The following is a 144,179-nucleotide window of genomic DNA, read 5'->3' on the forward strand; positions in this document are numbered from 1 at the left end:
TTGTAGAGAGACAGAAACTTTATTGAAACACTGCAAACAAACATTTGTTTCTTTTTCAAAAGTTTAAACGTGCTCCATGACAAGACAGAGATGACAGTTCCGTTTCACAATTAAAAGAATGCAAACATATCTTCCTCTTCAAAGGACTGCGCGTCAGGAGCAGAGAATGTCAGACAGAGAGAGAGAAAAGCAAACAATCAGAAATCAATAGGTGCTTTTTGGGCTTTTAAGTATGCGAAGCACTGTGCGGGAAGCATGTCGCCTGACAAAGCAGCTGCAAGGAAGGGAGCAACGTGAAGGTAATCTTTCAGCATTTTTTAGACGAGCGCCCATATCCTCTAGGGGTGCGAACAGACCCCCTGCTCACACCCCCTCCGTCAGGAGCAGAGAATGTCAGAGCGAGAGAGAGAGAGAGAGAGAGAGAGAGAGAGAAAGAGAGAGAGAGAGAGAGAGAGAGAAAAGCAAACAATCAAAAATCAATACGTGCTGTTTGAGCTTTTAAGTATGCGAAGCACTGTGTGGAAAGCATATCGTGCAACAAAGTAACCACAAGTAAGTCCAGCAAAGAAGGGAGCAATGTGAAGGTAGTCTTTCAGCATTTTTTAGACGAGCGGCCGTATCCTCTAGGAGTGCGAACAGCCCCCGTGCTCACAATATATTTGAGGAGTTTTATTTAATACGTAATACGTGCTCTGATTGGGTAGCTTCTCAGCCATCTGCTAATAGTATCCATTGTATGAAATCAGCTGGGCAAACCAACTGAGGAAGCATGTATCAGAAATTAAAAGACCCTTGTCCACTGAAACTCACGAACCAGCAAAAAATCCGCGATATATATTTAAATATGCTTACATATAAAATCCGCGATAGACTGAAGCTGCGAAAGTCGAAGCGCGATACAGCGAGGGATTACTGTATCTAGTGTCTACATTTCTAAAGCAGAATCCTCATTATAAATAATACACTGTGTCCCAACTTATACCGCATATTCACCTTGGAGTTCTCTAAGCAGGCACTTCAAAACTGAGTTTAATGTACATACAGCAATGCAGATGCATGATGGTCAACAAGGTGTTCAAAATGGAAGTTCAGGAGGTGAATACATTTACACTTTTTTTGTGATGTCGACTTAATTGACAATGGATGTTAATTAAAATATTTTAGTTGTAAATCAGTCATACATACCTTGGGGCTACACAAAAGCACGGAGTGCCTTGAGGGGAGGTACTGAGGCATGTCCCACTGAATGCTTCACTGTTCATCTTCCCACAAATGATGCTTTGCTGTATAAGGTGCAACAGCTCTGAGCTACAGAAATTAATGACAAAATAGCTACTGCATAGCCAAGCTTATCTGTTTTGCAGGGTGGTCAGGAATAGCACTTTGGCAGTTGGGAGAGTATGTTGTATATAGTAAATGTAGGCAGGGTCAGTGAAGTATGGCTCCTGCCCAGCAGAGGCACACAAAGGCCTACTACTTAATGCACCTTTATCAACTATGGGACCAACTATTGTAACCATCTGGTCGGCTACACAACTTGGCATATTACAGGCAATTTAATTTTCCAGCTCTATATACAGTACCTGTGCATGGGGCAGTGAAATGCTTAAAGCACAGGGTGTGTGCTGACAAAATTAAAGTGGACAAAGTGGCCTGAAGATGAATAAGGACCATCTGCCCTAGGGGTGTCAAACTCACTTCCTACTGGGCAGTGGGTTTTCATTCCAGGCAATTTTCTTTACTAAAGATCAGTTTTTGCTGCTAACTGAACTTACTATTTTGGGCTGAATTTTAGTTCATTTACTTTGCTAAATTCAGAACCCTGAAATGCTTCTTTTCCTCTTAACCGGATGGATTCAGACTCTTTCACTGCTTCTTTTCTTATGCAGCTTCCTGTTAACAGCAAGATGAAAATAACAAAGCAGACAACGGGTAACCACCTAACTTGGTATTGAGTATTTTCATCATAAAGCACGTGTTTCAATAAAACATTTGGAAAGTAGAGAAAAAAGGCACACTTCTATAGTCCATGAATAAACGTTTTGATGATGCTCTCAGAAGAAAAGAAAAAGTACAATATATAAAAACATGACATTGGAGAACAACAGCACTAACATGGCAAAGGAATAATATAACATGTTTAATGAACAGCAAGAATGGATTTTAATTAAGAAACTGGTTGGAGCAAAAAAAAAAAAGCAGTCACTGGGGCACTCCAGAAAAGAAAGATGACACCCCTAAAGAACAATATGTGGAGGGTAGAGGGATGAAGATTACTGCACAATGGGGTCCCACGGTAATTTAGTATGATTTAATAATAATGAAAGATAAGCTATGACAAAAGAAATCAGTTAGTTGTTTCCATGTAAATCAAAGTCATAGATAATAAAATAAACAGACCAGTATCAAAACTACCTTGTAAGCCAACGCAAGCAAATGACCTTCAAGCAATCAACCTCAGATTATGCTACAATGTTCAAATACCATTGGAGGACCAGGCACAAGCGTACAATTGTTGATGCGAGTAAAATCCAGAACTACTATGGAATCAGATGTTTTATTTTATGAGAAACAAAAGCAGTCATGATGACACGCAGTGGATTGTAATGACAACAGTTCTACAGTAAACAGATCATCGGAATTAATCAAAAACAATGAATTTACGGCAACAGACAACAAAAGATAATCAATCAATACACAGTGACTTGCACTTTTCTGTGCTTTTACCTTTTTAATGGGGACTGATGGATATAAGTGAGTAAAAATATGGTTAAAAAGACCTAACAAGTAGGTAAAATAGCCTAATCACAGAAACAAAAATACCCCATACTCCTCTGTTAATGAAGCATTAAGCATTTTTATGCTACACTGTTATATGAAAACAAAGTGAGTTGGTTTGTTTGCCTTCTATTTAACACAATAAACATTAACAGAAAAACATAACACTTCTGCAAGCATTATCTATTTGAAACATTCAAAAACAAGTTTTGTCACTATAGTAAACTTCTTCCCAGACAGTGTATGCGGCCTAATTTCCAAAAACAATGAAATGCCACTTCGGTCAACACAGATGACTACTAGCCTGATGGTAGATATGGCATGATATCAACTAACTAACAAGGAAACATCTTTTTCGTCACCACAGTGGACTTCTAGCATGACAGTGGACACCAGCAGCCAGACCCTTCTCATATATATGGACAACATCCAAATACAGTGAACCAATATAATGAACACCTTTCTTTTTAAAGATAAGTATCTCTTACTCTACTCATATAATCCGATTTGCGCCCATGTATGATGTGGAGCCTAACAGGCAGGTTTTTACAAAGAATATTCACACTGAAAATGCAATGTACCCTCAACAGAAAGGTTAAAGAAACAAACAAACAAAAACATTAAGGATTATTTTTTGTTGCAAGAAGAAGGCAAAGTGTAGAATCTATGACCTAGCCACTTTTAACTCTATTGTAATAAATATGGATTACTATAATTGGCAATTACCTTATAGCAAATGGGTGACATCGTTGTCATGCGCTATATAAATGTAATGCATTATTATTATTATTATTATCTTTTTATACAATACTAAAATAAAAATGAACAACAAGCAGACAAAACAAGCTACCCAGATGTCAAATGTGCACCAAACACACAAAACCGCAGATGAAGGTTGGTTATGGGTAAATTTCACACCTACAGTATGTCGGGATGTTCTTCACATTGAGAGTCGTAAATATATGGAATAAATTATCAAGCAGTGCATAAGGACCTTCAAAGTGTGACTGGATGATAATTTAGGAAAGTTAGGTCAATAGCAATTGATGAACTGTGCTAAAGTTGTTACTAAAGAAGCAAACAAAGAAGAATACTGAGGCATGAGCTCTCAAACCAACTAACTTTCCAACACAGAACGTAATGCGAAGCTTCACGGAAGGCACACAGAAAGCACAGACCTATGAAAAACACCCCTCAGTATGGGCAGATATCAAAAGACATATGAGACAGATAATTCACCCTTCTGTCAGTATGCAGAGTTAAATAATGAAGAGGCAAGAGATCCTGGTGCTGAAAAAGAACATCCATTTTCAGTTACCCATGGGCTACAGAAACAGATTCATGTCAGGTTGTGTCACAAGTGAGGTTAAAAAAAATTTAAGTGCATAAATATGTGGAAGTGTGTTAAAAATGAAACACAAGAAAAAACAGCTTCATATTCCAGAAATTATGGTAAATATGATTTAATTTATACTCTACAACATCAAACAGTATTAAGAAACATTAGAAACTTCCAAAGTCAACTCTCTGGGCTACTCGCACACTACAGACCAAAATAGTAGTCAAGAAGATGGCAGAAACAAAAAGGAATGCTATTTTGTAGTTTTATCAACCAAGACAAAAGACTTAAAAAATTATTTCAAAAAATGAAAAAACACCCAGCAGTCAATCAAAAAGAAAATGCTTCACCTCTTTGAAAAAAATCTTTAAAGTATGGCATAGCCTTTGAACTGGGAATTGAAGATAACAGTTTATGAAATCCTTAATACTGCTTAAATTAATGCCTTAACTCAGGAGATGGTGTATAATAATTTGGAAAAAAGTTCACTTTTAATTAATTTCAAATATGATTTTTTTTAACTTGCAGTTATTTCACAGTTATTAAGAAAACATGAATCCAATCTGACATAAGGTTACACTGTCCTGCACATTATGCTTGCATAAAATAGAATTTAACAGCCGGTACTGGATATTCGTTTTTAATGCAGACATTTTGAAGATACTGCATTTTATGCTGAGATTGGGATGTTTTCACAAATCTAGTAAATATTCTCTTTAATATATAAATGACATTAAACCAGCTATAAAACCACACTAATAAAGCTGAACATTTTAAACAAGTCATAAAGGAGTATTTATTTCCACTTTTTGGTAAATCTTGGCTGTGGAAACAAAGAATTTACAGTCTTTATGACCTTTTTCTGCCCTAGCCAGCTATCAATGGCTGGTACAGATGATTTTAATCATGTGTTTGGCAATTTCAGTTCATTGGGAAAAGTGGTTTTTGTTACATGCTTTTGCCACAGTGTCAATTTAGCCTCATAACTGTTATCTACACTACATGCCAGAAATGCACTCATTAATGATACGTGCCAAGTTTCCTAATGTTTTTTTTTCCTTTGTTATGAGCACATACAAATATCATAGGTCACGCATAGTCTCATTGCTTTCTCCAAATGAACTGTAAAATAAAATCAGTTTCTATCTCCTCCAGAGACTGGGTTTATTGTATTGGTGTGAAGATTCAAAAACATTTATTTTGTAGTTAAACATGTGAAAAAACACTCTGCATAAAATTTTCAGTTTTCCAAATTGATCTAAGATCAAACACGAGTATGTATGAAGACAGGTCATCCAGAAAGAACTCTGGATTCAAAATGTGAGCTGTTATGCAGGTCTTGGTCAACTACATAAACATGTCGTCAAATCCTGGTGGTGGCATGTGATCAGGATCTGGGCTGTTAAAAAAAAAAAAAAAAAAAAAAAACGTTAAAAAAAAAAATAAAGTAAGGAAGGAAAAAGACACAATTAAATCATGTTAGAATATAACAGATGCCAGCTGTTTTGGCATAACCCTGGGCTAATGCTGACTGCTGTACACTCAAATACTGAAAATTTTAATTGAATAGAGACACCACTGACCAAAGCATTCAGAGGAAGGGACAACATTCTTGATGTCACAAAAGGAATTAGGGAAGAGTTTCAGGTTAGGACACCTGATTAGAAACACAAGGGAGTTCACAGAAGGGAAGATAAACAATCAAGAAACTGTACACAACCTCCAGTGAGATCACTTGAAATTAGGAAGACCTTGAAAACATGCAGTCCAATTTTAGGATCAAAGGAAATCAGGGACTGCTACTGTAGTGTCAGCCACAAGTTAACTGCCAATTCTGGCTCCTTTCTCAAAGTGTTGTGCAGGTCTGTATTTTTTTTTATAGAATTCATTTAACAGGTAGATGTCTAATCCTACTTAGACATACAGAATAATCAATAGGTTCAAATGAACAGGTTTTCTTTCTTGAGTGTCATGTTGGATCACAAAATTGGAAAAAGTAATTAATTGTTCAGCAGACTACAACCTCCCACAGCAAGTTGAATTTAAATATGCTGTCACCATACCCTGGTGGATTTCTTCCAACTGGTCCAAATGGATCAAACCGAGCCCCTGGTGGGACTGCGCCTGGGGGAAGACGACCAGGAATTCCAGAAGTGGGATTAAAGCCAGGCCTTGGCAGACCAGATCGTAGTGGGTCAAATATCATTCCTCCTTGGCGGCCCCTGCAAAAAAAAAAACCCATTAGCACAACACAATTTTTTCACTTCAGTAACAGGCTTTTTGTGGAATTTATTTGTAAAAGCAATCATTTTAAGCTGTCATATGTATCTTAATAACCTTATTATCCACATGTAGTATTTCATATAGTGTGATATGCAAGTGTGTAATGCCAAATATCTCAATCTTTATATACTTACTAGGGGGCTCCACTCCCTGCTCGCTTCACTCACCCACCCCTGGGTTTGGTTTACCGGACATACAATTTAAAGAGATTGGGAATTGTTACATATGCATTATTTTCACTTTTACTTTAAAACTTTAGTAAAAACAATATTTGGAATTAACTTTTCTTCAAGATCGCATTGAATTTTGATTCTGTGTTTGGACTTGCATCGTGACAACGCAACTTGTAACTGCCTGTGAGTAAATATCATTTCTTTCTTTCTAATAAATAAATCGACTTTTTCGAATGTTTGTCCATGCTCTTTCTTCTTCGCTTTGCTGTTGACGTGTCATCTACAATGTATAAAATTATTGTCCTGATAAAATTTATAAGAGCCGAGAGCGCCAGAAGTGTGTCTGCCAAAAGCATTCACACGACTAAGAGCTGAGAGCACAGGAACTGTGTCTGACGAAAGCATTCCTACGACTGAGGTTAGATGACTGTGGTCTTGTTTGAAAATAGTTGAAAGTACGGCGTGACTTGAAAGGCTCTCATGTTAAAAGTCTCCGTCTCATGGGACTTCATACCGCACCAACGTTTTTGGAAACTTTTAATTTTCGCTGGCAACACGAATTAGACGATCTACAAGTCTCCGTCTTAAAATTTAAATCCGAACAATATATTCGATCTCTTTTCGCTTTTCTGTTACTTCACTGAGTAATAATTTCCATTTCTTTGCGCAAATCGATCTTTCCTATCCTTTTTTTTTTTTAGACTTTCGAATTTTCATACTTCCATTATCTCTAACCTGCTGTGCAAGTGTACCATGCCAACATTTTTTAATTCCTTACGACGTTCTACTTTTTCATCTACTCTTTGTCCTTTATTTTGTCCTTTATTTCCGTCCTCAGGCATGGTTAAATCTCTTTCTCACGGGATGTCTAAGTGTCTCTCCGAGAAAATCATGTCTCGTCTCCTTCCAAGATTTTTTTTTTTTTTATTATAATAGAGAGATCTCTTCCTGTATTAGGCAGTATTTGCCATTATGAAGATAGAAGTTCACGTGGCATGCTCACTCAGATCCATCGAATACAACGGATTTACTTTGAACAATTACAGGGTGATCTTATTTAAAAAGAAAATCCACAAAAACACTGACTTAGGAAATTCAAATATTTTCTTGTAAATTTCAAGCAGCAACTTTCACCATAGGGTCTGCAGCAGGGTCCAATCATGGTTTGCATTTATTACATACTATTACTAAGACAATAATCTATACAGATATAGCAAATTAGGAATTTCAGGTGCTACCGCTAAGGTGAGAGAAAGCAAAAGAAATGTTACTTTAATTCAGTTGTATGAGTATGCATTTTCTCTCACCAAGCAACATTCCATAATCCGGAACAACGGGACAAAAACAGGATTTCCGGCTTCAGTCTGGTGACTCTGCCATAAAGCCCAGATCGCTGAAGTGTTGCAGTAATGGCTGTCCTTTTAAATGCCTTTTCCCTGGAGATCAAGCAGAGTGACCATCAAGTTCTTGGTCGCCTCTCTTACTAAGTCCTTTCTCTCATGATTGCTCAGTTTGGTCAGACAGTCAGCTCTAAGAAGAGTCACGGTTGTTCCAAACTTGTTCCATTTAAGAATTATGAAGGCCACTGTGTCTTTGGGAACATTAAATGTTGCAGAAATATTTCTGTAGCCTTCTCCACCTCCACCTGTACCTCAACATCATTATGTCTTAAAGCTTATAAGGAAATTACTTCAACCTCATGGCTTGGTTTTTACTCTGATACACACTGTAATAGTGGAGTACTGTACAGACTGGTGTGTGTCTTTCCAGATGCTATTTAGTCAATTGAAATGACAACAGGTGTATTCCAAACAAGGTGCAGAAACACCTAAATGATAATCAACAGAATGGGATGCACCGGAGACAACTTTCAAGTGTAATAGAAAACAGACTGAATACTTGTGTCAATGTGATATATATTTTATTTTTAATAATTTTCAGAAATTTCTAAAATCTTGTTTTTGCTTCATAATTTTGATATATTGAATGTTGTTTAATAAGGGAAAAAATTAACTTACAATGGCTTTAGGACAAGACTGCAAAATAAAAAATGTAAAAACGTGAAGGGATCTAAATGCATTCAGAATGCCCTGTATAGATTGTCACACAGCTGCACCTGGGCGTCATAGTTCTGGATCTGGCAAATTAAGCAGTAGCACTGCACGACAAGAGGGGGCACTGTTGGTAACATGGTGTAATTTCCCTCCCGCAGTTCAGACAGGCGAGTCCAGGAGGACCCCTACCGCCAACCTTCACCTTCTGAGATGGCCCCATTCCTTCCTATAGAGGCACAATAAAAACAAGCCACTACCGAAGATGGTGGCTCATTCTGTGACCAAATGGAGAAGGAGACCAAGCTCCCTATAACGTCTCTTAAATGTATGCAAGATTGAATCAGCCATTCTGGCCACTGTTGTTAACACTTGCAAGCACTGGAACATGTTTTGTTTCACTTTTTGCTTTGGCAACACCATTAAATAAATGAGTTAGCCTTGCAGGTGTCCAAATTATTCCTTCTAGTTCTTTCTCACAGTCTGTCTATCAGTCACAATATATATACAGTATATGCACACAGACACACAAACAATAAAAATGGAATTAAAAACAAACTTATATGTAAAAGGTAAATGCAATATATCACAAAATATTGCAGAAAACTATTGTCAGCGGCTGGGTGAGCTAATAAAGGACTTTGATCAGTAACAATAAAGCAGTATCAATTACACACTTTCACATATGACGAGCATGCAGACCAAGACCCTTATTGTTTAGGGTAGAGTGCAAAGTGATTTGGCTGTCTGTTTTATAGGCCGACATATAAATGTTTAAATCAAGATATTTCCCATTCATTAGAAGGAAAAACAAGGACACCAAACTGTGCAGTTAAATCACAAACATACACATACATGTACATTTGGTGGTCTGTTTATCTGGTCCACTGGGCTTATTAAACCAAATGCCCTTCTTCCTAAACAGCCAGTCACTTGGCTGCACTCAATTGATACAGTACAGCATGGTGTACAGGTTTTGTTTTTGTTGGACTAAACATTGCAAATAACAATATTCACCAGACACTGTGGTTCCAGCAGCTCAGATTCTAATGCCATTCTGGGTTTTTCATGCACAATGGTCTCTAGAGTTTACTGAGAAGGATGCAATAGATTTAAAAAACAAACACACACACACACACAAAAAAAAAAAAAAACATCTAGCGAGTGGAAGTTTTGTGGCTTAAAACACCTTTTACAGACAGAGGTCAGATTAAAATGGATTACTGAAATGAGTCCTTTATACTAGTGCTGTGCATTAGGGCATCTCTGCATGAACACTGCATCAAACCTTTTACTGAACTGAATACTGCAACAGAAGACCACCTTGGGTGGTACTCTGTTCTGACTATAAATAGGAACTAGGGGGCTTTGCTCGCCAACCCCTGATGTTGGGTAACCCGAAATACATTGATGTATGTATGAGATATATTGGAGTATAAAGGTGTAGATGACGAACAAAGGAAGTAAAGAACCCATAGCATGGCACATTAGAAAGATAAATTGGAATATTTCTTTAAACACAACATTTGTAGTAAAGATGGTGTGTTGTCCTTGAATGAGTTTTCCTTGGTATGGAGTATCTACAACTTTAACTTTAATGTCAGATGAATGCCGAACTCTTGAGAAGGCTACATAAAGTTGTCCATGTCCAAGTACAGGATCAGAGAGGTATATGCCAACTCTGTCCATGGTTTGTCCTTGGGATTTGTTGATCGTCATGGCAAATGCAGGTTTAATGGGAAATTGGCGTCGTTTAAGTGTAAAAGGTAATTCCAGTTAAGAACTTGGAACGTCAACTGTAGGAATCAAAACAGTATTGTTAGAATGCGATCCTGTATGTACTTTTGTAGACTTAGCTAATGGGTGACCGTTTATGACTTGCTTGTTTATGTATTGCTTGTTTTCAGGTAGGGTCTGCCATTGCCAGCTGGTGGCCTGATATTTACCCCGGTAGATGCAAAAGGAAATGAACTATTGTAGGATCCAATGCAGTCCATAAAGTTTTTACTTTCGGGTACATTGTTAGTTAGAAGCTTCCGTAGATATTCAGGAAAGTCATCTAAAGGAGGCAGTCTAACCTGACCCTTTTGACAACAACGTGTAAACTCATTAGTTGTAGTGCCAGTTGTTTCTTCAGGGAAGTTAAGTGAATGACAATGACAGCAAATGATATTCATTAATCCTAATGAATGTTCATTAATAGTGGACTCATTGCAGAATGCGTTGTCAGCTAATTGGCGGAATTGTTTAGCGGCTGTTTGTCGTTCCTTTCTTTGCCGTTTATGTATTGCCTCTGCTGTTTGAGAGTCGCGTTGTAGGCACCTGCATTCATTAATTGTATTTATGCGGGCTCGTTTCTGTATGTCTGTCAGTTGAGATGTTTCGTTTTGGAGCCGTGACTTCTTTGGTTGCGTTGTTTGAGAAGCACGTTGTAGGCGCCTGCGTTCATTGTTTTTATACAGGCGGGCTCGTGTTTGTAGCCCCGTTAGTCGAGCTCTTTCGTTTTGGAGCCGTGCCTGCTTTGCTTGCGGCATTTCAGACGTGCGTTGTAGGCGCCTGCGTTCATTGATTTTATCCAGGCAGGCTCGTGTGTGTATCTTCGTCAGTTGTGGTGTTTCGTTTTGAACCCGTGCCTGCTTTGCTTCCGCAGTTTCAGATGCACGTTGTAGGCATCTATGTTCATTGTATTTGTCCATGCGGGCTTGTGTTTGTAGCTCCGTTAGTCGAGCTGTTTGGTTTTGGAGCCGAGACAGTTTTGCCTCAAAGATTTCAGACGCGCGTTGTAGGCGCCAACGTTTAATGATTTTATCTATGCGGGCTCGTTTTTGTAGCTTCGTTAGTTGAGCTGGATCGTTTTGGAGCTGTGACCGTGACTCCATTAGTTATCCGTTGTCTACCGTTAGTAATATGGATAATTGCACTTACAGTTAATATGGAGCGTTTTCTGTGGTTGTACTGTTAATAATGCATCACTGTAATGGGATTCACATATGCTATACGGTTTGGACGTGTGAGGATGCCAAACGTTTAATACGGAGTTTGTTTATTCTTATTACCCGGACCATGCTGTGTAGTGTGGACGTTTAGTTCAGAAGTGCGTTGTAGGCGCATGTGCCTTTCGTACTTTCTCGCGCCTTCCGTACTATCTTTGTGGACCTTTGCGGACACCATAGTGTCTTCCGTTTGACTCTGGGGTGCAGTGCAGAATCCTCTTTTCTGTGTGCTGTAGGCGCCTGCGCACTATGTCTCCTGCGTCCATCGCCGTGTACCTGGGTCTGTGCCTTCTGGTTTACCATTCTCGGTTAGTAATATGGATGAGACACTAAAGTGGGCAACTGTTTCCCCAAGAGTGAATAACTAAGGTTTGGAATGTCACCTGGGATACTGAATCTTGATTTCAGCTATCAAAATTTGATGAGAACAACATGAATCCATGGATCTATCCTGCCTTGTGTATCAATGGAACAGGCTGATAGCGTCACTGAGAATGTCGAATGGTTTCTGGGCACACATTAGGCCTTTTAATACCAACTCTATGCCATACCATTCTTAAACACTGCTACTTTCTGTATGTATCCTTTTATAGCCCTCATTTTAAATGGATATCTCCAGCAAGATAAAATTCCATGTCAAGAAACACATATTTTCTCCAGCTTGTTCCACAAACCTGCCAATGACCTGCACAATCCCCAGAGATGAGGTGGAAGGGGAGGGTCACAGTATGAATGTGTGGATGAATAATTTGCAGGAACCATATTATAGTGTTATATGAGTATTCTTTAGTGAACGTTTTCAGCATGTTGCTATATTCATGCCTCCAAGAATTCAACCTGAATTGGAAGAAAACGTACGTCCTTCTGTGATCAAGATATCCAGAAAATTTCTACTTGGCATGTAAACAAATGCAAGACACAACCATACATAAAGTCTGCAAATAAAAATTTACAGAAGATAATGTTTAAATGAAAACCATGCCATGCCCCTCAAACCCAGTCACACATCCACAATGTATGTACTCTTTATGTACTCTTAACTTGTGGCTCTCCTCCACTGCACTACACTGCAAAGTAAACAAGACGACAAATGACAGAAAAATCCAAGGTGACCAATGAATTAGAGTTAACAAACACAAACAGTATAATGGAAGGCAGATGCTTCCACAAAAAAGACATGCAGCACAGTTTTGGAGCAGAAAATCTTCATGCAATAAAAGCCAATAAAGAACAAGGAATCAGAATGAAAAAAAAGGATACTATCATTTATTAATAAAATATTTGAAATAAGGGCGGCCTGGTGGCTCAGTGGTAGCGCTGCTGCCTCGCAGTAAGGAGACCCGGGTTCGCATCCCAGATCCTCCCTGTGTGGAGTTTGCATGTTCTCCTTGTGTCTGTGTAGGTTTCCTCTGGGTACTCCGGTTTCCTCCCACAGTCCAAAGATATGCAGGTTAGGTGCATTGGCGATCCTAAATTGTCCCTAGTGTGTTCTTGGTATGTGGGTGTGTGTACTGGCTGGGATTGGCTCTAGCAGACCCCTGTGACCCTGTGTTAGGCTATAGCGGGTTGGAAAATGACTTATTTAAAATAAAGTCAATTGAGATGCCAATGGAGAAACTACTTTACGCTTCTAGGAATGAAAGAAAGTAAAAAATACAGACTGAGTTAAGAAAATAAATCACTAATACAATAGACAGGTGATGAATGTTTAATTGATCTGCCAAACTTCAAACTTTTTCCATTATGATATAGTGACATTGTAAAGTTGGTGAAAGAAAAAAAAAACAAACAAAACACTACAAATGAAAAAAGGGGGCATCATCTTTTGTGTGTAGCCCTATTCATACTTTCTCTGTCCACATGTCCCACCTTACAAAAAAAGGTTGTTCTCCTCCTGCTACATAAAAAGAACTCAATGTACACTGGAGAGGACGGTCATTTATATTCTATTCCTGGGTTAACTCTCAAGGCATTCCAGCTACCAAGTTTTTATTCCACCAGACTCCAGTGTCCTCTAGCAGTTCCCTTACATAGCTCACTCCTACTGCCTTTGTTTAGTTTAAGGTCTAGGCGCTACAAATACACTTACTGCTACTACTGGACTGTCTGACATCCTCTAAATAAAGATGAACCATACTGCTTCCCTCCTGGGTACTTCTGCTGTTGTCCACAGGCTAACTGCTATGACTTTGGCAAAGTTCCCAACATCTTCTTCATTGTGAAAAATGTACTGAAGTAAACCTTAGATATGCTGGATATACAGATTGGAGTGTCCCCACAGCAGAATTATCAAAATCCTATGTTTACCGGGCCCATTTCATCTATGCTTTCTTCCTGATTTTGACTGGAATGTATACAGGCATACATTATCATGTTATTTCAGAGTTAAGCAGATCATCACAGCCTTAACTTATAATTGGAACTCAACATTTTATTTAAATAACTATTTGCACATAGACAATTGAAAGCAGTGAAACTGTTGAACAACACACATCATGCATTTCTATCCCTGTAAAAAACAAGACTTCCCCATCTGGAACATACTGTACATTGACACTGGATGTATTTCCTTGCATAAAGCTGCTTTGTTTTGATTTGCCCATTAAAAAAAAAACACAATTTCTCAAATTTTGACATTTAAAGCCATAAACCAAAACATATATTTTGACTGCAGTGGTGTGCTGGGGAGGCAGCATAAAGAAGAAGGACGCCTCACGCCTGGACAAACTGGTAAGGAAGGCAGGCTCTATTGTAGGCATGGAGCTGGACAGTTTGACATCCGTGGCAGAGCGACTGGCGCTGAGCAGGCTCCTGTCAATCATGGAGAATACACTGCATCCACTAAACAGTATCATCTCCAGACAAAGGAGCAGCTTCAGAGACAGACTGCTGTCAATGTCCTGCTCCAGTAACAGACTGAGGAGATTGTTCCTCCCTCACACTATGCGACTCTTCAATTCCACCCGGGGGGGTAAATGTTAACATTATTCAAAGTTATTGTCTGTTTTTACCTACATTTTAATTACTCTTTAATTTAAGATTTTTTTTTATTGTATCAGTATGCTGCTGCTGGAGTATGTGAATTTCCCCTTGGGATTAATACAGTATGTATGTATGTATGTATGTTTGTATGTATGTATGTATGTATGTATGCATCTATCTATCTATCTATCTATCTATCTATCTATCTATCTATCTATCTATCTATCTATCTATCTATCTATCTATCTATCTATCTATCTATCTATCTATCTATCTATCTATCTATCTATCTATCAACACCTTTCAGAAAAAGCTTAAAACTGTGGTGGCATTTTTGCTGCAAATAAAGTTTTGAATTTTGTAGTCCACTTGGAATAGCATAAAGAAAAGAAAAAAAAACACATTGTTACTCTTGATTGCAGTGTTACACAACAATCCTGTACAGTATTATACTTTGCTGAAAAATTAAATTAAAGTGAGAATGGTATCAGTAAATTTGCCAAGAAAAAAACTCCAGTGTGTAAACTTTTTTGGGCTTAAATAAAGTGAGATAAAATATACAAGACGTGCATTCAAACATGGAAACATGGAAAAGCATTTCAGTAATAAAGCGTTGAGCTTAGTGCTGGGCGGTATACCGGTTCATACCGAAAACCGTTTTTTATTTTTTTTATGATATGGATTTTTCTTATACCGCAACACCGGTTTAAATTGCCTAAACGACGTTCGGAACGTGGCGCAGCGGGAAACTTTTCAAGTCGGGACATTTTTCACTGCTACACTGCTAAAAACAGATTTGTTGCACTAGGGCTCTTTTTCACTGCTACACCACCAAATAGTGGGCGGTAGCATAGGTTTCCCACGGTGAAAATGGACAGAGAGCTGAAAAAAATGAGTCACGTCTGTCGCCTGGAGATGCTTTAGTTTTAAAAGGTCCGATGTGTAAATACTGTTTCTATACTACTGGATAATACTGCAAGCCAAGTTGTACTTTTATTTGTTTTTAATACAGTGTAATGTACCTGGGTACTGTGTAATATTGTGACAACATGTTGACTTTATTCTCGTACTTTGTCATTAAAGTAGAACATCGTAAACTAAACTTCATCGTAAAATGAATATTTAATTTACTAGATTTTCTCAAACCCCGTCATAAGTTATATAGCACATTAAATGCTTTGTGTTAAGTGTTCCCCGAGCTTCTTAAACTGACTTCCTCTGCACTAAGAGGAGGCACCGGCACCGGCAGCAATCGCCGCACAGAATCCATTCACATGATATTCATGCTCTCTGAACATTTAGAATGCCAAGATAAATACTTGACATAAATAAATACTTGATATAAATTCTAAATTTTCAGAGAGCAGGAATATCTGGGACAACTGGGTTGGGGAACACAACACAAAGCATTTAATGTGCTACATTAACTTATGACGGGGTTTGAGAAAATCTAGTAAATTAAACAATGATTTTAGGATGAAGTTTAGTTTACGACATTCTACTTTAATTATAAAGTAAACTATGAGACTAGAGTGGAAATGTCGACTTTATTCTCGACGTATAGTTTTTTTTTTTTCTTCCCTGTGTCCCTAATACGATTCCGTAGGGCTATACCACAAATACAATTAAAAATGCAAGTTGCAGTTGTGTTATTTATGTATATAGCTTAGCTTGAAGCAAGGTCCATATTAATGCAGTTTGCCTAAATGATAGTTCAGTTGGTAAAGATGTCATAATAATAATAATAATAATAATAATACATTTTATTTATATAGCGCCTTTCCCATGCCCAAGGCACTTACAGAATATAATAAAGAACTGCAGCGTATACAGTATATAGCATTGTACAAACCAGATAAATAAATAAAGAAGATTAAGACAGTGAATTCTGTCATCACCAAGATTGCACTTGTTTTATTTTATTTTAATTTGGTGAATACTGTGTAATGCCCTGGGCTTTTGAAGCCTTGAAGTAATAGTGCAACTATCAGTAATAATACAGTTATTTATTTTATTGTTATTATTTATTAGTTTAAATATTATGCAGTTTAATGATGGTAAAGTTGTTTAAAAAGTCACTTTAACGTGTCAGTGGACAGAGATTGTTAACATTAACAGAAAGTGTAGTTGTTTTACAAAAAATATTTATTTATTCCTTTTCTAAGACATGTTCAGTGCAATACAACTTTTGACAAGCACTTCTGGATATTTTCCTAAGTCTAAATACCTCTTTGGATGGTTGAAAAAATGTTGTCAAAATTATAATTTAAGTTTTTGCAAAGTTTGTTAAATAAAAAGGTTCTATATTTTGACTGCATCTGTCATGCAATGTGATTTCCTTGTCTTCATTAGTGCCACCCCCTTGAAAACTATCACTTTATGGGGCAATGCAAACCTGTATTAATACTTGTGTGCACATTAAAATGTTTTTTTTTGTACAATGTACAATACTCTTGACAGTGGAATAGGTTATTCTTAGCCAGTAATTGCAGTGGAAAATGTGTTTAACATCCACTCATGCATGGGAAAAAAATACCGTCAAATACCGTGAAACCGGGATAATTTAGAAAAATACCGTGATATAGAATTTTGGTCATACCGCCCACCCCTAGTTGAGCTCATGGAAAATTAAATGTTATGTGCTACAGGGACTCAAGTCGGAGTCCTACATTCACTGATGCTTAAGTGTACATATAAACTTCAAAATCTAAAATGCCAAAAAATTAGGAAGCCATAAATAAGCCAAAAGAGATTTTCAATAAATGAAACAATTTTCAATACATGCTTAGTAGGTATTAGTTACATTTAGGCAACATGACAGTGCAGTGGTTGGTTCTGCTGCCACATGCATTCAGCTTCCTGGATTTGAATCCTGCATCTGTTTGTTTGAAGACTACATGTACTTTGTATCTGTATGGATTTTTTTTTTTTTGCAAGTTCTCTTATTTTCTTGCTGATTAGGTTAATCGCCAGTTCTACATTAAACCTGTATTAGTGTGGATCTGTGTGTGGACTGGCAACTTGTCCAGAGTTTTGTCTGTTCATCCATTACTGCTTAAATGAGCACTAGCCTTCATTACCCAGAACTGGATAACCAAGACAGAAATGGGTGGATAGATGCACCGAGTCAGCTCGAAATGAACACATAAATGACAAAATGGTGCTGCATTTTTCTAAAAAAAGGTTTTGCTCAAAAAATGTAGCACCTTCATAGTTATAACTGCTATATAGAAGACCATACTTTAAGTGAGATAACAGCTCATGCATGTTTAAGTAGTTGTTTTACAAGCTAATTTTAAACCAAGTACCATACATGATTCTCTTTCAGAACCGTGCAATTGTCACACATGATGGGCGAGGTGTGTGAGAGAGAGAGAGAGAGAGAACAAAATGATGCAAATTGCAACATGCTAAAGAGGCAAACTAGTACTCATGGGGGATGAGTTTGTTTGAGGTTTGCTGTGCCCCTTTTGCTCAGAGGCCTCAACAATAAGTTTATGTAAAGTTACTTTTTTCAGGTTGGGAGAGATTCTGTTTTCACCATTTTATACCTTATAAGTGTTTAATCTAGCACTGTAAAGAAATAAGGCTTATTTAGCTAAATTATCTGCATGATATGCTTGGATTCATTTTTTGTTGTTGTGATACATCAAAATCAGAATTCTCTTGATTTGCAAGCTACATTAATGTGTACTAGGAATTTGTATTGATAGTACTGATGCAACATACAAGGATAACATAAAATACAAAAACATAAAAATATAATTTGATACAGCTTATAAGCGCAACACAAAATAGCTCTCTATTATAAAAAAAAAATCTTGGGAGGGAGACTGGGGAGACGAGACGTGATCTTCTCGGAAGACAATTTGACATCCCGTGAGAGACACTTTAACGTCACGTGAGACAAGACAGTGAGACAACATTTAAAACAAGTTTGAGACAAGATTGTTCATGGACATCTAACCTAGCAGCTGTTGGAATTCTTTTGGCAGACAAGCAGACACACTTCATGTGCTCCCAGCTCTTAAAACAACGACAAGCAACAAGCAGAACATGCAGCTCGCCAGCACCAGCAGCAAGCCAGCAGATGATCCGACCACTTCTCCTTAGCGTGCGTTCAGCCAACCCCAACTTCACAACGTGAGTGGCAGAGACGCGAAGTGGCAAAAGGACAGCTGCTGTACAGACTTTTAAATGATCGACAAAGCACAATGCGGCAAATAGAACAGGCAGCTCGCCATCAACAGTAGCAGCAGCTGATCCGGCGGCATCTCCTTAGCATGCATTCAGCCGCCCCCCTCCCCCCCTTCAAAACATGAGCAGCGTTATATGTCCTGCGAGAAAGAGATTTAACCACGCCCAGGACCAGAAATAAAGGACAAGTATTGTTTTTACAAAAGTTTTAAAGTAAAAGTAAAAATAATGCATATGTAACAATTCCCATGAAAATAACAATCTCTTTAAATTGTAAATCCGGTAAACCAAACCCAGGGGTGGGCGAGCAAAGTGAGCAGGGGGCAGAGCCCCCTAGTAAAGAGAAAATGTGAAAGAAAAAAAAAGTCCAGTTAGTTCAGTGTGCAAGTATACATAGATACTACAAAGAAACTCCATCCTGGTTAGTCAGAATAACTGCTTTGGTAAAGTTTATGTGACATGTCTTAATCACTAAGCCCTTGACTAAAAAATAAATAGAAATGATTAGCTGTTTACAGTCTTGTACTGAAACGTAGCTATTACTAAGCAAACTACGCTTGGTCTTAAACATCTTAAGTTTTTTTTTATTTGGGCAGAGATGCAAACGATACCACAACATTATATCTCTGCATTTGCATCTGTGTATTTCTGAGCTATTTTCTTATTGAACCACTGGATGATGTTGCAGTATTCTTCAGCAGCATGATGATAAAAACAAATATCCAATACCAGTGAAGCAGTCTATGAAATACTGAGGCCTACTACAGTAAAGGCATGAGGTACAAAACAAGTGTCAGTGGATCTGTGAGTAGCTGGACAAAAACCAGGGCCCTACTTTAGAAGAATACATTATCAGCAAATAGTGTGCTTGCTGAAGTAAATTATTATATCAAATAATATAAATCAGGTGAGAAAGAGATAAAAACAATTTGGAACAACACACATAACATAGCATTGTGCTAATACTTTCAAAAATGAAATATTTACAACAAGGTAATATGAAACAAGATCTACTTGTACACATTTACCTTTAACGATTGGAAATGCAACATTAAAACCATTTAATTCTCTACTTCTCAATTTCAAAGCTCTCTTGTGCTATTTTGCATTTGGTCTTGATCTGCCTAATGTTCTCTATAACAGGGGCTTGTTAGTCCAAGTCTAGGCCTAGTCCTTTTGTTCCTGGCTCTTTAATAAAGGGATTTCTGTTCTCAATTGCTTTTTGTTGAGCGAAGGCAGCTCTGCTGTATCTCTGCTCCAAACTTCTCAAAGACTTAGCAATGGGTACCTCTTTTGTTAATATACTGTATATATTTTGATATTTATCTCTACATCAGTACGGATCTCACTAGATTCTAGTGAGTTTTTAGATATGCTAACGACTGATCAAACAATCGCCTTAGTCCTACTTCCTCTTATGTCACAATCAGTCTGTACTGATTAAGTCTTTGCAGCATATCATCCTCCTGTATTAATCTCTTTAAATCCTCTAGTAAATATTACGTCAACAGCAGCTTAGCAGATAAGTCCCTGAACATCCATTTAATTTCTCCCTAAACAGATAAACAAATAGAAACTACTGGCGTCTATGGCAGGAATGTTGAGTTAAAAACAGGGGAAGGTGGCAAGATGGTCCAGAAAATCTACAGGATATACTATGGGACGGCAGACATAGCGTAGTGATTAGCAGACCTGTACAACAGAAATAAGGTGAGTCAGGAAAGTCTGTGTCCATAATCAGTTATAAAGCCTTTATACATTTTATTCTGTAACATCAGCAAAATCTACTAAAGGAGGGCACTAATATGAAACCAGATAAGGTCTACCTACCTGCCCTTTTACACTGCTACATACCCAGTTTGAGGTAGAACTTGCAAGCAACATTATGAACTTTGAAGACAGTCAAACAGATGAAGTGTTGAAATATAAATGATATGAAACTTCCTCCATTTTCACCTTTTCTTACAACGAGAAATTATGCGAAGGGACTAAATAGTTGAAAGTCATTATCCCCAAAGAGTTCAAGCAAAAATGTTAAAATATGGATTTTTATGCCATGTGAATATTTTCTAGTTTGTCTGCTCTCTACACCCCATAAATAGTGGGACAATTGCCTGCCAAGTGGTCATATTAGTAACGTGTTTGCTGTTGCAAAGAGCTCTGAATTGTAATGTTTGATTTTAGTAGGCCAAAATTAATAAAAGCAAAAGAACTTTTCATAACAGAAAGGAAAAAAAAATGACACTGAACAAATAATTTTATCAGAATCATAATCAACACATAATAGGAACATTAACAATTTGGAAAATGCAAAAAAAAGTCACTTTTCTTCTTAGTAATTAGCAACAGAACAGGTTAGTACAGGAAAACAATTATACTGGAGATAAAAATTATCACTGGTGTAAAGAAAGGATTCTGAAATACAGTAACTGAGATCACTGGAATTTCCAAAGGGAGGTATGGAAACCATTACTGTGCTGTTTGCTGAGAATTTTGACAACAAAATGATAAAGGTTACAAGACAAGATGCAAAATAACCAGTGGAAATATGAATGCTGGATTAAAATTTCCTAAATTTTTAGTTTTAATGACAAAGAATAAATCTTTGCCTGAACTATGCAAATTTAAAGTGTGGTGAAATTAACAAACTACATATAAATCTTTGGTTTACAACTTCATTTGAAAAGAATGATGGAGGTGGTGTCACTCTTGACTTGGCTAACTATATTGGTGCAAGTGATTGCAGCAGCTAAATGATTTTAGAAGTGAACAGCACTTCTGTCCCGTCTGTCTTTGTAGACTACCTCCAAACTCAGTGCACAGCCCTTCTGATGTACTAAAAGAATCGTCCAAAAAGGCATTTAGTCTTAAATTGACAGATCAAACATACATTTCACCTGCATGAAAGAAACACCAAAAATTCAGCATCTAAAAATGGCTAAGATGGCTTACACAAATAAATCAAGATTTAGAGGCCAGTTGTACACAGGTATGAAGCTGTGAAAACATTAAAAAATGTCAGTGACCAGATATTAAACTTTAAGGTCATTTGTCCAAGTATGAAATAGCAATAGAACACAAGGGATATTACTCTAGATCAGTGGTTCTGAAATTCAGTCTTGGAGACCCTATGTAGATGCAGGAATTGTTCCAAAGTGTTTCACTTTACTGTTAAGTCTAACTGATCTCATTTAATTACCTGGTCTTTCTCATCTTCTCTTACTCTGCATTCAGAAAAGCACAGAAGTGTGATTTGTACATTTAGATGACATACAGAAATATTTGTATTTTGCATAGACTTTAAATCCTTAACTCTGTTTTTTTTTGTTTTCCTATTAATGTGCCCTTTTTCTGTAGTTTTCTCCCTTAATTGTGTCTTCATAATGACAACAAACAAGAAGCAGAGCAGACACCTGGGCAAATGACACTGAATGTTTAAAGGTGGCAGCTAATTCAGCGCCATAATCCATGTCCTCAGTAGTAAATAATAGATTAACTAACCAGAACACCCAGAAAAGCAAAATGAAAATAATCACAAAAATTTTGAAAGCCCAATTAAAAAATACAAAATTATTCCCATGTGCCATACATAAATACTTGGTTAATTCTAATAAAAATTCATCAAACTTAACCTTGCTTAATTACTTGACTTTGAGACCCTCTGTTCTTGATCAATTACTATATAAATTTAACATTAAAGGTGACATTCTGTACTTTTGTTTCCTATGCACCTTTAATCTCAAATCCATATATCAAATTAGTGTCCTTATATGCCTGGCATAGTGTAAATGTACATAACAATCAGTGACTCAGCCAACATCTTGAACCCATTTTCAGTCTTTTAACTTACAAAAAAGAATACAAAATAGTCTAAAGATGAAGTCAATATGATCACACAAATACAATCCTAAAAGCATGGGTTACCACTTAATTGAATAAATAACACAAATAAACCGATAACCATACACAAAAATGAATGAATTACAAAATCCACCTGCAAATATACAGCTCCTGAAAACATTTGCAAAACTCTCTCATATTAAATCCTTCTTCCTTACCCAAAAGGGTCCAGATCAGATCCACCAACTGCAAATGGTCCCATGGGATCAGGCCTGAAAAACAAAACAATGGTCTGATAAGAGAGAACGTCTTTTAATTTTATCAATTTTAACATTTGTATTTAATTTTATGAATTGCTGAAAGTGAGATTTTTCAAGACATTATTTGCCCAACAAAATGATAAAATGCAACTGACACAAGGTGTATAATTATTCACATACCAAACTCTAGGATTTGAAAAGACGGATGTATTGAGAATGGACCAGTTCCCTCATGATTTTGGAGTTGAACCAAACTGAATTGAATTTTATGATAAGTGGTTCCGTTTGATCCCCTGATATTTCCCATTGGGATTAATAAAGTATCTATCTATCTATCTATCTATCTATCTATCTATCTATCTATCTATCTATCTATCTATCTATCTACCTATCTATCATTTCACAGAAGCTGCACAAGAAAGCTAACGTATACAAAAGAGACTCAATTATTCTAAAATATATGACTTCTTTCCTAAAGTCTGTAAATAACACACTTGGGAAGCATGGATAACATTTGCTATTTAATTAAGCCCTCTGCAGATTAGTGAGGCATAATAAACCATATTCTTTCCAATTGCATACCTGTTATAAATAAAGTGATCAATGATTTTAGCGGTCATATTACCTCCAGGACTTTACTAGGAGTTAGAGATATCAGCTCCTTTTTTATCAAACTCCTTTATAGTTTTATAACACCCTTCCATAAACCGGCCAAACAAGCTGGAAACGTTCTTTTTTTATTGTTTCAGCCAGGTCCCCCCCCCCCCCCCCCCCCCCATGGCTTGGGTTCAAATGTCTCTTATGTCTGTTTTGATCATATTATATATTAACACATATTGTTCATTTAATTTCTTTATTTCAAAGTATTTTTTGCTATATTCCATGTGTTTTGTGGGTGGTCCGCCAAGAGGCCAACCACTTGCCCATCACCATCAATGGATTGCCTTCAGCACTACAAAGCCTGAGGAAAACCCACAGGCCCTTGCGGTTCAATGAATGTACTGGTATTTTTGTTTTGTTTCTCTTTTTATTATTGCTGTTTTGGATTTTGACCACTTTTTGTATTATACACTGGGACATTGCTTGCTACGGGACTGCCTACGTTAGGCAACTCCTTTTGCCTTTTGTGCTCTTTGGAGCTCCACTGTTTTTCAGAGCTTTCCTGAAAATAAATCTTTTTTATTTCTAAAGATTCAACGTTTAGCAACTCATTACTAGCCAGGATTTGATGGTGTCCTAACCAACCCCCCATCTCTAGTGGACATTTCTGAGTCTTTTTGGGACTTTGTGTTTAGGAACTCTCTAATACGCAACATATTGTAATGGCTGGACCCTTTTGATCCCCAAAACAAAGATCTACTTAAAATAAACATGGTATTAAATTACAACTGCTAAATTTTCACACAGTTTTACAAATTGAATTATAACATACTAATGTGTCACTTTCTTTAGGGGAATGCGAAGATAATGGAGATTATATTGGCCAGCTAATTAAAAAAAAAAAAAAAGAGTTCTGTTATAATCTTGGCACACATTACATGATTATGATCTTAATTCAAACAATTTGATGAACAAAGGAGACAAGTATGGAACAGAAAAATGAGGAGTACCTTTATCTGAAAACTTTTGTTCCCTGGCGAAAATCTTAGTTCACCAATGTTGTGTATTACAAAGTTAAGCAAGATGACAATTGAAAGATTCTAGGAAGGAATGATTTAAACAGCAGACTGACCCTGTTAACATTTATCAGAGCAGGATAACAGAATTTGACAATGGATAGTGTATCCCATACAGTACATCCTCCTCAGTCCATTATCATAAATCATCAGCACATTCCCATTAAACTGCAAATTAAGGTCTGATTATTCCATGTTGCAAATGGTGACCCCATCTAATTAAATCCATAAAATAATGCTCAATTAAATATGTGACTGATGTGAACATCATGTAAAAATGAAATATAAAAGTAAACATGAATACAGGAATTAAAGCTGCAACTCTTTGCATTTTGCTGACAAGGCAACAGATTGACTACAGAATTCCATATAAATGGTCATGATTGCATTCTATAGCTTCAGAGGGCTGTTAGAAATGTATTTAAAAAACAGTCAATCTTAATTTTGTACAGCTCTTTTATAGTGAAGCCACTTAAAAAGAATAATGTGATACATAAAAATTGAAAGAAAAAAATGCAGTCTTTATAGAGTAGTCTTCATAATGGACACACTCATAAAGCACTTTATGTTTGAATGATGAAGAATACCTCATTACAAAGCCAGCTAATAAAGTGGAAGAAAGTAATTCACACGGCTGGAACTCTATTACATGGGCTTATTTGTGTTTAAATATGCTTATTAAAAATTCTAAAGGATTCAACAAATAAATCTAAGATAGAACACTCACTTTAGCTGAGAAAAAAAAAATCACTAGGGAAGACGTGCACAGTAAATATTCTTATGGTTGTGTTGATTGTGGGAGGAAGGCAGCAGTACTGCTCACAATCTCCTTCCTAATACAGCAGACCGCAGTCACAGATAGGACAACAAAGAAACTTTTTAATGATCCTCTGGACGAGCATATTCTACAAGTCAATACTCAAGGAATACAAGCAACAAACAGATTTTTTTTCCAGACACTAGCCAGGTTTCCATCCAAGGAGTTTTTGTGAAAAAATATTTAGCGCTTCAAATTTTTTTACCGATATAATATTTTTCCATTTAACTTTAGCGCATAAATTCCATATCGATACTTCAGATGTCGCAAAAACTACATTGGAAACACTTTTTGTCGGAAAAAAGGGCTTTAACGCAAATGTGTCACATTTTCATCACGTGCAATCAAAACGAGAATGGCGGAGCGGTTCGCATGGTTTAATGAAGAATTTTTTTTTTGATTAAACGTCGTTATTTTGTATTAATTCAAATTTCAGTTTTAATTAAAAACCTTAAGGGAAGCAGGTTACAGTACTAATTCAGTTGTTATCGCACTGAGAAGGGATGTTGAAAGGTAGGCTCACCTGTACAGATCCGATGCTGCAAACACAGCTGCATCATGGGCACTTCCAGGAGTGACAACGCAAATGTCTCGTATCATGCACCTGTCATCAACAAGGGCCTGGAGAACAATAGATGGCCACCCTTTGCGATTAATGTAATTGCGGTAGCCTTCCGTCGGGGGAAGAACAGGCACATGCGTGCCATCCAGCGTACCGTAAATCTGTGGCACAAGATGCACCAAGGAATTGCGGTATGCAATTTCATTGGCCTCCGCTACAGTCGGAAGTCTGATATGACGCCGCATTAATTTTTCTTTAATAGCGGTGCACACACCATATACACATCGATGGACGGTAGTTTTACTAACCCCGAAAGTTTCTCCAACTACTCTATACTCGGCGCAGGTTGCCAGCTTGTAAAGGGCGATGGCAATCCGCTTTTGGGTTGGAACCGGTGGTCGGTGGCAACCTGTGATGGGTGCAACATCAGGACTGATGAATCCACACAACATCTCAAATGTCGGCCGTGTCATTATAAAATGTTGCAGCCAGAGATTTTCTGTGAAGTGTCTCTCCACCACCTCCTCCCAGAAGGTCTTATTCTATCGTCTCTCCCATACCCGTGGGTTTCGTCGCACTGGGGTACTTTCTTCGAGCTCTAGGGCTATCAGACAAGCAACTGCTTCATTCTGCTGTCGTCTTCGGATATTATGTACAATTCCAATTATTTGTGAAACTGAAATAACAGTAAGCTGGCAAATCTCAAAAAACTGTCTGAATAATCTCTCCATTTCTTTCTTTCTTTGTTTAGTGGAGGGGGTGTAACGTGGAAAACAAAAGGTAGATAATTTGCGACATACACAAAATTATGTATGGAAACGGCTCAAGGGCAGATTTTTTTCGCGATACAACAAAACTTATGCGATAGTTTGTTTTTTTGGGGGTCTGGGGGGGGGTTGACATCATCACGCACACCATTTTATCGATAAAAAGCCAGTTTGATGGAAATAGGCTGGAGACAGCAAATTTCGCACATTTTTTTTTACGTATATTCTGTTTGTCGATAACAAAACGTCGCAAAAAACTGGATGGAAACTTAGCTACTGTTGGATGTGACCTTATCAGTAACATTTTTCATAACAGGTGAGACTATTATATGTACAAAGCTGTGTAGCCAAAGCAACCTTCAAAGTGTGACACAGACCAAGTGGGTCAATACAACATTTTCAATGTACACAAACCTTGGGCTCAACAATGAATATTTGGAATAGGGATAAATACTGACTGGAAGAATGATAGCAATGCATTGGTGAGCTGGCATCTTGCAACAACATTACATCTGTTGGTGATACCAAAGAGCATGGCACACTCAAGTCAGCAAAGGTAGCAAAAGGAAGATTCACCAGGCTTGGCTTTTATAAGCAATGGTTATTCATAGCCAGACATTTCTACTGCTCTTTGTGATTTGCCATGCAAGGACTACTAGATATCTTTAACCTATGCCAGCCTTCAGCTTCCAATTTGGATATGATCATGAAGCCATGTTGAAACTTTAGGAAAGAAAATTAGGACAACTACATTACAAAACAGAATTAAGCATTCCATTGATCCTATATTGAGAACACACCACATCAGTAGGGGATTTGTCATTTAATTAAGTCAGCAAGGCATGCCACAAAGGAAATTGCTCAATTCATACCCTTACCCAGACTACTCATACATATCATACCTGAAAGCATTTCAGAGGAGTGGTGACCAAGATGGCACAGAATAACTGAGACAACTTGAATAAATCTGATTTCTTTGGTGCAGTGCAATCCACCAACAGCTTGCTAAATGAGGCGTAATTTAGTAAATAAATAAATGCTTATGCAGTGAACCACAAGGCCCAGCTAAGCTATCGATATGTGTATTTGTTCAGTGCTACTGGGAGGCCAAGTACTGAACAGCAAGACAATCATAATGCACCCATATGAAACTGTTTACTCGTGTCTACAGTAACTGATCCCCTAAGTTTAATGTGGCTTCTCTGGCTGGAAGGTGTATGCACTATTATATATGCAATGCAAAACACCCAAGGAAAGCATTTATCCAGGACAAAAGATCATAAAGACTTGAGCCTACCTAATGACACATATCCCCAATGGCCCAAGAGGTACATCAAGGTAGCAAAAGACTGGCATAAATTAGGCTGACAGAGAAGCCCGATGTTTCGGCCATTTCATCCATCCAAAGACCACAATGGATTAGAGACCAGTCAGCTTACTAAGACAAAGATTCACCTGGTTATCCAGGCATATTAGATGCCTGGACTTCAAACAAGATTAACTACTACTCATACGTATTATTTTGTCACATTCATTTAGCTTTGCTTCTGTTTTGGACACATTTAGAAACTTTGAGTTAACATATAATGCATGAATAAAAGAGTAAACCTTCTCGACTGCATGTTTTGGTTCTCTATCTTGTCACCTACGGTTACAGATATGTGTAAATGAAAGGGGACAAGTGGAGCTACAGATTGCAGGTGCAGCTTTGTGATAGGCTGGTGAGTATAAAATGACAATGAGTATAATGGGGATTTGGGACACTCTGTTTGGGTCTCTCTAATGAAGAGTCTGAAAGTGAGAACAGGGTCACCCTGAGGCGTCCACGACAAAACAAATGGAATGGTCATGGAGTGGTCATTTTCACTTTGAAGAGGCAGAATGTCTGGAGCTACTATGTAGAAAACTTGTGTGCTTCGTAGACATCTAAGCAGATGTCAACAGGAATCACTCTGTTTATGGCACTTAGAAGCATTCTCCATGTGTTTTGTCTTGGTAGAGTAATATATAGCTCTACTTTCCCCTATTGTATTATTAATATGTAGCCTTTGTCAGAATGCCTAATCTCACAGACTTACCACTGTTTATAGGGTATTATTGTATATAACTTATCCCCACCTTCCCTTCTATATCTATAACCTCAGGCAATTAGATGTAGTAAAAAGACAAGCAGAAGTTAAGTTACAGTTTAAACAATGTATTATTGATAATATACATAAATAATAACAAAATGCAAAGTATATTTGAATATTGGCAACCATACAACCTGATTAAATGATGATATGTAGTTCAGGTGGAACACAGACTTCTAGTTACTTAAATGTCTCTAGTTAAGGCATCATTGGTGCTCAGCTTTCACACACGTCTGTTCAAAATGGCTGCTGAGCTGTGCTCTTCATTGTGTTGTCTTCATCACAGATTAACAAGAGATGCTTCATTCAGATGTTGGTTAGTACGAGAGAGATACTTCTCCATCATCACAGGTTAGCAGGAGAGAGATTGTGAGGTTAAACATTTATAGATGTTCTGTCCAACCCCTACAGCCAATAGGACATCATGATACTTAAAAGCGTCTGACACAAGCCAATTCCAAACAGCCATACCTCAGACCAATGAGGGAATAGAACATCTTAACACCTGCCCCCCAAACCATATGTTAAAGTACACCTTACCCTACTTGCGGGGGTTAGAAATGACTTAGCAAAGAAACACTGCCAAACTGGTTTAAGACACATTCCCCAAATCCTGTCGTGAAATTCAAACTGACCCATTCCTAAGGGGGAGGGGAGGGGGAGTAAACACTAAATTACATTGCCTTGCCTAAATTAGAAATAAAGACATACAAAACATTTATTAAGTTATATGTAAAATCTCACATCACAACACCATGTGTCTGAGACTAGGAGATCTCCTTTAGTTCATGCTGTAATGAGCTGCTCCTGAGGCCAAGACATCGCAGGTCTGCAGTGGACCACAGTGCAAATGTGTCCACTGAGATAGCTTGGGGTGTGAATCCAAAGCAAAAAACAAGCATAGATGTACTTCTCAGTTCTCACAAAGACATTCTGCCAAAGGTTATCTCTCTATACTTTATGATCTTCCATGTACTACAATCTCTTCTGCATCTTATTTATCCACATGAAAGGTTTCTAATCTACAGGTCACTTCACTAGAATGATTTAAAATCTGCTAGACATCCGCAATCTGCATCCTTCAAGACAATTTCTTTTAAAACTGCTTTGTAAACTTGAAGTGTGTACCTTTGGGCCAGATGACTCTGCCAGAAGCTAAGTAAACACTTCAGTTAATTTCCTTCTGCTGTTTAAGATAGTGACCTTTACATACAGTTCACCAAATGGAGACAGCTTTTTGTGTTATCCATGTGTTTTATGTCTTCACTCTGCCCAGTTTCTTCAAATTTCTTTATGATCACCTGTACACACCTTGAAAACCTGGTTTGGCAAGCTATTGCTCACTGACTATAACCTTGTTAATACGTAACTATGACTTTATACATATCAATGTACTAACTTAATTGTTTATAAAACTTTCCCTCATGGCAGCTTAGTATTTGTAGTTAACGTCTCAGGCACCCAGTTATTTGTTAAACTGCAATAACAGTGCATCTGGTTTGGCTAATCTCTTCATCATTACTTGAATCAGGCGTGCTGGTAGTGGACATACGAAAAAAAAAAATCATTGAACGGCTGGGGTGCCATATTTTTAGAAATCTTGCTACTTTTTGTTGAATAAATGTTTATTTATATTAATTCTAGGGCGGCACGGTGGCGCAGTGGGTAGCACTGCTGCCTCGCAGTTGGGAGACCTGGGTTCGCTTCCCGGGTCCTCCCTGCGTGGAGTGTGCATGTTCTCCCCGTGTCTGCGTGGGTTTCCTCCCACAGTCCAAAGACATGCTGGTTAGGTGGATTGGCGATTCTAAATTGGCCCTAGTGTGTGCTTGGTGTGTTTGTGTGTGTCCTGCGGTGGGTTGGCACCCTGCCCGGGATTGGTTCCTGCCTTGTGCCCTGTGTTGGCTGGGATTGGCTCCAGCAAACCCCCGTGACCCTGTGTTCGGATTCAGCGGGTTGGAAATGGATGGATATTAATTCTAATGTTACATAGAATTTTGATATGCAAATAAATATCAACTATCTTTAAAAATAATTTCCATTATCGTTTAACACATTTGCACCACAACTATAAGCAATTTAGAATGTGTAACAAAAACTGTTGCAGTGAAGGTTTAGGAACTAATAAGTACTGTTCATAACCCCACTTTGTCTAAAGGATTTATAAAAAAAAAAAACATGCCAATGCCAATTTTGCATATAAAAGGTCCAGAAATGTGTAGCATTAGCTTCTTGAGGATGCAAATTCGTACAAAGTGCTTTAATTATCTGCTGTATGTACACTGACTAACAAGTAGACCACATGTCTGTCACTAAAAACATCTTTCCACTAAATAATGACACAATTTGTAAGAAAGCCTGCGTTTGGGTGTAAAAGGTTAATATTAAATTTGCTAGAAGGCAAGTGAGGCAGAAGAATAATTACTTGTGGAAAAGTTGGCAGTGTTATAAAATCGGATGAACTGTATTTTGTTCTGTAACAAAAGAACTGATGAACAGACGAGCCAATATATACTAATGACAATGCTTTACCTTTACTAAAAAAATTAAAAAGCTAGTTAAAAAAAGAAACTTCCAAATGAAATTTAGAATCAAAATCCTCGCCCAGTTGCTGTCACATCTTGGCTATCGTTAAGACGGATCATTAGCACTTTTACTTGCTCAGGTGTCTGTGGAAAGCCCATATACAGTAATCCCTCCTCCATCGCGGGGGTTGCGTTCCAGACCCCCCCGCGAAAGGTGAATATCCGCGAAGTAGAAAACATATGTTTATATGGTTATTTTTATATTGTCATGCTTGGGTCACAGATTTGCACAGAAACACAGGAAGTTGTAGAGAGACAGGAACTTTATTCAAACACTGCAAACAAACATTTGTCTCTTTTTCAAAAGTTTAAACTGTGCTCCATGACAAGACAGAGATGACAGTTCCGTCTCACAATTAAAAGAATGCAAACATATCTTCCTCTTCAAAGGAGTGCACGTCAGGAGCAGATAATGTCAGAGAGAGAGAGATAAAAAAGCAAACAAATCAATAGGGCTGTTTGGCTTTTAAGTATGCGAAGCACCGCCGCACAAAGCAGTTACAAGAAAGGCAGCAGCTCACACCCCCTCCGTCAAGAGCAGAGAAAGAGAGAGAAAGACAGATAAAAACAATCAAAAATCAATACGTACCCTTCGTGCTTTTAAGTATACGAAGCACCGTGCAGCATGTCGCTTCACGAAGCAGCTGCACAGAAGGGAGCAAAGTGAAGATAATCTTTCAGCATTTTTAGACGAGCGTCCGTATCGTCTAGGTGTGCGAACAGCCCCCCCTGCTCAATCCCCCTACGTCAGGATCAGAGAATGTCAGCGCGAGAGAGAGAGAGAGAAAAGTAAGTTGGGTAGCTTCTCAGCATCTGCCAATAGCGTCCCTTGTATGAAATCAACTGGGCAAACCAACTGAGGAAGCATGTACCAGAAATTAAAAGACCCATTGTCCGCAGAAATCCACGAACCAGCAAAAAATCCGCGATATATATTTAAATATGCTTACATATAAAATCCGTGATAGAGTGAAGCTGCGAAAGGTGAAGCGCGATATAGCGACGGATTACTGAATCTCCATCTGTGCTCATCAGTTGCTACTGGTACACAGTGGAGTCTATCCTCAATGGCTGCATTACAACTTGGTACGAGACCAGCTCAGCTCAGGACTGACAAGCACTACAGTATGGAGATTCCTGTTATACAGTTAGATTCTGTTCAGAACATATATAATACACACTGCCTCAGCAGCATTACTAAAGACATAAGCTTTCTTCTAAATGAACCTTACTCCCGCTTCCATTCCAGCATGTGGTACAGAAGCATTAGTTTACACAACTAGATTTATATATAGCTTAAAATGTTACTCATTGGCCACTTGTACAAAAAAATGTATGGGTGTATTTTACACATAACGTTTGATAATCAAAATTAATATTGTGTTTTATTTGACTGTTGTTGATATTATACTCTTGTCACAAGCCTATAGGAATATTACAAGTAACAATCTTAATGAATTTTCAGTAAAAAGATTGTGTGCTGTTTGAATGTTGTTCCTGTGCCTGTGTGGGTTTCCACCAGCATCCCAAACAGTGTTTCAGATAAACTGAAGATTCTAAATTGACTTTATTAGAGTGTGTGTGGGCGCATAAGTGATGCCAGAATAGAACCCAATCCCTCCGCAACCCTGAATTGGATTAAGCAGGTTTGAGAGTGGCTTGTCAGAAACTGGAATGAAGGCATCAGGAACTATATTTTCACTTTGCACTGTTCTGTGTTTGTAAATATTGAATTCATCACAATTCATCGTTTTATTTTTTAGATATACATGTGGATTTGAGTTAGTCTACTATAATAGGTGGGTAGCATGGTTGTGCACTAGTTATCACTCTGCCTCATAGCTCCTGACTCTAGGGGTCAAATCACCCAGCTTGGATGAGGTTTGCAAGTTTCTCCTGCATCCCAAAAATATGTACATTAATTTAAATGACATTTCAAAACTAGTCTGGAGGCAGTGGGGGTGCTCTTGCATTGGGCCAGTGTCCTGTCCAGGTTGCCAAGATAAGCTAAGATATCCACCTTTCCCAAAGGCAGATTTGTTAAAAAAAAAAAAAAAAGAATCTCCCTCAAATTTCTGATCAATTTTATCCCTCATCAACTTCTTACACCCATCCCATCTTGTATTTTCATTGCACTTCTATCATGTGCTATCACACCAATTAAATCCTAGCACTGTGAAATTACATCGTATGTAAAACTGAAACAATGACTGCAGTGAACATCAAGTCTAATTACATCCATTCCCTTTGCATATCTGTAATATCAATTAGCCATTCCTTTTTACGAAAACTGGTGTATGAAGATCTCTTTTCTCCTATTTGCTATAGTTTCCATGTGATTTTTTAGGTATACAGTATAAAGTGGCACAATAAACAGAAAGTGTCATCCATCCATTTGTAATTATTAAACTGGCTCAATCCACCGTAAAGGTTGTGGGGTCAGAATCCTACATGTGCAGCACTGGGCACATGGCAGGAGCCAACCATGGATGAGGTATTAGTCTATCACAATGCACACTCTTACAAAAACACAAACATTCACATGGACCTACTGAGATCATCAATCACTCGAGCATGCTCGTTTATTTTGGGATGTGGGAGTGAAATCAAAGTACCTGAAGAAAACACAGAACATGCACAGAACAAACATTCAAATTTCACAAAAGCTTTTCCCAGGGGATTTGAACCCAAGATTCAAGAGGCAGCAGTACACTGCACTTCTGTGATACATTCTCCAAATAGAGTCAGTGAGCAAAAGTAGGTGTGCAGAAGACTGTAAACATTGTGCACGGTGTTAAAATAAAACTGGGTTAGATGGTCCTGTAAAGAAGCCTAGAAGATGTATGCTCTACGCAGGAAAAGAAATGAAAAGATTCAAGAACACTTAGTAGGCAGAGTGAAGGATATAAGACTTTCTTCTTGGGACCAGTGTTGACAATAGCTGCTTTCCCACCACAGAAATTTTTTTTTCAGGAACCAATGAGTTTCTATACGATGTATGCCTTGAGCCACTTTTGTGTGTTGTTTAACCACTGCACAACAGGAACGTTATACTTTATGCAAAATATATGATGTGCAAAGAGGAGAGATGTGGTGCAAAGATCAAGGGGGCTACCCCCAATCCACATGAGGTAGCTATGAAGATTAATACGGTATGAAGTGTAGCATGATCAAGAGTTCACTGAGGGACCAGAGTATGCTGGTCTGTGACCAAGAAAATCATCCAGACATACAAAAAAACATTTATTGATTTTTTCTGTCAGAACCAGGTTTACTACCACGGTCTTTCATTTTTTTGTAGTCTTCCTTTAGATTTTCAATTTTTCATGATACTGCTTTGTGTTGTGGTTAATTAATTAGTGGTGGTGTCTGTGATACAAGTGTCCTTGGAGGAAACCTTGGAGTCGACACACAAAATGAAAAAGACAACTTATGAAGGTTGCCTATTCAAGCAAGGCATAACGAAAAGGATAACCAACAAAAACCTTCTTTCATGCAGTTCACATGAACAAAGATATTTTAAAAGTTCCATTATTCCCTTAGTTACTAGGATTCAGATGGTTGACAGATATCAGGTAACCACTAGGTTGTATGTCCTCTTGTTCTAAGAGAAGCACTCTACCTGGTAAGACAAAGGGAAAACAGCTTTGACTTCTAGACAAAATTTGGCTGAAAGCATTTGTTATCTGGTGTAAAACTTGAGCTCACTCAGAACAGACTGTATGGTGGGATGTATGTGTGTTCCTGTTTCAAAATTTCAATACCATCAGCTATGCGAGAAAAGCAACACCTCCTTTCACTGACCAGGTACTCTGTCTCTCCATAACTGACGGGAAGAGGACTCTATCCAGAGTCAATCCACGCAAGGCTGCAGGACCTGACAACATACCTGGTCGTGTGCTCAAAGAATGTGCCAGTCAACTGGCTGGTATCCTCACAGACATCTTCAACACATCTCTGAGCCAGTCGTCAGTCCCAGCATGCTTCAAGTCGACCACCATCATATCAGTGCCGAAGAAGTCATCAGTGAAATGCCTGAATGCCTACCGACCAGTTGCACTCACGCCAATCATAATGAAGTTCTTCGAAAGGTTAGTCATGTCACACATAAAGACTAATCTCCCTACCTCCCTTGACCCTCTACAGTTTGCATACCACTTAAACAGGTTAACTGAGGATGCCATATGCTCTGCCCTTCACCTCTCCCCGACACATCTGGATAAAAAAGACACATATGTCAGGATGCTATTCATAGACTTTAGCTCTGCCTTCAACACAATCATTCCTACGAAGCTGGTTGTAAAACTGAGCAGGTTGGGCCCGAACACCAACCTCTGCAATTGGATCCTGGACTTCTTGACAGAGAGACCCCCGTCATTTCGGATGGGCTGCAACACTTCCAGCATCATCACACTGAGCACTGGAGCACCGCAGGGCTGCGTGCTTAGTCCACTGCTGTTCACCCTGCTGACTCACAACTGCACAGCCACGCACAACACCAATCACATCATTAAGTTTGTGGATGATACGACGGTGCTGGGACTGATAAGCAAGGATGATGAAACAGCATACAGAGATGAGGTGGAATGGCTGTCTGCATGGTGTGAAGACAACAATCTATCTCTCAATGTCGACAAGAGAAAAGAGATAATCGTGGACTTCAGAAAATCACATCCTGCCCACATCCCACTCAGTATCAATGGTTTAGATGTGAAGACTGTTAGGAGTACCAAGTTCCTCGGTGTGCACATAACTGAGGAACTTACGTGGACACATAACACCTCATCACTAATCAAGAAAGCTCAGCAGAGACTACACTTCCTGAGTCGGCTGAAGCGAGGAAGTCTTCCCCCCTTCCACCCTCACCAGGTTCTACAGAGGCACCATTGAGAGTGTTCTGACCAGCTGCATCACTGTCTGGTATGGCAACTGCAACATATCCGGCCGCAAGCGCCTGCAAAGGATAGTGAAGACAGCAGAGAACATTATTGGGGTGCCTCTCCCTTCACTACAGGACATATTTTACAAACGCAGTGTCTGCAAGGCATGCAGCATTGTGCAGGACCCCTTACACCCCTCACATGGATTTTTCACACTTCTGCCATCCAAGAGAAGATACTGCAGCATCAAAGCCATATCTGCCAGGCTGCAGGAGAGTTTTTACCCCAAAGCTGTTAGACTCCTTAACACCAGGCTGCCCCCTGGGACCTTCCACACGGCCTCAACCACCTCTAAAAACAGTACTTTTATACATGCAAGCCACTTTCCTGCAAAGACTAGCGTGCATATAGAGAAGAACTGAAAATCTCATACTGACCTTTAAGTATTTTGACACTCTTGATATCCTTCTGCTGTGAAACATTCTGACCTGTCATTGTTTACACGTCTTAAACAACTATTATCATACACTGATAAATAATAGATATAGATAATACAGAAATTATTTATTATATTACATATCTTACACATCAATATTGCTGCTACTTCTTTGTCTTGTCTTTGTACAATGTCTTGTCTTGTTTGTGTTTTAATTTTAAATTTAAATTTTAATTCTATTTTTAATTTATTATTTGCACGTCATGTTGTTACACTGTGGACCCTGAGCTTCGCAATTTTGTCTATCTGTATACTTGTATATGGTTGAGATGACAATAAAGTTCACTTTGACTTTGATCTGTTTTATGGAAGCTTTACCCATTTACACCTTTTTAATTCAGCATCCCAGATCTGCCTCACCCAGTTTACATGTTCCACATTCCCACCTCCACCTACACACCTCACCCAGTCCACCACGATTGAAATTTTGCTGTATTTCTTGTATAGTGCCACTGCTTATATGTAAGTGATCCTCTTAACATACTGTATGTGTGTGCAGATGAGACACTGCTGAGCATCGAAAAACAACTAAGTAACAAAAAATACCTGTCTGAGAGCATGACTTACAATATGTAGACTTGCAAATTTCCAAGACTGGAGGCATCAGGAACTGCAGTTAAAACTAAATTGTCCATTTTATTAAAAGAAGTATACATAAAAAATATAAATGTGGCAACATTTTGAAGGGAACTCCTAATAACTATAGTAGGTGGAGGAACAAATGAAAAAGCTAAAAAATTGGGTTCAGAATTGTTACATGATCCAATGATTTATTACATTAATCAAGTAAATTTTTAAATTTGGGGAGTACCTGTGATTATTTGATATGGCAAACACAATAGCCAGTGGCATTTGTCAGAACTGCAGATGTGATAATGGAAGATTCTTTGTAGGAGGTGCTGCTGAACTGACTTGTGTGACTTTTAGTAGGTCATATAGCTAATCAGAACACAGTTCATTATAGAATATATTAAATGACATTGCCCATCACAGATAAATGTGTCTCAGTCTCAGTTTCTTTCTCATGATTATTTGACACCAATCCAGTGCAAAGATAAAAGTGTTCATTTTCTGAAATAACCCTGCCTTTGAGTAGCTTTGATGTCTCTTCACCAATCCGCCCTCCTTTTCTTGAAAACCCATAAATAAGGCCAGTGTAAGCTTTCAGTCCTGTCTTATTAAAACTTGTTACTAAGCATCATGGGAAATCATTTGCTAATTTACATAAGGAGGCTGCTGTTGCTGAGGTAGTGTTGTTAAACAGTCCAATAACTTATTAAAATAATTAATACAGTAAAACTCAATTGTTAAGCCAATATAATGGGAAGAAATCAAACTTTATCAAGCACCAAACTATAATAGTTACAATAAATAATCACTCTGCATGCCAAACAAAATATAGAAAGCTTAAGCAATGACTGACCACACTATAATTATGGGAAACATTTAAACAATTATATATTCTGATTTGCCTGGCCAAAAGAGGTTCACATACCCACAAACAGCTGGAGTCACTGTTATATTCCAATCCTAGACATAAAATTGTATTACTGATCATATTACCAATCAACACTGGCAAAAGAATGGAAAGAAAACCTGGGAAAAACATTTTAGTATTTTTTTCTTACCTCAGTGACTTAACATAGCACTGTCTTTTCATGTTGCTTCACAAAGAGATATCGGGACCTGTCTAACTAGGAAACTGTGCTGACATCAAAACATTTGTCAGCTGATTACCAAGACACACTAGCCATTTGAGACCAAGAATTGACTTGTTAGTAAAAAGGCTCCAACAAAAAGATCATCCTACACAAATAGAATAGATAATTATGAGTCATTGATAACTCCTATCGGTCTGACAATATGGCATTCCATATTTTTTTTTTTTTGCATTGCATCATTTCCCATGTGTGTATTAACTGGTCATCAGCCCCTAAAGAGAAGGATGGATTAATGAAAGATGACCCATTATTAGACCACTCTAGTATAAAAAAAAACAATTGGAGTTGGTGATTGTTTGTGGTCAGTGCCACATTGTATTTGCTGTGGTGGCCTGTAGCACAATAAACCAATCCTCTTGTATTGTTATTCCTCCATGCATTTCATATACTTCTGTGCAAGTGCGATAGATAGATAGACAGACAGACAGACAGACACTTTATTAATCCCATGGGGAAATTCACATACTCCAGCAGCAGCATATTGATAAAAAACAATATTAAATTAAACAGTGATAAAAATTCAGGTATAACCTGGAGATGATACTGTTTAGTGGATGCAGTGGATTCTCCATGATTGACAGGAGCCTGCTCAGCGCCCGTCGCTCTGCCACGGATGTCAAACTGTCCAGCTCGTGCCTACAATACAGCCTGCCTTCCTCACCAGTTTGTATTGGGGCACTGAATGCCATCTAATCACCTCCAATGCAGCAGTGTAATAGATGACATTTTGTGCAATAGTGTTCATGTGCAACTAAGGTCTTATGTTGAATGTTTGTGTTCTACCTTATTTCTTCTTATCCTTTTGTTATTATATTTAACTAGCAAAATACCCGCGCTTCGCAGCGGAGAAGTAGTGTGTTAAAGAGGTTATGAAAAAAAAAGGAAACATTTTAAAAATAACGTAACATGATTGTCAATGTAATTGTGTTGTCATTGTTATGAGTGTTGCTGTGTTTTATATATATAAAATACACACACACACATATAAACATATATATACATATACATATACACATATATATACATATCTACATATATATATATATATATATATATATATATATATATATATATATATATATATATATATATACATATACACATCCACATATCAACATATATATATACACATATATACACACACACACGGTTTATGGGTGATGATTGTTTTACTCTTTTTATGTTTATTTTATTTTATTGTAGAATCAACTCCTATCTGCGCACAGCAGGGCAGCCGTGGGCGGATGCGTATGGTGTATTCACTCCATGTTATCGTGCATTGCGCTGTCAGTGGTATTTTGATAAAAGAATTTGAACAACATATAAGAAGCGTATAAATTATTAAACAGTAAAACATTAACATTTAAGAAGTAAAGTTACATTAAGTACTACTGCAGTGCCTTCGGGTATACCTCATTTTTTGTTTGCCCATTACATGCTTAAATGTATACATTTTTTGGTGCACCTACCTGAGAACACGCGACATATAACCGAGCGTGGGAGAAGCATGGATTTTAAACACGCGTTGAGTTCATCTGCTGGTCTCCCTCGTGGAATAACTGGTAATGTTTGACTAAAATCTACAGCGAGTAAAACGACATTACCTCCTATTTTTTTTTTTTTACGATCTCTGAGATGTTGCTTTTTTCGGTTCAAGGCTTCATAAGCTCTTTTATGTTGTATGGTGTACTTATCCCAAACCATCATCTTTGAATGTTGCAAGACTTTCGCCTTGTATGTAGATCGGGGTAATTACATTCATTGCATTCCTAGTCTGAATCACAATCTGATTGTATGGGTGGTTACCTGGCACTGTAGGGTTGCCACCCGTCCTTTAAAATACGGAATCGTGCCGCGTTTGAGAATGAAATTGCGCGTCCCGTTTTGAATCAATACTGGACGGGATTTATCCCGTATTTTTTTTATCTTTTTTTTTAAAGCAGCGTCTCATGCAAATCATCCCACACGCATTTTATGAAGATGCCTCCTTTCCTACTTTTGATTGGGTAATACTTGATGTCATCGTTAGTTTGATTGGTGTTTTTAACTGTCCACTGAGGAGGGCGTGTCTTTTAAGTAGAGTCTGCAAAGTGTTGGCACTGAGATGTGGCGTCAGCGCCATAGTTGAAGCCCCTAACGTTGCGGTCAGCAAGTCGGCTAACATCCGCCATGTGCCGTCTTTCAGTTGCGAGAAGCAGATCATAGAATGGTTGAAACTGTTGCCCCTAACGTTGCGCCACGGCGTGTGGTTCGTTTATACCTCGTGTCTTCTCATTAAACTTTTATCTCGCGAATATGTTATTGCAATCCGCAGCGGGAGCGTTTCTATAAACTTAATTTAAACTTACGTTTTACACCGTGCTTTGTTTCCCTTATGAACATGCTTGTATGCTTAACTCGCTCCGTTCTCAATTGTTTAATTAATTTTTTGCTCTTCGCTGTTTGCGGCTCTTCCGTCATTTCCCCCTACTTCGTTCTTTTATCTCGCGAATATGTTATTGCAATCCTTAACGGGAGCGTTTCAATAAACTGATTGAAAATAGTTTTGCATTTACCTTTTTAGTAAAAGGCGAGCTTTTAAGCCTGAGAAATCACCCCGTAAATGCACACGTTTAATTGGACATGTGTTAATATGTATGCTTACACAGTATTAAAAGACAGTGAACAACGTCAGTTACCTTTGTTCCCGCGTTTGATAAAAGGTGAGCTTTTAAGCCTGAGAAATCACCCCGTAAATGCACACGTTTAATTGCACATGTGTTAATATGTATGCTTACACAGTATTAAAAGACAGTCAAAAATTAACGTCATTTACCTTCGTTCCCGCGTGTGACTCGTGCTGTAAATGTCTTCCTTGTTTTTAGTTCACGTGATTACGTAGGAGGCGTGATGACGCGATACGTGACTCCGCCTCCTCCATTACAGTGTATGGACAAAAAATATGTTCCAGTTATGACCATTACGCTTTGAATTTCGAAATGAAACCTGCCTAACTTTTGTAAGTAAGCTGTAAGGAATGAGCCTGCCAAATTTCAGCCTTCCACCTACACGGGAAGTTGGAGAATTAGTGATGAGTCAGTCAGTGAGTGAGTGAGTGAGTGAGTGAGTGAGTGAGTGAGTGAGTGAGTGAGTGAGTGAGTCAGTCAGTCAGTCAGTCAGTCAGTGAGGGCTTTGCCTTTTATTATTATAGATTATATTTTGACACCGCAGGGACTGCACATAATTTTGTTGTATTTGTTACAATGACAATAAAGATATTTTGATTCTGATTCTGGAGGAACAAATAAAGAATCTTTAAAGAAAACTGAGATGCACTGGCTTTGAACCAAGCACAGAAAAACAAAATATTAAGCAGTAATGTTAATGTGTAACCCATAACCAAAACAAAAGAAAACACTGTGAATCAGTCTTTTCACTTTCAGAGTCATTGCTGTAAAATAATTGCAGCCTACATTTTACAATTCTTTACATGTAATGAGGTGTGGAGGGTATGGGAAGAAAGAAAATAAATACAACTTGGTATAGCACTTTGCTTTATTGACAGTCCCAGATATTTATTAACTGAAACTAAATTACCCATTTATTTTCTCTGTTGTAGCAATTTTTCATCAGCATGATTTTCACATAGGCTCATTTAATCGCCTGACGGGCCTGACAAAAAGAAGACGTACACATCACTACAGAGGAGGCACAACTGAAAATAATAACTCATCTGCGTTCATATTAGAATCCTCAGATGGCCAAAAAACAATCCAGTCAGGAAACACAATATGACCTCAAGCATTTCAAACAGAGCTGATGCATAAGGCTTCAACCTTTATTGTTTGAGCTCCTTTGAGCTTTGGGGTATGGGAGGTTCAGATTTTTGTTTCTCTGAATGCATCTTGCGTTATTAGGAAAATTGAATCAAAATTTTTTGCATTAATCACAGGGTTAATATTCAAACTGATTTATATCCATATTACTAACCGAGAATGGTAAACCGGATGGACGCAGGGACAATGGACGCAGGGACATCCGGCCATGGGCCGTAGCCGCAAAAGACGTACTGCGCAAGCGCCCCCACAAAACCCCCCCTTCCAAGCAACGGAAACCGGATGCAAAGCAACGTAAAATAAGAAATGAGGCGCCCATAGCACACAGAAAAAAGGAGTCAGACGCGAAACGGAACACACACAAAGAAGAGAATTGCGACCCACGACACACAAATGAGGCAACGCCCCCTAGCACAAAAAAAAAAAAAAAGAAGTCAGACGCAAGCGCCACACAAACCCATTGAGATAGATAGATAGATAGATAGATAGATAGATAGATAGATAGATAGATAGATAGATAGATAGATAGATAGATACTTTATTAATCCCAATGGGAAATTCACATTGGATTACATTCACATTCATTGGACACAAAACGGGACAGACTACAGACATAGCACACGAAACACACAAAAAGCAGGATTCGGACCCACAACCACACTAACATAAATAACTAATGAGACACAAAGCACCATTACTAAACGAACCGTTCGTATTAAATATACGTCATCTGAACACATTCAAATTATGCAGCATAGGTCGATCTCATTACACTGATGCACTATTAACCGAACAGTGAGTGCGATCCTCCTTATTATTTATCCATATTTATAACGCTGAAGAACAAACAAGTCATGAATTCACGCTCACGGGTACAAAACGATACGGCTCGAGTGACGGGACCAAACACACGAATCCGCATGAAAAAAAACAATACATGTCGGTCGACTAACCGACATACAAAAACGGGCAAGGCTCAATACAAACAATGACCGCCGTAAACTGCAACGGGCTTCTCACACAGCACAGGCAAATCGATTACGGCTCCAGAATAGCACGTCCCAATTCCTGCACATACAACGACGCGCCTCTCAAACGGCACAGACAAAACATTCACGTGAAGGACATCAACGACAGACACCTGCTAAACGCTTGCGCCAGTTAGCTGACAACGCGTTCAATAATGAGTCCACTATTCATGAAAATTCATTGGGATTAATGAATGTCATTTGCAATCATTGTCATTCACTTAACTTCCCTGAAGAAACAACTGGCAATACAAGTAATGAATTTACACGTTATTGTCAAAAGGGTCACATTTGACTGCCTCCTTTACATTCATATCCTGCATATCTACAGAAGCTTCTAACTGACGAAGTACCTGAAAGTAAAAACTTTATGAACTGCATTTCATCCTACAATAGTTCATTTGCTTTTGCATCTAATGGCATCCACTCACTTACTCAACACCATTGATAAACTTCTACAAACGTTGATGATTAATAATATTCCCTTTGGAGGAAAGGTAGTTTTATTAGGAGGAGATTTTACACAGTGCTTAGCTATTGTTTCACATGTCATGCGCTCGGCTATTCTTCAGTCCACCTTAAAATACGCAGACAATTGGCATTGCTTTCAAAAGAGTTACGGAGATATTTCGAACAACAATCTCATTACACCAAATACCCCTTTTAACACAACGAACTATATTCTGTCTAAAAAATATCAATGTTGATCACATTAATAACCAGGTCATTTCATTACTTCCTGGAGTGGCACAGCTCGGACCCACGACCACACTAACATAAATAAGAAATGAGACACAAAGCCCCATTACTGAACGAACCGTCCGTATTAAATATACATCATCTGAACACATTCAAATTATGCAGCATAGGTCGATCTCATTACACTGATGCACTATTAACCGTTCAACCACAGAAAAGGCTCCATATTAACAGAGAGTACGATCCTCCTTATTACTTATCCATATTTCTAACGCTGAAGAACAAACAAGTCATGAATTCACGCTCACGGGTACAAAACGATACGGCTCGAGTGACGGGACCAAACACACGAACCCGCATGAAAAAAAAACAATACATGTCGGTCGACTAACCGACATACAAAAACGGGCAAGGCTCAATACAAACAATTAACGCCGTAAACTGCAACGGGCTTCTCACACAGCACAGGCAAATCGATTACGGCTCCAGAATAGCATGTCCCAATTCCTGCACATACAACGACGCGCCTCTCAAACGGCACAGACAAAACATTCACGTGAAAAACATCAACTACAGACACCTGCTAAACGCTTGCGCCAGTTAGCTGACAACGCGTTCAATAATGAGTCCACTATTCATGAAAATTCATTGGGATTAATGAATGTCATTTGCAATCATTGTCATTCACTTAACTTCCCTGAAGAAACAACTGGCAATACAAGTAATGAATTTACACGTTGTTATCAAAAGGGTCACATTTGACTGCCTCCTTTACATTCATATCCTGCATATCTACAGAAGCTTCTAACTGACGAAGTACCTGAAAGTAAAAACTTTATGAACTGCATTACATCCTACAATAGTTCATTTGCTTTTGCATCTAATGGCATCCAGTCACTTACTCAACACCATTCATAAACTTCTACAAACGTTGATGAATAATAATATTCCCTTTGGAAAAAAGGTACTTTTATTAGGAGGAAATTTTACACAGTACTTAGCTATTGTTCCACATGCCATGCGCTCGACTATTCTTCAATCCACCTTAAAATATGCAGGCAATTGGCATTGCTTTCAAAACAGTTACAGAGATATTTGGAACAACAAATCTCATTACACCAAATACCCCTTTTAACACAACGAACTATATTATGTCCAAAAAATATTAATGTTGATCACATTAATAACCAGGTCATTTCATTACTTCCTGGAGTGGCACAGCTCTTTCTAAGCTCTGACAAAGTTGACTCTGATGACGACAATGACCATCTTAATTTCCCCTTAGAATATTTGAACACTATTAACCCAGCCGGATTACCACAACACAATCTTAGCCTTAAAAATGGAACAATACTCATGCTATTAAGAAACCTTAACACTAAACAGGGTTTATGCAATGGTACACGTTTAGTCGTCAACACCATGCCACACAATGTTATTAAAGCAAAACTTCTTACAGAATCACATGCTAACAATACTGTTCTAATTCATACAATTAATTACCTTACAACTTCTGACCTGGAATTACCTTTTACACTTAAACGGCGACAGTTCCCCATTAGACCTGCCTTGACCATGAACATCAACAAATCACAAGGACAAACCATAGACAAAGTTAGCATCTACCTCTCTGAGCCCGTTTTTGGACATGGACAACTTTATTTGCTTCCTATATGCGTCATCTACACCTTCACACTATGCTATATCTCATTCATACATCACGCTCTTTGTAAATTCACAACACCAGGGGTTGGCGAGCGAAGCGAGCAGGGGGCGGAGCCCCCTAGTTGATAGGAATAACTGCTGCTTAATGCAAAGTTTTAAACAAGATTTAAATTCAGCTGCTAATCTAACTAAATTGAGTTTATAATCATGTAATTCAATTTCATATCAGAGGGCGGGAATAAGCACCAGAGAAATAAATCAATTCGAAGAGCTATATCATGATGGAGATTACTGAGGGAGGAAAATGATCAACACATAAGGAGTGCTAAGAACAATAGTAAGAAATAAGGCAGGCTCTATTGTAGGCACGGAGCTGGACAGTTTGACATCTGTGGCAGAGCAACAGGCGCTGAGCAGGATCCTGTCAATCATGGAGAATCCACTGTATCCACTAAACAGTATCATCTCCAGACAGAGGAGCAGCATCAGCGACAGACTGCTGTCACTGTCCTGCTCCACTGACAGACTGAGGAGATCGTTCTTTCCCCACACTATGCGACTCTTCAATTCCACTGGGGGGGGGGGGTTGTGGTAAACGGTAACATTATACAATGTTATTGACTGTTATACCTGCCTCACACTCTCCACCTTGCGCTGTGTTTTTATCACTCTTTAATTTAATATTGTTTTCATCAGTATGCTGCTGCTGGAGTATGTGAATTTCCCCTTGGGGATGAATAAAGTATCTATCTATCTGAGAACATGAGAGTCACACACATATTGCTCCTTTATAAAATAAAGTCCTCTTCCTGTGCTTTAAAGCAGCTAAACTCCTAAATGCCACTAGATGTAGCTCCCCAACCATCTATTATTTCAGCATTGGTGTTTCTTTTCTAAATATAACACTGCTGGAGGCATCAGCTGCAAGAATCAATAACTACTCTACTTCTTCTAGTGTCCATTTGTAGAAAAAATCAACTTTGATTTAAGAATAAGATTCTGCTTTAATTTTCACTTGTACCCAAAAAATCTTCTCCCTTCTTATTATTGGAGACATTTACCTTGTTCTGCTCCAGCACAGGGACTTATCATAGACTTATTCTGACATGACATTATTGTTATATTTTCACTGTTAAAATTGCTTACTTAAAAAAAAAAAAAAAATTATCACATAAAAAAGAGATGTATAAATTTATGACTATAGGATGAAACCATTCAATTATTAAACTACACCCACCCACACCAATCCGATTATCAGTTAGTGAAATGTAACCAAAGCTATTGCAATGGTGGAATCTCAGTTCAGTTTTCCTTAACCAGGGAAAACTAAAACATAGCAATTGCTTCAGAGACAAAATAAAAAGCAAACTAGGATGCAATGTAAAGTTAGATGTACACCTCTGAGATGGCATTTGCTTTAGTTGGAATGTCTAATTATAGAAAGTGAAAGCAAATATTGCTGTGAGCTTTCTAAAAGCAATGAATTACACTGCATTTAAAATCAGGTAAGACGCATCTTCCAGGCAGCTTTCCACTGTACATGTGATAAGGGCCCTCCTGTGGCAGTTTAGGTGTACTGCAGAGTTCAGAATTATTTGGGCCACACTTTTTTGTTAGCTCATTATTATTTGAAATGCTGCCTCATAGCCCCAGGAAAATGGATGAAACCCTTGTGCAGTCTTTGGCGGTGTCAAGTTTGCACATTATGTCTATGGTCATGTGGGCTTTATAACCTACACCCGTTTTTTTTCCCCCACATTCCAAAGAATTGAATGTTACATTAATCAGTCTAAAATGACCCCTCTATGAATGAGAGTGCTCTGCAAAGTGTACTGGAATCCCATCCAGGGATGTTTTCTGCCTTGTGTTTGATGCAATTGTGAAAGGCTATAAAATCAACTGAGAAAACTGATGTTCATAAATGATAAAACAAAGAGTGGCTCATGAGGCTCAAGTAATGAAGAAAGCAAATAATCTGTGAAAAAATCTTTCCATTCATATGAATACAGCACTGATTTTTTAAAAGACTGGTACAATTTTACTGATCAGTAAAAAAAAAAAAAAAAAGAATGGTTTAATATTAAAATATAAAAAAGTACCAGTTACTGTGTGCATTAAATAATTTTAATGTCCTGATGATTTGACATACTATGTGCCACTACTGGGCTATGTGGTAGTGGCTGAAAAAAAAAAAAAATAATTTTCAGATATTTTGAAAACCATCTGTATGAAATGTCCTATAGAATGTTCTGCAGTAGGTCGTCCATATTTAATGTTTCCCATTTGCGTTTGACTATCCACTGTGAATAAGGAAAAATGCAACTGAACCAAAAATTTACTCTAAATAAACCACTTATTTACCATGAAAATAAGGGTATGCAAACAGTTCCAGAAAACAAATGGATGGCAAGACACAATCACATTTTTTAAACCACCCTATAATGATAATAAATAAGAGAAATCCAAAACCAGTAAAACAGTGATGATAGATCATAAATGTGGCACTAGATCTTCAAGATGACAATGATCTTTAAAATTAAAATAATGTTCATATGTAAATAATTTTGCAATAATTTTTAGTTAGGGCATTACAAAGAAAAATTGGAGTGTTAAAATTCAGTTTTTGGTAGGTAGGGTAAGATTTATGATAGAAAGGATCAAGAATCATGCTTTAATAATACTATACCTAATCTGTAAAACAAATACCTAGTGGAGAAAAATAATGAAGCTATGTCCTGTCTAAAGCAAATGTTCAATTACAAAAGCACTCGCACAAGCAGGACAAATGTTTGTGGTCTCAATAATGCAAAAAAAAATAAAATAAACGAGAAGTAACTGAAGAAACACAGATGGCATTGTCTAAGAATAAAAGCTGCAGCAGCAATTCACTAGGGTCTGAAGAGATTTTTCTAGTGTTCCTGAAAGGAGAGTACTATTTAAAAATCGTTAGTAAAAATATCCTACAAATAATTTCATACATAACACAAACCTGATAATTACTAATGTGAGGCCAGACCCCATGGGTGATAAAACAGGTCAAGAAATTATACACCAATAAGATTTGCCTATACAGTTATAAAGAGACCATTTGCATGAAAACAATATTCTTAATGACAGCCATCAAGGGATTAGACCAGGACATCATAGTTTACATGGACCTTAAAAAAGCCTTTAATACTGCCGATTAGTCCAGAATCTAAAAGCTACTGGCATTGAGGGTACTTAGGAAAATTGGATTGTCTGCTCATTAATTGGAAAGTAACAAAGACTACCCGATAAACAGAGAATGGTCCATATGGGGTGAGGTCATCAGTGTAGTTCCTGAGGGATCTGTTGTAGCCTGCAAGTATAGTAAATTTATATTAAAGGCTTGGATATTAGGAGGAGCGGTGGCACAGCTGTCTTAAGTTTAAATCTTAGCCTAAGCACTGTCTTTGTGGAAATGACATGTTATCCCCATGTCTGTTGGGGTTTTCCTCTGAAATTGTAAGACAGGAATGTTACTAACTGTTCCCGTACAAACTGCTGTGAACATATGAGATATTGTGCCTTGTAATTGAATAAAGCCTCATCCAGGTAGGCCAAATGCAGTGAAACATGCTCTCCTTTAATTCTAAAATAAAAACTGAGTGTGTGACTATGTGTGGATTTATTCAGGTAATGTGAAGAAATTTGTTAAATTTACAAATTACACCAAATATCATGGCACTGCTAACACTAGAAAGGTAGAAATAAGTCAGAAAGATATATACGATATCTGGGAATTGGAAAAAAAATAAAAACATAATCTACAGTTGGTAAATACAAAATACTCAATGAAGGAAGTAAAACAGCAGCTTTTTTACAGGAACTCTGTATTTCTCACTGGTTTTCTTTTTTTTCTTTTGAACTTATTTACTAGTTACCATTTATTTATTTATATATTTGTTTTTCTTTTAATTCTGAACTTATTTACAAGCAACTATTTATTTATTCATTTATTGAGCTTCTGTAAAAAAAGGCAAAACTACCCCTGGGTACAAATAAAGTTGTATGTATCTAAAGTTAAAAAGTTAATTATGGATACATGAAGGATGATATTGATCTACAATAAGCAAATTTTGAAAAGAATTTAGACATTTACAATAGAGCAGCATTCTCTTCCTCCAGGCAGTGCACAATTAAAGATACAATTAAGAAGGCCAATGAAACGTTATTGTTACATATTAATAGCTACTACATAAAATCCAAGGCTGTTATACTCAAAATACATAATAGCTACTGTGTATCTTGAATACTGTGTGCAATTCAGGTTATCAGGATACAAAAAAAGCACAAAAATGCATCCCAGGGTTAAACAGCATATTTGCTCTGTTAATCTAAGGAAAATTAAACTCTTCAGCTTTGAACAGAAAAACATACATGGGTATGTAACTCAGGTCTTCACAATTCTCAAACGTAATAAATACATGTAATAAAATGCATTAACCAGAATAGTAGGGGACGCCAGTGGGAATTTAGGGAAAGTGAATTCATGACAGAAAGCTGAAAGCATTTCTTCTTACAGAGGGTCCTGTGAATCTGGAAGAATAGACTTACAGTATGTAGTTGAACTGTGGATCTGGACAACTTAAAAAAAACATGTGGATGAGATATTAAGACAGTGTATGAAAATATCTACAGGCTGATAGGTTGCAAGAAGTCAAACAGCGCCATGGTGTGTTTGAGCTGTAGCTAAAGTTCTTTGCAATTAGCAACCTAAAAATATTATCCAGTTTTTGCATGTGAATGCTTCCAAAGAAATATACAGTCATGGCCGAAATTATCGGCACCCCTGGAATTTTCCCAGAAAATGCACCATTTCTCCCAGAAAATTATTGCAATTACAAATGTTTTTTGTATATACATGTTTATTTCCTTTATGTGCATTGGAACAACACAAAAAAAAAACAGAAAAAAAGCCAAATCTGACATCATGTCACACAGAACTCTAAAAATGGACTGGACAAAATTATTGGCACCCTTTCAAAATTGTGGGTAAATTGTTTCATTTCAAGTATATGATGCTCGTTTGAACTCACCTGTGGCAAGAAACAGGTGTAGGCAATATAGCAATCACACCTGAAGCCAGTTAAAATGGAGAAAAGTTGACTGAACCTTGTGTGTCTGAGTGTGCCATACTAAGCATGGAGAACAGAAAGAAGATCAGAGAATTGTCTGAGGACTTGAGAACAAAAATTGTGGAAAAATATCAACAATCTCAAGGCTACAAGTTCATCTCCAGAGATCTTCATGTTCCTTTGTCCACTGTACGCAACATAATCAAGAAGTTCACAACACATGGCACTGTACCTGGACGTGGATGGAAGAAGGACAGTCAGAATGGTGGATAAACAGCCCCAATGAACTTCAAAACATATTCAAGCTGTTCTGCAGACTCAGGGTGCAACAGTGTCAGCTCGAACTATCCGTCGACATCTGAACGAAATGAAACGCTATGGCAGGAGAGGCAGGAGGACCCCACTGCTGACACAGAAACATTAAAAAGCCAGACTGGAGTTTGCCAAAATGTACTTGAGGAAGCCAAAATCCTTCTGGGCGAATGTCTTGTGGACAGATGAGACCAAGGTTGAGCTTTTTGGTAAAGCTCATCATTCTACTGTTTACAGAAAACGGAATGAGGCCTACAAAGAAAAGAACACAGTACCTACAGTCAAACATGGTGGAGGTTCTAAGATGTTTTGGCAAGGCATCATGAAATCTGAAGACTACCAAAAGATATTGGGGCGCAATGTAGGGCCCAGTGTCAGAAAGCTAGGTCTGCGTCAGAGGTCATGGGTGTTCCAGCAGGACAATGACCCCAAACATACCTCTAAAAGCACCCAGAAATGGTTGAAGACAAAGAGCTGGAGAATTCTGAAGTGGCCAGCAATGAGTCCGGATCTAAATCCGATTGAACACTTATGGAGAGATCTCAAAATTGCTGTTGGGAGAAAGTGCCCTTCAAATCTGAGAAACCTTGAGCAGTTTGCAAAAGAAGAGTGGTCGTAAATTCCGGCTGAGAGGTATAACAAGCTTGTTGATGGTTATAGGAAGTGCTTGATTTCAGTTATTTTTTCCAAAGGGCGTGCAACCAAATATTAAGTAGAGGGTGCCAAAAATTTTGTCCAGCCCGGTTTTTGAGTTTTGTGTGAAATGATGTCAGATTTGGCTTTTTTTCTCTGTTTTTTTGTGTTGTTCCAATGCACATAAAGGAAATAAACATGTGTATACCAAAACATTTGTACATGTTAATTGCAACAATTTTCTGGGAGAAATGGTGCATTTTCAAGGAAAATTCCAGGGGTGCTGATAATTTTGGCCATGACTGTATTTTAACTCTGGAATCTCCAAATTCTGTTATCATGGCTATGACTCTAAAGCTGCTCTGTTGGTATTACCAATTTGGTCGACAATCTAGCCCAAGTACACACGGAGGTACATGTACTATATATTTATTTACCCACAAGCACCAGTTTCCACTGTAAATGGTAGCATCAAAACATTAAATTTCTTGGTCTCCCAGCCATTTTGGAGGGTTTAGCATAGATCAGCTATGTTTCCATTTACAATCCATATATGCAGTATTTCAAGCGAGCTTACTATCCATTAAATATTTCTTTGAGGGTGTGTTCTGCAGTTTGCATAAAGCTTAAAACTAACATTTGTAACTTAACTTACAAACATACTGTACACTTTAAAAGTTTAATTGTTTGTGTTAATGTCAACATGTTCATATGGACTCAGGTGGAAGTACCCTTTTATTGAATGTATACTAATTTGGCTTTTTGGTATCATTCTGGAAACATATCAAAACGCTGTGGTTACTGAGTCCAAACAACATAATGGATGACAAAACAAATCTCTCTATTATAATAAAAAAAATCTTGGGAAGAGAGACAAAATGTGATTTTCTCAAAGAGACACTTTCACATCCCCAAGATGACACTTTGGGCTAAGAGATTTAACCACGCGTGGGGCCGGAAATAAAAGACAAAGAGTAGATGACAAAGTAGAACATCGTAAATAATTCAAAAACGTTGGTGCAATACACATGTAGAGCAGGTTAGAGATAATGGAAGTACGAAAATTCGAAAGTCTCAAAAATATGATAGTAAAGATTGCATTAGCGAAAACAAACAAAAATTATTACTCGGTGAAATAACAGAACAGCAAAAAGAGATTGAATATATTGTTCAGATTTAAACTTTATGTCAGAGACTTGTAGATTATTTAATTCATGTTCCCATCAGGGAAAAGCAGTGTTTCTTCCCAATGAAGTGGCGTATCCACGAGAATTAAAACATTTGTTGTTTGGTGAAAGTGAAATCCTGTGAGGGAAAATTTCAAGCCCCGCAAGACAAGAGACAAGACTTTATGCAAAGAGATTTGGAAATGCACTGCCCACATCTAAAACATTTACAACCACGCACACGGTTCAATCATTTCTCATTTGTATGAATGCTATTGTCAGACACAGTTCGTGTAGAAAGAAAGAAACGATATTCACTCATGGGCAGTTATACGTTGCTATGTCACAATGTAATTCCAAACACTGAATCAAAATTCAATTGCAATATTGACGAAAAGGTAAAAGCGAAAAGAGATCGAATATATGGACATGGGTCATATGACAGAAGTATGTAGATATTGTTTGCCGTTAAACTTTAAGTCGGAGATTTGTAGATCGTCTAATTCGTGTTGCCATCAGGAAAAAGTAGCATTTCTTCTCAATAAAGAGGCCTATCAGCGAGAATTAAAAGTTTTGTTGTTTGGTGAAAGTGAATCCACATACGCGAGTGGCAGAGATGTGAAGTGGCTGGCGTGTAGCGCAGACCAGGGGGTTGGAAGCGAGCAGGGGGCGAGGCCCCCTTGTAAGACATAATAAAAATAAACTTGTGAAAATATTGCTACCATTCTGGGAGTGCCTACACTTGCCTTGAACCCCTGTCAACCAATGGTGATACTCACCAACTTGTGACATTCAAACTAACATTAAGTATTTCCTTTTGCAGCTCTCAGTGACAGCGATGGCCTCTTCCTTGCAATAATGAGCTTTTATCCCTACACTCCTCCTGAATCTAGAGACCCTGAATTAGTTCTTATACCCTCTCTTGAAGTAATTATGGCCAAGTCCTGTAATCAGTTCCGACGCTGGGATGCTTTTACATTTACAAGTGCAACAAAGGTTTCTGGTAACTGTTTCCGACCTGTACCAATTCCTGACCTGCATTCTGGGAGGACACCTCATGTTTTCTTCCAGGTCTAACTCTCCTCTCTCTTACAGCGGTGGTCCTGCATGCAGTATATGTGTAGGGTATACATAAGAGTGGTCCACTTTGTTCTGTAGAATCTTTAAAAAAGACTCTAACCAATAGTTATTTTTTATTTTCAGATTTCACTCTGAATTACAAAAAAAATAAAGTTTGCAAAAGTGAATATATGTGATATCAAAAACCATGTTCACCTATTATCTATTTTAAATATATTAAAAAAAGACACAAATAAAGAGTCCACACACTTACCACGCTGGGTGACGATCAGAGCGAGGATTTCGGTCAGGAATACGAAGTGGGTCTGCCTCATAGGGCACATTTGCAGATTTCTCTGGCTTGTTTTTTTTAGAGTTCCCTGTATGTACTGGAGGTGACACGAATGATGATTTTATCATTTGCCTTAGGTTATCTGGATCTTTGAAAACCCTGAAAAACAAAACTTGCATTAAGAGCACAGCAATCTGTGGAAGAATGCACTTACTGTATATAAGTCAGTTTCATTAGGTTTTCAAAAAACTAAAAATGGTGAAACTGGCATCATGTTTTGTGCACAAATAAGGCTGCATCACACATACATGTATATAGTAAACAGAAAAATTAATGATTACAAATCTTCATTTCAAAAACTACGTATTATTTATTTATTTTACTTCAGCTAATAATCATACAGGGCTAATGGCATTGCAATCACTGATACCCCTGCAACCTGACCATGAAATGGACTTTATTTCAACTGATACTTTAATAATCCAGGTTGGCTTTTTACTTGTGCCTGATGCTGTCAGGCTGAATTCCAGCTTCCTGAGAACTAAACTGGATTGCATATCTAGATAGACATTCGCTGCTGTATTGCTGAATGTTTTTGCGTAAGAAGTGAGCAACGATTCAAATAAATAAATACATAATTAATAAATAAATATGTATCCTAGTATCAACAAAACAAAAAGGAATTTGGTCCTGCCAAACCTGCCAAAATCCTGAAGGTGGTCATCATCCACATGCTCAGTCAGATTAACAATCAGATCAGACACTTGGTTTGTTTTGAAATTCTGAAAAACAAAAAGACATCATCAGTCTACAAAAATACGAAGTAAGCCGAGGAAGTCTACAACTCCACAATAGTTCATCATAACTGATATTTCCACTTGAACTGTTTTGAATATCATTCTGCTATCCTCTACAGAATGTTAACAAATCTGAATGCGTCATTGCAAAGAGAAGGTTAGGTAAATGCAAACATGAAAGCATTTCAGTTAGCATCAGCTATACTTATTAGTTATTTGTGAGGAGAATACTGACAAGCAGAAACTGGCATACAGGCATAAAGCACATCTCACTGCAATGGCTCACCATCATGTTGAAAATTACAGTTGAGTCCACTAGAATTGCTTTCAGGAGTACATTGGTCTCATCATTTGATTGATAGCGCAAAGTGTACAGCTCTCTGCTTTTATTCCAATCAGCTGGAAGCATTTCAGATTTTTTCTCATTGGTGCCTGGCTGAAGAAAAAAAGAATAAAAAAAGAATACTAAAAATGCCAGAAACAGTAAATAAAACCACTTGTTTACAAGCTCATCATTCAGGAAACAATTATGGTAAACTCAGCACTAAAATATACCATCCTCACACAGTTGCCTTGCCACTGACTTGATATGGGAATCAAACTGTTTAAGTGCCTGGGATAGGCCTGTGGGTGGTAGGCATACCATCCAAAGTGTTTCACAAAAGAGTGCCAATGAATGTGGGCCATTCAGGATTTGTGATTTCCTTAAAAGTATGCAGGTTCCACGGACATGAACAGTAACAAATTAAACGTGTCTGTGAATAACAGAGAGAGCTAACTTGTACTTTGCAAGGAGATGACAGAAGCACCATCTAAACCTATCGTTTTAGCAGGTTTTTTGTTTTACTTCCTAAACAGTACTGCACACATGATGTTTACACAATTTAAGCATAATGGCATTTGGATCAATATAAGCTCTTATAGAAACATCTGTGCTGCACACTTTAAAGCAGCTACAATATGTATTCGGCTCCCTTGAATGTGAACTGTCGGCATTGGTAATTTACCAGGCACTCCCTTTACAGCTGTCAGGGCTTGCTGCAAACTCTGCCATATGTGCCAAATGTCCTTCGGCTGCCTCCTTGATAATCTTCTAAGATATTTCTCTTTTTTTCTGCATTTTCACTATCACCAGAATAAAATTCAGGCAGCTTTTAATATTAAGTTTGATAAAAATTTCACCACTGTAATCATTATTAATTCCGTGTCTATATACCAAGGGGAATGTGGGTTTAATTGACAAATTCACAATTTGATATGTTTATAAAGACTTGGCAGTAGTTTTAAAATGCATTAATCTTTAGATCATGTTCTGTATCTATAACAGAATTAATGAAATAAAAAACAAAATTACACCAAGAAATATCACAAGAATGGAACTAGGACTAAGAAATTTCATGTGTATCTTGTTATTAAGGCTGTGCATCTCTAGTGTGGATACTTTACTGGTTCCAAGCTTGTATTATTTAATTTTCTTTTTTTTTTTTACCTACTCTTATTTCAACTTAACATCTTCAATGTGTTTAGAACTATCCCATTCAAAGTCTCCCGTTGGATACCTTGGTACACTATTAAATTAACAAAACAAAGCAAAACAAAAAAAATCTGCCTTCCATTCCACGCTAGATTAATTAAGGACTAAACATTGGGTATGTTTCTTTAAACCTTTTAAATAACTCAGTGTGTACTTTTGCATATGTTTTCTGGCAAGTTTTGTTTTTTTTGGGAACATACAGTGCATGAGTAGCCTAATGAACAGCAGGCAGAGACACCACATCTAGACTGAAGCAGGAAGAAGTAAGCAGTGCACAGTGGGCATGCGTGTGCCAGTGACAATCACAGATTGTAAGCTGTCAAAAGTACTGGAGGTAGGGGAGGGGGCAAGATGATGTTAAGACTGCAGATATATTTTCCCCTAAAATATTCTGGCAGAAATTAATTGTACAGAAGAATGTTTTGCCGTCCTTGTGAGTGAGTCATGCTCAATCGGCATGAATGGAAACACACAATGTGTTGCTAGGGGTTACAGATCTCTCGCGTTTCTAACATTCACCTTCACACCATGACCACTGGATTAGTACTGGGAGCTGACAATGCTGTCTAAGTATACAATTATCTTTTGCATGTTAATTTTCACATTGAACATAATAGTTCACATTAGACAAACAGCAATGGCTATCTCAACAAAACAATAATTTAAATAATTGTCTACTACTGTGTAATTTATTTCTTAGGAAAACACAGAAAGAACAAAACAATAGATCTATCCCAAAGTTACCTCTAATCATTTTTAGAAAGCTGCATTTTATTTTAACTAATGCAGTAGATACCACTGCTGTCTAATAATTTCAATGTCGCAGTTAGGAGACCCGGGTTCTCTTCCCGGGTCCTCCCTGCGTGAAGTTTGCATGTTCTCCCTGTGGGTGCTGGGTTCCCTCTGGGTACTCCGGTTTCCTCCCACAGACATGCGGGTTAGGTGCACTGGCGATTCTAAATTGTCCCTAGTGTGTGCTTGTGTGCTTGATGTGTGGGTGTATGTGCGTGCCCTGCGGTGGGCTGGCGCCCTGCCTGGGGTTTGTTTCCTGCCTTACGCCCTGTGCTGGCTGGGAGTAGTTAGGATATAGCAGGTTGGATGATGGATGGATGGATGGATGTTCGTCCTGTGTTGTCGTGGATATCATCAGAAATCCTCAGGATGAGTTGTTAGGTTAACTGGTAACTAGGGAATTCAATTTTAATCACCTTTCAAAATTAAAATCAACAATCAAACCCTATTCCTGCAGCACTCATCACAAGGCAGGAGACAGCCCTGGATGGGATGCTATTCCTCTGCAAGCCCACTCTCACACACATTCATACCACTTCCTAGAGAGTTAGTTTACAGTAACCTAATGCTTGTGTCTTTGGAAATTTGGGAGGAAAACTGGAGTGCCTGGAGAAAAATCTATACAGAGAGAGGGAGACATGTAAACTGCACAAGGACAACAACCAGGAGTGGTATTTGAACTCAAGACCCTGGATGCCTTAGGCAGAAGTGCTAATCACCATGCTATCAGACACAATGCACAGATACATTTCCAAGAAAATATTTTACTTATCCATCATTTGTGTGTAAAACGATTTTGTTTTAACATTAAGTGAAAATGTACCAATGTCTCTTTTCATTACTAAAAAATTTGGACGTCCGCGTCAGTAGGTTTTGTGCCCTAGGAGCCAAGTTACCCAAACTATTCTATAACATTTCAGAAATTATTTACCGCTCTTACGCTTATCTTTCTGATCATAAAATAGATCATTACAATAGCAATTGATGAGAAGAATTCATAATTAATTGCAGAATAATGGTATTTTAGGGTTCCTCTACAGTGCTGCTTTCTCTTGCACGATTTGGCTCAATACAGTGTCATCTCATAACAGACTTAAGTTTCCAGTTTGGTATTTTTTCTGTCCAGGTATTTTAACTCTAGTCCGCCCTCAGGAAACTGTGACACACAGACAGACACACACACACCCATCATCAAGATATCGATATTTTTGTTATCAGGAGACCTTAAAACGTCAAGCTCTATCAAAAACTGGAGACTGAAATTTTTGACGTTTCTAAAGCTTTCATTCCTTCCCCATACATGACAGGTTATGTTGGGGGAGGACGCAAAGCAAAAAGCATTCTGGATTAGGCATAGGAGCATAGTGATATGCTCCGAAGACAGTTAAATGAGAGGCCTGTCAATTGTCAGACCAGTAACCCAAGAAAGGTATGGTCAGGTAGCTTTTCACCACAGGTAAAATATATGTTCCAACAACCATTGATTGTTTTTGCAGTGTATGAGCAAAACATCCTACGGAAACACGATTCATGGGTGTGGGTGAATTAGCATCCATAACATTCTGAGTGTTATCACGAATATTGCAAACATTTTATCTGCCCATCTCCATGTCTACATGGTAGCTGTTAGCTTCTTGGCAAAGCTGTCAAGTGCATGTATGGCTTGAGAATCTTGTGTCTGTGTCACACCAAGGGTTTTATCTTTAAGTTTTCATCTATGTAGAGGCACAATGTGACACAACTCTCAGTTGTCATTTGTGAGTTTGAGCATATTGTCAAGATTAGATGGCTTTTCAGTTCTTGCATCTTCATGATAACATGTTTTTTTAATACAACTTTTAACAATAACTGTGGTACTCTGCCTCAGGGTAAATGATTGGCTGCCATAAGTCTGAGCCATCTTCTACACTGATTGTTGACAGTCAGTCATTACAGGTAATCTTTGCTAGTTCTTCCAATATAGAAGGTTGCTTCAGCCTGACCTCACAGATGGCATCCTTGTAAAGTATGTGATAATGAATTGTGAAATGTGCTGCTTTGGTGATTTAGCAAAGCATTATACATTTTGCACATTGTCTCCAAAAAGATCCAAAATAAGCTATGTTTTCACTTACAGAATCTATTATGCATCTTATTGCAAAACAATTGACAGGTAGCTTATTGCAGTTGTGTACATTTACTCAAGAGCAGTGGCAAGTGAAGCAGTGACATTATCTCCAGAGTAATACCAAAACTTAAATCACTGTATCCTGACTCACTAACATTTATTTTTGGATTTTAACCAGTATTCGCTGAAGAAATGTCTATCAAATATTTCTCAGTATGTCACTTGTCCTATTCATCACAACTGAGAAGTCAACCATTGCTATGAATGTGAGTCTAGGTTCACCTGATCATAAGTATGTCCATGTTGTTCTCATATATTAAAGTCTTTAAGAGAGAAAAATTGGTAATTAAATAAATCAAAATGTGGAATGAGGCATAAGTTGAGTGCCTGCAAGGCTCTTTTAATTGCACTGTGCAGAAATTAATAAACTGAGGGTCATCATAAACAGAGATATCTCATTCTGCAAAGTCATTATAATATTCTCAAAACCAAATGAACCAATTAAGGGTTGGAGGTGCTGGATGCAAAGCAGGAAACAGCACTGAGCAGTGTGACAGTCCATCACACAGCTACAGTTGCACTCATTCTGGGACTAACTGAGAGTCACCCAATATGCCTGTTTCCATCTGGGGCTGAAAAACTCTTCCTAGTATTCAATTACATAGTTCAGTTGTCTCTGGATTTACAAGGGCCTGACAACAGACCAATGTGGCACCAACTGGCTAAACCGCAAATCTAAATGCCTTTAGTGACTTCAGACTGCTTTCCTTTGTGCCTTCCATCATAATTTTCTTTGCAAAGGTCATAAAGAGAGAGCTGGTAAACAAAAATCAAGCCTATCTGGACCTTTACCAATTAGCAAACAAAACAAATAGATGGGTGGAGGACGCCACAGCTGTACTTCAGCATCAGCTGTATGAGCACTTGGAAAGTTCCTAAACCCATGCCAGACTGCTATTTATTGATTTTCATCTGCTTTTAATACTACCCAGCTTCAAATTTACTTGCAAAGTTAATTGATAATTTCTATTTGGATTCTAATTTGGTTGGCTCAATACTGGATTTTTTTAACTGACTGAACACAAAGATTGCATGTGGATGGCTTCTTTTCTGAGCTCCCATCATTCAGTGTGTTGCATTCCTTTAGGTCTACTCTTTGCCTAATCTTCTGTTTATGTTGGATATACTGTAAATGACCGCCACAGTGTTCAAACTGTTTTTTATTTTAATAACTGCTGCCATGTTACTTTTTTAAATAATAAAGTGGACAATCAAGGACCTATTGGTAATATATTTTAAATATATTAATAAAAAAGTAAAATATGTCTAAAACCAGAGAAATCCCCGTTGATTTTCAATGTCCCCTACAGTGATGGTAGAGCACTACAGATATTATGGACAATCTATTATAGTAGGCTGACCATTGATCTAAATGTTGAACCTCCTTTGTGTGACAGCCAATAACATGCTGCCTGATGGAGCGGTTGTTATACCAACGTTTAACAACTATGGCAAGTTCAGCAGCAATCTTTTTTCCATTTTGTTGTGGTACATAAAATTAGCAACATCAGACAAGATTCTCTTTTGTTTGTGTGGACCAAAACACCCACATTCCACGTCAATGCAATATATGAATTGTACTACCAGATTACAATTCAATGTTTGTCAGCTCAAAATCACTCAGAGACTGCACCTATTACTATAGACCAATGAAACCTGTTTGATTAAGAATTTAGTATTCTTACATGTAGGACGTTTGATGTGCTTATGGTATTGTGAATCTGTGGCTCAGAAAAACATGGCTGATTTTTAATAAATAAACAATTGAATGACCAGCTCAATCTCCATGGGTGTAAATGCTCACGCAGCTGCAGGGGGTTAGTGGAGGAGTTGTGGCGAGACTCACCTGTACATGAGGGTGCTATCTGTCTCAATTCTTTCAGTGGCTTTCCACAGTTTGCAAATAAGGCACTGAGCCCATGGAGGCAGATAAAAAGGGAGCCAGCACAGTAAGGAGGGTTCAGAAAAGAATCAGAAAGAGAAGGCAAAAGAAGTTCAGAAAAGAATCAGAAAGAGAAGGCAAAAGAAGGAAAAATAGACAGGCCAGGGAGAGAGAAAGACGAGGGAGAGACAGTGGTTAAATGGAGAGAAGACAGACGCAGAGAGAGAGAGAGTAAGAGCGTGAGCGGTAGTGCTGCAGGGAGCGAGAGGCAGGTGGTCAGTCGTGAGCTTCATGGCTGCAGGAGTCTGAAGCTGAAGAAAGGGTGCTCCTGCTGAGGAATCGCCAGGGAGAAGGAGCAGCCCAAATGAAGGCATCTCCCTAAAGGGGAGAGTGTGAGTGGCGGAAGAGGTGCATGTGGCTTGACAGGTTGCCCTGCAGACGCTGATGGAAGGGCGGCAGCGAACAGAGCCAGGGTATGAAGGTTGACTGCCCCTGTCGGTCGATGTCTCACTCTCCTGTGAGTTCAGAAAGCAATAAGGGGAGGAGCAGCCAGGTTTAAAATAGTAGTATTCGGGGCTCAAAAGTTCTGTGGATCATCTCTGGTTTTTACTTCTGATTTTAATGGATTATTTATTTGTTTTAAACACATTGCTTTTATGGATTATTTATTTATTGAACATTTTGAACACTGCACTTATTGAACATTGTTTTGTTGTTTGGTTTTAATAAAAGCACTGGAGCACTTTCCCTTGCTTTGTGTGTTGTGTCCCAATCTGCTGGCTCATCCTCGGGTACTTTATCGACGGTAGCGAGTACAAGAGGCTCCCGCAAAGTAACCGGTAGCGTGCGGCTGACCTGTACCATCTCACTGCTATGAAGCAGCAATGCAATTACATTTTCCAATGCAAATTTAAAATAAATCCTACAGTTGACAAACTTATTCTGTTTAAAATTTTAACAAAGTTAATGGAAGAATACGTAGCCATTTATAGTAGGTTGAGTTTGACATTAGTGTGTGCGTGTACTGGGATTGGCTGGCCTCACTTACAGGTTATCCCTTATTTGAGTCTGATGCTGCAAAAACAGGCTTTGGCTAAATGTAACCATTCAAACCTAAATAATTTTTTTTATAAAATAACTAAAATAATCTATTTTTCCAGTGCACTGTTCTGTGCTAATGGTCTGGTAAGTAAAACCAGCTTAGGGAATATCAAGACACCTCAATAAACTTACCGGAAGGCTGAATTACAGGACTGATTCTGGACTCACTAGAATCCATGGCAGAAAACAGGAGTAGAAGGACGATAAAATTTGAGGCTCACGTGAGAGACGCTGCACATCTTTTCTATAGTGTGTGGTCCTGAAGCACCTTAGCCACAAGTTCATTCCACTGCAGCATGCTAAGAGACACTACTGGGATTCTTTTTTGTGTACCCTTTTCCCATTATACCTTTCCTCATTCTAGAAAGTTAAAACAGACACTTTAGCAAAGAGACAATATTTTCTGGAGCATTGTAAATTAGACTGACACTGGATATACTACATGTATAGTTCTGGATTTATCACTTTTGTTTAATTGTTTCACATTTTCCTGTGGGCACTTTATGTTCAATGGTGCTGCTAGTGCAAGTGACTTTCTCTTCAAGGATTAATAAAGGACATCCACAGTGACTTCAGAATATATTCACACTCTTTCACTCTTTTCACATTTCGTTATGTTGGAACCTTGCACTAATATAATTTAAATGATTTTTCCCCTCATCAAGCAACATTCAGGACCTCAGAATGACAAAGTGAAAACAGGATTGTAGGGTTTTTGCAAATGTATTAAGAATAAAAAACCTCAAATATCACACAGAAGTATTCACACTCTTTGCTATGAAATTGAAATTTGATTCATGTGCATCCTATTCTACTGATCATCACAGAGATGTTTGTACACCTTGTTTGGAATCCACCTGTGGTCAGATAAACTGACTGGGCATGATGAGGAAAAGCAGCACAAGTGTCTGTAGAAGGTCCAACAAGTTACTATGTGTATCAGAGCAAAAACCAAGCCACGAGGTGGAAGGAACCGACTGAAGATCTTGAAGACAAGACTGTGTTAAGCCACTGATCTGGGGAAAGCTACAAAAAAACAATTTCTGCAGTGAAGGCTCCCAACAGTACAGTGACCTCCATAATTCTTAAATGGCATAGGTTTGGAACAGACACAACTTTGAGTTGACCATCTGGCGAAATTGAGCAATCTGGGGAGCAGTGCCTCAGTATGAGAGGTGATCAACCTCTGGATGGTCACTCTGGACAGTTCCCCAGAGAATCTATGTGGAAATTAGAGAAATTTCCAGAAGGTCAACCACAACTACAAAGCTCCAATAATCTGGGTTTTATGACAAATTAGCCAGATGATACTTGAAATCCAGTTTTCAAAAAGGCACCCAAGGGACTCTCAAGACTATGAAAAACAAAATCCTCTGGTCTGATATAACCAAGATTGAACTGTTTGGCCTCAATTCTAGCATCATGTCTGAAGAAAACTAGGCATTGCTCACCTCCATAATACCATTCCAAAGGTGAAACATGGTGCTGGCAGCATTATCCTGTAGGGTTGTTTTTCAGAGACAGGGACTGGGTGACTAGACAGGGTTGAGAGGTAGCTAAACAGAGCAAAGTACAGAAATTTCATTAATGAAAACCTGCCCCAGAGTGCTCTGGACCTCAACTAGGCCGAATGTTTACCTTACAGCAGGAAAGTGACACTAAGCACAAAGAACTGCCTTAGGCGGTCAACTCTGTGAATGTTTTTCAGTGCCCCTGCCAAAGCCCAGACTTGATCCCAATCAAATATCTCTAGAGAGCCCTGTAAATAGCTAACAACTAACTGTCTCCATCGAGCCTGGCAGAGCTTCAAAGGATCTGCAGAGAAGAACTGCAGAAAATCCTCAAAACCCTCCATGAGTGCAAAGCTTGTCAAGTCAGACCCAAGAAGACTCCAGGCTATAATCGCTGCCAAAGGGGTTTCAACTAAGTACTGAGAACTGGGTGTGAATACCTGGGTCAAAGGTATATTTCAATTTGCTGCTTTTTTTTTTTAAAATAAATTTCTAAAGAAGTCTAAAATGCAGTATTCACTTTGTCATTCTAGGCCAGGGATATCAAGCTCAAGGCTGAAGGCAGCTTGCGTCATCATCTGTCTTCAGAAAATGCTACATAGGGCCCTTGGCAACAGGTTTATTTTTATTTTTTTTTAAACAAAAAACCTTCTTTTACTATTTGTTTTATATATTGATCATATCCATATAATTTAGGCCAGTCATTAAAATCATCTTTAATGTCCAATCATGTTTATTTGTGCAGCACTACATATCGCAGCTAGTGAATTGTTAAAACAGAATCTGCTGATGACCTAAAAGAAAAAATGTGAAAATAATGTGACATGTCACACTGCCATAAACAAAAGTAGTGTTTTAACACAATAATAAAGATGAATGGATGGATGATTGGATCGATACATAGATAAAGTTATTTCTGATTATGAAAATCTTTATCAGCCAGTGCAGATTCAGGAATACAAAGTTCTTGTTCTGGCAGTGGACTTGGTTATTTGCTCTATTGTATACCGTTTAGATAATGTCTTAATTCATTTTAAAGAAAGTGTAACATGAAACGTCAGTATGCATTTGAAAATGAAAAACAAAACAAAAGAGAGAAAGACAACAGCGCATAGAGAAAACAGGTGGTTTTTTTTTCTGTTTTTCAACCGTGAGCATCTGATGAGAGATGTGACAAAAACATACACAGAAACAAAATCTGCATCTGCAACTTGCAGTAGTGAAGACCTAAAAACACACAGGACAGCCTACTACTATTTTAAAATGTCTCTTGTGAATAGTTGTGGAGCGCAGTTACAGTAAAGAGTCAAAAGCTACTTACCTTTCACTATAACTCAAAAATATTTATTAAGTTCAACAGTTCTAGTGATTGAATGCTCTGCTCTGCAAAAGACATGTTTTAATAAAATAGTCGACAGATTGTTTCAAAAGAAACAAAAGGGTATGTACTGTGTTTATTATTTTTGTGTATCAAAGTAAAAGATTGGTAAGAAACAAGTACTGCATAATGCATATTTATAATTACACCTCAAAATTAGGAATGACTAATTAGTACAAATAAATGCATGTATATACAGTATTTCAGCTGCCAATATCAATTAATAGTGTCAATGTGTAATAATATTTCATGAATAACTGATGTGTTTCCATAGACTTTCAATGATAATGGCTTAAAACACTGAAATTCAGTAAAAATGTATAGAATTCAAAAAAATGTACAGTCCATGTAAAGTTCTTATCAACATCATTTAGTTTTTTTTTCATATTCACAAAGTAAAAAAATAACAAAGCTAAACACTTTGCAATATTTTAATAAATAGATCTATAAATAAAAGAACACTTTTTAAAATTGTTTTATATTTTATTAAAAGTAATGCCTGTCAATCCTGTGTAAGTAGACCAGTCAAATACTATGCTTTAATTGATAGAATTTAATCAAATGGTAATACTTTAATCTTGGTAGAATTTTAGGTTTAACTGTATTTATTTTACATACTTAGCCTGCACAGTGGTCTAACCATTTTTGATGGTTGCATGACTGGAATTCCAGTCACTTTAACTTCTAAAATAGGGTACATTTCTTTACTATAGCAGTGGTTCTCAAACTCAGTCCCGTCACCTTTATGTGGCAGTAAGTTTTTTTTTTTTTCTTTCTACTGGTTTCACAACACTGAATGTTGAAAGTAAAAAAAAAAAAAAAAAAAGATTCCTGTGTAGTATACACAAATGCTTGGCACATTCTAATACAAAAAAAAAAAAAAACCTAACTTAGTTTAATTATTTCTACATTGACCCCAAAACATAAATACTGGAAAACTGGTTCATTAGGCAGGGAATCCACGCAATTGTGGAAACTGTGCTTACTGCTGTTAAAAAAAATAAATAAATAAAATATTCTAAAACACACATATACAGGCTTTCATTACTGAAACTATTATCTCATTATGGCCTTTGTTCTGAGTTGAAATGTTTTGTAGTTGTAGGAGGAGACAAAATGACTATCATCCAAAAAAGGAAGAGAGGTTTTGTATTCATTTTCCGATTCCATCAAGAACGTCTACAAATTTCTGTTTAAGCATCCATCCATTTTCTAATCAGTTTATACAGTTCAGGGATGGAAGGGAAACCTCATAAACACACACTGTTTTGCATATAGAACTATGTACACTGGTAGTGCTAACAGCAAGTTAAAAATTGAGCCAAGTTTTTGACGAAGTTGCTATTTGCCTTGTCTACAATCGCAATGAAATGAGTTGCTCCATTTGTTAATGCCAATATATTATTTTGTGTTCTGATGCACAAAGCACTACAATTCTATCTGTTAACAACATACTTTTTTGCAATATACAAATATGCAAATGCTAAATGTGTATAATTTTTTAATTTTTCTAGTTTTTGAAGCCAAACCAATGTTTATATCCTCAAAACTGTTACAACAGTAGTGAAAGCTCGTATGTTAAGACATTTGAAAGGTACATTGGTGAATGTAACCGGTTGTAACAGTTACACTACAAATCTAGTTAATACTGTAATTCTGGATTTGTACAGAGGGTAAGCAATATGTCTTACAAGCCATATGAGATACTTTGAAAGCAGCACAAGAAAGGATGTTTACCAGGAGTTTGAAAGTTTGATTTCAAACAAGAAATTAAAGTTTGGAGAAATGAAAAGAAAAAAATGAAGGGCAGACTTGGAAAATTAAGCACCATGGTTTTTGTGACACTTAAAAATTGAATCAAGTCGACTCATCTGTTAAACACTACTTTTTTAAGGGAGGGAGGAGTTCAATGAAAAGAAAAACTGATTGGAATGATGCATCCAACACTTCTGGCATAGGATACTTACAACCTTGAAAGTGAAGAAGTGAATTTACTGCATGGACAAATAGCTTGCTAGAAAGGAAACCTGAAACCGCCGGTTTCCACAATAATCTTCAGGCCAGTGACAGTTTCAATTTAAAATCTTTGCACTTTGTGACTTTTTGTCTGCAAAAGGCACTTTATAAATAAACCTTACTTATTTACAATATCCATATACAAAGTCAAAACTTAAAAAGCCATAAATACAAATTGAACATTTAGCTAAAAATACAAACTTTTTAAATATTAAGCTGGAATTTCTAATGTTAAGTGTAATAAGAAACAAACTCAAAAAACATAAAAAATTCAATATTGAATAAACAGATTTTGAGGCAACTTTCTGTTTCAGAAATGGGCTTTGGTAGTAGGGTACATTGTTTGACATAAGAGGTACACTTGGCACAGGATGTGACCTTCTAAGGAAAGAATTTTCTTAGCTTCCAGCATTATATAAAATGTAGGGGGCCACAGATGTATAGAGGACTATCTCAGACAAAATTATATATAATATATGCAAACAAACAAAAGAACAAGAAAATGTGACAATAAATAATAACATGAAATGTGAGTATAATTAAATGTATCACAAAATATATTTGTTTAATTACCTTTTCATTTATTTACTATATTGACCCAACCAAACAACATGAAATAAGCCCTGTAATGAAAACCTTCACATTCAGTAGGCTCTAGCATACCGGTATACTGTTTTTTGATCAGTGATTTATCCGCAGACTGAACATAATGTAAACTCTTTCTTCTTCCTCTTTCAGCTTCTCCCATTAGGGGTTGCCACAACAGATCATCTTGTATACAAACATACTGTATGCCGTTTCTGCGACTTAAAAAAAAAAAAATCTCTGCAGCCTCCACCTTAGAGCTCCAAGTAGGTTGAAGGGAGTTAACTCCAATGGGCACCAATAAGGTAGCTGCAGATCTCTACAGCAGTGGTTACCAAACTCGATCCTGGGGACCCACTGTGGCTGCAGGTTTTTAATTGATTATTTACTAATTAGTGAGGATGTCAATGAACGCATTACTGCTTTCATCACCCTGAATGTCTGCTGTGCTGGTTGTTAATTGTCACTATAAGGGTTAAATGAAGAGAGCAAACTACACAGGAAAAGGGGAAAATAGGAAAACAATAAAAGAGAGTTAAGCATTTATAACTTTAGAAAAAATAGAAATATTTCTAAATGTCTTATTAAAAGGTAAAAACCGTAATGCTTTTCTGAATGCAGAATAAGAGAAGAGTAAAAAAAGACCAGCTAATTAAATGAGATCAGCTATTATTATCACCGATTGTAAATAATAATAATTCTTTACATTTATATAGCACTTTTCTCACTACTCAAATCGATCAGTAATTGCAGGTTAAGAGCCTTGTTCAAGGCCCCAACAGAGCAGAGTCCCTATTGGCATTTACGGGATTCGAACCGGCAACCTTCCGATTGCCAGTGCAGATCCCTAGCCTCAGAGTCACCTGCAGCCACAGGGAGTCCCCAGGATCGAGTTTGGGAATCACTGCTCTAGAGTTCTGCCTGGATACATACACTATAGTTAAGATCAGGGTGGGGGGGGGGGGGGTTAAGGAATGTCAAATACTTTCAATTAAGTTAAGTTATCTCCACCTACTTGGAACTCCAGGTTGGAAGCTCTGGGCTGCACAGATACCAGACACTGACTTTTTGAGCCTGTGCCTCATGCGCATGCTCAAAGCTGTGACCGTGCACGTCGGATACGAGCACAAGAAATGGTTTCCCGAAATTACTATGCGACGTTTGCCACTTTAAAATTAAAAAACAACATTCAGAACTCCTAAGAATTTGCAGCTGAAGTGTCTGGTGTAAATGTGCCACTCAATGGCTAAGTTCAGTATCGCGGACGTAAAGATTCACCAATTAAAATACAGTACTCGCTAGAGCCCATCCTCACCAATTTGACGAGAGAGATGTGGCAGTTTCAGGATTTCATGTTGCGTATTGTGTCATTGAAATAAATGAAATGATAAAATACATACATAAAGAAATAAGCAAAACCAATATATTTCGTGAAGTACTGAATTATCTATACTCACATTTCGTGTAGTTATCGATTTATGTATTGGTGCAGTTCACGGTACTATTATTTGTGTATTTATTATTGTCCGAGGTATTCCTCTATACAGATACATCACAGGTAAAAAGTAATCACTAAACGCTCGAAGTTGAAAATTCTGAAAAGGAATTCATTAAATTGCATGACTGCGTATACTCAAAACAAAGCAAAATGCTGGTAACATACTTAAGGTTTTAAAAAATGTTTGTGGACTCTTGAGAATACAAAACCAGTACATTACGTTTGAATATACGCCATACACCTTTCCTTAAGCTTTCAATTCTCAACTGAACTTAATTAGTAAAATGTTTGTATGACGGAACTCTTGTGTCCTTAAAATTATTTGCAACTCCTTATGAAATTGCTATTGCCCCTCCAGCTCATGAGCCCACATTTATTTTCCTTTACTTTAACACCTAAAGCGCTTTTATGAAGCCCTGCCTCACCTCATCTCCGGCCCCCAGGCACCCGTAGCCGGCTCGCACCAGTTCCCAATGCACGAAACACACCAGGGCATCTTGAGAGGTTGCGATATCGCCGAGAGTGGCTCGATAAAGAACTTCCAGACCTGCCATTACTACTGCCCGAGTGACTCAACAGAAGCAAAACCGAAAGCGCATCCGTCCAGTGTGACAGAAAAAAGGGTTTGAACGGAAACAAATATACGACCAAAAAGGGTCGGAGCTTCAGTAATTTAGTACCTATACAGACTTGTATCTCCTAAACCTAAAGGACCCAGTGTGTACGAGTAGGTCCAGTTACTTTAGAATAATAAGACACTGCGCATTAGTTAGTATATGTACAGACAGGAAGTACACAATCGTAAAGGAAATGTGCTATTGTCTAAAGAAGCCGGAGTGGAAACAAAGTCGCACTCCTATGGGTCCGTGATAATAAGTCGGAACATTTTGAGTGCTAGGCACAGTCGCGTCGTCTGCAGATGTCTCCATGGGATTATATAGGGGCGGGGTTACAAATCACATTTCGAAAATTATTAGACGAAAAATTAACCTTTAGAATTACACTAACATCCAGTGCCTAATGTGTGTACCGCCTTTTAAACATTGTGAGAAATGCTAGAGAAAAGTCACGATGGCAAAAATGCAATTACGAATGTGCAGAATAATTACGTCATTGATGATGATGAAAAGCAGAGGACGATATTTGTGGAGTTTTAACGCAAGTTTGAATGAAAGTCCATTTGAGAGATGCTTATTCTCGGAACTATATCTTTAGCAGTATATTCAAAATCCTCTATTGTCATTTTGCCGTGTTGACTAATTAATTTGGCATCGCCACGTCTGTGTATAATAATAATAACAACAACATTAATAATAATAATAATAATAATGTTTGTATTCATAAGACAGTTGGTATCAGTTATAGTGCCGCTGGTTAATCGGGTATAGCAGAAGTACTATGTAACTGTGTGCATTATCTGTATACAATATTTGTATTTTTTATAATTATTATTTTTTTAACCAAGGGCAAATATTATTAGTAGACAGTTTGTTGTCTCGTAGGCTTTGGACCTAGAACTTCAAACGTTGAGGTTGTCAGATCGTGCCAGTGACACTGTGTGACCATGAGCACATCACTTCACCTTCCTGGGCTCCAACTGGAACACCAAAAGAAGAGTAATCAGTTGCGTTTCAAATGGCATATGTCACTTAGGATAAAGGCAACAGTCAAATGATAAGCAATAATAATAATATACTAATACTAACTAATAATAATAATAATAATAATAATAATACACTACTCAGAAAATTAGTTAAGGGAACAATCTGTCCAGATAGGAAGCACAAGAGATTGTGAATCAACTTCACCTGCTTTGGTGCAAATAAAGGTGACAACAGGTGCACTGGAGAGACAACAGCAAGACAACCCCTCAAAAAGGGAATGGTTTTGCAGGTGGTGACCACAGACAATTGCTCTCTCCTTATCCTTCCTGACTGATTTTTTCTCTAGTTTTGAATTTTGCTAGTGTCCTTGTCACACAGGTAGACCAGCCCCTCCTGGATGGCTCATCCATATGAGCCATCACAAGAAGGTTTGCGGTGTCTCCCACCACAGGCTCAAGAGCATGGAGGAGATACCAGGAGATGGGCTGTTACATGAGAGCTAGACAGGGCTGTAGAAGGGTATCATCCCAGCAGAAGTATCAGGAGAAGCACTGCCATATTCCTACAAAATGACCTGTAGTTGGTTACTGGTGTGCATGTTTCTGACCAGACAGTCAGAAACAGACTCCATGAGGGTGGCATGAGGGCCCAACATTCTCTAGTAGGACCTGTGCTCACAGCCAATCACCATGCAGCTCGATGGGCATTCGCCTGAGAATACAACAATTGGTAGCTCCTCCATTTTCGCCCCATTCTCTTCACAGATGAGAGCAGGTTCAGACTGAGCACATGTGACAGATGTGAAAGAGTCTAGAGATGCCATGATAAACGTTATGCAACCTGCAACATCATCCAGCATGACTGGTTTGGCAATGGGTTAGTGATTGTATGGGGAGGCATACCTTGGAGGGTCGCAAAGACCTCTACATGCTAGGCAACTGTACCCTGACTGCTATTGGGTACTGGGATGAAATCCTCTGAGCCATTGAGAGACCTTATGCTGGTGTAGTGGGCCCTGGTTCCCTCCTGGTGCGGGACAATACCCGGCTTCATGTGGTCAGAGTGTGTAGGCAGTTCCTGGACGGCGAAGGCATTGATGCCATTGACTGACCCACACATTCCCCAGACCTGAATCCAACTGAGAACCTCTGGGATGTTATGTAATGGTGCTCCTGACGGCTGCAAGTAGCGCCACATACTGTCCAGGAGCTCAGGTCTAAGAGGAGATCTCCCAGGACATTATTCGCCATCTTATCAGGTGCATGCCCTGACATTGTTGGGAGTGCATGTAGGCATATGGGAGTCATGGAGTCACATTATGAGCTGCTGTGAAAGAAATTCACGCAAGTTAGATCAGCCTGTGATTTCAGCTTCTGACTTTGATTTTCGGTGTGATGTTGAATCCAGCCTTTAATGAGTTGGTGATTTTGGTTTACACTGACCATTGTTACATCATTTCGTTCTCAACAAATCACATAGTATTACTCAATAAAAATTTTCCATATGAGTATTTTGTTCATCGAGATCCAATATGTGATTTAAGCGTTCCCTTAATTGTCTTGAGCAGAGTTGATTATTATCTGTGTTGCAGCCTATACTTTTTTGCTTGCTCCATCCAATATCTTCAAGGACTGTGTTTCTGATACAGATGTGAACAGATGTGAGCAACATTAGAGCACCTCAAGGTCCTGTCTCCTTTTCTCTTTAACTTCCAGCACCTCAGACTATAAATATAACACCAGGTCATGTTACCTTCAGAAATTCTAAGATGATTCTACACTTACAGGGTGCATTGATAAGGGTGGGGTGAGACAGAATGTAGGAATCAGGTGGAGAACTTTGTTTCTTAGTGAAGGAAGAATTATCTGCAACGTAACATTAGCAAAACCAAGGAGCTAGTTATTGTCTTTTGCCACACTAAAGAGTCTTTATGTCTAGTCACAATTCAGGGAGTGAATGTAGACGTAGTTCATTCCTACAAGTACTTGGGGGTCCACATCAATGACAGGCTGGACTGGTCTCAGAACACAGAGTAACTATATAGGAAAGGATTGTGCGGGCTTTTTTTTCTTAGGAGACTGCGCTGCTTTAATTTTGAGAAGTGACATCCTTCACATCTTCTATAATTCTGAGACGGCCAGTGCGATTTTTTATGTTGTGGTGGCATGCTGAGCTGGTAACATCACTTCAAAAAACACCCACTGAATCAACAGACTAATTAAAAGAAAAGGCTCAGTAATGGGGGGAGCACACTCTGGACCCCCTGCAGGTAGTAACAAAGGAATTACAACAAAACTGAGTGTCATTATGAACAATGCTACACATCCTCTCTCTGACACACTAACTCTGAGGACTTTCAGCCAACAAATAATTCAGAATTAGTGTTTCAGGAAACACCTTGGGTGGCTCCTTTATACCAAGTGCAATACATCTTCATAATGCCTCATTGAGACTGATTCATTGAGACTGATTCATTCATTCATTCATTCATTCTTTCATTAATTAATTAGTTATATTTATGATGGGTCTGTTCCATGCACCTCGAATTGTGTATGTACTGTCTGATTATGTCTTCTTCTTCTTTCGGCTGCTCCCTTTAGGGGTTGCCACAGCGGATCTTCTTCTTCCATATCTTTCTGTCCTCTGCATCTTGTTCTGTCACACCTACCACCTGCATGTCCTCTCTCATCACATCCATAAACCTTCTCTTAGGCCTTCCTCTTTTTCTCTTGCCTGGCAGCTCTATCTTTACCATCCTTCTCCCTATATACCTAGCATATCTCCTCTGCACATGTTCAAACCAACACAATCTCACCTCTCTGACTTTGTCTCCCAACCGTCCAACTTGAGGTGACCCTCTAATGTCCTCATTTCTAATCCTGTCCATCCTCATCACACCCAATGCAAATCTTAGCACCTTTAACTCTGCTACCTCCAGCTCTGTCTCCTGCTTTCTGGTCAGTGCCACTGTCTCCAGCCCATATAACATAGCTGGTCTCACTACCGTCCTGTAGACCTTCCCTTTCACTTGCTGATTCTGGCAATGATTCCCTCTCTCGGTTCCTCCTTTCTCAATAGTTTATATTGTGAGCAAATTTAAATTAAGTGCTCTCCATTCACCAGTTCATCCATTTACAATAAATAAATAAATATTCATTACAGTAAGAGATTTCTAACTTGATACACCTCTAGGGGGCAATCATACTGCACGACAGTGAAATAAAGCAAAGCTTTTTGTTCATTGGCTGTGGAAGCCTAAAGTAACAAAAAAGCAATGGTCTAATCCTTAAATGAACAAGGTTTTTTAAGAAATAGCATATAGTTGTTGCTGTCGCCTCAGGTATCCTCTTTACATCGTCTAGATTACACAAAGCACTCTAGATTGCTTTTTCACGAGATTGTCATTGTATTTGTTTTGAGTCCTTTTCATTTTCTATTCTAGATTTATAAAGTTTGGCCTTGCTCGTCTTTTGCAGGTAAGTTGCATTTTTAATTACAAATTGAAATACAGTGTCAGGCAATCTGCAGAAAGTGGGACATTCCCAGTAATTCTGTCTTCAATGTTGTTAAGTGCCATGTATCACTTAAAGCACACTTTACTTCTGTAACCTGGGGCATAACAATTTACACTTGAAATATTTTTTTCTTGAACCAGTTAATCTTCTTCTATTAAGACAGACTCACAGTGTTACATACAGAAGAACAATATTGGATGAAAATATTCTCAAAGTCGCTTAATGCAGTTATAGGTCATGGGGGTCTAAGCTTAGTCCAGCAGTGCTAGGTAGATGACAGACACCAGTGCTGACAAATGGCAGCGATCTGTCATAGGTCCCACTCAAGCATTTACTCACATTGGGCCAATTAAGAATACAGTAGACCCCGCGGTTCAGGGTTTGCGGACTCAGTCGTTCGTGGATTTTTCCTTAGAACCTAACTATTAATTGTTAGCAGAAAGCGCAAATATCCTCCGCAATTTTTTATGCCTTTTTTCGTGGCAATACTGTGCTGTAGAGAGAACAGAAAGCAACCACTGAGGGAAACGTGCTTTGGATGGTGAAAGTAGCCAATCCAAGAATGTTATTCATTTCTCCTTGCTGCTGATTGACTGCTGCCCTGTGACACGTCTCCAGGTGAGTGTCCTCGTGTTTTCCATTTTGTTATTGTATTCATTTTGTTATTCTTAAACGCACAAGATGTCGCCGAAATGCCTTGCACCTTCTAAGGCTTCTGGCACTGAGCCTAAGCACCAGAAGAAGTTTAAAACACTCCAGGAGAAGGTTGAACTACTGGATTTGCTCCGGGAACTAAAAAGTTATGCTGCAGTAGCGCTTCACTATGGCATTAATGAAAGCACCGCATGCTACATAAAGAAGAACGAAGTAGCGATCTGGAGTACTGTATCTATAAGTTTCTGTGATAGTGCTGAAAAGGTAACAACCGTAAGGAATAAAAATATTGTCAGTATGGAATCTGCCTTGGCATTGTGGATCACCGACTGCAGGAAGAAGAACATCCCCTTGGACGGTAACATCATCCGTGAGAAAGCACGGAAATTGTAGCAGCAGTACGCTACAGGAGACAATGTAGCAACTTCCCATCACAATGTTCCTGAAACCTATAAAGAAAAACCAGCATGAAACCCCACCAGAAGAAGACCCGTCCAAAGATTCGACTCCTTAAGTGCCTGAAGAAGAGGCGCCACCCGAGGAGTTTTAAATCCTCTGCATCATACTGCACAGCTACTTCATCATTATCATCATTAATCATTGAGTACCTGTACATTTTACTGTATTTTAATTAAATTAAATTATTATGTATTTACTCTACTTATAACAAAAAAAACTACAGCGCATGCCAAAGAAAACGTGCTTGCATGAATTACAGTACGTATAGTGGTAGCATTGATATTTTACATTCTAGCACCGCGAAAGACATAGCAGTACAGTACTGTACAGTATACAAGTTTACCTTTACTTTCTGTTTTTAGGTAATGTATTAATGTATTAAGCTGAGTTTGCAACAAAATTAAAGTGCTTTGGGGGCATACTGTATTTAGGGTTTAAACTATAAAAATTGGCATTTAAAAGGCATTTTTTACCCACATCCAAAAGTCACGGTTTTTCACAATTTACGAGTGCTCTAGGAACGTAACCCCCATGAATTTTGGGGGTGTACTGTATCAGATTAACCTAACACACATATTTTTGGGATATAAGAGGAGAACTTGTGTCACAAACTTGACCAAGAGCCATAGCAAGGTTTGGGGCAGCCGCCCGTATATTGTTGCCTGGCTGCAAAATTGCGAAAATGATAGCACTGAAGTGCACGATACAGTGTCCAAAATAGAACTGAAGGGAAAGGGGAAAAGTGGTGGCTTTTAAAGGCCAATACAGGAAATGACATTGGGGGGGTTGGAACTGGAAGGGTCTTCCTCCATAGACTCGAGACCAGAAACGACATCAGCGGGTCCAGACCCAGCAGGGTCTCTGTCCATAGGCTCAAACCCTGAAGTGACATCAAAGGGGTCGGAAGCAGGCTTGATGTCATCAGGACCAGGCGGGATTTCCCATGAACGGTCTACAGGCAAGCGACAAAAAGAGTTAGTGTACTCTGCTACATCCCGGTCTATCTCGGAATTGCCCTCATTCAAGCCCTTTAGCTGTCTCCCATGCATACGTGTGTGACACTTGAGTACCTGGAAGAAAAGTGCATTAAGAATATTCATATTCCACATAGTTAGAGGTAAAACATACAATTTGTTACCAGAATGCTGGGTCCATAAAGTAACAGCTTTAACCACTGTGCCACCATGATAACCTATTTCAATAATTAATAATTCTTTCTGATGAAAATTAAATTATGACAAAGTGAGAAGGTAAGTGTTTAATAACCCCCTGGAAGCATTTGTTGCATAATCCAGTTCATTTGTTTTTCAAAATCACTTATGAATACAGGGTAGCAGGGAGTGGCTATCCTCATAGCATCAAGTGCAAGAAATAAAGCAGCCTTGGATGGAACACCAAATCATTGCAGGGCACATTCAGTCACACACACAATCAGTCACACCAGACTAGAGTTGACTGTCAAGCTAGCCTGCCCTCATTTGAGTACCAACAGAAAACAAACAAATGTCCTGAAGACAATGAAACGGATAGGATCTGAACCCAGAATTCCAGAGCTGCAGGGGGGCATCCCTAACCACTCTGCTATGATGTCCTCATTAAGAGATTAACCATATGCCATCAATTGTCCAACCGCGACGTCATCCATTTTCTTTGTGAACGTTTCTTTCAAAACGCACCTTGTCCAGAGTAAATAATATTTCTTTAGATAGGGTGAACTAAACTTTCCTTTTCTTTGTGGACCTTGAATGTGGAATGTGTACTCAGGATTTCAATGTTATGGTTCTGATGTCCATTGCTGGCTGCAGATGTTTCTTAATGTCTCTGTCTTACATTGAATAGACTGTTTTGCTCTCTGTGGACACATAATGCTGAAAATATACAATTTCATAGTGAACTAATTTTTTGATCACTGTCGCTTGATATTAATGTTTATCAGTATGTGGCTGACTTAATAGAGACATTTCGGTGTCCTATTAATTTTCTCCATATCAAGAAAGTATCCATACATCAAGTTAGATCATATTGGCAGAGACAGAACGCTTTCCAGAAGACTGTGCATGAAGTAATTAGCCACTAGGGGGTGGTAAAGCCATTAAATATCATCTATGGGAGTGTAGTAGAGGTCAAGGATGGCATTTGGGACCTTTTCAATTGGTGCTAAGCCTGACTTACAAGTGCAGATACATAAAGAACATTTGTTCATCTACCTATCTATTATTTATACCCGCTTTGTCCAGTTCAGGGTCAAGGTTAATGCCTTTCCCAGCAGTACAGAGCACAAGGCAGGAGCCAGCAGTAGACAAGATTGCAGTCTGTTGCAGAGAAGCGTACATTTACTCCTTCAAGGCTCGCAGTTTACAACTAACAATTAACTTGTTGAGTGATATATAATGTGATAAATGCAATGTTAGATAAATTTGCCAAACATTCAACAGGAATGAAATGATCAGGTGATCTATCGCTACAACATACTTAAGAATTAAGCAACCAGAAGAACAGAAGATGTGTAAAGAATGTGCGTGTGTGTTCTGATGTGATTCCAGACATAAATGAATTGTTAATGTCTGGTGCCCACTGATCACACCCTTGTAAATCAACCCTGATTCGGTTAAGGGGTCCAAAATATTGCTAACGCGTTCTTCTTTATGCTAGTGCATTTTTGGTAAAGTACTCATTGCTTTTAGATTTAGAAACAGAGATGAAGTCATTTGCCAGAATCAGTTTATTTATAATGTGTTTTATTTGTGCTGAGACTTCTGGCACCTTGAGCTCCAATGTGTCGATCCAGTGACTTGATCAAAGAGCAGTGAAGATGATATACAAACTTTGAGAACACTGCCTTTTTGTCACTTTTACAATAGTGCTGGCTTTAACCAACAACACAATTCTGAAACGCCTTGTTGTTCCAGAGCTCATCTTTTCAGCCAAAGCTATGAACTGCCAAACTTTTACTCATTCTATGACAAAAATGTTTTACCCAGAGTTTTCGGGAAGACTAGCATGTGAGATCAGCATGGTGTGGCGGATGCCCAAAGAGAAGAAAGATGGGGGAAGGCAGCTACAGTGGGACATTGCCTCCCCCAAGACGCCAGATGGCGAGTTCCCTGCAGCATAGCGGTGCCCCGGATTCCCGCAGGGCATCATGACATTTGTAGTTCGGCATCGCAACCCTGCTGGGTACCGTGGGTGCTGCCAAGAGACGCTGCAGGAAGATCTGGGGATTTGTATTTCCCATATAGCTTGGAAGTATTCCCAAGTCATGGGGTTGGAAGCCCTAAAGTACTTCCGGGCTGTAGAAAAACCTCAAGTACTCTATCTGACCCGGAAGTGCTGGCAAGTCATGGGGACGGAAGAGCAGAAGCACTTCCGGGTCAAGGACTATATAAAGGACTACTGAAGACCCAGCAAGCGAGCCAGAGTTGGGAGGTAGTAGGACAGAGCTTGCTGGGAGGAGTGGAGGAGAATTGCATTGATTTATCGTTTCTTTATTTGTGTATAGTGGCTGTAGTGCTTAAAGGGCACTTTGAAGAAGAAAAAATAAGTAAAAGATCTTTGCGCTTTTGCCCTGTGTCCACCTATCTGTCTGTTGGGTTCACGGGGCAACAGTGCCTTCAAGCATTCTTACAGTGGTTAGGTTGGCATGTCCATTACACTTACAACTGCCACTAAAAGTATGAGCCTGAGACTCACCTTTAAAAAAAAATCATAATTGATCAGGTTTTGATTATGATGATAACATGAATGCCAATAGGATGTGTTTGTTACCCTTAAAAACAAACGAGTTCCATGGGGAGGAAATGTTACTCTTTATGAGTCCATGTGGTCAGCAGTCTATGAGTCCTTTTGATCTCCAGCACAATTTATCCTGGCACCACTTCGGCCAAAAGGTTGAAATTGGCATGAATAATTCAGGAAGGCTATAACCCTGGGAAGTGGCCTAGTTAGCCCAGGGGGAACAAAACAACATATCAGAATATCTCAAGACAGGTCATCACAACACTTACATTAATACTTTCCATTAACGGAAAAGGAAAAGATGACTGCAGGGTTATCAATACAGGTAATCCTCTCAAAATGGAGGTCATCAGACTTGTCTTCTTTGTTTACTTACCATTTAAATTACACTATACTCGTTGCATGGTGCCAACATGTGTAGTGATACTGACTCACAGACTCAGATAATCACTAACAGTAAGCCAGTTTAGACTTTCCAGTTAAACTAAACAGCATGTCTTATGAATGCAGGAGAAAGTAGGTGTACCAGGTAGAAGCTAACATTGGACATGGGGAGACATGGGGACAGCAACTGACACCTGTCCTCGGTTGGTGCCTACCAGCTCAACCTCCAGCCACACAGAGCCGTGAACTGAACTGAGAACTTTTAAGAATGGTATGCCTATTTATTTAGCAAACCTCAACCAAGACAACCTAGAGCTCTGAAAATACTAAGATAAAACATATTGCCAAGAAATACTTTAACATTAAGCCATCTTTCACCCCACTGTGTGGACAGCTCCTAAAGCTGTAGCTTAAGTCAGCTTCTGGAACCTATCAAAGGTCTGCTCAACATTACAAAATGGCCACCTGAATGATTATTTCCATTCTGTGAGAAAGATCTGGGGTCAGATTTATAAAACTTGCGTATGTACAAAAAGAGCCTCAAAATGTCAATTTTCCACACAAAAGTCCTGATTTATAACAGAAAACTTGATAGGAGAACTTGTGTATATTTACAGCAGCTCTGACCCATCCATATGCAACATTTCGGAGAAATTGAGAAATGACAACACCCTTGATCAAGTTATGGAACTGCAGCCAAGCCAGACAAATGACGACTTGCACGCATAATAATTCATATCACCAAGAAGTTATTATAATATGCATTGATGTGACAAGCATATTAAAGCTCAGAAGTGATGAATATGATGTATAGGCTCCATTTTAATTTCTTTTTAAGAAGGAAAATGCTGCATATTTGCACCAAAGACTGTTTCGTTTTTTTCATCAGTTTAGGCTACCTGTTGTCACTTCTCAAAATTAGAAAGTGCAGTTAAAATCCCAATCTCATTCGCTCCCTGTGTACAGAAAGCTATAAATCTCATGCCCTACAGCCTATTTATAGTCTAATGGTATGACACAACATGGCTTGTTTAGTAGTGCTTGAAAACTATGTTAATAGTCATATATGAAAGGGATATACAGTATATTGTCACAAACTTGACTCAGAGTCATAGAAAGGTTTGGGGCAGCCACCCGTATATTTGGTATCCTGGCTGCAAAAGTCGTTTCAAGTGAATACAGCACTGATGTGCACACAACCGAGTCCAAAACAGAACTGAGAGGATAGGGAAAAGGTGGAGGCTTTTAAAGGGCAAGACAGGAAGTGAGATCAAAGGGTCGGGCTCATGAAGGTCTTCAGCCATAGGTTCGAGCCCGGACGTGATATCACAGGGGCCAGAGCTGGCAAGGTCTCCTTCCACTGGCTTGGTCCCGGAAGTGACATCAAAAGGGCCAGGTGGAATCTCCTGTGAATGGTCTGCAGGAAAGGGAGAAAAAGAGTCAGTGCACTCTGCCACATCCCGGTATGACTCGGAATTGCCCTTACTCAAGCCCTTTAGCTGCCTCCCATGTGCATGTGTGTGACAATATATATATATATTATATAAGAAAATCTTGGGTCAAGACTTGATCATCTCAGAGAGACACTTTGAAGTCCCACAAGACTACTTGCACATCACGCCCTACTTACAAACAATTTCTCGGAGACACTTTAACGTCCCACGAGACAAGGAAGTGAGACAAAAGGACAGCTGCTGTACAGGCTTTTAAATGATTGACACGCAGCACGACATGCAGAACACGCAGCTCGGTAGCAGCAGCTGGCTTAAAGGACAGCTGCTGTACAGGCTTTTAAATGATTGACACACAGCACAACATGCAGATAACGCAGCTCGGTAGCAGCTAGCAGCATGCCAGTAGCTGATCCGTCCGCATCTTCTTAGCGTATGTTCAGCCCCCACCTTCATAATGCGAGCGGCAGAGATGCGAATAAATATATATAATATATATATATATTTTAATGCCCATGATGTTGATTGGCATATGTGCCAATTTAGTCTCCTATGAGCTGCTTGGTTTTCCTAACATAATGGGGGCAGTTGACAGCACTCATATCAATAAGTACACCTAGCGAGAATAATGTAGCTTTTGTTAGCCTTGAGCAGTGACCTTCCATTAACACAAGTCATCTGCAATGCCTGAAAATGAGACTGACAAACGTTGTTTCTCAGTGACTTGGGTCAAACTATGATTCATTTATCTCCAGGCAAAGTAGCGTCGGAAAATGGCTCACTCAGGATGCTGCTGTACGTGATAGCTACCTTGTTGGAAAGGTAAGTAGATTAACCCTTTGTGATTCATATGGCCTATACAATTCATTGTAACGCCATCATGTCATTACATGTGCCAGGTAATGGCGGCTACCCACTCAGACATAGACGCATTCTGCCTTTCCCCGTCCCCGTGCTTTTGTGTTGTGCCGAGCACACTATAGATACAAATGACGGTGTCTTGATGTGTCATGTGGAAGATGACTGCTCTCTCAGCCAATCTGCAGCATCGCTATTGCATATGTATGAGGTTGATAGGCACAGTCCATATATGGTTGTTTGACAGTGTCAGCCATGCGGGATCCAAGGTGCATTCACATACACACATTTACGAGGCGATTATGATTTATAAAGTTATATTGCGTACAAATATGCATATGCCAGGTTTTATATATCACACTAGAGTCTACTGAAACCCTTGGTGCCTCTTTCTCAGTCTACAGATGAGAGATTTGTGCCCTGTTATCACATGAAGAATTAAGTACTCACGGGTAATTATCTGGTGAGAAGGACACAGACTTCAATTTCCAATTCTAATCTAAAAATGTAAAACCCCATTTTAAATTTGCCCTGGAAATTCATCCAGCTCTTTTAATAATTACTTGTTTTCATGAGATCTGCCATTGTAGCATGCTGTTGTGAATCATATCTCCCTTTCACTAGCAACTGATACCATCTCCTACTGAATGATTCCAGCATGGCCTAGATGTGCCCCAGAGTCTCTTCTTATGTGATCATGTCAAGTGCATTTAAATCACAGTTTGATCAAAACATTGTGCTCTTATAGCATCTCCAAAACTAGAACAATGTCAAAAAGGGCAAAATATCAAAGTGAAACATTTTATTCCAAATAAACAAACACAAGATAGGGATATACATAAGAAAGAGCATAAAGAAAAAAACAACATAGAAAACATTATAGCCCAATGTGTCTCTCTCTGAACCTTCCTAAAAAGCTCTTGAACCCTGAGTAGTTTGTGCCTGGCACACTTACCTTGCTAATATATAACAGTTCCCTTGCCCCATCTCCTCCTCTCTTCTTCTGTCTCTTTCCAATTGAGTATTAGTCCACAATCCTTCCACCACTACTCTCAACATGCCTCCTTTGATGGACTGGCTTTGAAGCCTTTCCCTGGCTTTAATACTTGTTATTTGTGTTAAAGCCTGGGTCGTTCCAAAATTCCTTCCATTGATTGACGTGGTAGTGTATTTAGTACAGCGGCTACAGAGCCATGAATCTAGAGCTATGCCTAATATTGCTCTTGGTATTGCTGCACCCCAGAGCCTCCCCAGATGCCTCCATTATCTGAGCGCATGCAGAGTTCCACCTGTTCCTTATTGGAACTGAGTGCCTTCTAGCAGCCAGGTGATATTGTCACATTTACCAGTCCATCCCAGACATTACTGTTTTACTTATGCTGGTGTCTCTGTCAAATACACATCATAAGCATCTAGCAGATGCACACCACATACTGAGAAGTACAAAAGAGTTGTACAGGATATGTAGGAGGGAAGTGTGACCGTGGCGAGGTCTGCAGTAGGAGTGACGGATGCATTAGTTGTGGAGGTGGGATTATATCAGGGATTGGCTCTGAGCCCTTTCTTATTTGCAATGGTGATGGACAGGTTGATAGACGAGATTAGACAGGAGTCCCCGTGGACTATGATGTTTGCTGATGACATTGTGATCTGTAGAGATAGTAGGGAGCAGGTTGAGGAGACCCTGGAGAGGCGGAGATATGCTCTAGAGAGGAGAGGAATAAAGGTCAGTAGGAACAAGACAGAATACATGTGTGTGAATGAGAGGGAGGTCAGTGGAATGGTGAGGATGCAAGGAGTAAAGATGGTGAAGGTGGATGAGTCAAAATACTTGGGATCAACAGTACAAAGTAATGGGGATTGTGGAAGAGAGGTGAAAAAGAGAGTGCAGGCAGGGTGGAGTGGGTGAAGAAGAGTGTCAGGAGTGATTTGTGACAGACGGGTATCAGCAAGAGTGAAAGGAAAGGTCTACAGGACGGTAGTGAGATCAGCTATGTTATATGGGCTGGAGATGGTGGCACTGACCAGAGAGCAGGAGACAGAGCTGGAGGTGAAAGAGTTAAAGATGCTAAGATCTGTATTGTGTGTGACGAGGATGGACAGGATCAGAAATGAGTACATTAGAGGGTTAGCTCAAGTTGGATGGTTGGGAGACAAAGTCAGAGAGGCGAAATTGCGTTGGTTTGGACATGTGCAGAGGAGAGATGCTGGATATATTGAGAGAAGGATGCTAAGGATAAAGAGGAAGGCCTAAGAGAATGTTTATGGATGTGGTGAGAGAGGACATGGAGGTGATGGGTGTAACAGAACAAGATGCAGAGGACAGAAAGATATGGAAGAAGATGATCCGCTGTGGCAACCCCTAACGGGAGCAGCTGAAAGAAGAAGAAGAAGAAGAAGAAGAAGAAGAAGAAGAAGAAGAAGAAGAAGAAGAAGAAGAAGAAGAAGATGCACACCACATACTACTCTTTTTCTGTCCTGGAACTAATAAAGTGTGTCTGTTCTTCTGCATGGGCCTTGCTTTCCCTCCTTTTCTTCTGACCACAAACCCCTGTCCACCTTCTAGTACTTAATAACTACTACTACCACTACTAATAACTGAGGATACTTACTGAGAGCCTAGAGCTGATCTGGCTGTGGTCCTGTCCACACTAGTGTATTTTTGTTTAAAAACGCAGACCTTTGTGTACATTTATGCCTTTTGTCCACAAAACCCTGGCGTTTTCAGCTGATGACTGGTGTAATGACTTTGAAAATGCAAAAAAGACAGGTGAAAATGAAGATTTCTGTAAACACAAACTTCTTTGCACTCTGGTTGGTTCTTGCTTATTACATGACTCTTCACTGATTGGATGCTGCTCATTACACCATCTCAGTCCTTGATTGGTCACCCTTCACGAAAGAAAAACATATTCCAACACAGCCTGCATAGAAAAGTTGCTTTCCATGGCATTTCTACAGCTTACCTGTATGCTTCTAAAATTGTGTTTTGTTTGATTTTAGAAACCGTGATCAAGCACCTACTCACAGTGCACGCACAGTCACAAACATGTTCTCTCCAACTGACATGCCACAACATCGGTGCTTAAACTATACATTGTAGATGCCACATGTGCTGGACAGGCATTCCGGCCAGAAGAAAACCAAGAAGGAAGGACCAGAAAGGGTGAATGGACAGCCCATTAAAAAGAGAAGATATCGCTGGGTGTTTTTTATGCCCCCAGAAGCAACTGTGGGAAGTCAGCAAGGCATGCCGGGAAATGTAGTCCAGCAGGGCAGCCCTGCTGGGGTCACTGGGTGCTGCAAGATGGTGCTGTAGGGAATCAAGCTCCCTACTGTGATGATGGACTTCTGTGTGACCCGGAAGTACTTCGATTGGGCAATTGCCCTGGCACTGGAAGTATTTCTGGGTCTGTAATAAAAAATCAAAGGGACCGTACTCCCTTATCCAGGCGAGTCGAAGGTGGGAGATGGAGAGGCAACACTTGACTGAAGGAGGGCAGTACGGTGTTAAGAGAGTTATTAGGGAGGAGAGGAAGACTTGTAGGTTGTGCTTTTTTGTACCATATTTGAAGGGAATTTGATTAATAAACAACCTTTATTTGAACCCGGGACTGTGATTTTGTGTTCGTGTTGGCGTTTGGGCTGGCTGACGCCTGGGGGTCCATCACAACATGTATAATGCACACTCACTGTGGTTACTGCACAATAAATTTTTCAAAATTTGATGGTGACTTCAGGAAAACAGCTTGTGAAAATGCTTACAGTGTAAGACAGCTGACTGAAATTTCGGTTATATCAGAAATTCTTCCCATCCTGCTACAGCTCAGTCACAAGAGGCAATCAGGTATTGTAACCGCTCTCATACTGCACATGAAACAATGGGTTGAAATTGAAAAAATGAGTCAGCGACTGCAAATGGGGCATAAAGTCGATCCAAAATCACACAGAGTATGCCCAGTTTAGGATATCTATGCTGTGTGCATGCCCAGTGTAGGCAGACGATTATGTCATATTCATTTTCAGTCATTTTTGTATGTATGAAAATACTTCCGGAAATGATGTGAAAATGCTAGTGTTGATGGAGATCGTTTTTGATTAAAAAAGCTGTTTTTAAATGAAAATGTATTAAAGTGGATGTAACCTGAGTTTAAAATTGCCAAATGGTCAGATGTTTAACAGCTTGAACAGCATGAACAGGACCTGGTCATAATTGCAATTTTTGGATAAAAGTTTCTGTTTTTCTTATCTTCACAGCCCTTTAATTTCCCCAATGACTTGTTTGTTTACGATTGATTGAGGTGCTTGCACTTCTTATTCAGCGTCTATGTAGTACTCCCATCACTTTCATCTAGGAAGTCACTTCTTAAAGACAGCATAAAAATTAACATGGTGAGGAGTTCTCCGTGCTAGCGCTTGCCATACATTTTGCTGTGAGTTACCTTATAAACAATGGATGGTTTAAACTGTTAACACTGAAATCTAAGTCGAGAATCTCTGTTGAGTGCACCAATAGAAATGACAAGAACTAGTTAGCTCCTTATGCTCAGAACATTGGTGAGGAATTAGAGCTTTCTTACACTCGACTTGCTTAAGGGCTCGAATGTTTTACTTTGCAGTAAATGTCTGCTTCTCTTCTGAATTTCAGTCTGTGTTGTTTTTGTCTCTTTCTCTCCTCACTTATTACCATGTCCTCTGGGGTCTGAATATTTTCTGTTATTTTGCTCACAGAGTGATAATCTTTGCAGACTCTCCTTTTACTAACTTGAAAGCGGCTATGTAAAAGTCATCTAAGTTCTGTTCATTTTTTCCCCATATTGATATCATTATGACTCCGCTGAAGCATCAAGCTTATACATAACAACTTCAGGCTGCATGGAGTCAGTTTTCTCCAAATCTGGATTCCGTGCCAAATTTGACTTCTCTTTCTGTTTTTTCCCCTCCGCAGATGTACCTATCTTCCTAAATACATGCCAGAGACCAAGCTGGACTATTCTCCACTCCCCAAAACGACTGTGACCTCAGCTCTGTTAATTTAATTAGGCTCAGAGCACCATGTTCATGATTTATTGAGTGCTGGGATGGACTGGGGCTCAAGTATTTTGTGACCTGGCCAATACGAACTCAACTGAAGTCTTTATCCTGAGTCACTCTGACCCGAATGATAATTTGGGCTAATGAGTCCACACTTGCCAGGATACACATTGCTGTTTACCCAATTCTTGTTATTTGGTGGTGGCAGATCTAAGTAACAACTTGTGTGTGTGTGTGTTTTGTTTTATTTATTTTTCATTTTTAGTCTGACTAAAGAGTGTCCCTCAAAGTTCTCAAAGTTAGTATATCAGCAGTGTCTGAAATTATTTCCTTTTTGTAACTATGCATCAAAAGGCGGCTGGTCATTAGTTCAGCAAAATAATAAACAGCACAAAAGCATCTAAATATGATTAGCCACATCGGAACTGCAAATTAATCGGTGTAATTAATACCACATGAATCACGGGGATAAACCCATAAGCAAATTCAGAGGAATTCAGATAAGGCACTGATACTGAGCATGTAGCCAAGCAATAACCAACATTTCTTGTTTAGTTTAGGGTGATCTTTCATTTTTATTTATGGTTGGCAGATGCATTCAACCAAGCGACTTATAAGATGAGGATCCAGTACAATTCTTTACATATACTATATATTTCTTAGAAAGACAAGGTAAGTACTTTAGTCAGACATCAACAACAACAACAACATTTATTTATATAGCACATTTTCATACAAAAAGTAGCTCAAAGTGCTTTACATAATGAAGAAAAGAAAGAAAAATAAAAGACAAAATAAGAAATTAAAATAAGGCAACATTAGTTAACATAGAAAATGAGTAAGGTCCGATGGCCAGGGTGGACAGAAAAAAAAAAAAAAAAACTCCAGAAAGCTGGAGAAAAAAATAAAATCTGTAGGGGTTCCAGGCCATGAGACCTCCCAGTCCCCTCTGGGCATTCTACCTAACATAAATGAAATAGTCCTCTTTGTAGTTAGGGTTCTCACGGAGTCACTTGATGCTGATGGTCATACAGACTTCTGGCTTTTAATCCATCCATCATTTTTGGAACATCATGGTACTTAGAGTAGATGGCCACCACCAAAAGGACACCGGAAAAGGAAACAGAAGAGAGAATAGGGGTTAGTACAGATTTTGGAGCCACCATGAATGGTTATTATAATGAATTGGATATACAGAGTTTCAGGATTAAAATTACGGTGAAGTTATGAGAATGCCATGTTAAAATAATGTGTTTTCAGCAGTTTTTTAAAGTGCTCCACTGTATTAGCCTGGCGAATTCCTACTGGCAGGCTATTCCAGATTTTAGGTGCATAACAGCAGAAGGCCGCCTCACCACTTCTTTTAAGTTTTGCTCTTGGAATTCTAAGGAGACACTCAGTTGAGGATCTGAGGTTGCAATTTGGAATATAAGACGTCAGACATTCCGATATATAGGATGGGGCGAGATTATTTAAGGCTTTATAAACCGTTAGCAAAATTTTAAAGTCAATCCTGAATGACACAGGTAACCAGTGTAGCGACATCAAAACTGGAGAGATGTGCTCAGATTTTCTTTTCCTTGTTAGGATTCTAGCAGCTGCATTCTGCACTAGTTGCAAACAATTTATGTCTTTTTTGGGTAGTCCTGAGAGGAGTGCGTTACAGTAATCTAGTCGACTGAAAACAAACGCGTGAACTAATTTCTCAGCATCTTTCAATGATATAAGAGGTCTAACTTTTGCTATGTTTCTTAAGTGAAAAAATGCTGTCCTAGTGATCTGATTAATATGCGATTTAAAATTTAGATTACAGTCAACAGTTACCCCTAAGCTTTTTACCTCCGTTTTGACTTTTAATCCTAATGCTTCCAGTTTATTTCTAATAGCCTCATTGTATCCATTATTGCCAATTACCAAGATTTCAGTTTTTTCTTTATTTAACTTGAGAAAGTTACTATTCATCCATTCTGAAATACAAGTCAGACATTGTGTTAGTGAATCAAGAGATTCAGGGTCATCAGGTGCTATTGATAAATACAGCTGTGTGTCATCAGCATAGCTGTGGTAGCTCACGTTGTGCCCTGAGATAATCTGACCTAACGGAAGCATGTAGATTGAGAAGAGCAGCAGACCCAGGATAGAGCCTTGTGGAACACCATATAGGATATCATGTGTCTTTGAGTTGTAATTACCACAATTAACAAAGAATTTTCTCCCTGCCAGGTAGGATTCAAACCAATTTAAGACACTGCCAGAGAGGCCCACCCACTGACTAAGGTGATTCTTAAGAATATTATGATCAATGGTGTCAAATGCGGCACTGAGATCTAAGAGGATGAGAACAGATAAACAGATAAATGGCCTCTCTCTGCATTTACAAATCATTTACTACTTTAACGAGTGCAGTTTCTGTGCTGTGATTTGTTCTAAAACCTGACTGAAATTTATCAAGAATAGTATGTTTATTGAGGTGGTCATTTAACTGCATAATGACTGCCTTTATGCATGGCTATTGAACCAGCAACCTAGTGTCTCAAAGCCCAGTACTTTAACCACTATGCGACACCAGTAACACAAAAACACCAGGAATAATTTAAGCAGCTGTAACTCATGTAATCCATATGCACTCATGGCCTGTTGTTAATAGCAAGGAAAAATCACATTTGTCAACGCTCTAGCTATGCTAGAATTATGTCAAACTGGGAGCTGTGAATAAGTTTGCACTTTCTTAACCACAGATCACATTGAGCACCCAAATTATGTGGCTGACTTCCTTTGTAGGTTCTTTAATATCCAATTCACACTCCAGGTTTATTAATAAATTACTACTAGACTTATGAAAAGGAGTAACACAAACTGGCTACGGCAGTAAGACAATTCTTTTTCCAATTATCCTCTTCAGAGTTTTGGTTGTCTTTAGGAAAAATCTGTGTTCCACCATTGTCTCTATTTGTAGTAAACTGGCATATGTATTATTAGTGTTAGGGGTGGTGATAACAACGGAATGGTGGTGATGTATTAATTTACCAAAAAATACATTTTCACCATGTAATAAATATTGTGACTTGATGTAAGAATAAGATCACCATCCATCTTGCAAGTCATAAAAAGCAACTAAAGGAGGGTAACATTAGGAAGAGGCGACCTTCTGCTCTAATATGTCTTACATTTGGAGGCAACTGTTCAACCTGGGTCAACCTGGAAAATGAACATTAATCTAATAGAGAATAAATTAATAACTTCAGCTGTTGAAGTGTAAAATCTTTCACAAACTGGCTTATTTATACTGTACAGTGTAAATTGTACATGTCAAGACGCAGTAACATATAAAAAATGAAAAATAATCATTGACATTCTTCAAAGCTATTTAATTAATGACACTGACAAAGTGAAGTGGGCTACTTTCTTATTATCCGGTAAGCTTGGTGCGCAAGGCTGATTATTATGATGCAATCAAGTAGAGTGGGTGCAGTGGAAAACAAAGAGCAGCATAATAACCATTGGTCTCTTCCTCTCGCATAATCTAACTGATATCATCCAGGAGTCAAATTTAACACTTAGTAGAGTGTGAAGTAGCGAGAACCACTTCTGGCTGCAAGTTTGTGCTAGGAGTGTTAATGTTTAGTTTTTGAATGAAGCCAGGTTGATTTGTGTATCCTGCCCTTCTCAACTAGCATTCTTAATTTTCATATATTATACTTAATTCTATTTATGATATATACATTTATACGAGGTGAGACACAAAAATAACCGGGCTGGGCTTGGGGCTTTCCTGGAAAACCATCTAGAGGTTGGCCGGACGTGAATCATAGTACTCTATCCCCTCCTACACGCCCTCTCAAACCGCTGACCAGCTAGGTATATCCTGTGAATAGCCCAGTCAGTATTTGCACAACAATTGCTACACAAGTTGCCGCTATAATGTTTGGTGAAAAAAATCGAACAGCGAATCAACATCAAATTTCTCATGAAATTGAACAAAACGGCAACAGCAACTTATAAAATGATCAAAACGGTGTACGTTGATAACAGTTTGTCTCGCACATAAGTTTTTGAGTGGCACAAACGTTTCAAGGAAGGACAAGAAAATGTGGAAGATGTTCATTGCCCAGGTCGTTTTGGACAGATGAAAACATCAAAATGGTGAATCAGATTGTTCAAAATGATCGTAATGCTTTTTCCGCTCTGTCCTCGATCATCCTCCTTATTCGCCCAGTTTAGCTCCCTGTGATTTTTACTTGTTCCCGAAAATCAAAAGTGACCTGAAGGAAACACATTTTTCTTCAATGGATGAATTGAAGACAGAAACGGCAAGCCTGTTGAAGAGCCTCAAGCAAGAAGACTTCCAGCACTGTTTCAATCAATGGAAGATACGTATGGAGCGGTGTAGAGATCAGGAGGGGGAGTATATAGAAGGTGACAGTGTTTAGAATGCTGTAATTCATCAATAAATATATATTTTTTTACCGATCTGGTTATTTTTGTGTCTCACCTCGTATATATTATTCATAATAGGGTAGCAAAGTAGTTCAGTGGTTAGTGCTACTACCTTGCTTTGGTTTGAATTCTGTCCTGGGGTCAGATTTATACAATTTGCTTAGGCACAAAATGAAGCCTGAAATGTCGATACAGTATGTAACTTTCTTTACAAAGGTAGGGATTTACAGTAAAAAAGAAAACCTGATGGGAGAACTTCTGTACTGTATATTTATGACAACTCTGACCCATGCGTATGCCACATTTTGGAGACACTTAGAAACAACGACACCCTTGATCAAGCAGGGAAATGGAGTCAAACCAGCTAAATGACGACTCACACGTATAATTAAAATCACCAAACCATTATCATAATGTGCGTTGACATTACAAACATATTAAACCTGGAAAGTGATGAATACAATGTATACACTTCATTTTAGTTCCCTTTTAAGAGGGCCAGTTCTGAGTATTGCACTGAAGAAATTTTTTGTTTTTTTGGCTTTGCTCCCTCCCCCACCATAACCTATGTCTATGGGGAAGAGCGAAAGTTTTAGATTAATAATAAATTTCAATCTCCTTTTTTCGATGGATCTCAACATTTTAGGATCCCCTGATACTGAAAACATTAATATCTCAATTATAGGTATGTGTCTGTCTGTGTGTCTGTGTGTCACAGTTTCTTGAGGATGATCTAGAGCTAAAAAGGCTAGACGGAAAAATACCAAACTCGAAACTTAAGCCTGTTATGTGATGACGATGTGATGATTAGTTTTTGAGCCAAATTCACTAGGGGTGTTAAATGCGACGGAGTGCACTAGCTGTCCCTGTCAAACCCTTGCAGACCATTCTTGGGAAATACCACAGAATTCCGGCACCTCCGATGACATCATTTCCTGTTCCGGTGCCTCTGACGACATCACTTCCGGTCCGATCTCTGACAACGTCATTTCCTACCCTGGCCTTTAAAGCCGCCATCTTGACTTCATATAATCAGTTCTGTTTTGGACTCTGTCTTGTAAACATCTCTTAAAAAATTACCTTTTTGCAGCCAGGATATATTATATGGGTGGCTGCCACATCCCTTTATAATGTCTTTTCATCATTCTTGTGACGTGCAAGAGAAAGAGGAAACCTCAAATACCATAATTCTGCAATTAATTATGAATTCTTCTCATCAATTGCTATTGTAATGACCTATTTTATGATCAGAAAGATCAGCACCAGAACAGTAAATAATTACTGAAATGTTATAGAATAGTTCAGATAACTTGGTTCCTAGGGTGCAAAGCCTACTGATGCTCACGTTCAAATACTTTTTGTCAGTTTATATCGGTTGCCTGTTGTCACTTCTCAGGTAACTGGCCAGCAAGTCAGGGGTACCTCAGCCAAGCTTCACTCTTTCATGCCCGCTGTGCTGGAAACCATTAACTCACCAGCAAGTTGCTAAATTCAGTTTCCTCATGGTGTGGGTGTACATACTGTACTTAATCATAACATATTTTTGCCAACATAAAAAGATAGTTTGCAGCAGTGTCTGGTTCTCCAAATGTAACCAGGGCACTTTTCCACACTCAATGCAATAAGGGCACCTTTCAAGATGAAGCTGCTTTTCTTAACTGTAAGCAGTGACATTACACTAATACACAAGTCACCTGTGATGCCTAGTTGAGACTGGCAAACAAGCAGATGACTACCTGATGGTGCTCTATGTGATGGCTGCCTTGTTGTAAGGTAACTAGATGAACCCTCAGTTTTTCATATTAGCTGTATTATTCATTGTAGCAGCAATCATTTGATTACATGTGCCAGATGACAGTGGCTACACGTTCCAACGCTGGCGTCTTACACCTTACATCAGTGGTGTTGTAATGTTGCATGTGCTCTCGTGTGCTCAGTTAACTCCTCAAATGCAGTTGGCAGTGTCCTGATGCACTAGCTGGGAGGCTGCTCTACCAGCCAGTGAAGGTCTGCAACATTGTGAATGAATATGCATGAGCTTCATTAGCATGATCCATATTTGGTTGTTTCAGGATGGCAACCGGATGGAGTTTGAGACATGGCTGCATAGGCGCATTTACAAGATGATTGTGATTTATAAAGTTAAATTGGAGTATGCATTTTCCTGTTTTTTGGCATACACATAATTTTAAGCTCGAATCCACGCAAAGTTTTATAAATGAGACCCCTGGTCACAATCTATGTAGAGTTAGCATTTCATCTATATTGTTTCTCTAGCCACACTGGTTTTCTGAGACTTGGCTATACCACTAAACTGGCCCCAGTGTGAGTTTAAGTAAAGAGTCCCCTGCTGTGGATTAGTGCTTCATCCACAGTGGCCTTCCACCTAACATCTGAGGCTGCCAGGATAGGCTGTGAGTCTGCAGACCTCTTATTGGACTAGGCAGGTTTGAAATGAACCAATTTATTATACATCGTTTTGAGACTACTGCTTAGAGCCAAAGAAACAACGTGTTTGACTTTCATCATTTGCTGTCCATCCATATCTGCTTGCTTTGAAGCCTTTGAATAAACATAATCTTCATTTTGATTATTTCAGTCTGATATATTGTCTGACTCTTGAACAGCTTTACTCATAAACTAAATCTGTCACTGTCTCGATGCATGCTCAATAATCCAGGTAAGGAAATCCTAGAAATTTGATTCTGTTCATCTGGACAAAGTTTTTAAGTGGGAGAAATATTTCGAGACTTATCCAAGTCTCTTCCTCAGTCTCAATTGACTGCAGGTTTCCCCAACCTTATAAACAGTACCTTTGCTTAATCACAGAGACTAGCACCATTGACAAAGGGCCAGTTGATCAGTGATATGCAAATTGTCCACTGATTAGTAGACGTGTGAACCATTCATAGAGGGTTGAGGAATGGCTGCAATCACAGCATTGTAAGATGGCGACAGATGTACCCTTAGGCCCCCTCCTCTGTTCAGAGATGGTCGTTCCTTTTTCACGTAAATGGCCTCCTTGATTCCTGTCTCAAACCAGCGCTCCTCCCTGTCCAGGATGTGCACCTCTTCATCTTTAAAGGAGTGACCACTATCCTGTAGATGTAAATAGACTGCGGAGTCCTGGCCTGACGAGGAAGCTCTTCTGTGTTGTGACATGCGCTTAGCCAGTGGCTGCTTGGTTTCCCCGATGTACAATTCACGGCACTCCTCCTGGCACTTAACTGCGTAAACTATGTTACTCTGTTTGTGCCGTGGGACCCGATCCTTGGGATGGACCAATCTTTGGCGTAGCATGTTTTGGGGTTTGAAAGCCACTGAGACCCGGTGTTTCGAGAAAATGCGCCTCAGCTGTTCCGATACTCCTGACACATACGGGATCACTAAGGGTTTTCGCTTAGGCAGTGGATGTCCTTCCTCTCTCATGAATCGCTTGGATTGTCACTCCAATCCACTGAATTTTTATTTATGCAGTAACAACTATTTCAAATCAGAATTGTTAAACTTGAAATTCGAAACAATATGTAAAAAAAAAAAAGATGCATTTTAGGTAGGGTTGCCAGACATCCCTTATATATGGGACATGTCCCATATTTGATAATTTTGTCCCCTGTCCCATACTGACCTGTCAGGGACACCCAAATATCCCGTATTTAGTTCATTTTCAAATTTCATAATAAAAATATATTTTTACTACCTTTTTACGGTACTTAGTTGTAACGTTATAAGTAATTATACTTTCTTTTCTCAGATTCTCTTGATGAAAATATAACAAATGTAACAAAGAAACGAGTGTTTGCTGCCTGTTTGCAGCTCGTTCAGTTTCTATGGTTGGCTGAGGACAGCGACACTCTTACCGTTTTGCTCTCCAGTCGTACTGCTGTGCAGTTCTGGATCAGCACTGCAACATACAGTGTCAACAAAGTGTGTTGGTACTGCTCGCCACAGCCCACTTTTTTTCTAACTGCCTGTATTAAATAATAATAATAATAATATTTCTCTGTTGTCTGTATTAAATAAATATTTTCAAATGATTTCACTTTTACAGAATTTGTTTTAGCTTGTATTAAATAATTTTCAAATGATTTTACTTTTGTTTTCCTCATAACCCATTAAAATCCTTGCTTTATGTTTTTAACTTTGTCTCTACTTTTATATAATACCTGTCATGGACACCTAACACGACAGCAATGGCCAAGAAAACTCTTTAGAGGCTTCACTTTCTGAGGGGCATGAAGAAAGCACAACTCCCACAACAACGGCTGGTTAATTTCTAAAGGAGGATCACAGACTCTGTCATCACGTTCTACATTGCAGTGTGGTATTCTGGCTGCACCTCTGAGAATAGGAAGACCCTCCAGCATATCGTCAAAACGGCTCATAGAATTACTGGCACTCATCTACCATCACTGGAAGATATCTTCACTGCCAACTGCAGAAGAAAAGCAAAGAACATCTGCAAAGATCCAACCCACCCTGGCCATAGCACTTTCACCCCTGTGCCCTCTGGCAGGTGCTTCAGAGTCCTGCATGCCTACACTACTAGGCTGAAGAGAAGCTTTTACTTCAAAGCAATCAGCCTCGTAAATGCATACCTATCACTATCCATTCCTTATAACAGAACCACTACTGATTGAGCTGAACGTCTGCATTAATCACACATAGTCACACACTTATACATGACCCTTGTGGAACTCATGACCATTACATTGACGATAACGTGCAGTGAATCCACTTGACTTGAGCATTCCTAGTTTTCATTCTCTTTCTCTGTACGTTTAGCATTTGTTTGCTCAGAGGTTGATGCGCTTGCTGCTTCCTGAGCAGCTCTTCTTTTCTCCACCCTAGCAGCCCACTTCTTCTGTTCTTTCGTCAGCATCTTTTCGCATTAAAACTGATTAAGTCAGTGTTTGTGTTGCAATTACCCAGTACATTTTCCTTCATTTTTCACTTAAGCTGGAACTTAAGTCTTCGATCTGCCTCAAGAATGATTTAAGATATGAAGAGGTAGGGGGAGTGACGGCGAAGGTGGTAGGGATGAGAATGGCGGCGTACGCATGTGCTGCATGGATGCCCTTCCAGCTACTGCCGAGAGTTGATTCTACAATAAAATGAAATTAAAATAAAAAGAGGAATAACCTTGGAGGTCAATCATCACCCCAAAAGCGGACAGTAGACATCAGGTAGTATATGTTTACCAAATTTCAGGTCAATAGGTCAAACGGTTTGCGAGCTACAGGTGATTTAAAATCCTGGACAGACAAACGGGCAGCCATGGTACCATATTATATAAGAAGATATTGGTATGGGTATGTAGGGGGCATGTACAAATTTATATATATAGCAAAATAGAGAGAGATTTTAAGAGTGTCCCGTATTTCTAATTTTCTAATCTGGCAACCCTAATTTTAGGACCAAAGTGAGTGTGGATGTGTCCACGAGTGGGACATACAGTGCATTGGTGCCCCTTCCAGGGTTGGTTCTTGCCTAACCCTAACACCCCATATGACATTGAATTGAATTATGTGGATTCGAGAGCACTACTTGAGCCCGTATCTTGCGTTTCTTGTTGTTTCTAGCTAGAGCAAAAGGATATGTAAGTCTGCAGAAGCTCCATGTGGTGCTGCTCAGTTGTTCAACAGTGTTACACCACCATTCCAGACACACACCCATCTTCTAGCCATGCCTGGACCAGCTGCACTTTCTATCATCGTGCCCTTCAGTCGTAGAGTCTCTTTTTAATGGGGCCTCTTCTGCAAGACGGTGTGTTTCTAATCTGACACCTGCAGAGCCTGACAGTAAACAAGCTGTAAATTTTACTTCTAACCAAGACCAGCCGTGCCAATTAATTACAGAGCAAAGAAAGCCTTTAAAGTGACCTACAGCCTTCATCTTAAGATGCTTGTCGTCTTTGCTGTATGTTTATTCCCATTATAACTGCTACTGCTATTTTTTTGCTGCTGTTTAACAAGACCTCTCCACACAAAATATGCAGGTTATTTTTATTACAAGTAGTGGAGTTCATTTAATCATTTACAGGAAGACTGTGATGCACAGCAGATGGGAGACACTAATGTCCTTCTTTTTTGCTTGATCTCAGGTTGGGATGGCCATTTCCATGTGACCTTCATATTTTAATACAGTACTCATAGGAAGCTCATAAAACTTGAATTTGCAACAGGTGTGTATCCTATAATATAACTGGCAGAGGGTCACAATTAGCTCCCTGAGGAGAGAAGAACAAAGAACAATCACCTTTAATCTGCTGAAATATAGGGGAATTGTTTACCATTTTCGTGATGATGATTCTACACAAACTCATCAATCTGTTAAGCCTGGAGCAACCCTTCTGACCTCTGTGTTTGTGTTCTTCCAAAAAATTAAATCAGATGAGCCACTAGGTACTGCATACTGTGGATGGAGGACACTTACATTTTATATTCCAAGCAAAGCCAAGTGCAAAGTGGCTTTGTATTGCTTTGAAACCACAAAGGAGCAAATCTGAGAAACCTGAGATGTATTCTTCAACAAGAAAGTTTCAGTTCACAAATAAGTGGAGAACAGCTTATAAAGAAAATGGTAAATATTCACACGCAAGTCATAATCACAAGAAAAAAAGGAAAGAACAAGAAAACACTGGGAGTTCAGCTCAAAAGCAGGACATATGAGAAATGATGAATAGACGTGCAGAGTGGAAAAGAGAGCTTAACTTAGAAACTGACTTCAGGTGTGTAATATAATGGAGAATGGGTTTCTTTTCATGCTAACCTTAAACCTTACATTATCTGTTATGGTTGGGAGCCTGCGCTGATCACAGCACATTGACGCACTCACTACACAATGAACCACCTGGATTGGGACCCGAGTGCAACAGTTGACATCTCAGCACCACACTGGAACAGTGTGAGGATTTTTTACGGTGGCTGGAGTGCCAATCCTGCCACCAACTGCCAAGTTTTCCCTGTAAGTTGGAGGACCTGCTTCCAGGGCTTGATGCAGATCAACATCATACCCAGGATGAAGAAATTGCAGGTTAAGGGTGTGTAGGCATATATCCCAAACTGTAGTAATATGCAGCGATTTTCACCTGAACAGGATTGTCAGTCATAGTGTGCCCACTAGACGGTTGGAGCTTCAGCCATTAAATACAATGCTGTTTCGCTCAAGGCAACACTATGCACAGACCTTACTGAGGACGTCTCCTCTTACCTCTCTTGACCTTGGAATTGATAATGACTTGTTAATTTATAGGTGAGAAACCGCAGGTAGTATAGCAATGAAAGCAGACTGTTCTTTTCATTATAATCTAAGTGTAATATCATAAGCAGACACAGAGACAGAAGTGCTACATAAATTATACGATGTGATCTCTTGCAGCTGCAGCAGTTTTTAGATGATCTTCATTTTTGTGCAGGTGGCTCATTTTTTAGTTACACAGCCTATCCAGAGGCAGACTCACAGCAGCTTATGTCATTCTCAGGTGGAAAAGAAGATGACCCTCCTCGTTAGGTCATTGACTAGTTTATATCTGCTATCTATAAGGCATTCCCATCTTATGGGGGCTGAGTCATGTCCCCTTTCTACCCGTATTCTAAAGAATAACACCCAGTAAATACTTAATTTTCCAAAACACCATTCAAATGATCAAACTACTTGTCCAACAGAAAAACAAACAAGCAATTGCTAAACCTTTACCTAAGCTAAGCAATTACAGTAATGTCAGTTCAGTGTTTAAGTCCATATAACAAAGTCCATGTAATCTCTTCTCTGTGTCCGTCTCCATCATTAGAATGGCACAGGTCAGTTCAGGTCAGAATTGGGAGCATGCGCTGGTACAGAACATTGCCGTACCCACCACATGACAAAACAGCTCGGAATCCTGGTTGGCAACCCCCCCAGGCAGACAGGCGGTCCAGTCCCACCCTCCGGAAATGACCCTCTATCTGCCACAGCCAGGTGTTATGTGGGTGTCCTCTTAGCCTGGTCCAGCCACTCGGGTCCTCAACGATGAGGATCCTGTAAGCCGGATCACCCTCTGGGAATCGCGCCACATGGCCATAGTGTCATAACTGATGTTCGCTCACAATGCAGGTAATGTGCCTCATTTGGGACTCCGTGAGCAACACAAAGTCAAACCAGCAGTACCTATGGATTCTCTGAAGAGACACAGTACCAAAGGAGTCCAGTCTTTGTCTCAGGTCAATGGATAGCATCCACGTCTCACAACCATATAGCAAAACAGGAAGCACCAGGACTCTAAAGACTTGGCCCTTCGTCCTTTTGCATAGATATCGGGAGCACCACACACCCCTTTCCAGCGACCTCATGAACCCCCATGCTCTCCCAATCCGTCTACTGACTTCATAAGAAGAGTCACCAAAGATGTGAATGTCACTGCCGAGGTAAGTAAACCTCTTGACAAGGTCGACACTGTCTCCGCAAACAGACACACGGCTGGCACAGATGAAATTTTAAAATAGTTCAGTTCTAGATTATGAACATTTTGTGAGTTTCAAACAATGTTCCCCTGCTCAGGATTAAGTGGGCTTTAAAAATGATGTGGTATGGTAGCCATATATACAAATTTATGGGCTACTTTCACACTGTAATGGATGGACTGGCTCCCTGGCCAGAATGGCCCTTACTTGACCAGGAGGTCAGGAAAAATGTAGCACAGTGGGCAACTGCCTCCCATGGGCAGATCATTACCCCAAACGCTGGGATGACTGCATCCCTTCTGCTGAGCCCCAAGCTGGAATCCTGAAGGACAGCATGGGAATTGTGATGTCATAGGACTATCCTGTTGGGTTAAGTGGGGGCTGCCAGTCACAATTAGCCTCTTCCTATAAGATTTGTGTATCTGGTGGATCTTACAAATAAACCACACATTGGGCACATGATAAAGAACACCTCAAGCCCCACTAAACTAGAAGCAGTTCTTGTTTCTGGACTTGGGTCAGCCTGATCATTTATAATAATGACAAAAACTCCATTCTACATTTTCCAGAAGTAATGACTGCCTTCTCTGCCAGTTAGATGCCTTGCCTCCTTCCTTGCAGGGCTGACCTTTCTAATTACCATCGCATTGCTATAAAAAGGTTCAAGCTTCCCTGGGCAGGTCTTTGCTTCTGGTTTCCCATGTCTGTGATCACTCCAAAGTCTGTTTCAGTTTCCCCCAGCCATCTGCTTAAATGATTGAAACAGAATTTGAAACGATTCGACCACACTTGCACCAAGTGCCCAGCGATACTGCACGGAGTCCCATCTAAGTTGCCTGGCGTCTGCCCCTCATTAGACCAAGTGCTGAGGTCGGATCCACTTCAGTAGACATTAATAAAAGAAACAAGGCAACAGTTATTTGATGCAAGATTTGTGTTCACGAATGGTTAAACACCAAGGCTTTACCTTTGTAAATGGTGTTTTTCATTTTAGTGTCGTGCATCTTTAGTGGTAGTGCAGTTATTAAGTCGGCCTGAAACTGATTACCTGTTTGAGTCTGAGCAGATTTCTTTGCTGACCTGTGGGTCACCCCATGTAATGATACCTTTGAGTAGCAGCTAAAATGTGAAGTGCCTTTTCACGGGCTGTTCCCCCGGCACAGCTGCAAACACTTAGGGTCTGGTACTGTCAGTCGAAGCCTTCACTCCAAATCATGCATCGACATTTCCCATAAACACGTGGCACTTAAACAAACAAGGTCAGGCCAGATTTTAGAGCCCGCCAGAAAACTGCAAGGCTTTGAAGATGCAAAGCTAAGCTACATCAGTGATGTGACCTTTTGGAAACAAATGACGATACCCAGTGCAAAGTGATGGCTGGGCACGTGCGCCACCTGGGGGTGCAGCTCCGGAAACAAGCTGTAGCTTTGGATAAAGGTCAAGAAAACTTTTAAGCACACTCGATCGGAAAGAGCCCTCATGGAAAGGTAGGGTCACGACATCATTTGTGTTAATTCTCACAAACTTCCAGGTGCCTACAGATGTTTCTTGTGAGACATTTTAAAATAATGTGGCTGGGAAATATCACTATAAAGGGAAATAAAGTTGAGAGAAGAGGAAAGTAAGAAAGAGTGCAGTGTGAGAGAAAGCCAAAAGGTCAATAAATACTGGACAAAGTGCAAGGGACAGAGGACATCAAAAAGGAAAAATGGGAAAACATTTAATCATAAAATGAAACACACACACATCTAGTGAAAAGACTAAGAAAAACTGAGGGTGGAAGACAGAAAGAGAATGACCCAGACACCGTTATATGACTAAATAAGAGTATTGTATGGAAAAAGAAATGGAATAAAAGCAATAAATAGATTACAGAGGGAAAAAAATTGAAAGAAAAAACATAATGCAGCAGCATTTTCTCAATTTCTAATTCAATTCAGAATAGTGAGAAAGAACAGAGAAAGAAGCACATCCTAAAAAATGAAGCATTCATCATGTAGTCAGAAACTGTGAAAGAAAATGTAACAAAATAAAAGGAAGAAATATAACAATAAAAACAGAAGGAAAAAATATAACGACAAAAAGAGAGATGACACATATTATAACACAGTATTCTCAAATCAACTCAATTCATTTCAAAATAGGAAGCAACCATTATGGAAATTATAAATAAAAACCTAACATTAAAATGATACAAAACAATGTGATATTCATAAATCAATTCAATTCAAATTTTGGAATATGCAAGAAAGGAGAACAAAATCACCTCTGATTTCTAAATTAATGTTTATATTTACTGTGGTGGGTTGGCACCCTGCCCGAGATTGGTTCCTGCCTTGTGCCCATTGTTGGCTGGGATTGGCTCCAGCAGACCCCCGTGACCCTGTGTTCAGATTCAGCGGGTTGGAAAATGGATGGATGGATGGATGTTTATATTTATTTTGTTTTGCAAAAAGTAGGTTTACCAGATCAAATCAAATCAAATCAAATCAATCAATCAAATCAATTCAAATAGCCTTTTATTGTCAATTCACTATATGTGCAGAACATACAGGAGAATCGAAATACTGTTTCTCTCTCATCTTCATAGTACAATAAAATATAAAAAGTATAAAAGTATAATATAAATAACTTTAAAACTTTATTAGAAGTGAACTACAGTCGAAGCAGTGCCATCTTGTGAGATAACTGCTAAAAACTTTAATATTAATTTCTGGCAATTATTCCCTAGCAACAATTACCATCAATCTGTAATACATTTTTAGAAGCTATTTACAGTATTTTGAGTATTCCTGCATTTATTAGTGAATTTCATTTTCTGAAGATCTGGCCCCACATTAGGCTTAAAAAGCACATTTTTACAAAACTCAAATTAGAGTTGACAGGAGGAAACAGAATGGACACCGCAAATATGCTGAGTATTAGAACCACAGCAAAACTGCCAAATTCAAATCAACCATGCTAGATTTAATTTGCAAACTTTAAGAGTTAATTCATGAGATGATCCATTTCTCTAGAAGAACAGGAGGAATAAATCAGTAAAAAATATTTAAAAGGAGCCATAAGAAGAGTGATGGAGTTACAGTGCACAGCAAGGGCTAGAGCAGGGATGTCCAACTCTGGTCCTGGTGGGCCGCAGTGGCCGCAGGTTTTCATTCTAACCCTTCTCCTAATCAGCAGGCCGTTTTCACTACTAATTAACTCTTTTTCCCTTCATTTTCATAGCCCTGTTTTCAAGGATTCAGTCCTCTGAATTGATTTGTTTCTTCATTAAATGGCAGCCAAACAGAAATGAGACGTGAAACAAGCCAACAGATGAGCAGCTAAATTAGAACATCAAACTCCAGCCAATTTCACTCCAACCAGTTTCTTAATAAGAAATCGATTCTTGCTGTTACTTAAAGCCGTTATTGCCACAGCAGACTGTTGATTTTCTGTTTTTTCTTAGACCACCGTCAAGATGTTTTGGTGACCTGAGCAGACCAATATGACTGAGATCTTCACCTTTCTTTATTTTCAGGTGAGCTGGTCATGTGGGAGCTTGTTTTGTGTTTCATTATTATTTGGCTGCTCATTAAGGAAAAATGAAACAACTGAGGGGTCTGAGTCTCGTCAATAAGGCAAAACAAGTGCATCAGCAGCAAAACGACTCACTAATTAAGAAGATGGTTAGAATGAAAACCTGCAGCCACTGTGGCCCACCAGGACCGGAGTTGGACTCGCCTGGGCTAGAGGAACAATGAGACAGCAGGCTGAAACAGGGACAGGTATATCTGAAAAGCATTGTTATCTCTAGGGGGTGCTCAGCCAACCAAAAGGCAGAAATCCAAAGTAGGGTTACCATTCTAGCCAAGCAGGTACACTTCACTGCACCATGAACAACAGTTAGCGATGTCTTCATTTTCATTTCATGTGCCTGTTTGCAATGGAGCGACCTTTTAGTCAAAGTTCTTTTTCACTTGGCCCACTGCCACCTTTTCCTGGTCTTTCGTCTGTTATATCTTCTCAAATCTCTGCTCTGGAATTTTTTTGGGCCATGCTCAACTCTCTTGGCTTTAAAATTTCTCTTTCTCTAAGGCATCTGAAGTTCTCAGCCACACTTTTATTTAGTTACCCCCATACTTCCATAGCAGTTAGTTTAAAGGAGCAGAGTGGACTGAGACCCTACATATTTGGTCCTTTTCAGGGTCACGAGGATCCAAAGCCTGATTTATCAGCACTGGATGAACCCTTGAAATGATATTCATCCATCACAGGGCACACCAAGTACGTGTTATGTTTACGGTGTGCTCCCTGGCTTGTGTTTATTTTCGTTTATTTTGTCATTTATTTTTCTTTCTGATGTATTATTTTTGTTTCTTTTTATTACTTGTATACATTTTGTTAATATTGTACTGTTTATTATTTAATTTCAATGTATTTTGTGTTGCTCACCTATGTTCCTTGTGCTTTATGGGTGGACCACCCTAATGTCACCACTAAAGGACCACCCCCAGCCTTTATAAAGTGGTGCCTTGTACTTTGAATGTTTCAGAGTTCAGACGCTGAATTTGAGAGAAATTTGATCTGGAGTTCGAACGTTGCTTCTACGTTCAAACTGTGTGTGCTGTGAACAAAATGCAGCAACAGTTGTGCACCCAGGGTGTCTCTCGCTCTCCCTGTGAAGGCTTCTCTTGTGTTACGCTTGTATGTTTTAATTGCTTTTTTTGCTTTATTTTTTGTTTATTTAGTTATATATATAAATACTAGGGGGTTTGCACCCTGCTCGTTTCACTCGCCAACCCCCCCAGGCCTGCGCTATGCACCAGCCACTTTGTGTCTCTGCAGCTTGTGTTGTGAAGCGGGGGTCTGAATGGACCCCAAGGAGATGCGGTCGCTCCTCCAAAACCCCCTTTTGAACGATGATACAACTGGAAACAAATACAGCTTTTTTTACCCCCTCTTTGCTCTATCAGCTGCTGGATTGCTGCTGCTGCCGTGTCGCATGATCTGCATCTCGTGCGACGCTTCAAACATTTAAAAGCCCGTACAGCAGCTGTCCCACACTTTGTATTTTATTTCCGGCTATGGACGTGGTTAAATCTTTTGGCACAAAGTCTCATCTCGCGGGACGTGAGTTCTTGATATTCTTCTCTGCTGCCTCCACTCCCCTCCTGCAAGGTTCGTCTACCTTCCACCCGACTCCGGCTCCCTGTATGAAGTGAGGCGGCCCCTTTTATGTTGCACCCAGATGTGCTCCAGGTGTGCCCTGATGTACTTCCTGCAGCACTTCCTCGTGTGGCTGAAGTGCTGCATGGGCACCTGGAAGCACTCCAGGTGCCTTTGGTTCCTCTTGCGGCAGCACTTCCTGGTGTGGCAGAAGTGCTGCCATCCAGGGCTCCAGGATCGTCCAGGCACCCCCTGGCGGTGACCACGGACCTCCACAGGATTGAGCTTCCACGCTCCCAATCCGTGGCCCTGATGTAATCCACTGGGGCTGCCCTTTTGTGCCCCAGGGAAGATATTGGCCATCTCCCAGTCCTTCCCTTCTCCCGGCGTCCCGGTGGGGCAAGGTCCCCATAGCCTGCCACAATATATATTCACCATGGCATCCAGGAACGGTTTGGAAGCAATGAAGCCTAAGAGGAAGGTTCTAGTATTGACACCTGAGGTGAAAAAGGAACTTACTGTGAAGTACAGTTACTTGGCGTGTTTATAGAAGGTGACTTCAGTGACCTTTCTTTTCCTCTCTACCAGCCACACGGGACACCACCACTCCTCACTAAAGTACAGCAAATGAAATTTTCATTTGATTCCCAAAGAGAAGAATTATGCAACCATCGATCAGTTCCGCCAGATCAGCCTCCTGAATGTGGAAGGAAAGATATTCTTCAGTGTTGTGGCCCAGAGACTCTCAGCGTTTTTGCAGAAGAACAATTTTGTGGACACCTCAGTGCAGAAGGCAGGGATAAGAGGATTTTCAGGATGCCTGGAACACCAAAATGTCATCTGGCACCAGATACAGACAGCTAAGAAGGAGAAGAAAGATCTGCACGTGGTTTTCCTAGATCTTGCCAATGCTTTTGGGTCAGTGCCGCATGAGATCTTGTGGGCGGCGTTCAATTTCTTCCAAGTCCCAGAGGGAATCACAAGGCTGGTCAAAGCCTACTTCCAGGACCTGCAATTCTGTGTGACATTACAGACTAGAACAACGTCCTGGCAGCACCTTGAGATAGGCATAATGGCGGGTTGTACCATCTCTCCACTGGCATTTACCATGGCGATGGAGCTAATTATTCGAGCCTCCCGATGGGTGGTTGGAGGGGAACGGTCGAAGGCTGGTTTGCGTTTCCCCCCAATCAGGGCATACATGGATGATATGACAACAATAGCAACAACAAACGCATGCACCAAACGTCTGTTGAATAAACTTCAGGAAAACATCAAGTGGGCACGAATGGAATTTAAACTCAGCAAATCCCGCAGTATCTCCATAGTCAAAGGCCAGCTTACCAATGAGAGGTTCCAGGTTAACAACGAACCAATACCAACAGTTCTGGAGAAGCCTATCAAAAGCCTTGGCCGTTGGTATAGTGCAGAGCTCAAAGACTCGAAGCAGGTGGAACAACTCAGGCAGGACACAATCAACAGCCTAAATAAGATCAATAACACTGCCCTTCCAGGGAAGCTGAAACTGTGGTGCTTTCAATTTGGGCTACTGCCCCGGCTCATGTGGCCAATTGCTATCTATGAGGTCACATTATCACAGGCCAACCGGCTGGAGAGACTAGTGAACGCACAAGTGAGGAAGTGGCTTGGGCTGCCGAGGTGCCTCACCAACATTGGCCTGTATGGTAACGGAGCCCTCTCTTTGCCAATTTCAAGCCTGGTGGAGGAGTACAAATGCGCGAAATCAAGGCTGGAAATGACTCTCACAGAATCCCGGGACTCAGTTGTCAGAGGAGCTGCTCCAACCCTAGCAACAGGGAGGAAATGGAAGCCATCGGCAGTAGTTGCGGAGGAAAAGGCTGCCCTCAGACACCGGGATGTAGTGGGGCATGTACAACATGGTAGAGGGGGCTTTGGATTCGAAGCAGTAACACCCACATGGCAAAAGGCTACTCCAATGGAGCGGCGGCAAATGGTGGTGGAGGAGGTCCGCCGCCAGGAGGAAGCAGCCAGGTGTGCCAAGGCGGTCTCCCAAGCCCAACAAGGCCGCTGGATGAAGTGGGATGGTGTGGAGAGGAGGAAAATTACTTGGAGCGAGATGTGGAGCATGGAGGCTAATAGGCTAAGTTTTATCATCAGAGCCACATACGACGTCTTGCCCTCCCCAACCAACCTACATCTTTGGCATGGAAAGGATCCAGCATGTCCCCTGTGCGCTATCCCAGCAACCCTCAAACACATACTGGTGGGTTGCAAGACCAGCTTAACTCAAGGAAGATACACCTGGCGCCACAACCAAGTGCTGAGATGCTTGGCAGCTGAAATTGAGAACAAAAGAATAAACATTAACGCCATGCCTCTACAAGCACAAAGTATCATCCGACAGAGAACAACCTTCGTGCGGGAAGGGGAGAAACAGCGGACCAAGCCTTTACTCCAAGATAATGGTCCATTGAACCCAGCCCGGGATTGGGAGTTGCGAGTGGACCTCAATCAGAGGCTCACCTTCCCACCCGAAATTGCGACAACTAACCTGCGTCCAGATCTTGTGCTCTGGTCCAAGTCCTTTCGGCGTGTCTTCATCGTTGAGATGACAGTCCCATGGGAGGATGCTATTGATGAGGCATTCGAACGGAAGAGGCTGCGATACGCCAGTTTAGCAGCTGAAGCAGAGGGGCGGGGCTGGAACGTCAAAGTGTGGCCAGTGGAGGTGGGATGCAGAGGGTTTGTAGCCAGTTCCACCACGAGGCTATTGAAGGAAGTAGGGATCAGAGGGCAGGCTCAACGGAAGGCAATTAAAGAGCTTGCCAATGTAGCGGAACGGAGCAGTCACTGGCTGTGGCTGAAACGTAGGGACTTAACATGGGCTGCCAATTGATCGAGTGGTGTCACCATGCAACATACACCCGGGCCTGATCAACCAGGGGTGGGCCAACCCCGGCGGAGGGTGTCTTGTGATAAGCGGCCGAAACACCCAATGAAGTCGGGGCACACAACTGAAGATGTCGCATTGGTTTCACCACGCAATTCTGTGGCAAATCCACTACATTCAAGATGACTTCTGTTTTCAACTGTTGTGCTGAATAATTAGGGATATTAACAACTAGTCCTAGTAAGAATCCTACAGTATTTGCATATTTTATTAATTGTTTTCACATTTTAATGCATTATTTAGGGCATTTAATTGTCATTTTTACCTTAAGTTATGTGTATTTGTTATCAAAATGGGTATTGTTTAGGGTCACTAAACATTATTTCTAATAAGGAAAAATTGCTTCAGACTTCAAACAATTCAGAATTCAAATGGCCTCCTGAAGCGAATGAAGTTCAAAGTACGATGCACCACTACATATGATCTGAGGCACAGGTTCTTCATTGGTTTATTGCTGCTCACGTAGCGCTTTTCACTGTGCATTATGTTTTTATGGTTCTGGATTTATTGCTTTTCGTTTTTGGTTTCTGTTTCCTCAATTGTGGACCTAGACTTGTTTGTTGGGGATTACCTGTTTAGGCACAACTGTTTGCCATTTTTGTTATTAGTTTGTTTAATATAAAATATATATCTTTAGTTATAAAGATTCAGCTTTGACCTTGTCCTTCCAAGCCAGAGTTTTACTTTTAACAGTTCCTCTGCCTTGAAGGGCATTTTTTCATATATTTCAGAAATTTCAGATATGTTCAAACTTCTAAAGCTTGGAATCTGGACAAGCCAAAGCTTCCAAGTACAGCTTGGGATCAGACCTCCTGGATGAGGCCTATTTCTGATCAAACTAGGAAAGGCTTTTGTAGGTATTCTCAAGGCCTCACAACCTTTTGGTATTTTTTGTACACTCAGATCCTAAGGATCCTGTTCTTGATCCTACTTTGTTCAATGCTTGAATGGACCGGGTATTGGGCAAGGTGGTGGGGTGCAGCGGTTGTGGGGCATCTGTTGGTGAAGAAACATTCACTGATCTTTTCTTTGCTGACGATGCTTTGATCTTTGCAGAGTCGATGGAGGCTCTGGTCGGGGCACTTGAGAGACTGAGCAAGGAGTCTGAGTGTCTGGGTTTGTGAGTGTCCTGGATAAAAACCAAGATCCAGGCCTTTAATGACCTCTTGGGCACTGCCATCAGCAGTGTGTCTGTCTGCGGAGAGAGTGTCGACCTTGTTGAGATGTTTGCTTACCTGGGCAGTGACATTCATGTCTCTGGTGACTCTTCCAATGAAGTCAGTAGATGGATTGGGAGAGCATGGGCGGTCATGAGGTCGCTGGAAAAGGGTGTGTGGTGCTCCCGTTATCTATGCAAAAGGATGAAGGTCCAAATCTTTAGAGTCCTGGTATTCTCTTGTCTTGGTATATGGCTGTGAGACATGGACGCTATCCAGTGATCTGAGACGAAGACTGGACTCTTTTGGTACTGTGTCCCTCCGGAAAATCCTTGGGTATCGCTGGATTGACTTTGTGTCAAATGAGCGGTTGCTTGTGGAGTCCTGAATGAGGCACATTACCTGCATTACAAGAGAGTATCAGTTACGGCACTACGGCCATGTTACGCGATTCCCCGAGAGTGATCGGGGTCACAGGATCCTCATTGTTGGGGACTGTAGTGGCTGGACCAGGCCAAGGGGTCGCCCACATAACACCTGGTTGCGGCAGGTAGAAGGTAATTTCCGGAGGGTGGGACTGGACCACGTGTCTATCTGGGGGTTGCCAACTGGGATCCTGAGCTGTTTCGTTGTGTGGTGGGTGCAGCAACACACTGTACCAATGCATGCTCCCCAACTTGACTTGACTTGACTCAGATCCTAAGAGAATGCACTAAGATACATACTGTAGAAAAGAAATGAAAAAAAAAAGAAGTATGCAACCAGTATTAGGCTAGGACAGGAGGACTAAGAAGAAACTAAATTGTGTATAGAGAAAATCCTTTAATTCAATTCAATTTTAGTTTATTTTTGTATAGCACTCTTCATTCAGGTACAGACTACTGTGAAAAGTTCACAGATGCAAACACAAACTTTAGAAATTACTAATTACATAATTAATATACAAAAAGATACAAATGTATTTAAACAGACAAGAAAACAAAGTACTTTGAAACTTATTAATTATCCATTAATTTTGTTTTGAACTTTAGCAAGTTAATAATGGAGGAGAGGAAAATAAAAACTCCAATGAATAGAGTCCCTGGAGAAAGCAAACCTCTGGGGTCCACGATCAGTTATGACAGAGGAAGTCAAAATCAGACATCGGCACAGTCCTGAAGACCTTAGTTAGCTCGACTTCTTACTGTTATTTTATTAACCATTGAGATCTTATTGCGCACTCTCATTTATAACTAATGATAAGTTCAGATAAGTAAGTAGGGCCTTTCCCATTTAACACTTTACCTTATCTTAAGCTTTCTTGGATTCCAATCTCATGGCACTGGCATAATGTAATAAACCTAAAAGCTGGATGGGACTCATCTATTACAAAATAGTTAACATAACATACATTTTATGGATATTTGACAAAACCAGGGCAAACTCCACACACGCGGCCGGAGCAAGACTCAGTTGCATGGCACTGGGAGGCAGCAGTGGTAACTACTTGTTAGATGCACAGAATCTTATGTCTGTTACGGAAAAGGATTTTAAGGCACAGCAGGGAACAGTCTGCAGTTGCACAGCTGCTCACCAGTCTGCCTCTTTTACTTATCAAGAACACAAGGATCCAGAAGAAAACTCCTGGCTCCACCCCTAGCTCCAGCCCAAGCTTTCATCCCTCAAACTTTAAAAGAGCTCATCATCTGGGACTGAACGTCACAGGTCAGAAGTAGAAGAGAATGCTAGAGGGACTTTTTTCTTCACTAGCTGTGCTACCTCTCTAAGACAAGTTGAAATCTATGTAATCAACAAAGATCTCAGTGTTAACATTTGCAGTGCACCATGCAATGCATACAATATGTCTCTGTTATGTGTCATTTGGTATGGGATTCGTAAAAGCAGTGTTAATGTTTGTAATGCGCCATCTGTTGAAACAATAAATCCAACATATTCATTTACTAAAATTGTTTGTGACGTGCCACCATTTGGAATGACAGAGACATAGCAACTGGACTGACACAAAGAGAGACAACAGATGCTTATCCTTTTAGTAAGGTGAATACTAAATTCTTATTAGTCTAATATATTCTGCAAATCTGGGGTGCCCCCAGTGCTGCAGTCTTTTGGTGTCATTTGTTCTTCAAATGCTTAATCGCCAATTCAGAAGAGAACAGTTACAGCTTCCTGGGTGAGGTCAATTCAGTTTTGGTACAGAGCTGTTAATGTATCTTTTGTCCATTCTTCAAACAGCTACAACAGGCAAATCTGTTCATTTTCCCAATTTTAAGAAACAGGGATGAGACAAAAGTGTGGACTTGGCCAGATATGCAGCTCAGCTTGCCATCCTTCATTAAGAATCTGAAGTTCACTTTCAGGACTTGAGGCACCGTGGGACAGATTTTTCGCAATTTTTTTCATCTCCCTTTGCTGTTAATGTGGACAATGTTCTGGAAGTCTTAAAATGGGAAGATACTGAACACCAATGTAATCGTAAATGTGAACATAAGTTTACAGAATCTCCTTTTTTTAATTTCTATGGAATAAACATTACTAAGGATTTCTTTCCAAGGCTTTGCAAGTTTGCTGAATGCCTGGCATTATCATAGAATAGCACATAGAGTTGTGAGCAGGTCTCTTCACGACCGAAAATTACTAAAAGCAAGGATATAAGCATACTAACAGATAGAAATCCTTGCAATTAAATAATTGTTGTGATGCCCACCATCTAATATGATATTAAGAGTTCTGGGAGCTGGCCCAGACACCAATGGTTCAAGCACCAACACACGTTTATTGTACATTTCTATTTACAAAGTGCGCACACACAACCCTGCACCAATCACCCTTACTCCAGGCCTCTCTCAATGCTCCTCTCTCTTCGACCGCCTCCACTCCTCTCCTCCGAGCTACGTCCACTTCCACCCGACTCCAGCCATCGAATAGGGGGAGGCGGCCCCTTTTATATTCACCCAGACTTGCTCCAGGTGCCTCCCAATTAACTTCTGCCGGCACTCCCTGGTGTGGTGGAAGTGCCGGCTGTGCACCTGGAAACACTCCGGGTGTGACTGGTCTTCGTCCACCCAGCACTTCCGGGTGTGGCAGAAGTGCTGAGGACCAGGTCTCTCCAGGCATTTGGGCGCCCCCTGGTGGTGAAAATGGGCCCCTATAGGGTTGAGCTTCCATGCTCCTTTCCCGTGGTCCCCCAGAGCCACCAGGGCAGTCGCCCCATCGTGGTCCGGAGGAGGTATAATCCCTCCTTCGGTCCTTCCGGGTGTCCCGGCTGGGTACCACCCCAAGCCGCTCACCATACAGTCTAAACCGAAGCAAGCAGTTTTGTGTCCATGACTAGAAAAATGTTAAAGCAAAATTATGGTGCTTTAAAACTACCTTCATACTGGTGTCTGAGCATTGCTCTTAATAGCTTTTAACAAAAAGTTCTATAATTAAAACATTTCTCGGAGCAACTACTCTATTTGTAAAGTTAAACATGTGCTAGGTTGCCAGGGTTCACAAGCAAAGCTATATTTTATACGGCCCACTGTATACTGTAAGTCATTATTAACAATTTAACCTGCTCACCCCCGAATGGTTACAGGGGCCCCAAAATTACCGTATATACTCGTGTTTAAGTTCTCCTGCATATAAGTCAGGGCTTGATTTTACCGTTCAATTTCTAATGTCGGTCATATAAGTCAAATGCAGAACACTGACGCTATTGGTCCAAGAGATTATGATATGCTAACGCCCACCTGAGAGAGGAGCCACGGAGCACACAGCCTTTTTTTATTCTAAGTGACCACACGGTAATACCCGAACTATCCCGAAGCGACGTTTGCTCTGTTTTGTGTTTTTTGTATCTCACACCCTCATACACCTTTATCGTAAGAGCATCTCTTATCTACGATGGAGCGTTCGATCAGAAGAAAATATGAAGCTGGTTTTAAATTAAACATCATTGAAGTGGCGAAAGAAACTGGTAACTGCGCTGCTGCAACAAAATTACGATGTGTCTGAGAAACTGACGTGAGATTGGAGGAGGCAAGAAGATGTAAAAAAAAAAATTAAGTGTCGCATTTTTGAACGGGCGTACAAGTCAGGGTCTGATTTTATGATCGATTTTTCGGGTTTCAAGACCCGACTTATCTGCAAGTATATACGGTAATCAAAGTGTATGACAAAATATTTGGTTTTTTTTTTGTATTTCAAAGAAATATTGTTGCTGCTCGTCCTTCACTCGCATGGACACTGCTATCCCAGAGTTTGCGTGACTTCAGTGAACTGCAAGTAGTGATGGAGGGTGGCTGTTGGAGAGCTAAATTTGGACGATCAGAAAGGAGAAGTGCATGCAGAAGAAAGCAGTATATCAGGTTATAAAAGTAACATTTTCTTCAGCAGTGACCAGTTTGGCATTACAGATTCTAGTTCTAGACATAGTTAACCATATAAAGCTGATGATTTTTCTTATGTCACTTCTGCATGTGTGTGGTGTAAGAAGAGTGCTATGCAACTTTCAAAGCTTCCATTCACTGATCTCTGGTACACATGGCAGATTTTGAATGTGCCAATGATCTCTTATCGTTATCCACAACTAGTGTTGATCGGTGAAATTTGCCAAAAGTTTTCCACAGTGAGTATACTGTGATCGCGGTTAACCTTGTCTGATGAAAGTTTTCCTGGAAGTTTGTCATGTGCCGAACATTTTTTGTTTTCTAAGTGATCCTTTGCAAGGCCAATGTAACATTGTAGACCTGTGGCAGCCATGCGCAGAACGTTCACGCATGCTTACTGTAAGATCATTGGCGACTTGGGCATCACACACACAAGCACACAAAGTAGCACTGAATCCACCCTTCCCACCCTACCCATCCATCGAATGGGAGAATGGTTCAAGTCCACCCCTGAACCTCTGCACCACACCAACATGTAATAGTAATACTGTGAATAATAATAAATAATGATAATAATGTGAATTTCCCCTTGGGATTAATAAAGTATCTATCTATCTATCTATCTATCTATCTATCTATCTATCTATCTATCTATCTATCTATCTATCTATCTATCTATCTATCTATCTATCTATCTATCTATCTATCTACAGTGCATCCGGAAAGTATTCACAGCGCATCACTTTTTCCACATTTTGTTATGATACAGCCTTATTCCAAAATGGATTAAATCATTTTTTTCCTCAGAATTCTACACACAGCACCCCATAATGACAATGTGAAAAAAGTTTACTTGAGGTTTTTGCAAATTTATTAAAAATAAAAACATTGAGAAAGCACATGTACATAAGTATTCACAGCCTTTGCCGTGAAGCTCGAAATTGAGCTCAGGTGCATCCTGTTTCCCCTGATCATCCTTGAGATGTTTCTGCAGCTTAATTGGAGTCCACCTGTGGTAAATTCAGTTGATTGGACATGATTTGGAAAGGCACACACCTGTCTATAGAAGGTCCCACAGTTGACAGTTCATGTCAGAGCACAAACCAAGCATGAAGTCAAAGGAATTGTCTGTAGACCTCCGAGACAGGATTGTCTCGAGGCACATATCTAGGGAATGTTACAGAAAAAATTCTGCTGCTTTGAAGGTCCCAATGAGCACAGTGGCCTCCATCATCCGTAAGTGGAAGAAGTTCGAAACCACCAGGACTCTTCCTAGAGCTGGCCGGCCATCTAAACTGAGCGATCAGGGGAGAATCTGGGGAGAAGGGCCTTAGTCAGGGAGGTGACCAAGAACCCGATAGTCACTCTGTTAGAGCTCCAGCAGGTCCTCTGTGGAGAGAGGAGAACCTTCCAGAAGGACAACCATCTCTGCAGCAATCCACCAATCAGGCCTGTATGGTATAGTGGCCAGACGGAAGCCACTCCTTAGTAAAAAGCACATGGCAGCCCGCCTGGAGTTTTCCAAAAGGCACCTGAAGGACTCTCAGACCATGAGAAAGAAAATTCTCTGGTCTGATGAGACAAAGATTGAACTCTTTGGTGTGAATGCCAGGCGTCACGTTTGGAGGAAACCAGGCACCATCCCTACAGTGAAGCATGGTGGTGGCAGCATCATGCTGTGGGGATGTTTTTCAGCGACAGGGACTGGGAGACAAGTCAGGATAAAGGGAAAGATGACTGCAGCAATGTACAGAGACATCCTGGATGAAACCTGCTTCAGAGCGCTCTTGACCTCAGACTGGGGCGACGGTTCGTCTTTCAGCAGGACAACGACCCTAAGCACACAGCCAAGATATCAAAGGAGTGGCTTCAGGACAACTCTGTGAATGTCCTTGAGTGGCCCAGCCACAGCCTAGACTTGAATCCGATTGAACATCTCTGGAGAGATCTTAAAATGGCTGTGCACCAATGCTTCCCATCCAACCTGATGGAGCTTGAGAGGTGCTGCAAAGAGGAATGGGCGAAACTGGCCAAGGATAGGTGTGCCAAGCATCATATTCAACAAGACTTGAGGCTGTAATTGCTGCCAAAGGTGCATCGACAAAGTATTTAGCAAAGGCTGTGAATACTTAAGTACATGTGATTACTTTTTTTTATTTTTAATAAATTTGCAAAAACCTCAAGTAAACTTTTTTCACGTTGTCATTATGGGGTGTTGTGTGCAGAATTCTGAGGAAAAAAATTAATTTAATCCATTTTGGAATAAGGCTGTAACATAACAAAATGTGGAAAAAGTGATGCGCTGTGAATACTTTCTGGATGCACTCTATCTATCTATCTATCTATCTATCTATCTATCTATCTATCTATCTATCTATCTATCTATCTATCTATCTATCTATCTATCTAATAATAATTCTTTGCATTTATACTCAAGTGCTCAGCAATTGCAGGTTAAGGGCCTTGCTCAGGGGCCCAACAGAGCAGAGTCTCTTTTTGGCATTTACGAGATTCGAACCAGCAACCTTCCGATTGCCAGAGCAGATCCCTAGCCTCAGAGCCATGTAGACAAAAGCCATCCAAGTGTTCTACACCTACTTAAACCAAATATAGAGTTACGGGGAGGCAACATTCATCCAGACAGCTGCAAGCACAAGAAAAGGAAATCACAGTCTTGGGTTGGGTGGCAATCCATTTCAGGACACAATCAAGCACATCATTCCAACTTAATCTGTGTAAACTGTACACATAGGCATTGTAGTGGGGGGGATTACCCAGGGCAGACCCCTCGATGCCTGGAATGAAAAGGACGTGTGATGGAAACGGATTGAGAGGAAGGGGCAGGCACTGATTAATGCACTGGCTGCAGCCTAGGGGCCCTATGTGTGCAGGGGTCTGGGACTGGACAAACTATTTTTAATTATTATTTTAATTTATTTAAAGAAAACCGCCTCCCTGACGCCTATTGGCCAATAAGAAACATTTTAAATTTAAACAGCTGATTGGGTAGATGTGACCCAGTTAAAGTTAATTTTGTTTGGAGTTCATACCACACCACTGTGTTATTTTGGGTAACATATGGACAGCATATCGGCAAAATGCCCGAAAGAAAATATGATGGCGGAGCACAAAAACGAAAAGCACAATGACTGAAGGAACAGTATAATCAAGAACTGCTAAAGAAAATCACTAAATTGACTGAATATTTCAAATCTGTCGAATCTTCATCCAGTCAGCAACAAAACGCTAATCCACAGGATAGAGGCTTTGAAAGGCTTTTCAGACACTAGATGGTCGGCACACGCACTAGCAATAAAAGAACTGCATCAGAACTATGCCAGTCACTGCAAAAGTTAGCTGATGACCCGAACCAAACCCTTACTGAAGCCAGGACACTCTACGCGAAGATGGAACATGTGGCACCGCCTACTGCAACGCTTTTACAAGACTAGCACTGCTCTGCAGGCAGATGATTTGCATTTATGTAATGCTGTTGATCTCATTAGCTCATTGAGGAATTATGTAGCTGGCCTGCGAGATGATTTTGACAACTTTGAGAGTGGTGCAAAGAACAAGTCACCAACTGTGTTCCAACACTACAAAGAGGACACGCAGAGGCACAGAAAAAGGAAAAAACAAGCAGATGAACCCACTGAATCTGACTGTGAGCGATCAGGCCGAGACAAGTTCAAAACAACAGTTTTTATCACCATCACAGAACTGGATCGGAGGTATCACTCCTACAAAGACACTGAGCAGACGTTTGGATTTTTGAAAAATATTCCCTCCATCTCTGTAGAAGATCTTCGAACTGGAGCAGCTTATCTTCAGAAGAAATATGCGGGTGATCTGGAGGAAGATTTTGTGGACGAAATTGGACAATTCAGAGAATTTATTAAAGAAAACAAGGACATCACAGCAAGGTCACTGCTGCAACTGATACGAGGAAGAAAATTATGGTCTGTTTTCCAAATGTTGACACTCCAGATATTTATGACTTTGCCTGTAACAAATGCTAGTGTGGAGCATTTGTTTTCAAAACTGGGACAAGTTTAAAACAGACTGAGATCCACAATGGGCCAAAACAGACTGAATGACTCTTTCAGGAAAACAAGGAAGAAAATCTTTTAAAGGTAGGAAAATGTATAGTTGCTGTGTGATTGTGATGCTGTTGTGTTATTACTTTGTGTTACTGTTGTGGCAGACAACTAGGGACCTTGTCCCAGCGGGACGCCTGGAGCAGGGAATGACTGGGAGAGGGGCAATATCTCCCCTGGGCACAAAAGGGCAGCCCCCCTGCTTTCCATCAAGGACCACAGATACGGAGCCTGTGGGGGTCCGTGGCCAACCCCATGGGGCGCCTGGATGGTTCCCGAGCCCTGGAGTACAGCACTTCTGCCACACCAGGTAGTGCTGCCAGAAGACCATCTCAGAGCACCTGGAGCACATCTGGGGCGTTATAAAAGGGGCCGCCTCACTCCATTCAGGGATCCGGAGTCGAATGGAGGAAGACGGAGCTTGCGGGAGAGGAGTGGAGGCAGCCACAGAGAGGAAAAGGACTGAGTAATCGTGTGTGAGTTGGTGGAACCAGTTTGTACACTTTGTAAATAAACACGTCTGTTGTGGACATTTGGTGTCGTGTCTGCCTGTGGCCGGGCGATCTGTTTTTATGGGTCATGTTTGATTTGAAATGTGTGATTTTGCCTCAGTAATATAGTGTGGCCTGTAAACTACTGCTGTTATTGCACCTGTTGGTTTAGAAAGCTAAAAGCAGTTATTAACTTGCAGATCCACTGTTAATGCCTTTTATCTGTGGAGTTGCTATTTATAGTAAAGGCTATCAAGGTATTTCTGCGGATGTTCGTTTATGCTAGTGCACCCCGAGTGGGTGCATTTCGGCTATGTAATATTTCCAGCATGCTATTACAAATGGCATTAAATAATTTATTTTCTGGTAAAGCATTATGAGTAAGTGTGCGGCTATCTATATCCTCTGCAACAGGAGGCCCAGACAAAGAGAAGCCTAGGGGCCAATGACCACCATAATCCGCCTCTGGGAAGGGGTCCACAGAGACTGCTTATATATAGGGCCCAGAGTTCTGTGCTACACCCCTGCTGAACACAAAACTGACATGACAGCGTAAACTCTTTCAACTGCTTGAATCCAGCTAAGGGCACTAAGCACAATGCAGGAAGCAGCCCATTTCAGACCCGCATGAAATGAGTTCCATTTTCAGGACTTTGCCAGGCAAGTCGAAATTTCACTGCACACCCTACGGTATTCATTCTGGTTCCACAACATCCATCAGCCGTCAGCTCTGCCCCGCTCACTGTCTTTGTGTAGTTTGCACCTTCTTCTTTTTATCTGTGTCATTTGTTTCCTCTCACAATGCGTTGGTCTAAGTCAGGGGTCTCCAACACGTCGCTCGCAAGCTATCGGTAGCTCGCAACCCCTTTGCAAGTAGCTCGCCAAAGGGTTAATGAATTGTACATACATTTGAAAACTCGATTAGTCAAATTAGAGGTGGGCGATCTTTCCAAAAAATCATATCACGATCCACAATCTGAACTGCAATCTGTCTTTTCAATGTGGCGTACACTTGAGATTTTAAATTATTATGATTTTAAATATTATTTATTTTAAACATCAAAGTTTAATTCAATTGTTCTCTCGTTCACTAGCTAAGCGGAGTTAAGGTACACGCCCCGAAGCTGGCCAGTGACTGAGGAAGGCCCCTCCCCTTTTTCTCGGTACCGCAAGCGAACTATGATACATAGTGAAATGAGAGAAGTCGCAAAATCCACCAGAATGTTCAAGCAAAGTATAGAAAAAAAACCCGATCTAAATCCGTTAAGTAGTTCTCTCGTGAAAAGCGGACAGACATACAGTCAGACAGACATTGGGCGTTATATATTATATATTAGTAGTACTAGGGTGTTGTACCGTGTTAGCCATTATGAATGTAGAGAAAAGCCAAGCAAAATGACGCCTTTTATTGGCTAACTAAAAAGATTGCAATATGCAAGCTTTCGAGGCAACTCAGGCGCGTTTGCCTCGAAAGCTTGCATTATTGTAATCTTTTTAGTTAGCCAATAAAAGGTGTCGTTTTGCTTGGCTTTTCTCAACATATTATGTATTAGTAAACCTTCAAAATAATGTGCAGTTAAAGTCTCAACAGCATTCTCAGCATTTCTGGAGCTTAGTAGAGGCAGATAACTATAAGAATCTTCACCAAGCAGCTCTGAAAATGTCTGCTTTGTTTGGGTCCCCTTACCTCTGTGAGTCTGACATGAATGTCATGAAATCAAAGTTCAGAACAAGACTGACAGACGAACATTGAAGTGACTCCATAAGAGTGAACCTGAGTGGGGCTAGAGGAGCGTAGACTATAAAGCGAAAGCTTATCACGTGATTTCTCGCCAAAGTTGCAGGATGCAGTAAAGCATAACCTCCGTCAAAACACCGCGCACGCGCGCCGAGTTCAAATTATCGTGGTGATGAGAGATACTGTACATTCAAAAAAGTGAACCAGCTGAAACCGGGGACGAAATCTTAAACCGGGGACAAAACGAGGACATGTTTCTGAGTGGGGACAGTTGTCCGAAAAAGGGGACTGTCCCCGGAAAACGGGGACGGATGGTCACCTTACACTCCACCAGACACCTGCCTCTCTTGTTAACTCCATGTACAGGCAGTCATATGACTAACTCAAAAACACATCACACATGCAACTGGACCTGCGAATAAAGTGACACAGTGACATGGAACAAAATGACAAATGAATAAGTCATATCTGTGTATTTGGAATTGCATTGTTTTCTTTTGACAGCATTCGTGTTTTAATTCAAAATGCATACAGACATACAAAATACACTTGCAGGTGAACTAAATATTTTATGTGATGTTGTAATGCAAAATGTGAGTTGTGGACAACAACATTTTGTAAATGTTCAGGCAAAACAAGCTTATTCGGTTTGTTTGGGTTGAAATAAGCTGTGAGAATAAACGTTAGAAAACATTTGTAGCTCTCGGCCATTTTCATTTTGTAAAATTAGCTCTCATGGGAAAAAAAGGTTGGAGACCCCTGATCTAAGTACAAAGTTACTGGCACAAACTGACGCTGAGAGAGGCTGTGCCAGAGATGGAAGGGTGCCCATTTCACCTTTCTTGCTATACTGATTCCTTGATAGGCTCTCTTCGCGATTAGCTTTCTGCTGCAATAAGACCGGATCAGAAAATGACTGAATTCATGTTTTCGATCCCCCGCTCCCGTGTGGCTCCCACATGCTAAAGACCTTCGTCTTCTAGTTATTGCTGACTCAAAGTCGGCCAGCTGTGAGCGAGTGTGGGTGCGTTTCCAGTGCGGGCACGAACACGGGTGAGCACGAGATAACACAGGAGCTGCGCACGGAATCCGTTCGTACACGACCCTCCCCTCTACCCCAGCCCACTCTGATGCACGATGGAGCGCCTCGCAGGGAGCCTGAGAATCAAAGGTCCACGAGCCCCAGTTCAAAGCGAAAGTTCTCTTAACGAGCAGACTGGCAGCCCCGCGGAGTCGTCCCGACATGAAAGTATCGTGTCATAAGCCAGAATGCGAGCCTGCTGCTGCTGCGGCGGTGTCTGAACTGCCTCCAAGTTCCCAACAGCTCGCTCGCGTGCGATTTCCTCGTTTGCGATGTGCTTAGATCTGCGGTGTAGTGACATTTGGAAAGTTGAGTCTAATTTGCGTATGGCTCTCCTCAGGATGCACTTGCTTCCCTTACAATTTACAAGTTATGCCATACAACGAGGCGAGAAAGGAGGGGTAAGGCGCTTTATCCCCAGCCCGTCCACGGCTTGTACAGCTTGGCTTCAGGTGACTATTTTCAAACTTCGTCGTGGCTACAGGGTTTGTATTTTCTCTTGCCCTTATTAATACTAAAATCGGTTGATCATCTCTTTATTCCCAAGTGTCATCACAAGATTTCTTCCATTTTGTTCCAACAAGTTTATAGCATTTCAAGATGCTGAGAAATTAGTTCACACTTTTGTTTTCAGTCGGCTAGATTACTGTAACGCACTCCTCTCAGGACCACCCAAAAAACACATCAATCGATTACAACGAGTGCAGACTGCAGCTGCTAGAATCTGAAATAGGAAAAGAAAATCGGAGCACATCTCTCCAGTTCTGATGTCACTACACTGGCTACCTGTGTCATTTAGAATTGACTTTAAAATCCTGCTTATGGTTTACAAAGCCTTAAATAATCTGCTCCATCCTATATTTCAGAATGTCTTTCACCTTACACTCCAAATCGTAACCTTAGATCTTCAAATGAGTGTCTGTTTATTAAGTTTAGCTCTTGGAATAGATAGATAGATAGATAGATAGATAGATAGATAGATAGATAGATAGATAGATAGATAGATAGATAGATAGATAGATAGATAGATAGATAGATAGATAGATAGATAGATAGATAGATAAAGTATCTATCTATCTATCTATCTATCTATCTATCTATCTATCTATCTATCTATCTATCTATCTATCTATCTATCTATCTATCTATCTATTCCAAGAGCTAAACTTAAAAGAAGTGGTGAGGCAGCCTTCTGCTGTTATTCATCCATTTTCCAACCCGCTGAATCCGAACACAGGGTCACGGGGGCCTGCTGGAGCCAATCCCAGCCAACACAGGGCACAAGGCAGGAACCAGACCCAGGCAGGGTGCCAACCTACCGCAGGACACATACAAACACACCAAGCACACACTAGGGCCAATTTAGAATCGCCAGTCCACCTAACCTGCATGTCTTTGGACTGTGGGAGGAAACCGGAGCGCCCGGAGGAGACACGAGGAGAACATGCAAACTCCACGCAGGGAGGACCCGGGAAGCAAACCCAGGTCCTCAGGTCTCCCAACTGCGAGGCAGCAGCGCTACCCACTGCGCCACCGTGCCGCCCCCTTCTGCTGTTATACACCAAAAATCTGGAATAGCTTACTGATAGAAATTCGCCAGGCTAATACAATGGAGCACTTTAACAAACTGCTAAAAACTCTTTACTTTAACATGGCTTTCTCATAGCTTCATTATAGTTTAATCCTGATGCTCTGCATATTCAATTAATTGTCATTATCATTCATGGTGGCTACAAAATCCGTACTAACCCCTACTTTCTCTGCTGTTCTGCGCCACGACCACCTGATCAAAGCACCGTGATCTACAATGATGGGTTGAAGGCCAGAAGTCCACATGACCGTCATCATTAAGTTCTTCCATGAGAACCCTGAATACCATGAGGACTGATTGGGATCATTTGTGTTAGGTAGAATGCCCAGAGGGGGCTGGGTGGTCTCGTGATCTCGGAACCCCTGCAGATTTTATTTTTTTTCTCCAGCTGTCTGGAGTTTTTTTTTTTTTTTCTGTCCTCCCTGGCCATCGGACCTTACTTTTATTAATGTTAATATTATTATCATATTACTAATTATGTTAATTAGTATTGCCTAATTTTATTTTCTTATATATTTGGACTTTTTTCATCCTGTAAAGCACTTTGAGCTCCATCATTTGTATGAAAATGTGCTATAGAAAAAAATGCCGTTGTTTTTCTTTGGAGGAGATTTTTTGTTTTCTTGTCTTCTTAGGAGTTAAAGCCAATTGAGTCATTCCTTGTGTGATTTTGGGCCATACAAGGAATAAATTATTGTTTATTAAATTTCAGTCTGTGGTTTAATGGTCTCAAATCAGATAATCTGTAAATGATAGGCATAGAAATGTATACATTCTACAGTTTGTTTTAGATAAACTATGTATACAAAACAGTAAAGAATTATTTCTAAAAGTACTGCGGAGTTGCTGTGACACACCTCAACTGGATGTCACCCAGACAGCTTTCTTTAGATGTCTCATAAAGAGATGGGCTGATGCTGAGGGCCACCCTGGCCCCAAGTCCAACTCCCTGTGGCCATTAATTGGATAAGCAGTTTCAAAACTGAAGTTCACTAAATGAGATTTGCACATGTGCAGGAAAAGTACTTCATATGAATTCAAGTTAGATATATCTCCCACTAAGAAATCCCAAGTTGGTTAGAGCAGTTTATAGTACATTCTATTTTATGAAGATATTGGAATATTCAAAGCAAAAAAGGTTCTTTAAAACAATATTTGAAAATTTACAAACCAGTTAGGGTGGCAGTAAGGAGACCTGGGTTCACTTCCCGGGTCCTCCCTGCGTGGAGTTTGCATGTTCTCTCCGTGTCTGCGTGGGTTTCCTCCCACAGTCCAAAGACATGCAGGTTAGGTGTATTGGCAATCCTAAATTGTCCCTTGTGTGTGTGGGTGTGCCCTGTGGTGGGCTGGCACCCTGCCCAGGGATTTGTTCCTGCCTTGCGCCCTGTGTTGGCTGGGATTGGCACCATCAGACCCCTGTGACCCTGTGCTAGGATATACCAGGTTGGAGAATGACTAATTGACTGATGACTGACAAACCAGTTATTTTTTTGTTTATTTTTCAACAAGTCAAGTTCTGGCTCAAATTCTTGCTAGATAACTGACTGCCTGGAGTTTGCATGTTCTACCTAACTCTCTGTGTGGGACTTTATCTATTTATTTATTTATTTGTCTGACTTTTGATGAAATGGCTTCCTGTTCTGGGTTGCCTGCTGTTTTGCACCCAGTGCCACTGGCATGGATACCTGCCATCCTTAACCCTCAAGTTAGATTCAGTGGGTTCAGTAAATGGGTGAAATAAATCTTTTTTTTAAAAAAAGAGAAAACATAGCATAATTGTGAATCTCTGCAGGTTGAGAAGGATGGTCAGCGAGCCCACCCATAGGAATCTAAGGGAATTACTTTTATACCTGGGTGGGCAAACAAGTGTCGTCAGTGTGATTGCAATTGTCCCGGTGGTTAGTGAATCTGAACATCATGGGTATACATACCACACTGAAGTAGTAGACATTAGTTTCTCGTCATATTTTTATGACCAGTCCTGATACAGACCCTTCCATCACCAAAGAATAAAAAAAGAACTCTAAATGAACTTGAGGAAGCACCTCTATCTAAATTCATATATGCAAGTGTGCATACTGTATATAAACACACAGTTTATTAATGTTAAATTAGAGCTGTCATCATCATCATCATCACTGACAATTTTACACTGTCAATATCTGACACAAACTCTTCCGATATTGAGAGATCAATGAAGATAACCTTTTCCAGTTTAGGAAAGCGTACTGTTATCCCTGATCAAGTAGGAGTGCAGAGGAGACGTGGATGGTTTTCACTATGTAAGGATAAACCGCTGTTCTACCAAGGTAAGAAAGGCCTTTAAATTCATCTGATTTTTGGATATGTCTAAATACATAAGAACGTACGTAGCTCGTTTGTTTAGTCGAGTAGGTAAGCTGTACCAATATGTCACCTCGACCCCTCTTAAAGATTGTCAAGGTTTCTCCTTCAACCACATCTCTCAGTAGTTTGTTCCAGACTTCCACAACTCTTTGTGTAAAGATTCACTTTCTCTTAATTTCTACTGATGGCCATGACTGTGCGATTCACTGTTAAGTTTAGAAAATTCTGCTGGATAGACTTTACCGATGCCTTTGAGATTTTTAAAGACCTGAATTAGGTCTCCTTGCAGTCTAGTCTGCTTCAGAAAAATCAGGTTTAGTTCTCTGAGACAGTCAGTTTACAACATGTTCTTAACTTCTGGGATGCACCTGGTCGCTCTTCTCTGTATAACTTCATGTGCTGCTATGTCTTTTTTTGTACTGTGGTGACCAGAACTGCACACAGCACTCCAGATGTGGTCTCATAAATACATTATGTAGTCTGAGCATAACATCCTCGATTTATATTTAACACTGTATACTGTATAACCTAACATTGTATTTACCTTTTTAATTGCTTACATGCATTGCTTACATGATGAAAAAATTCTGTCAACATAAACCACTACGTCCTTTTCAGAGGTTGCTTCCTGTATGGCAGTGTCTCCCATCTTGTATTTATAACTGACATTCCTGTTCCCCACATGTTACACTCCAAGCGTTCACCCAGTTTTGAAATTTGTCCACGATTTTTCTAATTCTTTTTCCTGGTTCCTCAGTGTCGGCCAGTTTTTGTAATCTTCAACTTTCACAAGTTTATTAACTATACTAAAATCTATATATCAGAAAGAGAGGAGAGATCCCTGAGGGACTCCTCTAATGACCTCACTCCATGTTGTGCACTCTTCTCGTATCTGTACTCTTTGTCTCCTATCAGTAATCCAACTTGAGATCTTTTGTTAGGTTACCTCTGATGTCTACAGCCTCAAGTTTTAGAATGAATCTTCAGTGTGGGACTGCATCAAAGGCTTTATGCAAGTCTAAGTATTTATGTTGTATGCTTTGGTTTTGTTGGCTATTGCAGTCACTTTCTCAAAAAAAAAACACATTAATTAATAAAATAAAATATTGGTTTGGCAAGATCTTCCTCTCATAGACCAGTGCTGGCTATTGTTTGGAATGTCATTTTCATATAAGTACTTAGAACAATGTAGGGATCTGGCTCAATCCAAATGTGAAAGACATAGAAATGACTCACAAACTGCCATTCAAAGTGGTAATATTTTAATGCCAGTCCCAAAAATATGCACAGTGAACCTGAGATGTTTCTGCACTTATTCCACAGACTATCTACATCTTGGTCAATTTAACCAGTTTTGTTCTGTACATACTGTAAGCAGGAAATGCATCACCTTAAACTGAACCACACAGTGTCGTGCAGAAATAGTGGACATGTGTAGTCTGTGTAATGCTGAAATCCAGGTGTTTTCTGGTATTTTTAAGTTCAGATCCCCCTTTCATGTGTCTCGCTGTATTTGGATTGCAACAAACAATTAACTTGTAAATTTTAAAGACAGCTGTCTTGTTGGTTGAAGGGAGGTCCCGCAGCTGGGCAAATCTGAAGCAAATTAGGAAACTCTGAAAGCAGAGTTGATTTACAGGTAATGAAAGCAATGGCATTTGGGAATATTATACTTAAAGTAAGTTTTATTGAAAGAGCAAGACGTGGTGCCTGAGAAGTCTTAGACTCTTAGCATTCCACACGTGAAAAGCAGAATTATAAAGTGAGGGTGGAAAAACATGACTGCAAGTAAAAAGGCTTGGACGGACAGACTGAAGGCCATACATTTGTGTACAGAGGTTCCATGTTCTTAACGAATTCTGGGTTATTTCATTAGAAGTGATCTAAGACATAGGAAATGGAAGGAGTGATGTGATCAATACTAATAAATATATATTGTGGCAAGGACTAGCCTCAATTTCAATCCATGATGGTCTGAGATATTTAAAAGGTAATGAGTATAAAATGAGGTCATACAGTATGTTCCCAAAAGGAAACTCAAAAATTAGATAGAGCCATACCCTACCTTAGGCCTTTGTAGAAAGGACTCATGCACATGTGGTCTTTAATTATCTTCTTATATAATATGCTACCATGGCTGTCCGTTTGTATGTCCAGGATTTTAAATCACCTGTAGCTCGCAAACCGTTTGAACTATTGACCTGAAATTTGGTACACATATACTACGTGATGTCTACTATCCACTTTCAGGGTGATGACTGACCTCCAAGGTTATTCCTCTTTTTATTTTTATTTTATTTTATTGTAGAATAAATTCTCGGCAGCGCACAGCAGGGCAGCCGTGCAGCACATGCGTACGAGTGCCATTCTCATCCCTACCACCTTTGCCGTCACTTCCCCTACCTCTTCATATCTTAAGTCATTCTTGAGGCAGATTGAAGACTTAAGTGCTAGCTTAAGTGAAAAATTAAAGAAAACGTACTAAGTAATTGCAACACAAACACTGACTTAATCAGTTTTACTGTGAAAAGATGCCCACATAAGAAGAGAAGAAACAGGCAGCTGGGGTGGAGAAAAGAAGATCTGCTCAGGAAGCAGCAAGTGCATCAACCTCTGAGCAAACGAATGCTAAACGTACAGAGAAAGTGTATGAAAACTATGAATGCTCAAGTCAAATGTATTCGTTGCACGTTATCGTGCTGTACCCCGTTACTGGTTCCATATAAAATATGAGAAGCATGAATCTGGGGTATAAACTGGGACATTTTGAAAGAGGTATAAAAATTTGACAAGAATATTCATGTTCATGACACTGATCTGTCCAGAAAGTGATTGTGGTAAGTTTGATCAAAATGTACAGACATATTTCTCCTGCTCCAATAAACAAGAGAAGTTCAGTTTAAAATATTTTTCTGGATATGAAATAATTCACTCCTAAATAAGCTTGAAGGACAACAAGGTCAATTTTTACTATAGCAGAGTTATGGGGAAATTTTCTGTTTTTTCTAAATTCAACTTAGATTCAGGCAGTGCTCTATAATGTTCTGTTTTGGACAAAGTGTAAGAAATTTAGTTAACTGGATTGACTAAAAGAAAAACAGATTATTAGCATAGATGGAAAGATGTACTGGAAGGTGCCCGAGAAAAGAAACTATAGTGTATATTTTCATACATTTTGTTAGAAATGGCTAAGGGTTCAATTGTGAAAGCAAACAGTAGGGGTTACAATGAACAACACTGTTGGGTGTCTTCATATAATGGGGTATTGGCAGATGCAATGTGTGCTGCATGGACAGAAGCAATACGGGATGTATATAATGCAATACAAATTTTCCCAAACCCACATTTCTCTAAACCGTAAAACAGGTAACTCCGTTTGACTTCACAGTGTCTACAGAAGTACCAGTTTCAGGGATAGAGCCAGAAGTGTGGCTGTATAAAATACTAAACACGTTTCTGAGACTGACAGAAGAAAATCTATTTTTAATAACCAGGCTTGAACTGGTAAAATAATTAATGGAAGAGTATTTTTCCAACCTATGTGCCAGAGCCTTTGCCAGAATTTTTACATCAGAACTAAGAAGAGAAATGGGACGAAATGAGTCACATTTTAAAGGACACTTTTTTTTTTTAGTAAGATGAAATAAAAGGCTGGTTTAATATTGTGGGGATGGGGATTGTACTGACAAAATTCTAAAAACACTGTCAGAAAAATAGCAATAGGAATGTTAGAAAGGGTTTTGCTTTTGCGGAATGTGCCTCCTTGTCAATAATTTTTTACTATGTTATTTTAATTTTGTCTGTATTCTGGGACATAATTTTGTGTTATGAATATGTTATATCTAATTTTTAATTATTTAATGTTCATACCAATATGCCATTTTGTTTTGACAACATCACTGCCATTTTGTACTAATGTTGCTATGACATGATGGCAGGTTGGTAGGGGGTGGTCATAGGGTATTGCGTCTGATGATGTAATCTTTGCGACAGTATTTTAACCAGCATTTCACTAAAGGTTCTGGATTTTGTGGTGTGATTTTAAGAGCATTCCTAAGTTATTTGGCAATTCATTGTACTGCGTTATTTTTGACGATGATTGCTTTTCAATGCCTAGTTTTAGGTTACGATCCTTTTGGCTTCCTGGTGTTTTGCTTTAGCAGGTCTTTTTGCTAAGAATCAGTGTTGTCAATCTCCTGAATCTTTTCTTTAAATCTTTTCTGTCTGACTTGCCAGACAGTACAGATAGCTGGGTTTAGACATTTTTGTGAAAACCAATTGGGAAACCATCTGGGCCTGGGCCCTTACCATTAAGTACTGATTTAAAACTTTTACATGTTAAGAAAGAGAAAAGGTTGCATTCAGACTATTACTAATTCTGAAGAAATTTTGGGAATGTCTGATTTTGAAAAAAAAACAGCCATATGCAATTGATTGGTTGCTGATTCAGATGAACAAAGGCTGAGGTAATATTTTTTAAATTGGTCATTAATTGCAGATTGGTCAGAAACAACACAGCTGCTGGCTGTACACACACCATGTGTTATTTGAACTGCCTGAATTTTACTTAGCTGATGAGACAATTACTTGCTGAACTGATCACCACTTCATATTGAAGGCTTTGGGGTCTAATCAAAAGCATTTCCATTTTCTTTAAGGTACGGAATTCTTATTTGTTTCAGACATTCTTTGTGGATATCAGTAGAGGGCAACACAGAGTAATACTGATCAGTTTTGTTTTAATTTTCTAGCCTTATTGCATTAATTCCTATAAGAACAAAAAGAAACAATCTTCCCCTACACACAGACTTTTAGAGACTCAAAGAATAGAGTGGAAAATCTCTGGTGAGCCATTCACATTAAAAATAAAACAGAGATCTGTTCAGAAACAAACCTGACAAAGTGATCTGCCAACAGTGAAGTATTTGTCATGTTATTTGAGGATGTAATATGAACCAGGAAATCAGTTTCATAATGACAGGTGTATGATCTCTGATTATTATGCTGTGATAAGTCCTGTCATGAATACAAGAGGGTAATTTAGAATTTGCTAGAAAGAAAGTCTGTATGTAAATAGGTATGATGTACAGACAATGAAAAGTAAAGAAAGAGAATTCCTTAGTCAAGGTATAAAGAAAACACCATAGGTCTAAAATGCTTTATTCTGAAAGGAATGGAAGATTAACTTCAATAGATATTGAGGGAGTAACTGGTCTCTGCAACAATCTACGTAATGAGGGTTATATGCTGCAGATAAAATTTCTGCCACTAATGAAATGGTGAGTATTCAAAGCTGGTAAATGTTATAAGAGTTTTAATGTTATTAAATTTCGTACAGAAATTTGGTGCCTACTGGATCAGGTTGTCAAGTATGAGGAATCTATCTTTGAAGTCAGTTTTGAGATTCAGAGCTTAGTTAAAGTCATAGAAATTATTTTGCACTGTTTCCACTTTGTTTTGCCTTGATATGTGATGTAGTCATTTTTTGAGTTCCATTGTTAGGACACTGCTCCTGATTGCCAGGTGTGTGGTCTTTGAGGTTGCAGCTTTTGATATAATTGATTGGGTTAAAAGGTCAGGGTGACAGTCTTTCCACATTTGAGTTTATGGATAAAACAATTCTTCACTACAAAATTCTTTCTGGAAGCCTTTTTGTCTGTTTCAATCTTGCTACAACAAAGAACAAAAAAAGGGAGCAGTTTTCCAAAATCCATACACAAAAGATCACACCTGCCTTTATTTTGATAGATAGATAGATAGATAGATAGATAGATAGATAGATAGATAGATAGATAGATAGATAGATAGATAGATAGATAGATAGATAGATAGATAGATAGATAGATAGATAGATAGATAGATAGATAGATAGATAGATAGATAGATAATTTATTAATCTCAAGGGGAAATTCACATACTCCAGCAGCAGCATACTGATAAAGAAAATATTAAATTAAAGAGTGATAACAATGCAGGTATACAGACAGACAATAACTTTGTATAATATTAACATTTACCCCCCCGGGTGGAATTGAAGAGTCGCATAGTGTGGGGGAGGAACGATCTCCTCAGTCTGTCAGTGCAGCAGGACAGTGACAGCAGTCTGTCGCTGAAGCTGCTCCTCTGTCTGGAGATGATACTGTTCAGTGGATGCAGTGGATTCTCCATGATTGACAGGAGCCTGCTCAGTGCCCGTCGCTCTGCCACAGATGTCAAACTGTCCAGCTCCATGCCTACAATAGAGCCCGCCTTCCTCACCAGTTTGTCCAGGCGTGAGGCGTCTCTCTTCTTTATGCTGCCTCCCCAGCACACCACCGCGTAGAAGAGGGTGCTCGCCACAATCATCTGGTAGAACATCTGCCGCATCTTATTGCAGATGTTGAAGGATGCCAGCCTTCTAAGGAAGTATAGTCGGCTCTGTCCTTTCTTGCACAGAGCATCAGTATTGGCAGTCCAGTCCAATTTATCATCCAGCTGCACTCCCAGGTATTTATAGGTCTGCACCCTCTGCACACTGTCACCTCTGATGATCACGGGGTCCATGAGGGGCCTGGGTCTCCTAAAATCCACCACCAGCTCCTTGGTTTTGCTGGTGTTCAGTTGTAGGTGGTTTGAGTCGCACCATTTAACAAAGTCCTTGATTAGGTTCCTGTACTCCTCCTCCTGTCCACTCCTGATGCAGCCCACGACAGCAGTGTCGTCAGCGAACTTTTGCATGTGGCAGGACTCCGAGTTGTATATGAAGTCCGATGTATATAGGCTGAACAGGACCAAAGAAAGTACAGTCCCCTGCGGTGCTCCTGTGTTGCTGACCACAATGTCAGACCTGCAGTTCCTGAGACGCACATACTGAGGTCTGTCTTTAAGATAGTCCACGATCCATGCTACCAGGTATGAATCTACTCCCATCTCTGTCAGCTTGACCCTAAGGAGCAGAGGTTGGATAGTGCTGAAGGCGCTAGAGAAGTCCAGAAACATAATTCTTACAGCACCACTGCCTCTGTCCAAGTGGGAGAGGGATAGGTGTAGCATATAGATGATGGCATCCTCTGCTCCCACCTTCTCCTGGTATGCGAACTGCAGAGGGTCAAGGGCGTGATGGACCTGTAGCCTCAGGTGGTGAAGCAGCAGCCGCTCCATGGTCTTCATCACATGTGACGTCAGAGCAACAGGCTCTGTCATTCAGCTCACCTGGACGTGATACCTTTGGGATTGGGGTAATGCAAGATGTTTTCCAAAGCCTCGGGACTCTCCCCTGTTCCAGGCTCAGGTTGAAGATGCGCTGTAGAGGACTCCCCAGCTCCAACGCACAGGCCTTCAAATTTGGCTCTCTGCTCCTGGATTTGGCCTCACCCTGGGCAACCTAACTCCTCATCAAATGGCAGACTTCAGCATACACTAGCCCAGAAATGGGACTAAGGCTGTTAAAATTCAAAGAAAACCAGTAGTTCACAACAAGGAGAAGAGGAAAATTGTAAACCCTTAGGTCCAATGCAAAACTAAAAAACAAAAGTCCTTTTATAATCAAACAATTTATCTTAACCAAAAAAGAACAAAGGGAAAAGCTACTAAACAGAAAATGTTATGTATGAACGTTTCCACGCTCAAATCGTGATGTATAAAATCTAAACTTGGTGTAAAGCCACACACATTTCCACGGTAGCTCCAACCCTGGCGTACGCAAGTTATCCGCTCTGTTTTGCAGACTGGCGGCACCGAGAATCAAAGCAGTGCTACTGTTCCTGTGTGGTTACCCTTTCTTTAGATCCACATCCCTGACGCGGCTTTATCGTATACACCGAAACTAACTGCATATTGCTTATTAGTTTAATGCATCTGATTGTAATTAACCTGTAACAATATAATGATCCAGGGAATAGCCAAAGTATTCCAAATACCATAGCTGCTTTAGCGTTGTTACTCTCACTGCACCTTCTTCTTCTTCTTTCAGCTGCTCCCGTCAGGGGTTGCCCCAGCAGATCATCTTTTTCCATATTACTCTCACTGCAGTCACTGCATAGTATTTACATCACTATATCTGAGTGGGGAATCACAGCTCTACAGCAGCTGATTGGAAAAAGAATTACCGGTATACAGCATCAAGCACATGCCGCCTCAGCCATGCTGCCTATTTGAACTGCTCTCAGTCGGCAAACGCTTCAGAGCCTTTCCTGTACGGACCTCGCGGTTCAGAAACAGTTTCATCCCAAGAACTATAAACGCACTCAATCAGTCCATCAAGTGCTCCTTGTAGAACTTTTTGTACTTATTAGTACAATTACCTCACTGTAAACTTGCGATACAGATATAATATTGCACAACCTGAGCCACTTTATAAAGTGCGTATTTAGATATGATGACAATATCATTTTTAAGACGAAATTCAGCAAAATATGTTTATTATATTATACAGATAAAATGTTAACATCATTTAAATAATCTATATTGCTAATAATTAAACATGTGAGGACACAGTGCCGCAGTGCTAGCTAGGTCAGAGACTGTTCCTGCCTCGCGCTGTATTCTTGCTGGTGCTGACGTGACACTGGAACGATAGATGGATAGAATAATTAAACATGTACTACGAAGACATTTCATCAGTGTTCCTTAAAAGTTTTGAAGAATCGGCGTTCTAAGCTTACAGATGGCTTAACGTCTATTACAGAGCTGATCGTATGGCAATTGGGTATTTGGAGAAAGAAAAGTAAGGACAGGAATTGGAGGTTAGTACGTTTGAAAGAGACAGTACTGCTACAATAAAGTGTTTCATCGAAGGTCGTACATGGTGCAGCAAGCATCTTGCGTGAGACATGAACAATCACTGCGCCACCGTGTTTCCATGTTTAATAACATGCTTTAACACCTATCATCATGAAAATTATATCACGTATACATCTCAGTATTTTAATTATTCAGAGAGCTGTAATATCGTGAATGTAATGGATTCTGTGTCCTGTCAGAGGAAGAGAAAGCCCGTTTAAGAAACACATAGTGATTCACACACATAAAGCACATAGAAGATCAAATACAAAACAAAGCATTTAATGTGCTACTTTAGTTACGATGGGATTTGAGAAACTAGTAAATTAAACAATTTTAAGATGAAGTTTATAATGTTCTACTTTAATGACAAAATAAACTACATGATTAAAGTGGAAATTTCAAGATTAAAGTTGACAGGGCAGGGCTACGACTCCCCTTTTCACGGCGACTTTGATATCTGACAACTTCTTTTTATTTCGGGCACTGTGTGACTTTGTGAACTTGAGCTTTCGAGTTTCTCCGACACACTGTGTCACTCGACCAACATCCTTTTGTTGTTTTTACCACTGTTTAAACCAACAAATAGTATGTTTTTCCTTGCCTCCACTTGGTATTCACTGAAATTCTATTTTCCCTCGTGCTTTTGCCATTGTCTTTTCACAGAAGGCTGAGCTTAAGGGCTATTTATATTGATTTGCATATTCAAAGAGGCATAATTCTGGGAGGAGTTGGGGAGGGACAGCAGGCATGTGCACGTGAGTTACTTTATGTAGCAGAAGAATGTGTAACTTGGCGTACGCACAGATTTATGCATCTGGATTTTTTTTGTGCGTAAGCACATTTCCGCTTTTGTCCGTACGCCATGTTATAGTGTGAATTCTATGTTATGCATGAGCCCCCTGGTATCCGGTGGTAGAACTGAATTTCACTATCCATATTCCGGGAAGCAGTTTATTGAATAGGAGCATTCTGCACTTCTTTCCATCCTTCCACCCTAGTTTCCATTTCCAGAATCACTTCCATCATTTATAGTAAGTAGGGCTTAGGTGTTGGCCATATTTTATCCATCCCTCATTTTAAAAGCGTACTGGCTTCCTTTCTAAATAAATCTGGTAACACCTTCTGCACAAGCTATAAGCGGGGGGTGTGCGACACCTTTAATGAAACTGATGTCAAACAGAAAGAATATTCAAATATCAAAATACTGAAGTGATAACACAAAGAAGAACTGAAAAATAACCACAAGCAAAGCCAAAGCTGTTGATCTCTCTTTTAGCTCAAGTATTGCTGGGGCCTCTGCTACCTAAATAGGTGGTCCCACCTTCTTAGGCTGTGCATACAAGGAGCAAGGCAGTTAATATACTTAATGCTATATACTTAGCATAAAACCTATTACATAATTACAAAAAGAAAAAATAATTCCAAAATCAGAATTAATAACATAATGTAAAGAATAATATCTTAAGAACAGACAAACAACTAATGAGCTTGAGACTTCCTGACTCAAACATAACAAATTTCAGCCATTCCTATCTGATATAGTTTCACAAACAGCAAAAGGAAGATTTCTCCTAATCATAATTGACCCCTGCTTACTTTAGAATTGAAAATGGAGACTAAAATTGCCTTACCCAACTCCTCGAAATTGGCCAATTATGTGTGTCCTGCAGAAATGCGATCTCCGCTGCCAATTGCTGAAGATGAGAAAGCACTTTATGTCGCTTAAAAGGGTGGTAAAGGCCTCCCCCATTCCAGCTAACAAAATTAATGGTGCTCCGCTTAATATAAACATTTTATTAGAATAAGTAGTGAACATGCTGTTGTCAACAGTATTTTAGAAGGAGTAGGTGATTACAAAAGAAAAAGTACAATACCTACCAGAAAATTAACACAAAAAAGGCATGCCTATCACCATCACATCCAAAGCTCATCCTCCACTTTAAAGCTGCCACTTCTCAAAATGTGTGGCATTCTGTCTAAGGCTGCTATTAACACTGGAAAAGAGATATTAATAGCCTGTATCTCACAAAAGTTCTTATGCAAAAGGAGGAAACCCACAGCAACAAAAACGGATTGTTGGGGCTCCAACCGGGTCACCCCTTTTTATAATTTCATAAAATAAAATCAAAATATTGACACTGGCACAACTGAAGTAACCCACAGGTCAACAAGCATTTTGCTACTGGGAGTCTTTCACCTTTACTTTAACAGGTTTCACTTGCTGACTCCAAATTTGAAAACCGTTTTCATCCAGCACGTCCCATTTTTTAGTTACGATGTTCCAGGTCTTGGACATCTAGGGTGACTTGACAGTAAAGGAGGATAACCATTTTGATAAATACCAGTAATTCCACTAGGGATGCTATTGAGATAAAAGAATTTGCCACACGTTACTAACAGCTGTAAGTTGTTTACCTTGTCATTATTAATTTTATTTAAAAATTATTAATTTTTAATAAGCAGAAAAAATATTTGTTACTGATCACCCAGTCTTATATGACTCTAAAGCATAATGACATAACTCAGACTTGACGCTGCAGTAGGTAGTCACTGATGACGCATTTTTTACATTCTTATCTCGACTTTTTCCCACCAAATCTGGGCGATGTCAGCGATGAGCATAGAGAAAGATTTCATCAAGATACAAAGGTGATGGAAAACCGATATCTAGGAAAATTCACTCCGATGGGTGACTACTGTTGGTTCTTGCAAAGAGAGACAAATGTGCAGTACAAGCGCAAAAGCGAGTGCCTCAGACATTTTGGAGCATGCTGACCTCACTTTTATATTGAGGTAAATTGACATAAATATACTTTATCGTGTCTCTGGTATCATCTTCTGGTTTGTTTTCAGAATAAACACATCAAAACAATTTCGGTGGGACAGAGTCCAAACTCCTGATATCATGTTGATATATTATATTGATATTCAAAAGTGTCAAAACGTCAATGATGTGTATTTCAAAAACCTGACGTGCTAGCTTAATTCCAATTTCATATATGAAATCAGTGTAAAAAACTTAATAAAAAGCTGCTCTGAAGTTCATAGTAGCAAACAAACTTGTCTGAGCCTGGAAGGTAGTCCCCTGGCGTGCATACATGACACAGGTTTATACAAAACTACAAACTTTCATTACTCTACCCAAAGGACAGATGGAACACAATAAGTGCACATGTACTGTATACTGTGGTAGAGCTAGAGTAGTAATTGCTGAGTTTAACATTAGGCCACAAAGAACACAGATTAAGTATGTACTTTATTTGATGGCCTAGTGAAACAATTCATATTTTAACAATATAAAAACATGTATATATATGTTATACACTTAGTGGACATCTTCAAGGCATTTGCCAGGTTAACAGTTCCACTTTGGGGTGAGAGACCGTGCTGTTACTAACTACCATTCTTTTTCTCTCTGTAGTTTTCAGTGACAAGTCCTGGAAGATGGCATAACTCACTTCCTCTTCAGACCAGGAAATCCCGCCTCTTCTGAAAAACCCACCACTGCAAGAAATGACCATTCATTTTGGGACATGCGCCGAAGAGGAACAAAGTTCCTGGTCAGTGGCACTCCACAAAGGAATCTGAACCACAGCTGAGACACTTACCTTTCACTGTTTACTTTTCCTTTTTGATCCATTTAATGGTGTTTACCTGGGTGGTACCCAAACTCTTTCATGTTGCTCTTCTGCCGGTCCTTAAAACATATATTCACACACAAACACACACATACATATATAGACATTCAAACATATGCAAGTGTATACATATAAACGTATCTACATATACCGTCATGTGAAAAAGTAAGCACACCCGTGGAAATTGTCGACTTTTTAAACATATTTGAACAGGCAACCAGAAGATCTTGATGCAAACTTTAAGTACAGATAATGATGATATACCTGGAAAAAAAAGGAAAATGTGTCTTTTCAATCATTTATTCAATAAAAATATCATTCTACTGAAAGAAAAAAATAGGTCCACCCTTGGCCTCACAAGCAGGTTTAGCCTCCTTTAGCAGAAATGAGTTCTTGTAGGTGTTTTGCATAACTCTCTCTGACAGTCTCTGACATCGACTCAGTAAAATGGTTGACCACTCCACCATGCAAAATTCCTTCAGTTGCAAGATATTTTTGGCTTTTCTTGCATGTACTGCCATTTTCAAATCCCCAGCTTGATGAGATTCAATTCATGTCTTTGCCTGGCAAACTCCATAATCCTCCATTTCCTCTTTTTGAGCCATTCTATGACAGTTGATTTTCAATGTCCTGTAAGGATGAAAGCTAACAACAGGATATTGACAGTGTGGTAAGCGGCCCGGACACAAACAGGCGGACATCGTTAGTTCACCCACGACACATTTATTTACAAATATTATATACAATAAAGTGCACACACAACCCCCAAAACTCCCCAAAGTTCAGGCCTATCCACAATGCCTCTTTCTCTTCAGGCCACCTTCTTTCCTCTCTTCCCGAGTTCCGTCCTTCTCCACTCCCGACTCAAGCCACTGAACGGAGGGAGGCAACCCCTTTTATAATCACCCGGATGTTCTCCAGGTGCCTCCCAATTAGCTTCCGCCAGCACTCCCCAGTGTGGCGGAAGTACTGGCTGTGCACCCGGAAGCACTCTTGGTGTCCCTGGTCTTCTTCCCTCCAGCACTTCCGGGTGTAGCAGAAGTGCTGAGGGCCAGGGCTCTTCAGGCATCCAGGTGCCCCCTGGCGGTGACCACAGGTCCCCTATCATCCAGGGCGGCTGCCCTCTCATGGTCCGGAGGAGGCGTAGTCCCTCTTCCAGTCCTCCTGGGTGTCTCAGCTGGGTATCACCCCCAACCACTTGCCACAACAGATATTATGTCCTTGGTGTTTGCTTGGTGAATTTAATTGAGCAAAGTGAAATGTATCTTTGAAAAAAATAGTAATGGCTGAGAAAATCTTTTGGGTAAAGTGAACCCAACTAGGGCGATGTTCATGGTTGGTTAATGACTTTTTCTGGTTTCTGCTAGGATAGCCTTGACCAAGATCATGAAAAGAAGTATGGCAGAATAACTGATTTATTATAAGTTTATAGATTTGTAGTATCAATACTGTTATGTGTTGTGGGAGATGGCCCAGACACAGACAGGTAGACATTGTTGCAAAGCACCACACACGTTTATTTACAGTAATATTTACAATAAAGTGAAGCACACAACCCAAAACTCCCCCAAAGTCCAGGCCTCGCACGATTCCTCTCTCTCTAGGTCCGCCTCCACTCCTCTCCTGCGAGCCCTGTCCTTCTACTCTCATCATCTCCAGCCGCTGAATGGTCGTCTGGATCCCTTTTATTCGGTATCTGGATTGCTGACATCCGGCTCCACTACCAGGTAAGATGAAACCAGTGCCCAAAAGGGGCCAGTCGCTCCTGTTGCAGTACCTCCTGGCGGCGCCTGTGGAACCCAACAGAGTTGCACAGAACTCCAACCCCCATGCAGCTCTGGGGAAGTCTGAGGCACCGCTGCAACCCAGGGAGGCTGCCATCTAGCGTCCAGGGGGAGATACTGGGCTTCCCACCCTTGTCCCCCTAGAAGATGTGGTGAAGGGGTGTCCCAGCCAGGCATGGGCCCTGGCCATCCGTCACAGTGTACAGAGTGTAATATAATTCTTACTTGATTGTGATACTTAACATGCACCCAGCGCAATGATTGGTATGTACTGTACAAAATGTCTATCCTCACAGATCACAGACACATTATAATATTAAGAAAATAAATAAACAAAAGCAAAAAAAAAATATATTTACCCGAAGAAGGTACCATCCAGTCACGTGCTATGGAACCTTTTGAGCATCAACTTATAGAATATATGAATTCAGCCTACTTTTTCGCTGATTTTCATATTGTATGCACCATATACCTTTGATTATCCTCCTCAGTTCTTTCTCATTTTGTCTTCTTCACCCACACTCAAATAGTTTTTCTTTTTTGCTCATTCCCTTACCAGGCTAGTATCCGAATTTCAGATCAACACTTAATTTCATCAACTTTGCCTTTAATAAATAAACGTTGTGGCACACCAGGCTGGCACCGCAAGCTTAACCTGACACAGACAAGCATGGGACACAAGTTCAATGCACACAAGTTTTATTTTTTCTTTTCCTCGTGGGAAACGCCTTCCCCGTTTCCCACAGGGACAACACAGTCCAAAACACAGCACACAAACAATACTCCTTCTCCACTCTTTTCCTCCACTCCTTTGGTCAAGCTTTATCTTCCTCCTCCTGACTCTGGCTCCTTTTATAACGCACCCAAAAGTGCTCCAGGTGCTTGATTACTTGTTTCTGGCAGCACTTCCGGGTGTGGTATAAGAACTGCCCAAAAGGGCTCAGCAGCTCCTGCTGTAGCACCCCCTGGTGACGCCTGCGGATCTCAACAGGGCTGCACCACACTCCAACTCTCATGAAGCCCTGCGGGAGTCCGAGGCACCGCTGCAACCCAGGGGGGTTGCCATCTAGTGTCCCTGGAGAGGTAATGCTCTGGCCACACTTGCTCCCCCAGTCCTTCCAGCATTGGAGGCATCCTGGCCAGGCAAGAGCCCCGGCCACACGCTACAATGTTAAAAATGTAAAAAAGTCTGACTTCTGTGCTATCTTACTACAATACTTTTATGGACAGGATGCACAAAAACATTTCAATTTTTACCTTGGACAATGGGTTTCAAATTACAGTGTCAGGTGGTAAACATTTAATGGACTAATTTCTAAGTGCGCATTTGAAATGGAGAAGTGTGGACACAGGCAGGCAGACACGTTAATGTCACCCAACACACGTTTATTCTCCATTATATACAGTGCTCACAAACCCCACAGTCCCCAAAGTCCTGGCCACACAACACAGTGCCTTTCTCTTCCTCCTTGCCCTCCTCCGACGTCGTCCTACTTCCACCCAACTCTTGTCTCCGTCTGAGGGGGGCAGCCCCTTTTATACGCACCCGGATGTGCTCCAGGTGCTCCCCGGCAATCTTCCACCGGCACTCCCCAGTGTGGCGGAAGTGCCGGCTGCACACCCCGGAAGCATTCCGGGTGTCCCCTCTTTTCTTCCCCCCAGCACTTCCGGGTGTGGCAGAAGCGCTGGGGTCCAGGGTCCTCCAGGTATTGGGGTCCCCCTGGCGGTGACCACGGGCCCCTACAGGGTCGAGCTTCCCAGCTCTATACCTGCGGCCCCCAGGGCGGTCGCCCCCTCGAGGTCTGGAGGAGGCACAAGCCCTCCTCTGATCTTCTCGAGAGTCCCGGCTGGGTACCACCCCCATCCGGGTACCACAGAAGGTATAGCACAGTTACTAATGACTTTCCTGCTTCCATCTGTAGAATTCAGGAGGAGGAGGAGGACACAGACAAACAGCCATCATGTCAGTTCTGTTCTGCTCTTACATTTCAGGAGAACATGGGTTGTCTTTGATGGACCACAGTGCTCCTAAAAGTATCTATAATAATAAAAGGCAAAGCCCTCACTGACTGACTCACTCACTGACTGACTGACTGACTGACTCATCACTAATTCTCCAACTTCCCGTGTAGGTGGAAGGCTGAAATTTGGCAGGCTCATTCCTTACAGCTTACTTACAAAAGTTAGGCAGGTTTCATTTCGAAATTCAAAGCGTAATGGTCATAACTGGAACATATTTTTTGTCCATACACTGTAATGGAGGAGGTGGAGTCACGTATCGCGTCATCACGCCTCCTACGTAATCACGTGAACTAAAAACAAGGAAGACATTTACAGCACGAGTCACACGTGGGAACGAAGGTAAATGACGTTAATTTTTGACTGTCTTTTAATACTGTGTGAGCATACATATTAACACATGTGCAATTAAACGTGTGCATTTACGGGGTGATTTCTGAGGCTTAAAAGCTCACCTTTTATCAAACGCGGGAAGAAAGGTAACTGACGTTGTTCACTGTCTTTTAATACTGTGTAACCATACATATTAACACATGTCCAATTAATCGTGTGCATTTACGGGGTGATTTCTCAGGCTTAAAAGCTCGCCTTTTACTAAAAAGGTAAATGCAAAACTATTTTCAATCAGTTTATTGAAACGCTCCCGTTAAGGATTGCAATAACATATTCGCGAGATAAAAGAACGAAGTAGGGGGAAATGGAGGAACAGCCGCAAACAGCGAAGAGCAAAAAATTAATTAAACAATTGAGAACGGAGCGAGTTAAGCATACAAGCATGTTCATAAGGGAAACAAAGCACGGTGTAAAACGTAAGTTTCAATTAAGTTTATAGAAACGCTCCCACTGCGGATTGCAATAACATATTCGCGAGATAAAAGTTTAATGAGAAGACACGAGGTATAAACGAAGCACACGCCGTGGCGCAACGTTAGGGGCAACAGTTTCAACCATTCTATGATCTGCTTCTCGCAACTGAAAGACGGCACATGGCGGATGTTAGCCGACTTGCTGACCGCAACGTTAGGGGCTTCAACTATGGCGCTGACGCAACATCTCAGTGCCAACACTTTGCAGACTGTACTTAAAAGACACGCCCTCCTCACTGGACAGTTAAAAACACCAATCAAACTAACGATGACATCAAGTATTACCCAATCAAAAGTAGGAAAGGAGGCATCTTCATAAAATGCGTGTGGGATGATTTGCATGAGACGCTGCTTTAAAAAAAAAATGATAAAAAAAATACGGGATAAATCCCGTCCAGTATTGATTCAAAACGGGACGCGCAATTTCATTCTCAAACGTGGCACGATTACGTATTTTAAAGGACGGGTGGCAACCCTACAGTGCCAGGTAACCACCCATACAATCAGATTGTGATTCAGACTAGGAATGCAATGAATGTAATTACCCTGATCTACATACAAGGCGAAAGTCTTGCAACATTCAAAGATGATGGTTTGGGATAATTAGTACTTATTAAGTACAACATTGAACATAAAAGAGCTTATGAAGCCTTGAACCGAAAAAAGCAACATCTCAGAGATCGTAAAAAAAAAAAAGGAGGTAATGTCGTTTTACTCGCTGTAGATTTTAGTCAAACATTACCAGTTATTCCACGAGGGAGACCAGCAGATGAACTCAACGCGTGTTTAAAATCCATGCTTCTCCCACGGTCGGTTATATGTCGCGTGTTCTCGGGTAGGTACACCAAAAAATGTATACATTTAAGCATGTAATGGGCAAAGAAAAAATGAGGTATACCCGAAGGCACTGCAGTAGTACTCAATGTAACTTTACTTCTTAAATGTTAATGTTTTATTGTTTAATAATTTATACGCTTCTTATATATTGTTCAAATTCTTTTATCAAAAAACCAGTGACAGCGCAATGCACGATAACATGGAGTGAATACACCATACGCATCTGCCCACGGCCGCCCTGGTGTGCGCAGATAGGAGTTGATTCTAAAATAAAATAAACATAAAAACAGTAATACATTCATCACCCATAAAGCGGATAGCAGACGTGACGTATTATATGTGTACCAGATTTCAAGTCAATACGTGAAACGGTTTGCAAGCTACATGTGATTTAAAATCCTGGACAGACCAACGAAAAGCCACGGTAGCAAATTATAGAAGAAGATTTTACTGTTTAATAATTTATATTTATATGAAATGTGCTTCTTATATATTACTTCATATTCTCATATGATAATGATGTTAATGTTGTTTATATTGATTTCTATGTTATTGTAAGTGCATCTATGTGTGTATATGTATGTATGTATGTGTATATATATATATATATATATATATATATATATATATATATATATATATATATATAAAAAATATATATATAAAAAATATATGTGTATATGTATATATAATATATCTGTATATGTGTGTATATGTGTGTGTATATGTGTATATGTATATATATATGACAGCAACACTCATAACAATGACAACACAATTACATTGACAATCATGTTACGTTATTTTTAAAATGTTTCCTTTACTTTTTCATAACCTCTTTAACACACTACTTCTCCGCTGCGAAGCGCAGATATTTTGCTAGTTACTGATATGAGGACTGCTACTGATCAACATTTACCTGCCATCCTTTATTTACCTCCCTTTTGCATATGGTGATTAAACAAAATTTTGCTAAATAGCCCCCACTAACCATTATGTTATTTCTCCTACTCATGTATTCATACTGGTTAACAGGATTTTGGACTCATTTAATCTTCTAATGAAAAGCTGAAATTCTTCTTAAATGCTTCAGCTGTAAAATGATAGATTTGTCGATTTGCTCTTCACCTATGCTTACATGTGTTGCCATTGCTTTATGGTCTTTTCTCTGTTTTTTTCTTCCATCTATCC

General features: G+C 39.7%; 1 protein-coding gene across 1 annotated transcript; it reads right to left on the minus strand.

Annotated features, from left to right (window-relative positions):
* Window positions 1-4,225: 4,225 nt before the first annotated feature.
* Window positions 4,226-70,352, minus strand: psmf1 (proteasome inhibitor subunit 1). Its single transcript, XM_028812027.2, has 7 exons — window positions 69,984-70,352; window positions 55,381-55,530; window positions 54,997-55,079; window positions 54,280-54,456; window positions 22,855-22,908; window positions 6,181-6,339; window positions 4,226-5,516 (listed from the first exon to the last, which is right to left on the minus strand). The coding sequence occupies exons 1-7, from the start codon at window positions 70,110-70,112 to the stop codon at window positions 5,465-5,467; spliced, it is 804 nt and encodes a 267-aa protein (XP_028667860.1). The 5' UTR covers window positions 70,113-70,352; the 3' UTR covers window positions 4,226-5,464.
* Window positions 70,353-144,179: the final 73,827 nt, after the last annotated feature.

The sequence above is a fragment of the Erpetoichthys calabaricus genome, chromosome 10 (assembly GCF_900747795.2).
Source record: "Erpetoichthys calabaricus chromosome 10, fErpCal1.3, whole genome shotgun sequence".
NCBI classification, from domain to species: domain Eukaryota; kingdom Metazoa; phylum Chordata; class Cladistia; order Polypteriformes; family Polypteridae; genus Erpetoichthys; species Erpetoichthys calabaricus.

Bases quoted from the DNA above. Each gene is read 5' to 3' on its own strand.
- psmf1 (XM_028812027.2), bottom strand. From the start codon at position 70,112: ATGGCAGGTCTGGAAGTTCTTTATCGAGCCACTCTCGGCGATATCGCA. The intron at 54,457-54,996 runs GTTTGGCAGGAC...TTTGTTTTTCAG, and splicing joins CACCTTCAGGATTTTGGCAG to GGTTTTCAAAGATCCAGATA. The intron at 5,517-6,180 runs GTATGGTGACAG...TTTTTTTAACAG, and splicing joins GTTGGAAGAAATCCACCAGG to CCCAGATCCTGATCACATGC.